Source organism: Xenopus laevis, chromosome 1S, assembly GCF_017654675.1.
Source record: "Xenopus laevis strain J_2021 chromosome 1S, Xenopus_laevis_v10.1, whole genome shotgun sequence".
NCBI lineage: Eukaryota > Metazoa > Chordata > Amphibia > Anura > Pipidae > Xenopus > Xenopus laevis.
The window spans coordinates 107,057,725-107,201,903 of record NC_054372.1 but is presented as its reverse complement, the minus strand read 5'-3'; the positions used below and the strand labels follow the sequence as shown (position 1 = coordinate 107,201,903).

The following is a 144,179-nucleotide window of genomic DNA, read 5'->3' as shown; positions in this document are numbered from 1 at the left end:
TCTAATCATACTAACAATCCTGGTATGTATGCTTTCCTATACAATTTTGGTGACTCATATTGTTTTTAGAATGCAAGCTGCATCATCATGTACTCAACATGGGGAAAAATATGTTATGCTGACAAAAAGTAAATATTTTATATTGGACACAAATTACAGGCACTCAAAATGGCAAACTAGAGAATGTAGGAATATGCTTAAATCCATGGTTCTTACGCTTTCACCAATAAATCCTTACATTATAGGGTTAATTGCTTGTAACTGCTATTGCAAAGTTAAGAGATATTTCAGACTACATGGTTACGCCCACTGCACAATATTGTTTGACACCTTTTTGAAAAAGCTGCAGACCATGTCATGATTTATTGGAATGTATGTAACCACATCTGTTGCACTTGAGTTATTTCTGTAACTTCGACATCTTGCTCCCCCCCTCCTTATGTAACACATGCTCTATTTATGTTTTTTGCCATCCTGGTATGTGCTATATCTCCTTATATGCTGTTACGAGGGGCGTGCAAAGGGTATAAGAACTAGCTTCAGGTACAAATAAACTAGACAAGTTCTGCATCGTATCTTGTGTGGTGTATTGCTTGTCTCCCGGAGATCTCTGGATCCTAAGTGAGGGGCTCCAAGGGCGTGGCAGGTGAAGGGCGGTCAAGGACCCTACCTCAACAGAGAACAATGAAATTTACCTAAATAAGAGAACAGAGGACCATGTGTTTTATGTTTGCTGATAGAAACCACAAGTTTTCAAATACATATGAAACATATAAGTAGAATAAGTAGCATGGACGGTTTGTCAAAAGCTTGCAAATGAAATAATGTGTTCTAAAGCTTTCATTATCTTATTTCAAAAATCAGTATCCAGGGACAGAATAAGTATTATAATGTTGTAGCACCCAAATTCTGTCAAATTAATCTGAGATTCAGAAAAACTTCTCAGTTTATCACGCAAAGACTCTATTGAAGTCTGTGAGAAAAAAACTGGAACTGAATTGAAGAAACGTTTTTCCTCCTCGAATCGAATCTCGTCCATGACTTTTCATTTGGCAAACCATTTTTCTCACTGAATTTAATCTGGCCCTATATATGGATTAACTATTAATGTATTTGTTGTACAGGAATGGGACCTGTTATCCAGAATGCTCGGGACCTGGGGTCTTCCGGATAATGGATCTTTCTTTAATTTAGATCTTAATACCTTAAGTCTACTAAAAAAGCATGTCAACATTAAATAAACCCAATAGGCTGGTTTTGCTTCCAATAAGGATTAATTATATCTTAGTTGGGATCAAGTACAAGGCACTGTTTTATTATTACAGAGAAAAAGGAAATACTTTTTTTGTAAATTTGGAGTGTTTGGATAAAATTGAGTCTATCGGAGATGGCTATTCCTTAATTTGGAGCTTTCTGGATAACAAGTTTCCGGAAAACGGATTCTATACCTGTACTATGTACCTAGACAAAAGAAAATGGGAAAAGTACAAAAAAAGTTCCTCAGTGAGAAACTGAGTGGATTAACACATAAATATCTTACAGTGTGATCAAAATCGCATCCAGGTAAAGGCTACAGTAAAGTCACCGAGTTGAGTCACTGAAGGAAGAATTATCAGGTCTCGTTTACAGACTAATTATTAATAGCACATTTCAGATGGTTTTAGATCAGCACATATCGTGGCCATGTCTCTAACTTCAATAGCTAAGCTTTAAGAAAGTCAACTTGAGGCAGTTCCTGTTCTGGATACTATTTTATTCCCACTAATGTTGAGGAGAATCTTGCTGGCTTGTAGGATCAATGTGATAGTTTCCAGTGGTTTGGATCACTTCTCTTTGGTTTTCGAACAGGAACATAGACCTTTTCTGGCAAAATCTACATCTAAATGCTGCAATACTTCAGTGAGAACGTCATCAGTGCATATGCTTTGTTCTTTGAAAAAGCTTTCAATTTCCCTTTCTTCCTTCTAACTATTCCTGATTGTAAATCACAGATGGTGGGGAATCTGTCATGAGTTTCTAATGTGTCCAATTGATTTTGCCATCGCTTTCTGAAGTCTAATGATATATTTTCATACTTTGGTAAATTTCCATAATTATCACTGTTTTTTCTTTTTAAGCTTTGGATTTTCATTTGCATATTAACTGGTGATCTATACCACACTGAGTTCCAAGTTCTTTACTTTACTTCCCCCGATGTAATTTATTTGATTTTGTACAGTCCACTGGCTGATATCTGTGAGTATAGATATTTCTTAAATATTCTATAGTTTGTTGCTGAGCCCTTATTTTACAACCACTTGTTCTTGTTTACATAGTTAGATTGGGTTGAAAAAAGACCAACATCCATCAAGTTCAGAGCCTCCAAATGAAACCCAGCATCCATACATACACACACTTACCCCTCCATACACTCACATAAACTATATATATTCATACACTAACTATAGATTTTAGTATCACGGTAACCTTGGATATTATGCTTGTCCAAGAATACATCCAAGCCACTCTTAAAAGCATTAACAGAATCACAGCATCATCCGGCAGGGCATTCCACAACTTTACTGTGAAGAACCACCTCTCCTGTTTCAAATGAATGTTCTTTTCTTCTAGTCTGAAGGGGTGGCCTCTGGTACGGTGATCCTGTTTATTGGTAAAAAGATCCCCTGCTATTTGTCTATAATGTCCTCTAATGTACTTGTAAAGTGTAATCATGTCTCCTCGCAAGCACCTTTTTCCAAAGAAAACAACCCCAAAACTGAGCCGCATACTTCAGATGAGGCCTTACCATGAGCCTATAAAGAGGCAAAATTATGTTTTCTTCCCTTGAGTGAATGCTCTTTTTTTATTTGCTTTAGTGGCCACAGAATGACACTGCCCAGAATTAGAAACGTGTTATCCACAAAAACCCCTATTCTTTTACATGGAATCTCATAAATCTCCACATTTTTTCAGAAATATAGTAAAACCTCAAATTTTCCAAGATGCGTGAACAAAACAAAATATGACTATTAGTAAATGGGCCCCTAATACTACAGCTAGTGACAGCTTTATGTATCATTTATAACAGATTACATTAATAAACTGTGAATTAAGAGATGTATTACAGGTTATTCATTAACATTTTTATTGAAATATAAAATCCTTATACAGGCATATTAATACCAACTTGACAAAAACAATAACAACATTATGGTGAGTTAAAGGAGAAGGAAAGTTGTTAACCATTTGGGGGTGCCAAATATTAGCCACCCCCAAGTGAATGTGTTTACTTACCTGAAAACCCGTGCCGATGCGCCTATCAGCAGAAAACTGCACCGGCCCGGGGTTCTTCCAGTGAGCACCACAGAGTACGTCTCTTCCGGCTTCTTCTGTCTTCTTTCACATGCGCATTAGTGTGAAAAACCAAACTTTAAATAACAATTTGGCTTTTTCATTCTACTGCGCATGCGTCTGCCCTGGGAAATTTGAAGAAGCCAGTAGAGAAACGCTCCGCGGTGCTTGTTGGAATAACCGCAGACCATTGCATTTTTCTGTTGATAGGAGCACCAGCCTGGGGTTTCAGGTAAGTAAATACATTCACTGGGGGGTGCGTAACATTAGGTAACCCCAAGTGGTTAACGACTTTCCTTGTCCTTTAAGTTTTAGTTTTTTTACAAGAATTAAGACTCCAAGACTGCAGTAGTGAATTAGTTAATTTGTTCAGCAGCATACATTGTGATGTTTCTGATAAATTAATTTTCCCTTGTTTATGTAAATAGTTCTCTTGAGAGGCATTGTATGCTATGGAAGAACTACTTAGATCTTAGCCATTTCACTAATCCGATAAGTATCACACAAAGATACCATCTTTTTAAAATCAATTAGATACCTCAACCAGCAAAACAGATGAACCATGATATAAGTACTAACTATGCCAAGAAGGAAAAACTGTCACCAAATTGCTTTTAAGTTTATCATAATATGTATTTAAAGAAACAGCAATGCTAAATATTTCATGAAATATTGACACTGAAAGAGAATTTTAAATTAAAGTCTTTGCTTTGGCAATTTAAGAAAACATAAACATCTTTATCTTCATGGAACTTAATGTCTGAAAAACTGGCTGTAGCTTGGATAGTAGGATGTTGATGATGAAGGGTCTTTCTCTGGTAGACAGAATAAAACTGGTGGGTGCTGCCTTTCAAAAAACATTTCTTATCAAAGACATTTATGGTTGCATTATATAAGTGTGCTGTATCAACAATAATATTTTTCCTCGACAATCTTTGACATGCTTGGGGAATGTTAGGTTGCATAGTCAGTAAGGAAAGAACTATTGTTTTCTACACTGGAAGTAATCATTCCAGTTCTAAAAAAATAAATAGGAAATAATTGCTTTTATTTTACCAAGGAGTAAAGTTGATAGCATAAGGCCGACTAATCATAGATGCGTATTCTACCACAGACACAGGCAACCTTTGGTACAGCAAATGTTTGAGAAAAATCTAGGCAACGATACATCAAACAAGCTAGTGGGCTACAGGGAATTTTAGTTTTCTAGCAATTGTAGAACTGAATGTTTTTTTTATCTCCACCACACACATTTAAATAAATCAGTTAAATGTTTAAGATGCCATTTCTCACACAACCATTATACATAATATATATTTTTTATCGCTTTAATGCATCTATACTATAAATGTCTTGTAGTGTAACATATACGTCTGCATCGGTGCCATCATGAATATGCCATATAGGCTAACGATCTTTATTAATTATATTCTTGCTTTCTGCCATCTGCTACCAAGGCGATGATATAATGCCCACCATATGAAGCGGACAACTAGGCATAAATCACCATTTTTTTAAGACTGATAAACCAATTACTTTTGCCTAGCGGACCGATGCCCCTTACCACAGATGTATCTTGTTTCTGGCAGAAGACAGTCCGTAGCTGAAGTAAGTGCTAAACCTGCACTGTTTATCCGACTTGAACTTAAAAGAGCACTGCATTACAAAATATGAGGCAAACTTAACCTTTGAGAAACACTTGTGTAAAAGAAATTTATTCCGATCGAATTTATTAGGTGGCACTTTATCCCAGAATTCAATCAAATTCAATGTTATGTACAACTGCTTAGAGGACTCATATTTTAGGTTTTATAAATATACATACAATATATACATAAACTTAATTTTATACAATTTGTTTTAACAATTATGGCATTTATTTAATAAGGGTACAAATGACACCAAGAGGCCTATTTATTAAAGATCAGATTTTAGTGGTTTTAGAGGTTTTTGAAACCACGACTAAACTCAGTCTCCACAAACCACAAATGACATTGAATTTATTAATAGATCTGAATTTAACAAGTTTGAAAAAAAAAAAGCTCTAACCGATGTGCAAAAAAATATGAATACCTCTAAATCCTTTAAAAATTCTAGTTTTTCAGACATCTCCATTAACATTTTGAATGTATTAAAAATAGTCCAATAAGATCAGTGCAGCTCCCATTCACTTCTATTTGGACATCAACAACTTTTACTTGGCACATTTTTGTATTAAAGTGGACCTGTCACCCAAACACAAACGTCTGTATAATAAAAGTCCTTTTCAAATTAAACAGAAAATCCAATTTCTATTTTTTATTAAAGCATTCATAGCTGTTGTATGCTTATAAATCTTAGCTGTCAATAGCACGTGCTATTGATCTGACCTAAAGAACGGGTTGCTAGGCAGGTTTGCACTCGCAATCACCCGGTTCTGGTTTGAGTTCTGGTCCACCTCTGCAGCTTCTGAGACAGGTCGCGGGTGCTTCAAACTTTTCACACTGGTTGCTAGGGGCCCCTAGCAACAACATTTTGGTGCCGACTTAGTCTATTTAAGCATCCCCTTAATGCACTGTTATGTCTTTTCCCTCACGAAGGTTCCAACATGGAACTGAAACGTTGGAATAAATAAACCTTGATTTAGATTTTTTTGTTTTGGTTGATAAATCTTGGTGTGCTGTCACTCAATGCTATACATATTGTCTTATATAGACTGGCACTCAGACGTTTCCTTTCTTATAGTTGTGCACTCCACCAACGTCTGATAGATATATAGCCACCCTCCCTTGTCTAAGGACTGAATGTCCATGAAATTCTGTCTTACCTACTAGCATCCTAAGCAGAGGAAAAACTACTCAAGTATTCATTGTATTACACATTACTTAACCTTACCATGCTTTATGAAACCTCTGTGCATGACTATGAGAGTGACTGCAAATCTTCCAAATAAACAAAATTCTATATTCTGTGGTAGCTTTCACATTGTGCTGAAAAGATGAATCTGAAGTGAATAATAAAAAATTAAAGTGCTTTTGGATGAGCAATACATACTCACAGAAATGATTGCTCCTATGTCATTTTTATAATGCATTTTGTCATATTCATTCCACTGGTATTCCTGTTTATAAATTGACCACTGGTTTCATGAAGTGAAAGGTACTAAATGTCAAAGGATTCTGAGGATGTAGCTTTTCATTGGCACTTGCTTTATTGTCTTGCAGGATAATCTAATGTCTTGACTTTTGCAGTTATTATAGATCCACTTGATTTATAGCTCACTCTCATTAATTCAGTTTGAAACCTCCAAATATTGTCCTTTATCATAATCATTGACATTACAAATAATGCATGTGAAACAAAGTTCAGAAATGTTACCCATCCATTAATTCTTTAGAGCCTGTGATAATTAACACATTTTATATGTAATTGACCCTGGTTTACAAGTACAAGCACATACCATAAAGATCATGTTTATCCTGATGAACTAGTAGAAATGGTGTCACATTTGTTATTATTAAATCTGAACTATATACATAAGGAGCATAGAAGAAAATTAAGGACAGCAGTAATTTGGACTGTACAGTGTGGAATAACTGGATACAGTGTGCCTGTCCAAAGAGATCAGACTGCTTGATTATTGCTAGGGTAGAAATATTTTTTGCATGTGTAACCCTAAACCATAGTTCCTATTATAATCATGGAAATATACATATAATTGCATTTAATGTAATTGATGTTATTAGGACACTATGGAATCCTTGTCCATGGTTGTATTGATGCTTGCCAGAAGGGTGGCTTAGAGTTTTCCTGTAGTTTATAATAATTTTCCCCCAAAAGCCCAAAGAACAGAGCTTCAACTACAGTTTGGCAAATCGCCTTATATGCTGTATGCCCTAATAAATTAGTCAGAGCTTTGTGTAGGTAGTGATTGATTCACACCCTTATTTGCACTTTGCTCCTTGCCCCATTCTATGAAACAAGTCCTATAGTGTTTGTTGGCATTGCTTCTGGCAGTAGTTTGTAAAATCTACAGAGAAGAGACCATAAAGGACTTCACAAGCATGGTAAATAACCTGTGCCGGGAGATCCTCTGGCTTCCTTAACTCCTGGAGTGTCTCTTCCGGGTTGAGGTGGATTGTTTGGCGCTGACGTCACCAATCTTAGAATTCCTTTAAAAAGCCAATTTGCCATTTTGACCGTGCGCAAGCTGGCTTCTGTTTACAAACCCTGCTGATTTTCTATTTGATTACTCTGGTTTTTGACTCCTGCATGTTTTTGACCTTGATTTTTGCCACCTGCTTTGACCCGTTTGCCTGATTAACTAAATTTTTTGCCTAGTCCTTGCCGGTACCTCATTTCGGACTCGTTGCTATCTAAATGCACGTATTCCTCCTTGGTTCTGCAGCAGAAAGCCCAGGCTCCAAAAGGGCGTTGGTGAACACTGGAAAACCTTGTGCATCTGAGTGTACCGGCCACCTCCTAATGGTTCCTGATTGACAAGTATGTTACATAACCACTGTGATTTGTTATGGAAAATCCTGTAATTTTTTGGGGGCCTACCCACACTTCTTTTTGGGACTGCACTTTAAGAAAAAGGGTGTGATACCCCTAAAACATTTTTGCTCATGAATTCTCTGTACAGTTCTGCAGTTCGACATGGTCTTCTAGGTTTTAATGAAAGTTTAGTGGGTCTCCCTGATGCTCACTCAATTAATTATTCTTGGTGGATAATATTATTAACCCCGCTAAACATCAGTGAGATCAATACAAACATGGGAGCAAATAGCCACTGTTAGGGAGATATTATATTTTTTATCCTAGAAAGTAAAGGCAACAGCAAAGAAATGCATTTTCACAGTTTTCATTTCACATCACCAATGTGTAAAATGAATGACATCTCTTTCATTTCCACTGAGACAGTGAAACAAAAGGGTGCTATCACTCACTTTTCATCCAGGAGCATCACGTTGTCATTCGCTAAAAATCTAGAGTTTTACCATTTGATATGTGTTCTTCCTATATTGGATATGATTAATAGTAAGTATATTAGGCATGTCAACGCCTAAAGCTAATAATGTTTTTCGGATTGCCTCCTCCATTTATTAAGTAGAAAGCAGTGGCAGTGAAGCTTGATTTAGATGTATCATCTTGTCTGATTTCTATTTATGTTCCAAGTAGCATAGAGTAACTTGACTTGCAGTCATGATGTACTGCCAGTCTTATGCAGATAAATGTCACCTTGCCATAGCCTGTGCAATCACATAGTACTACAATGCCATACATTTGCAAATGTGATCTTTCAGTGACATGTTAGCTAGTAGCATTAACAGCTCCCAGATGAAATGTATAACTGAATATCTAAAAGACTGTGCACACAATGAAAGAAATATGAGCAGCACAAACTTTTGTCCTACTTGACGTACTAATGATATATTTGGATGGTAATGCTTTGAAAAGAATAGAAATATGACTTCCAAAAATGTGATTTCTACATGGATATTATAATAGTTATAATAATTTTATTTTATATGTCTGACCTCTATCTTAAACATGATTTTACTAACCTCTCCAGCCCATAAAATTTATTGACAGCTGACTGCATTGTTCTTAATATAATGCTATGCTATTGTCTAATGTCTAATTTCAGGCAGTGTCATTCCGTGGCTACTAAAGCAAATAAAGTTCTGTCTTGCATAAAAAAGGGCATTAACTCAAGGGATGAAAGCATCATTTTTCCATTGCTGTATAGGTCCCTGGTAAGGCCTCATCTGAAGTATGCAGTGCAGTTTTGGGCTCCACGCTTAAGAGTGTACAGAGACATGAAACTTAACTGGTTAAGGGGATAGAAGGTTTAAATTATGACGGTAGACGGTTGGGGTTGTTCTGGAGAAAAGACGCACGCAAGGGGACGTGATTACCCTTTATAAGTACATTAGAGGACATTATAGACAGCAATTGTATAAAAAGAACAGAGGCGCCAAAAGAATAAAAGGATATAAACGAGTTTAAAAACCAAAACTTGGTAATCAGAGGAGGCAGTAGTGGACTTACCTCCTCCAAGCAGACACAAAACGACTGTAATTAAGCAGTCAAAATTTATTAACCAACTCCAATGAGTGCAACGCGTTTTCACTGATTGGAGTTCGTTAATAAATTTTGACTGCTTAATTACAGTCGTTTTGTGTCTGCTTGGAGGAGGTAAGTCCACTACTGCCTCCTCTGATTACCAAGTTTTGGTTTTTAAACTCGTTTATATCCTTTTATTCTTTTGGCGCTTCTGTTCTTTTTATACAATACTAAGTCCACCCTGGGTGGAGGGTTGATACCCCTTTTTCTATCTACAGAGAGCGACTTCTTAATCCTGAGTGGGGTCAGGACAATCTCCCCACCTGCCTTTACAGTGGTTGCCTATTGGTAACCTTGGCTTGTGAGTATATGTTATCTACTCTTATTTTATTATCCCTTACCAATACATATTACACTATTGGGGCTCTTGGTGTTCCTTTTGTTTATTATAGACAGCAAGCAAGAGATCTAATCTTCCATAAAATGGATCATCGGACCAGAGGTCACCTCTTTAGACTACAGGAAAATACATTTCATTTGAAGCAACGTAGGTGATTCTTCATAGTGAGGAAAGTGAGGTTGTGGAATGCTCTGGCGGATGTTGTTGTGTTGGCTGATTCTGTTAATGCCTTTAAAAGTGGCTTGGAGGATTTCTTGGACAAGCATATTATCCAAGGCTATAATGATACTAAAATCTACAATTAAAATAGATATTGGTATACTGTATATCGTTTCAGTGGATGTGTAAAGTACATGTGCTGGTTTTCATTTGGAGGGGTTGAACTTGATGGATTTTGTTCTTTTTTCAACCCAACTTAACTATGTAACTATGTAACTGTGTATGGTAATGGTAGATATTGTACTACATCTGTTTAGAAGAGGCGACAAAAATTGAGTAGGAGGGGTCAACCATATACCCACTGCAGAGCTGCAGTTGATCTGCAATTACCCTTAGCTCCCATTGTTTGTGACATTGTTATATAGTTGTGCATTATCAAATATTAATTGTTTTCAAAATAATAAAATAAAAAGTTGCTAAGCTGTCAATGCCTAAGAGATACAGTTACTGACTCTGCTAGGTATCCCCCAAGACAATGTGCTCGGTTTAATGTTAATGACATATTCTGTTATAGTAATAGCTTATAATACACAAAAGCCATGAATATCCTGTAAAATATATCCTTATAAACGGTGAGTTCTGATGTCATTTCTGTCACATGACTCACTTAAATTTGTGTATTATAATAAATAAAGTACCCCCAGTTGCAAAATATGAGGATATTAGAAGTTACCTCGGAGTTCCATGACCTGTATAAAAACACTCGGCCTTCGGACTCGTGTTTTTATATGGTCATGAAACTCCTGGGTAACTTATAATATCCTTATATTTTACAAGAGGGGGTACTTTATTCACTATATAAACATTCAATATTGCCATTCTTACATTGTAAAAAGTAAAATTTGACCTTCATATGAATAAATCAATCCCTTACCTAACTGTACGAATAGATGCATGCCAGTTAAGCATGTTTAATATTTAATATCCCTATCTAAGTCTTGCACTGATTGCTATGTAAATACTAGCAAGGGGCAATTATAAAAAGGCAAAAATGGACTGGCAACTGCTTGAAAATTGTAATGCTCAAATTTTTCATGATTTATTAAACGACAATGCTGCTTAAAGTCAGAATAGAAAAGTACTCCATCTCAAACCTGCCAAGGTCATGTATAAGTCAATGGCAGTCATTGTCCTGTTTACTATTGGAAGATATCTTGATTTGTGCTGGGTTTCGTACAATAATCCAAATAATTTGTGGTTCTTGGCAGATAATCAGAAAAAAATTTGTACAATTTTTACGATTTTATCAAGTCTACAGGATGCATCTTTGACACTTTTTTCATAAAGTAGAACCTACACCAACTTCTGCAACCACCTGACATAATTACACCCCTTAGTGTTCAGTAACGCCTGCCTGTTGGTGCTTCTAACTGGTGTGTTTGAATGAGAATTAGAAATATAGATATTAGTCGCTCCAAGCCCACCATGTCTTGTTGTAAAACAGGTTGCACATTTATTGGCGTCCCTCAAGCTCAGACATTATACAAAAGAAAATGGTGGACAGCAGCTTAGCAGCTGGCCTCTACTTTTTTTAATTAGAGATGATAAAGATCAATTTTTTTTAATGGAGAACTGAGCTGCTTTCCAACATTTTCAGGGGGATACCCAGACTGTCCCTTTTCCAAATGCAGGCAGGCCTGTATTCATCAGAATGGTGCATGTCTATAAGTGCAAACACCTGCACCTATGTGTGCTACATGGCAGGTAAACCACTCCTTTCATATTTAACATTATGTTTGAAAAAAATAATGGATTTTATCCTGTAAATGAATTATTTTAGTATACTGCATTACAAAAATGTTCTTGGCACTTAAAAACTGACCACAATTTATATGCGAAATGGAAAATGTTTTTAAGATGGGAAAATTTAATACATCAAAAAAAAAAAAAAACTTAAGAGGGCCATTGGCAGTAATTGTGCATACTTAAGTATGGTGTCTGTTAATGAAGGTCTACAGCTGTAAAAGCTATTTTAGACTTTCATTTCTCTCTAAGCAAGCTATCTACCACAGAGTTACTTTTAACTATTTCACATCAGTAGTGCTCCAACAACAATCACGGTTAAAAATCAATTAGTACAGGTATGGGATCCATTATCTGGAATTCCAGAAAGCTCCAAATTACGTAATACCGTCTCCTATACATTCCATTTTATCCAAATAATTAAAATTTTTAAAAATGATTTCCTTTTTCTCTGTAATAATAAAACAGTACCTTGTACTTGATCCAAACCAAGATAAAATGAATCCTTATTGGGAGCAAAAGCAGCCTATTGGGTTTATTTAATGTTTACATGATTATATAGTAGACTAAAGGTATGAAGATCCAAAATACATAAAGTTCCATTATCTGGAAAGCCACAGGTCCTGAGCATTCTGGAAAGGGGGTTCCATACCTGTAGTGGGGTTTGCGGTTTAGTGCAGTTTATTTGTTAGGCTCTCTCTTCTCCTTAGTCTGAGATACTGAATTAAATAAAAGTTGTTGGCTAACTAGATTATATCTAAATAAATTAAGCACTACATTTTGCATATACTCTTATTTTACTGTAGGAAGAGAAGTGCTTCCATGTATGTGTATGACCTGTAAGTAATGAGGAATTTTAAGTAGCTGCACTCAGGCTGAAACTACGAGGAGCCTCTGATTGGCGCAGATCCACTGATTACAAAAGACAGCGGAGAGAATGCCATGTGTGACTGTGGCCTTATACTGCAGTTGTTCAAATCACCCCACAACTACAGATGAAGCAGCTTTGGTCAGATGTAAGTTATTTATTTATATACATTAAAGTACCTTTCTGCCTTTGGTATATAGAACCCCTACCAAATGCATGTATTCATGGTTATCATTTAGTCTAGACTAGAACAAAACAGTATGGCACTGTTAATAGTACTAAAACTGCAATAGTCAGCTTGCCCTGCACAAATCTGTGATTCTCCTTGTTAAACTGTTATCTTTTAATTACTGATAATGCAAGGCATTGTAGGAATGACTGACTTGACTAGCTGACTATTGCAGACTTTTTCCATGGTGCATGTTGATGCTCCAAGAAGTCCAGGAAAGAGCATAATATGGACAGAAACTACTTTACAAATGTCTTTAAAACCGTTGAAAATATGTAATTAATGAATGTTGCTTAGACATATATTTGCTTTCACTATGCCAACGTTTTAATGTCTACAGCTTTGACCCATCATGTTTACTAAATGCAGACTAACTACAGGTATGGGACCTGCTATCTAGAATGCTCAGAACTGGGTAAAGAATATTAATTAATGAATTAGTTAAATGGTTTTAACTACAAAAAAGATTCATAATATCTTAGTTTGGATCAAGTACAAGGTACTTTTTTATTATTACAGAGAAAAAGAAAATTATTTAAAAATGTTTTAATTATTTGATTAACATAGAATCTATTAAAAATGGCTGGCCTTATGTAATACAGGTTTCTGGACAACAAATACCTGTATTACCTTTGCTGAATGCAGGACAGTGGCTTACTTGAGTAGTGTGTCACATTCTTTGCCACTTCCACCCATTTATTTTGCTCATATTATTGTTGGTAGTTAAAATGCTATTGTAAGTATGTATACTGTATATAAAGATTTGTTATATACTGCACTTTTGTGAAATGTTGTTTGCTGCAAGCATTAGGTGAAAGTATGAAGAATGCATCATGCCAGGGCAAAATCTTGTGAAAGTGACGTTACTTAGAGGCAGATTTATTAAAGGTCAAGGTGGATTTTCGAATGAAAAAAAATTTCAAATTTCAAGCTATTTTTTGTGTACTTCGACTAGGGAATAGTCCAAATTATATTAGACTTTGTAAAAAATTCAAAAATTTGAATATTGAAATTCAGCCAGATACGGACCTATTCAATCGAAAACTGAGCTATTCCACCAAAAAAAAAAAACTGACTTAATTTCGGTTGGTCTTTTTGAAGTCGAAGTTTTTTCAATTCGAAATTCGACCTTGGATAAATCTGCCCCTTAATATCCATGGGAAAAGGCAACTGAGCAATAGTTCAAGGTAATGGGAATTTAGAGAATTTACATTGTTGTAAAGCATTTGATGTTAAACTCTTAAAGCTTCTGGAACACAAAGGATTGCATCGCTATAATATTGACTTTACTTTTTTATTGATGTCAAAAAAGCTTTTAAGGATTTCTTAAGTAAAGAGACAATTACATGTTTAAGTAGGCATGGTGAGCGATATGTGTCCTAATTGATTTCTGCCCCTAGCTAAAGGTAAACCCATTTTGGATTTTTCTGTCTTTGATATTTGTGTTCTCCATTTTATGTGTGTGTGCGCACTGATATGGGAATTTTTATCCAGAATGCTCAAAACCTGGATATTTCTGGATAACGGATCTTTGTGTAATTTGGATCTTTATACATTGTCTACTAGAAAACCATGTAAACATTAAATAAACCCAAATAGGCTGTTTTTTGCTTCCAAAAAGGATTAATTATATCTTAGTTTGGACAAATACAGTAGTGAACGGGGAGTGTAATACTCCCTGTGAATGCATGGGGCTGGTGTGAGTTCATTGGTAGCTCAGCGTTGGCGCGGCGGCCGAGGGGTTAAACAGACCCGCAGGGGCCACGCTTACCTCCTTTTCACTTCGACGAGCCATGGAAGGAGGCGCGCTGCTTTTGGTCTTGGCTGCGTCACAGCATGGCGGCGGGGAGGAGACTTTCAATGGAGAAGGTGCGAGTCTGGCTACAGAAGGAGGCAGGACAAGAGGAGCTGAGAGAGCTCTCTCAACTCTCTCAACTGGTAGCTCCGGCATCCGACACGCCTTCTAAGGAGGCGGCTTTCCCTGCTACAACTAGAGGGAGGGGGAGAAAGAGAATGCCGGATGCTAAGCGCTCAGTAAGCGCTGTTAAAGCAACAGCAATGCTAAAAAAGGCAAAGAAGAGAAAGGTGGCTGCAAAAAGTACAATACTGGAGGATACTTATCAATGGCCAGCAATGCAGCACCTGGGTCTGAGGAGGCGTCACATGCAGATGCAGCAGAGGTAGCTGGCCCAAGCACTTCAGGAACTGGAGAAAATGAACACAGGAGTGAGGGTAATGTTTTATTGTCTCCTTTTGCTGTAAATTATTCGGCTCAAGATCATCAGTTGAGCATTCACCAGACATTTCAGATTTAAGCAGTTACATTAGAAACCTAGTTAAGGATATGTTAGTTACTACACCTGGCACAGTAAATACACAAGCAAGTGCCTGAAACTTGTTATAGGGACACTATCACCTGCAAAGGTACATCTTTAGGTCTTCACTTGCCTATGTCTGTAAAGGAAAAAAATTACAGGGGTGAATATATCGATATATTATGCCTTTTACCTTCGGCAAAAAAGTTCATTAAATGGAAAGGTGAATCTGAGGAGGATAGAAGGAGGCCAATAGCTAGAACCTTCTCAAATTGGCTACAGGCTTTCTGTATTTTTGCTAATTTACTTTCATCCAAAAAACCACAATTAGCTCCACAGTTATTTAAGCATATTGATATAGTACTTGAAGCTTATAAGAGTTCTGACAAAAAATGGCGGTCCATAATGAATTAGAATGGGGCATTAAGGACATTGACTTGTGGTTAGGGATGATGTCTTACAGAGTACAGAATCCCAACCCAGTTGGTAGTCTCAAACAGACTCCTGCTAAACCCAGTTCATGCTGGGCATTCAATGAGTAAACCTGTAAATGGCAAAGAAGCTGTCGTTATAAGCATGAGTGCTCTGATTGTGGCGCCAACCACCCTGCTTTTCGCTGCCTTAAAAAAATCATGTCTAATCCCCAAAACCAGGAGAAGATAGCTTTAATTAGATTTGGTTTTAGCGAGGGATTTTGGATTCCTCATTCATCAGAAATAGGCACTCAGTCATTCTGATAACTTGAAATCTGTTAATTCTGACCCCAACATTGTGAAGGAGAAAATACAAAAATAAATTCAATTGGGAAGAATTGAAGACCCATTTCATTTTATTCCACTAGAGGGCTTCAGGATGTTGCCGTTAGGTTTAGTCCCTAAAAAAGAAAGGTAAATTCAGACTTATCCTTCATCTGTCCTTTCCACAGGGTAACTCTATCAATGATGGAATTGACCCAGAATTGTGTTCAGTTAAATATGCTTCTTTTGATAGAGTGCTAACATTGCTAAATCAGTGTGGAAAAGGGGCTTTGTTAGCAAAAAGCGACATTCAGTCAGCATTTAGGTTATTGCCTATTCACCCAAGCTGTTTCAAACTGTTGGAATTCATTTTGATGGCCAATATTATTTTGACAAATGTCTCCCTATGGGCTGTTCCCTATCTTGCTTTTATTTTGAGTTTTTTTCAACGTTTTTAGAATGGGTGGTCATGTTGGAATCTGGCTCTAGGTTAACACTTCATTATTTAGATGATTTTTTATTTGTTGGCCCAGCTAACTCCAGAGTGTGTGCGGCAAATTTAGATCACTTTACATGGATATGTAAAAGATTCCCATAATATGGAATTTAGATTGCCCATGGAAAATCTTAAAAGACTTTAGGGAGCTTGTTCAGTTTGGATTACAGTGCAAGAAAATCAAACTGAGAGAGCTCCAATCTTTAATTGGTCACTTCAATTTTGCAACAAAAGTTATACCAGCAGGGTTTTCATTCGTAGGCTAGCAGCCTTGACTGCAGGGGTTAAGTCCCCCGATTGGCACTTAAGAATACCCAAGGCATTGAAAGAGGATTTAGCTATTTGGAATGAGTTTCTAAGAACTTACAATGGTAGATCGGTTTGGCAAACAGAATTCGCGGACAATGAGTCAATTAATTTATTTACAGATGCTTCTTGTGGTTATGGAGCTTTTCTACAAGGTCATTGGAGCGCAGAGATGTGGCCTGCTCAGTGGCAAGAGACAGATTTACTAAAAAAATTTGTGTTTTTAGAATTGTTCCCTATAGTTGTTTCAGTAGAGTTATGGGGTGATAAGCTGGCCAATAAAAGGATTATTATTAATTGTGATAATAAGGGGGTAGTTAATGTGCTTAATAATCTTACTACTAGCTCCCCACCAGTATGGAAATTGTTAAAATATTTTGTGTTGAAAACACTTAGATTAAATATTTGGTTTAAAGCAAAACTTTGACCAGGTTATGCTAACAAAACTGCGGACGCTCTTTCCCGATTTCAGATAAAATTATTCCGGGAGTTTCAGACACAGGCAGATCCTATGAATACCCCCTGCCCTCAACACATCTGGGACATCATCTGGATGATGTGATGGAATTGATTGGTCACTCTGTAGCTAATAAAACATGGGTGTCTTATTGTGCTGCATGGAAGGAATGGGTTCAATTTTATACCAAACATTCCTCAAGCAGTGGAATTATTGGTAAAATTAGTTTTGGAATCTTATAAGTCTCAACAAGCTGTGTCTAATATTAAGAAAAAGCTTATGGGCATTTCCTTTATTTCTGAAATTGAAAGGCGAGGAAGATATTACAAAAGCACATGTGATTAGACAAATGCTAAAAGGGATGGCAAGAAAATCTCAAACAATGGATCAACGAAAACCAATAACGCTTAATTTGGTTGAAAAGTTGTTAAATGTATTGAATGCTGTCTGTTTTGATGACTTTGAAGTTACTTTGTTTCAGTGCCTATTTTCTTTTACATATTTTGTTGCTTTTCGGATAAGCGAAATAGTTGCTTCTAGCAAAACAGCAGACATTGAGCTGCGTAGTGTGAATGTTACCCTTTTCAAACAGAGGTTAAAAATCATTATAGGAAAATCAAAAACTGACCAAGTTGGTAGAGGTAATATAATTTGGTTGGGACCAATTAAAAATACATTTTTATGTCCTGTGAGCAATTACTGCAGGTTTTTGGCAGTGAGACCTAAGTCAGGATCTCAATTTTTCATCCATCACAACAAGACCCCTGTAACGAGATTCCAGTTTAATAAAGTGCTTCAAAAATGTGTCACTTCTTTAGGGTTGCAAGATGAGATTTATAGTTCCCATTCTTTTAGGATTGGTGCAGCAACTCAAGCTTCATTGTTGGGTTTCACAGAAGAGCGAATAAAGAAACTCGGCCGCTGGCAATCTCATCGTTTTCGTTCTTATATCAGACCCTCTTTTGTCAATTGATTGTCTAACCAGTTTTTCTTTACACAGATCATGAGTTGAAGACCGTGTGGATAATAGGAGATTCTTATATTTCTCGGGCAGAGAAGAGAGCCTGTGAGAGACCATATGGACTCAACTTACATTTTGAGAAGAATTCAGTTAAAATTATCTGGAAGGGAGTTCGAGGCATGGTATGGGTTAAGGTGATGGAAGTTTTAGCTCAAATGCATTGGAAATGGGGTTTACCAGATATTGTTGTGTTGCATGTTGGGGGGAATGACATTGGGAAAAGTACTTCTATAAACATCATAGGAATGATTAAAAGAGATCTATCTTATTTGCATGTTTTGTGACCTCAAGTCGTATTCATCTGGTCAGAAGTTGTATGCAGGTGGGTATGGATGGCTAACTGGGGTGCAAAGTACTTGGAAAAGTGCAAGAAAACAGTTAATTTTGCAGTTGCAAAATTCACAAAGTCAGTAAACCTGTAGAGTTATAGACATGTTGATCTTGAGGGAGGTGGAGCAGGTCTGTATCATACAGATGGAATTCATTTATCTGAATTTGGCTTGGATATATTTAACATTGGCTTGCAAACAGCATTGGAAAGAGCTTTACTTAGATGGGAGGTGGCCAAGCCCCACTAAAGTTTTTGGTGTAATTTAGGGGGCTTGGCATGGAGGAAATTTAAGTGTACAAGGAATTTGGTTTTATTTCTGGGCAGGTAATGGCAGATTTTGTGTTAATTGGTAAGGCAGCCTGCTGAGTTTAGCAGAGGCTGGCCAGGTTTACGGAATAATAAATAATAATAATTTACGTTTGCATTATAACAAAGCTTAATTGGGAATTTAAATGGAAATTATTCAGTGCTTATTCCAATAAACAAGCTGTGGCCTTGCACCACCTCTCTCATTGTCTAAGTGTGTGTTATTTCTTACTCTGGGTGATTGCGAACTACCCGCCTCATGTACAAGGTACTGTTTTATCATTGCAAAAAAAAGGAAAATAATTTTTACAAATTTGGATTATATTTTGAGATGCTAACGGGTTTCTGGATAACAGATCCCATACCTGTATATACATGTGCATGTTTATATATGAGATAGAGAGAGTAATGTAGCCTCACTGTAAACTATGTGGTGACTTCTAATCAATCCTCTAGCGAAAGAGACTTGTGCTAACGGTCATTCGCACTCTATTGCCAGACGACTTTTCACTCTGGCGAATGGAGGCTAATCCGCAAATTCACTAAAGTGCGGATTTTACTTAACTTTACCTCTTTCGCCAGAGTTGCCTTTGCCACCTCAGACCAGGTGAAGTGCATTAAAGTAACTAGATCTTCCTCAATCTTCTGTCACTTACATTATATTCTGTGAGCCGAAAATGCATCAAAGTCTAAAAAGGCTGGCGTCTTTTCCTTCTTTCAGCCCGATTGGCTGCAAAAGACCTAACAAACTTTTTTGGGTAACCGGTTTTCCCCATACATTTGCAAACATATGGAACATTATTTTACAGTGGGCTCATGTGTAGGGTATTAGAATTACCCTACTGTCTTTATTACGGTTCCCTGGACATGTGTTTTAAAAAGTGTAATTTGTAAGTATATGCACCAACATTTAACATAAAGACATCCATGCAACTTTAAATTTCCCGCCCTATGCAAATTGACCTGAGTGCAAGCTCCCTAGGGAAGTTTCGCTAGGCAGAAATGAACAATAGCGAGCAGCACCCACGACGGAACGGGTGCATTTGTGCCTAGTGATGTATAGCGATGGGTGCGAAGCGTCGGTGACAATTCGCCTTGTCACGGCCGGCACCCGAAACCAGAACAAATGCCAAGCACCTTGGTCTCGGCTTCACCAGTAGTGTGACCACCGTTGGGCTTTGGGAGGAGCCCTCAGCTTACTTGGGTGCCACCTGGACTTAACGAGGGGTGCAAGGCAAGATGTTCTGGCTGTCGAAGGGGCACGGCTGTTAGCAAAGTCTTTTGGGCGGAAGGTCACGGTACAAAAGCATTAGGCAGAAGGATGGTCAGACAGGCTGGGTGGAGGCAGGCGGATATCAGAATCGTCAGGCACGCAAGGGTCAAAACGGGTTGTCAATCAAGGGGTTAAGCAGGAGAGATGTCGTAGGCAGGCCAAGGTCCAGATACAGAGTTCAGAGTAGTCAGGATACAGGCAGGGTCAAACACAGGTTATCAGGCAGACAAGATTCAGATCAGATGCACTAGGCTCAGGAAACCACAAGAAACAAGTTCTATCACGCGCACTGGTTGGGAGTATGAATGGGCCTTATATACATTCAAAATTGGCGCCAAAACGAGCGTCAATACGCACTGGCGCAATCACGCCAGCGCGCCTGTACCTTTAAGAGGCGCGCCGTGCGCGCCCTAGCAGAATCAAGATGGCGCCGAAGAGCCACACGGCGGGCGTCCCCGCTGGTGGAGCGGCGGCTACCCCGCCGCGTAGGTAATTTTATTACAGCCCTGTAGTAAATCTGCCCCTTTGTGTATAACTCACATTCATATTATTTCTGCCAAAGTGCATAACCTTGCATTTATCAACATTGAACCTCATTTTCTAGTTTGGTGCCCAGTTTTCGAGTTTAGTCAAATCACTTTGTAAAGAGGCAAAATGCTGCATGGAACTTATAGTTCTGCACAATTTAGTATAATTAGCAAAAATAAAAACTGTACTTTCAATGTCCACCTTCAGGTAATTATTAAACAAGTTAAGGAGCATGGGGCCAAGTTGCCTGTGGTACAACACTAACAACACTGGTCCAATTAGAATATGTTCCATTTACCACCTCTTTGTAATCTATCCTTTAGCCAGTTCTCCACCCAAGTACTAATACTCTATTTCAGGCATGTTTTTTAATTCATATTTTCTGTCTGTAATAAAACAGTACAATGTACTTGATGGTAACTAAGCTATCATATGTCCATAGTGGTGCCAAAAAAAGCATATTAGGTGTAGCGATATAGTAAATTGAGTGCACCGTTCTCTATCTATAGGCTTTACCCCTATACTGTGCACTGGATGAGTATTCAGAGGTAAGCCCTCATGTGGGGGCAGGGTGTAGTGCAACTGTAACTTTGTACAGGGTACAATAATTGGGCACCAGTGGTTCTTATAACTTAACCACCTTAGAGAATATATTTATTGAACAGGATAATCCACACAGGAGTGTACATATAGAGCAACAGTGAATAGGCATATACCCACAACACCTTTGGCCAGTATCAGTCCCCGCAGGGAAGAGAACACCCAGCTTTCAGCCTTTTCTCTAAGTGGAACCTGAGGGGAATCTTTACATCCCTAGGTCTGTACACTTAGTCCCTACTTCTGGGCAATATGTACCCGGTATCATAATCCCACTCAGAGGAGCCTCAAGCTGCTCAGATAAATAGCCTGTCTGTCTGTCACTCTTAAGAGTGACTTCTTAAGGTGAGTAGCCTATCCTGACTATACCTGACCTGTCTAGGTTCTACTGGAGCTCTGCCTGCCTGCTCAGACCAGGACTAACACAAAATGGACCCTGAGCACATGGCTGCCCAGGACTTTATACTTTAGCACAATCCCATCTACTGGGCACTGGTTGAACTGCAGGAGGCATAGCTTTAAGCAGGATAAGGAAAGAGGTCCCCCTTCTAACTGTATTTTGGGACCCAGTTAGGCATCTATAACACTAGGGGACTGCCTTCTAAATAATACTGGGAGACTAATTAACCTATGTGCGATGATGTAAATTACAGAAAAAACCCTTATTCAGAAAACCCCAGGTTCCAAGCATTCTGGATATTAGATCCCATGCCTGTATATGAAACGACCACTGTAGAAGCAGGTTGTGAAGCAATTACTAGAAATATAATTTATAAAAAAAATTGTAAATAATTGGCCTTAACATTCATTCCAACAAATTTCCAAATAAAAATTAAAGTCTTTGTTAAAGTACACATTATTTGTTATAGTCATTCTTTTTGTAATCATTTCTTGCTGTAAATTACATAAAACAACATTAACATTCATATGGAAAGTGTAAGCCTCCAGGCATTTATTAAAATGTGAAAAAGAATTGATTTTTTAACAGATCATCAACTGAGCTAATAGCGTTGCTGTTCACAAAGATATGTCTGAAAATTCTTTGTCCCAGTAGACATTGTTTTATTCATAGTGTTTACCAAGCTTTACATTTAAGAGTGGAAATATGTTTTGCTAGGAAGAATGCAAGCAGAGCAGAGTAAAAATAAATTCACATTACAGTCTAGTTATATCTCAAATGGCCCAATTGCATGGTTTTTAATATGACCCAAACCTTGGGTTTTGTTGACATAGGATCTACTGAATAGATATAGTTGCATACTCAAAAGTCAATTGTGGAATAATTTCTAATAGGCGTAAAGAAATATGTGTGATATTCAGTAGAGTGAACATTTCTGAGTGAAGTTTCATGACAGTAGCTACCCTGGGTTAATATAGAAAGTAGAGACAGGTAGAGAGGGGAGGCTGGAAATCACTGTTTTGGTGAGGCATTTTAAAGGAACACTAAAGACCACAAACAATACACTTTTTATTGTGCAAATATGCAATACTTCTGTCATATTTGCATTTAAGTTTGGTGCTGCCCACATGCTGGTGTCCAGGACACAAGCATGCTAGGATCATCCTGCAGATAAACGGTAAGGAGGACATTGTTGCTGGATAGCAAGTTCACAAGTACACAACATAAATGAAAACAGCTTTAGACAGAAGTACTTTCCCCGGTGCATGCGTGTGACGTCTTCATGTTGTATCTGGTGTGAAAATTCAAAATGCGGAGGACCCGGATTCAATTTACTGTGTATAGGACTTCCTTAGTAAGCTACTGGGTGTGCTGTAAATTGCTTTTCTTTATTGATCTACTGATATTTGACCTTCCTGCCAGTTTCTGAACAACCTGTTTGTCTTCTGAACTGACCTGTGCCTGGAATACATTTTTGAGACTGTTTAACCTTTCTGGTACCACGTTTCTGGACGATTTTACCTCCTGTACTGAAGCTTCCTCCACTGCAAAATCATTTAGAGCCAAGCAGGCCCTGCCAGCATACATGGGCCACAGACACTTCAGTGGAAGCTCTGTCCGAGCTGGAAAAGACTCTACATAGTATAGTGTCTCAGATAGAGACTTACAAAGCACAACGGATTTGTATTGGACAAGTGCTGGACAATGCTCCCATTGTGGCTGTGACACCTCCTCCTCTGATGCTATGGTGGTGGTTCTCAGGTTTACAGGGGGTTTGTGAACCAATGTCTTATCCAATTTGAATTCCAACTGGGGTATGCCATTTCTATGCTGGAGGGCAAAGCTGTGAAGTATACAAATCCTCTCTGGGAGAAGAATTCACCCCTGATCCATGCTGCTAATGCCTTCTTAGGGTAAGGGCACACAATGAAACCCCCTGAAAAACCTTCCTGCTGGCTAGAATCTAAATCGCCGGCGGGATGGCATTCCCTCGGGATGGTTTTCCTAGTGAGGAAACAGGCTAGTTATGCAGTATCCATATAGGATAAAAATCACAATGAGGTAACATGAGCATATACAAAAAAGAAAAGCACTGATATATCTTTTAATTTAAACAATCATGCATCTAAATCTGTGTATATGCTGAATCACTTCCTATCAAGTTATTTATGATATACTGTATTATTGTTTTAAAGTATAAATTATGTCTCCTTCAGAATTATTTGTTGTTCCAGAAATATTTTCCACTTTACCTGGTATTATTTATGCACTTACTACATTTTAAGACCATTGCCTCATGAAAGTATAAATCAAATAATTTATGGTACGTTTTAGGGGCCTATTTATTAACCCTCTAATTTTTATATTCCAGTTTTTAAAGGTGAAAATTTTTATGGGAAATAAACCTAAAATTTTTAGTGATTTATTATGCTTTGAAGCTGTTAAAACCAGTTGGAGCACGTTTTTTACCTTCAGGATTCTTGATATTTTCGGGCTGTTCGACGCTGGTTTCATTTGATAATACAATAAATTTGAGTTGTTATTATTCGATAAAGTCAAGTTCTCAGGGCAATTTAAAAAAAATTGCACGATCCGAATTGATACAATTTTGTTGCAAATTTTTCTCACACTGATTTTTTTTGAGAATTTTTTAAAAGGTATGGGATCAATTATTCGGAAACATGTTGTCAAAAAGACTCTGAACTATGGAAGAACCATCTCAAATATACTCCATTTAATATAATTCCTAGTAAAATAATTTACATTTCTAAAATGACTATGAAGATATTCATTCATCCAGATCATGGTATATCTAGTATAGGTAAATCTAAAAACAACTGGACTTGCTGAGTAATCAATGAAGACGTTTCACCAGGGCCGGAACTAGGGGTAGGCAGAGTAGGCACGTGCCTAGGGCGCAAAGCTGGGGGGGGCGCCAGGCACGCACCTCCTCTGTCGCCTACCCCCAGTCCGGTGCCCGACTCTGTGTGGTCTTTACTTCTTCTTGCGCGCCTGCGCATGCGCCCGAATGTATTTGTCGGCAATTTGCGCATGCGCAGAAGCGCAAAAAGAAGTAAAAACTACCGCTTTCTTGCGCATGCGCACGCGAGCGCACCTTGGGCGCCTGTGCGGCGCCGCCCGGTCCTGCGTTTCACTACTCATCTGAGCAGCTTCTTCAGTACAACTGACTGGTGTGGGAAGTTCTCGGCATATAAACTCTTTTTTTCTGTAGTAATAAAACAGTATTTTGTACTTGATTCCAGCTAAGGTATAATCAATTCTTATTGGAGGCAAAACAATCCATTTGGGTTTAAAGTTTAAATAATTTTTTTTAGTAGATTGATTTATCAACATTCTCATTTCAGTGGTTTTAGAAGTTTTTTTAAACCACTACTAACTCACATTTCTCTAACACCACAAATGTCATGAAATGTATTAAAAGATCCAAATATAAAAAAGTATTAACAAAATAAAGCACTGAATGATGCTCTAAAACATACGGATACTGCTAAAACCTCTAAAAAAAAAATTTCGGTCAATTATTAGCAAAAAAAAACCTGTAAACCTCAAAAAATCAAGCTTTTTTCAGCAATTCATATTGAAATAAATTGGAAAGGTTCTCACTATTTTCTGAAAACGACTGACCAAAGCCGCACAAATCCCCCCTCCATTTAGTTAAAACAAAAAATACAACTTTTTCCTGTGTGGGAAAAGTCACAACAAAATCGTAAAGACATTGGAATTATATGAGTTTTTCTGATTTTACGCTCTAAACCTACACTTTTTTTTCGTAAAATCCTGACAGATACACACAGTGCAACTGTGTTAACGGGACATCTGCCATTGACTTTTACATGTTCTCGGCAGCTCTAAGTTGGAGTACTTTTTTCATCTGACTTTTAAAACCATCAGACTTAAGTAAATTCTGAAAAATAAAGTAAATTCTGAAATATAGGAAAAGCACAAGAGATTCATGGAAAAAAAATTGCAATTCGGGTCATTTAAGGTATGGTGGTCCAAATTATGTGAAGCCCGTGGTCCCAAGCATTCTTCATAACAGGTGTCATACCTCTATTATCTATTATTGTTGATATATGTAGTTTCCTGAAATGCCATCATCTATCATCTAATCCAAATGAGGTTCTACAAAAATTAATCATGGCGTAAAAAAAACAATCAATGCAAAACACTGCAAGTTATAAAAGACCACCCTTGAGATTTCTTAGAATGGAGGCAAAACGGAGCAACTGACAAGGTTTGCAGCCATATGTGTACCTAGCAACATGATGCAAGACTCAATGTGCCCATTCAGCCTGCTGTGATGGATTGTGCTCAATTACATGCATGGTCGCTGATAAACTCTGGATGGTGATCCTGTATCATAATCTTGTATTCCTGTTTCTGTGCTTGGAGCAGCATTATTTGCCTATGGTTCTTGATCTTTTATTTACAGGGAAATGCAAATATTGGTTTCTGTGATATTTGGAAAGTAATTTTAGCTATATTTTTGAATTTAGATGCTTTCATCAGCACCTCCTAATGACCTAAATACTTTCTGCAACACATCAGTCATAATAGAACATGGAAAATAACTGAACTGAATTGAATTCAATGCAATGCTACTTTGAAGTCAATGCAATTCTTGAATCAATGATTTAAAACTCTATTAGGCAAGATATAGCAGGTATCGATTACAAATCCTTGCCAAATCTTGCATTTGGCCAAAAATACTTCTCGTGTGAGCAGCTAACGTCACATGTATTTTATTTAATAGAAGCAATATATAATATATAATATAAATCATGACCTCATTACATAACTGATTAACAGAAAACAATAATGAAAATCAATGAATATTCTATTCACTGCTGTTTATTGTTTTACAAATGTAAGTATAACGTTTTTACATTTTTAATGGATATATTTTCAGGACTTTTTTAAAGCTGCCATTGATTTATTTTACTTCTACTTGTACTTGTAATACTGCCTTAAAGCTATAGTGCAAGAAACTGTGGAGTGCTGAATAATAATAATGTGCTTCAGCAAAGCCAATATGTGTAATGCTGTCTCATTCACTTGAAGAGCGGTGTCAATAGATTGAATGGATTTTAAAGGGCAACTTTATACACCTAAACCAATGATTATAAAATTGCTCAGAGTGCTTCTCTGATTACTACTGTATACTTTGAGCAATTAACATCAATGTTTTTCAGTTTTCATTGTACAGATATGGGATCCAGAAACTCATTATCCAGTAAGCTCTGAATTACAGGACGGCTATCTAATATGGGGCAGATTTACTAATGGGCGAAGTGGGCATCGATAGCGTAAATTCGGCAGAAATATCATCCACAGGGACATCGTCAATTTACTAACAGGCGTAGACGACAATTCGCTAGCGAAATACACCATTCCTAGCGCAGTTACCCGTCATATCGCATTTTCGCTCAGGCTAACAACGTTACTCCGCAAAATCACTAAAGTTCGAATTTTAAAGAAAGTAAGATCCTTTGCAAGAGTTTCCTTTGCTGCCTTAGACCTGGTGAACTGATAAAACAAAGCTGCATCCTCCTCAGTGTCAGTGACATCATATCCTGTATGTTGGAAAGTCTTAAAAGTTGCAAATAAAATGCTGGCCGTTTTTATTTTTTAAAGCGGGATTGCCTTCAAACGATAAAAGATTTTTGTACTGACTTTTTTCCCAACCATTTGTGGGTCATGCCACATTTCTTTTAGGGTGGGCTCTAGGGCATTAGAGGATTTATTTTGCTTCCTTGAACATGTGTAATAATATGTGGCCACTTCAAGCATTTGCACCAACATCTCTAATAAAGATGTCTATACGACATATACAGTATGTACCTGCCCTATTCAAATTGACCTAAGTGTAAGAATACCAACAGAGTTTCACTAGGCAGGATTAAACATTAGCAAAACAAATTAAAACTAGTGAAACTTTGCCAGGGTTCGGTGGCTGAGACGCAACTTTTCATTCGTGAATTAGCGTGGTGGTAATGACTTTGTGCCTGGCGCGAATTGTGTGATGGCTAGTGAAAATGCACCCTTTAGTGAACTTGCCCCATAGGGGCAAATTCACTAAGATTCGTAGTTGCGCCAGGCATAAATTCGCCGCACTTCGCCACACTTCACCAGGCGTAGTTGCGCCAGCGCTTCGCAAATTCACTAAAATCCGAAGTTGCGCTCAGGGGTAGCGTAAGGTTGCGAAGTTGCGCTAGCGTTGATTCGCTAAGTAAAGCGAAGTTACGCTAGCGAAGGCTAATTTGCATACGGCGCCAAATTCAAATTTCAATGGAGGAATACGTATCAGCACTACAAATGGCTAGAAAAGCTTCAAAACATTTATTTTGCCCTACACATGTGCCCACTGTCTAGGTAAGTTGCCATGAGTTAGGAAATGTAGGGGGAAGGAGGGGAGCCCCAAAAATTTTTTCGATCTTTTTCAGCCTATCACCCATAATGTAGAAAACACGCCAGCGTTTTTTGGGATTTAGAAAAAATTTTGACTTTTTTTGAAGCAATCCCTATCTACTCTATTGCGCTTCGCCTGGTCTGAGGTGGCGAAGGAAGCCTAGCGTAAAAGGTAGCGTTCAGTACACTGCGCGCGTTAGTGAATTTGCGTAGTTACGTCGCTAGCGAAACTTCGCCAGGCATAAGGGTGCGAAGTAACACTAGCGAAACTACGCCAGCGTTCGTTAGTGAATTTGCGCAGTAACGAAAATGCCAAGCGCTTAGTGAATTTGCCCCATAGAGTCTATTTTAATCAAATAATTCTATTTTTTAAAAATTATTTTATCTTTTTCTGTAATAATAAAACAGTCTCTTGTACTTGATGGTAACTAAGCTGTATGAATCCATATTGGCGACAATGCAATCCTATTGAGTTGATTTAATGTTTAAAGGGGTTGTTCACCTTTAACTTATAGTATGATGTAGAGAGTGATAGTCTGAGACAATTTGCTATTGGATACCATTTTTTTTATTAATTGTGGTTTTTGAGTTATTTAGCATCAAGTTACTAGGGTCCAAATTACCCTATCAATCATGCATTGATTTGAATAAGAGATTGGAATATGAATAGGAGAGGGTCTGAATAGAATTCAACTATAAAAAATGTGCAGATGAGAAATGCAGAATTTTTCCCGCAAATCCATGCCTAGCAGAAAAAATTGCTAAACACTATTCATTGCTTTTTTAAAAAAAGAAAAACATTGTTAAATGTGTCCAGCTCTAACTGCAGGAACAAAATTCATACAGGCAGATTTACACAGATCAGGTGCAGTTATAGAAGGATTCTCTTGCACTCATTGGTTCGTTTACCCTGAAAAGCCATTGTTATACTTCAGTCAGAGGACGTGAGTGGGGCATCCGGGCCCAGGCATGGCTAGTTACGCCACTTAGCCCTTACATGCCCAACATATTTTTCTTTTGATAATATGTTGGAATCTTCGGGGATTTGGGTTAAGTATGTGGAATAGCAGTGCTTATATTCCCTTTAACTAAATAAATCTCAGAAAAGTGAGAACAACTTGCTCTACATTCGTTGTACTATATATTTGATGTTTGATGGTCCACAAAAGCTAAATATTTTGTGGGCCATCTGTCCATCTTATGTTTCTTAGCAGAGAATTAATGCAGTGGGTTTATTGCCCTACATCACATCAAAGATCTAAGCTGATTAAATGTTATTAAAACAGTGCTCTATTAATTCATCCTAGATTAAATATCCCACTTAGAAAGCTAGACACTTATAATGACCTAAAACCCACTATAAGTAGGCTTAGTGCTGGTTAATAAGCCTAATTTTATCTTATAGAATGACTAGACTTGATCTGCAACACTAATGTACAGAAAAATAGTAATTTTCTCTGTAATGAACATTATGAGGATTGTGTCAAATCAATTTTCTTTATGTATTTAAAAATGGTTTGCTTGCTTCTTAGATACAAGAAATAATAGATTAGGAAGTACTCAAGATAAAGGTGGTGCAAAGGGGTGTGGTAGCATGGGTGAAACAAAGTCCGAGGTTATGCAGGGACATGGCCATTCTTATCTTGCTGGAGTATACTTTAAATTACAATTGAAAAAAAATCTTTTTATTCGTTTACTGCATTTATAATAATGAAAGCAAACATTTTAATATACTTCTGGAGTTTTAAAGTGAGGCATTGGCAATGGGTATTATTTTTGGCAGGCACAGGGCTTTGTACAAAATCATATTTTCTCATATTAAATTCATGGACCTTGCCTATGTTGCACCTAGCATCGTATTTCCATTGAACCTATTATTAGGTAATTAGAGCCAAGATATTGTGGCACGCTCTGTAAAGGGCATGGGAATCATTTACATTATACCGGACAAATTTACTCAAAATTCAGGGTTACACACCGAGCCTCTATGCATTGCCTTGTAAAAGTAAGCCCATGCCCATCTGCCAAATGCCCGGAACAACATGATGGTGAAAATTGCACAGCCTATACAAATGGTTATACGTTTCTGCCCTTGAATTGTTGCACAAGAATGCTGGGAACAGCACTGAATTGTGGAGAAACATGTCAACTGTGTCTTTTTCTGCACTTTGCAGTGCATATTTTCGGTTTTGTCCTTGTATTTTTAACATTTTATATGGTTAATCGTGATTGTTTTAAACATGCCATCCATTGAAACAGTAAAAAGAAACAAGATCTTTTTGCCTTGAGCTCTTGTTAAAGCTTGAAGTGAAATGTACATAAGGCAGGTAAATTTTTTTTTTTCTAAATGGCAATCAAACTGGATTTTAATTAGTTTTTTTACCTACAGAGAACCCAGGCATCATTTTGCCCCCCTTTAGTACTCTTGCTTCCAAGGCAAAGGAATCGATTATTAATCACAGGATGTCACTTTTGGTTGATGTTTAAGTTTATATAGTATGTCTTGGAGGGACATAAAGTCAAGAAACACATTTAAAGGAGAACAAAAGCTTAACACAGTAATAGAGTAGAAATGTTGCACATTATTATACCAGCTCGAGATTACCCCAGTCTTTTAGCAGTTTAGCAGTAGAGATCTGTGCCTCTAAATTAATTCACATTCTCAATATAGGCAGCTCAAAAAACTATTTACAAAATCCCTCCATGCACAACAACAAGGGCTCAATCATTGCTGTTATAGAAATTCTGGAACTGGTGGTGCAGTAAGTTCAGTATATAATATACGTCATTTCCAGCTATTGTTTTTTGAGTGTTAAAAAAAAGAGACATTTGTTTGGGAATTGCTTTATAACAGAGTGACTAATTGGAGATCATCAGTACAAAGGGAACTAGATCACAGTTATTCATTTTAAGGAAACCAATGGAAGTCAATGGGCATCAAAATAATATTGACGCATGGCAATTTTGACACGAGCAACAATTTTTATATGCACGACTCTTGTCCAAATGCTTTAAAGTCAATGGGCATCCAAATAATTTTGAAGCATGACAATTTTTATGCGCGTGACAATTCTGACGTGCAGCAATTTTTTTTTTAGTCACAGCAAATTTTCCACGACGAAGCACTTGAATTTGTGTCACATAGAACCTTTTTTCTCAATGAGCAAATGCATTTTTGTCCCTAAAATCCACACTATGGGGCAAATTTACTTAAGGTCGAATATCGAGGGTTAATTAACCGACTGTTGAAGTTAAATCCTTCGACTTCGAATATCGAAGTCGAAGAATTTAGCGCTATTCGTACGATCGAAAAAAAAAAAAATCCTTCGATCGAACGAAAAATCTTTAGATCGAACGATTAAATCCTTCGAATCGTTTGATTCGAAGGATTTTAATCCATCGATTGAACGATTTTTCTTCGACATAAAAAAGCTAGCTAAGCCTATGGGGACCTTCCCCATAGGCTAACATTGACTTCGGTAGCTTTTAGGTGGCGAACTAGGGGGTCGAAGGTTTTTCTTAAAGAGACAGTACTTCGACTATCGAATGGTCTAATAGTCAAACGATTTTTAGTTCGAATCGCTCAATTCGAAGTTGAAGGTTGAAGTAGCCCATTCAATGGTCGAAGTAGCCAAAAAAAACATTCGAAATTCAAAGTTTTTTTTTATTCATTCCTTCACTCGAACTAAGTAAATGGGCCCCTATGTGTGACTCCACAAGATCAGTGGAGTAACTAGAGTGTTCCGGCCCCCCTGCAAAAAAATCTTCAGAGGGGCCCACCACACCCCGACCCCTGTCCAGGCCACCATTTTCCCCCGGCCTCCCTGCGACCTCGGGTCTGCTTCCTCTAACATTATGCCACTTAATATAGAGTATGTTACTCTTGCTTTTGATAAGTATAAGAGATAAGTCTCTTTCATATTATTTAGGGCAGCTGACAATGCAGCAGTGATCTGGTTAAATCAGCTTTGGTATTTATTTGGCCTCTAGCTATTTGGACTGGATTATTCTAGGTTATTCTATATGTTGCATGCTTTAAGAGAGCAAAAGAGCAAGGCTATGGTTTCTGATTTACTTTCACATAGCCCAAGGCCTTGCATCTGTGTACTTGGAACTATAAACAGAATCAACAACAGAAGAAAAGTGAAGCTAAACAAGGCCAGAGAGAAAATGGCTTTTATTCCAGGATGGATACACTTTAATAAAGAAATCCGTGCTTCATGTTCTGGTTGTTCTGGAAACTATAGACACCACCATATAAGTTCCACTTTTAATGCTCTATGCAGATAATTAATGACCTAGAGGAAGCAGAATTCACACAGAGGGGGAAGGGATAATGGGTGTGATTCCTCTGTATAGTGAGTCCATTGATGACCCAAAGTGGATGCAAAATCGCAGGTCGTTCAACGTAGGGGGGTGGGGCCCAAAGCCCCAAAGTTACGCCACTGATCTTGGGGCTTTATTATTATTTCAGTTTTTGTTCTCATTATCAATTTTTGCAGTAAAGATTAGTTGAGATGCCTTTTTTAAGCACATAGGTTTTCAAAATGAAAGAAAAACAGTCACATGTATACAATCACACTCAACAGCTTAGATCAAAAACATACCTTTTATTTATAAAATAAGGAGATGGCTTAATGTGTACGGATTTGTCAGAGCCAAAACACAGCACAGCAAAGTAATTCTGGCCCATATAGTGCACATTGATGTAACTAAGTGTGCATGTAACACGTAACAAATGTACAAGATACACAGACAAGCACATGGAGGATTACTTTTAGAGCACACTTAAATGGCTAGTTAAGGCAACAACAAATAGGGTTTAACCACACACACAGAATATGTTATACTAATACAGACACTGTCAACAGAGTCTAAATATGTCAATAAACAAACAAGTATGAGGAAAAATATACATTTGAACATTTATTACCACAGATAGAATGGGAGAAAAGCTATTGTTATAATATATAATAGTTCACTCTATAAACTAACTCAAGAGACAGAAGTGCACTTGAAGGAAACATTTTCTGAGAAGCTAATAGATTTCTTATTATGCGCTCTTTCATTCCTGCTCTTATAAATACTGAGGTTCAAAAACATCTCCCTTAGAGACAACACAGAGTACTGCTACAGTGTTCAGAAAGTGATTTTAAACCACTAACACTACATCTCGATTTTTTATTTTCCATCATGGCTGCCTAACTGTTATTCAGGTAAACAGTACAAATTTATAATTGTGTCCTAGTTAAACTGCCATTATCTGACCACAGTCTTTCTAATGTTACATATTCCTCTTATTGTATTATAATCCCTTACCAAACAATTCAGTTGAAGGAATGCCCTAGCAGCACAATGGTACAATGTAATAATGGAGTGACCTATTTAAAAAGGACTTAGTAGGGATAAGGTCCAGATTTTTCACAAAGCTTATAGAAGAAGATAAAATTGCATTGCATTTAATACATCATTGTTAATTTATTTTAGTTTTAATGTTTATAAAAGTGGCCTAATACAGAAATGTAAAGCTACAAAATATTTTTTTGAAAGCACCACTTTCTATAAAGGCTTATAGACAACTTCATGGTGTTTAAATAAAGGCTTTCCTTGTCCGGTATAGACTTTGCAATAGTATAGCTGTGTGACAGGTTAGTGCTTCTAGATGTCAGTGTGACATTGGAAAAAACGTGAATTACATTTTTAATATGTCAGTATTCAGGTACAGAGTGGAGGTTCTAAGGTCTCTGTTTTTTAGGATGACATTTATATGACCATATTATTGAATTAGATAATACTATTAAGGAATTGTGTGAGCTTGGGGATACAAAGAAGCACAGAGGCTAAAAAATGGACACTATTATCTTGTATTCTTTGTAAAAACTAGTGCATCTGGCACAAATCTCTATTGCAGTACACAGGAAAATTTGCTAATGAAAGAAGACTACAAAACATGAATGGTGTTGCCCTTTGTGATTGATGAAGTTAGAGCGGCTGTGCCATTAAAAAAGCTGTCAAAAATAAACCAGTGGGGAAAACTAGCTGCTACAGAGGAAGGTTGGAAGACTTGGAAAGGCTTGTCGATACATAGTTCGTATATAAATAGCCATGCTGGTGTCTGCAAAAAAATCAATGATAATCTAAAAACTTGAGTACAAATGCAAAAACTGTGCTGTGCCTTATGGGCTTACTTTTTTTGAAGTCCAGTACTTGGTTAGGACAACTCAGCACAGCAAAATGTTTGAACTGGTGAGACCACTTTTGTTCGAAGAGCATCTAAGATAGCAAATCCATTTTTCAACCTAAAGGACTATCGCATTTGGGCGTCTAGCAGTATGTCACAGTTTAAGAACATCTGATTTAGTGTGATTTTACATTATCTGTTGGTGTTACTGTTTTTTTAAGTTTTTCTCTTACTGTTGTGCACCAAACCTTATTTTCCACCACAGGAGAATACGGAAGACTGAGACAATCGAGAAATCTTGCATTTTGTTATTTGCTGTCTAACAGTAGGAGCATGAGTAACGATCACATAGGTATGACTGGGTCCCATTTCCAAAAGGAAAAGTCTAATGCATATTGTTTGCACCCACAGTACAAAAATTGTTCCCTGGTAATATTCTCATATTACAAGTTTAGAAGAGCAATTCCGTTACAGATGGGTATTTTCAGCTCTAAGTATATGAAAGACATGAAACATGATTATTTTTCTGCTGAAGCAAATATGGAAAATCTTCCAGTTGTTTCAAAAGATCATTCTAATGCTCAAATTTCAGTTCTGCAGATGGTTTATGCCCTTTCCCTTGTGAGTCAATAAATCTAAATGTGTTTGGATGTTATCTCGGCAATGCCATCATGTAGCACTGAAAAGCTCAATACTCAATGGAAATAGATTGCGCATTTTGATAAAAGAGACTTTAGAGCATTATTCATCTCTCTGTATAATAGAAAAAACTGAATGGATTTGATGACACAGTAGATGATAATATGTCGAATCTGTAAATCTATTTAAAATCATGGAAAAACTCCTAATTAGAGCACATTCATACTGTTCATCACCTGTTGATTTTTTTTAAGTAGCCAAAACGAGCAACTGTACACAGCAGTGCACACAGCAGGAAGGGCCAGAACTAGGGGTAGGCAGAAGAGGCAACTGCCTAGGGCACAACAATAGGGGTGCACTGTGCAGGTACCTATTCTGCCTACATATTCACTTTCCTTATCTGTCTGCTGGTCTGCCGCTTCCCCACTCTGGCCTTCCCCTCTGCCTCTTCACTCCAGCCCTCCTCTTTTTATTCATTCCCATGGGACTTTAGCAGCATATTTATCAATGGGTGAAAGTTTTTATTAATGCCATTTCATAAATACACTTCTAAAAGTCCCATAGAAATGAATAGAAAGTGGGGGAGTTTTTCTGTGGCTAGCGCTAATTTCACAATGAAAAATCTGCCCCTAAGAATCCTTCTGTATGGTTGCTGGACTATAGCCCCCATCCTGCTTTATCCTGGAAATTATCCTCGAAATTGCTGGAAGATGTAGTCAGGCAACACTTAGGTGGTCCTACAGTGCTGTGGAAGGTGTATAGCCCCTTTAAATAAATCATTTCGGTTTTGTTTTTCCATGAATCTAATATTTCTATATATACATTTTCTATATTTTTTAAATATATAGTATTTTTTACCGCATTTTCTTTCCGTTTGCACTTTTTATATTCGGATCTTATAATAGCTTCCATGGCATTTCTAGTTTTAGAGTTTGTGAGTTTAGTCGTGGTTTCAAAATCCTATAACAGCACTAAAATCAGACCTTTAATAAACAAAACCTTGTTGTGTTGTGGTCTACTGTATAATCAAGTGATGTTAAAAAAAAAAGGGTTGCTCCATTTGTATTTTATTAAAAGGTCCTATTCATAACCTTTCTTTTCAAATACAATAAGTTTTCCTTCATGCATTTATTTATTTTATGAAAAAAACTCTGACTTTGATGGACACATTTTTATTTACAGCAAATTTCTACATTTCTAATGCATGATTTTTCCATTTCCTAATATTTTGGAGAAAAAAATGACAGAAAAGTGCATTGATATTTTTCTACCTGAAGATAATTTTGTTAATGTCATTCAAAAGCAATTTAACCAATGGTATTTCAGTAACATTTTACTTCAATTCTATTTCCTTCACTGAACTGACAGCTGTTTGAATATCTCTTTTCAATACCTAGTGCCATTGGCTCATGTTTCATGTTGATACCATTATTGATTACAGCATATTTTTATGGTTTTATAAAATATATACAAATTATTGCATTCTTCGCTATTCTATAACATTTTATAGTTTCGTTATGCAAAAGATGTTTGGACATTTCTGAAAGAAGTTCCCTCTTTGCACATTTGTCCAGGCAGCTTTGGCTCCTTAAGGGTGATGGCACAAGATTAGTCACCTGTTATAAATTAGTTCTATCGTGAGTGACTGATCTCCTTAAAGGAACATTTCAGAATAAAAATAAAGCTGGTACAGTAGTTAGTTGATCAAAAATGTAAACTAACTAAAAAAGGTAGGAGTGAATGAATATCTAACATAATAGCCATAACCCAACGCCCAGCTTTCTAACCTCATAGTTAGTAAGTGATTGTCTTATGGCATAACTGTTTATTTACTTTGCTTATGATCCTTAGCCCTTCAAGTCACTGATTGGTTGCAGCTTTCTATCAGCAAAGCAGGAAGTTGGGTTGTGGCCATTACCATAGACATCCAGTCACTCTAGCCTTTATAGAATACATTTTTGGCTAACTAACTAAATTGAAACAAAAGTTATTTTGCACAGCCTATTTACCCAGTTTCATGTTTACTATGAACAGTTCCTTTAAAATGCATTCCCACCAGCATTCATATTAATTGCAGGTGGGAAAACACATGCACTGCATAGCAGCCTGATGTTGCCAAATCACAGGCAATGTGTAGGTTTTTCCACCTACTTTTTCCATTAATGCCGGTGGGAAAGCCCTTTCAGGAGATTAGTGTCTCGCGATAGAGCAAGCAGCTAATCTGTTGTGCGCCATAGCCCTAAAGGGTTAGCAGTGTCTAAAATGATTTGATTCCTTTCCCTGCACCCATAGCAAAAATTGGAATTCAAGCTGTTAATAGTCCCCGTAAGAGTATTAATACTGTTGCAATCATTACATACAACTACACTTCCTTCCCACACATTTTCTCTCTGTGTTTCTCTTTACCCATGTTGACAGTAAGCTCTTAAACTGAGGGATCATAATAAAGGATGGGAGAATCTAACCCATTTTGCTTCTACAAAAAAACCCCAGAAAAACAGAAGTCAGTACATTGGAGCAGGGTCTTACGCATGAAGAGTCAGGGAGCAACACAAGCATGAAAAATGTCCGAGGGGATGCCAATTACGAGCTATGGTTGGCTATTTTGTGAACTATTTTCAGTACTTTCAGTACTAGTCGCTTTGGTATGATTAAAGTAGCAGAAAATTCCTGTGACATCCATCAATTAAATTCTATACTTTCATTTGATAATGTTGACATTTCCTCTAAGGCATGCTACATTTGTTTTAGCTGTCTCATGTAAGGTTTTATGTTCTCTTTACATGGCCCATGTTAATGTGTTAGTGAAATGACTGGTGCATACATTTGATCATAATCTTAAAGGAGAAGGAAAGGTTAAAACTAATTAAGCCTTATCAGAAAGGTCCATCTAAATATACCAGTAAACCCCCAAAGTAATGTTGCTCTGAGTCCCCTGTCAAAAGAAACACTGCATTTATTTCCTTCTATTGTGTACTCATGGGCTTCTTTATCAGACTTCCTGCCTTCAGCTTAAACCTCATTGCCCTGGTCAAGAGCATGCTCAGTTTGCTCCTCTCCCCCCACCCCTCCCTTCTCTGCTGTAATCTGAGCCCAGAGCAGGGAGAGACTCAGGCAGGAAGTGATGTCACACCACATTAATACTGCAGCTCCTATTCTAAACAAACAGAGAGCTTCTAGAGCTTTTTACTCAGGTATGGTAAAACATTCTACAGAATAAATATAGCATTCTAGCTTGCACTATTGCAGCTAATCTATTGGCAATAAAATGCCTCTGTAGCTTTCCTTCTCCTTTAAGTGGCATTTGTGCATTATGTTGTTTAAAAGTACTAGATACATTTGCATCTATTTTTATATATCTGCAAGAATGTTGTGCCTTATCTAGTGTTATCTGTTTCCGTGGAAACAGCAGCAGCAGCTAAATTATATGCTTTTTGTATAACAATAGAGAAAAATAGACAAAATCGGCAAAAAGAAACCAAATCACAATTTAGATCAAACTAGTTTAATTGCACCAAAGCTCGCTGAAACAATAAGCTGATTTGGCTCATGTATAGGGTTATCGTCATATTTATTTACATCAATGACAGGGATATCCTGATTTGTTGGTGGAACTGGTTTGGACAAATTTTTTGATGCACCATACTTGCCCTTGGTCTGTTAAATAGGACATGAAAGTGGAGACCTGGGAAATAATGACAAAACCATGAGCAGATGCAATTATAAATTGGTTTTCCATTCTACTCATTCAGCTTTGGTGTCCTTGCATCAGAGATCATTAAAGGGCTATGAATGATGTACGTGGACACAGGCCAGTTACTGTATAACATGCGAGCAGACACCGACTAGTAAGCATGGAAATATTGTACGAGATGGGCAGCTTGATCATAATAAATCTGTGATTAGACTTACCAGCTTACTTTTAAAATAGGCTGTTCTAGAATGAGGATTCAAGCATTTTTAAAGAAGATTAGCATATTTTTCCGATTTTTTGGTAGATTAAAACTGGTAAATGCAGGAACATGCCCCTTAGTGATCATTTAGGCAGCAGATCTTTTGCTGCTCTGGCTTTGGCCGGCACTTCATGCTACAGACCTCAGCATCAGAAGGGACATTGCAGCCTCTGCCCCCAAACTGATTGATATACACCTACCTACACCTTACATGTACAACATTGCCAATCTCAGGCCAGAATTGCATTTGTGGACGGAGGCTGCAGATACAGTGTGTGTATATATTAGATAATTTAAGTATTTAAAGTGAATGTACTAATAGTATTTGAATAACTGATCATGTAACTTTTACCAGCTGTTTGTTCCCGCCACAGTGTATATTTAAGGCGGTTTAATGTTCAGTTTGTTACTTTGAGAAAGGCTAGGGATATATATATATAACACAAGGGGATTCCCAGCACTCACGTCTAATAGGGTTCTCAGTGCCTGGGTGCAAAATCCAAAAATCGGAATGTAGCAGAGAAGAAGGGTTCCGCACACACAAGACTTAAAAATCAATAAATGGTGTTTTATTCAAATGAATATATATATATATATATATATATATATATATCTTTCATTTCAATACATGAGTAGGCATGGGGTGCTTTCATTTAAATACATGGGACCTACTGTTTTAGGAAAAGTTTTTATTTTTCTGAATTTGGAGGACTATATATAAAATTAAATAAAATTCAACAAATCATATTCAGATACTGAAATAAATGCAGTTGGATTCAGAATCTCATTCTCAGCATTTATTTCAGAGAATAATACTTATCATAAGGAATCATGGACCTCTGTTCATGACACTATTGCAGTTGTACATATCCCTGATGTAGATGATTACAATTGAAGTGCTTCTTGTCTACCCCTGCCTGTTCCATGTCATCTGCAGGTACAGACAAGCTACATTTGCTCAGCTGTGACTACATTAAATGTAGCCAGAGACATTTTTTTACACTACCTGCAAAGTATTGAAAAAATGTGTAGCTATATTTTTGCACAAGGCTGCTGATCTGGCTACAGGATCCCATAATGAGTAGAAATAGCATATTTTTTGTCACAGACCATTCAATGCCTGATATAATATGTAGCCTGAGAAAAAAAGCACACCATTTTAAGCAGAGTATCCCTTTAAGTTTTGGGTGGTAACTTTATAGAGGTTGAGGGAGCTAGTTTTAGGAAAGTCATACATCCCCTTTAAATTGTGGTTTTTTTTTCAATTTCCATGTGCAAATTAAAGCTCACTACAAGCTGATTTAATATAACCATCAGTATTATTCATAAATTTAGATTTAAAAAAGCTATTAGCGCTGGGTGAACAAAATACAAAAAAATGCCAATTTGCATAATCATTTTGTACTATAACATGCATTTGTAGCTTGGGCATTTGGCATTATCTTAGCTATCAGATCTCCAATTTAGAAATATGGTGCTAAATGCCAATAAAGTAACAAATTAACCATCTGTTTAGTGATTATGTGGAATTGCTGCTATTTTATCAGCGTCTGGTACTTAAACTTGTTCTTTCCAGGGAAAGCCACAAAATATTATTAATAGTTTAACCGAGTAATCTTTTTGTTATTATTATATATTAAAATGTTAAGAATTTGTGGTAACATTTTTTTAATGTTCATGTAATGGTAGAGCACTATACCTGTAAGGCTTAAAGGAGAACTAAATTAAGAAAAGGCCCCTGCCTGCTACCCTAGATAGTCCCCCCTCCCTGCTTCCCACCCCTTCATACATTACCCCTGAAAGTGTCCCTAACATATTGCTTACCTATCGGTGCATAGTAAGCACAGTGGAACTCATGGGTGCTATCTTCTGGATCTTCAGATTTCATTGGCTCCTCTTCCCTTCGGCAATTTCCTGAACGTTTGGCGCATGCACAGTTGCTTCGAACCGAAAGACTACTCCAACTGCGCATGCACCAATACAGCGATCTCTTACAGATAAAGACGAAGATCCAGGAAGATGGCACCCATGAGCTCCATAAGCTCCACAGGTGAGCAATATGTTAGGGACACTTTCAGGGGTAATGAAGTATGTGGGGGGGGGGAAGCAGGGATCTAGGACTATATAGGTTAAAAGATAGGGGCTTTTCTAATGTGGCTTGTATATATGTCCCTGATGAACGGCTGGAATGACAAAACTTTTCTTTTGCATTAGGCTAAAGTCTAGGGCAAAAAAAGCGAGTGTAGCATAAAAACATAAAGTGCTGTGTGCAAAATGCCATACTAGTATGCTCTATAGTCACTACTCCGAGGGTATGGTAAGAAAAGGTACTTCATTTGATCAGATACTTCATTTTATCTTATCCAAAAGACCAAGCAATCTCCTTGCAGGTTTGCAATTTCTTCCTATTCATTTCAGGGTTCCCTGTACTCAGCACAAGCTAAACTGTTGCATTGGGGCTAAGCATGTATAGTTATCATTGTGAATAGTATTTGTAAACGGGCGTGTTTGACAGAAAGAAAAGGCAGACCTAAATATAGACAGAGGCTAACGTGATAATTGTCGTGAAAGTGTTTTGTACGCCATGATTTTACAATTGTAACATGCATGACTAAATTTAACAGAATGTTTCATCAGACATGCTGTACACAGGCAATAGTAATTTGGTTAATTACTAGATGAGAAAAACAAATTGTGTTTCCATATCATTTGATTCTAACAACGGTACTAAAATACCATAATAAGCTTTAAAATATAAACTAGTTTAAAATAAAAACACTTCATAATGCCAGCAAGTGCAGCCAGTAACCAGTTTAATTAACGCTATTACCGAAATTGAAATTAGTACTAATACATTACCTGAAATTCTATTTTGCCAGATTATTCTGACCCATTATTATTTTTTTCAAATGGGGAAGGAAAAGGCATAATTAATAAAGGGTATCTCAGACCCAGATCCTTTCTGCTGCTCAGGGTTGTGAGCATGTTTAAAAATTGGCTCTATTTTACATGTGCTATACCTAAGACAGTAGCGTGGAATGCAGGGAATGTTGGCACGATACTCCTTTCAATAGTTCCCTGGCTCAGTGCAGATCATAATCACTGGGGGCCTTATTTATTAAAATCCAAATTTTGGATCAAAATAGAATCCATGATTGGACCTTATTTATTATTAAAAAAGTACAATTTGTACAGGACATCCCAACACACATAAAAAATAACCCATTATTCTTAGACACATATAAAGCCTGGCAATCAGCCAGAAAGAAGCAACACATATCACAATACGTCTCCCCTTATCTAACATGGATAGACAACAAAAACTTTCCACCAGGTGTACGCAATCCTATTCTATATTGCTGGAGTATGGATGGCTTACACAACATACACAACATACTTGACATTAACTATTCAATATTCTCTTTGCAAAAAATGGCGGAAAAATTTCCGTTTACCAAAGCCCATCCGTACCTAAGTCTGCAAATCATTCACTTTGCAAACACTATCATTAAACTTCTGACAAATAATGACAAAAACAATTTACTAAATCAATTGTGGAAAAACAAAAGCAAGAAGCTTACGACTTCACACATCTACCAAACCATTAAACCTTTACTGGAGTTAGATGACGGAGACAGGCCTAACTTTAGATGGATGACAGAAATACCTAACTCCACAGAATCAGATATTTTAAAACAGCATACCAAAATCATGACATTACTCCCGGCAAGCAGATATCAGGAAATGTCACTACAGATTCTCCATAATTCATATCTTACCCCAATTAGAAGATTTAAGATGGGTAATCTCTCCTCAGATGAATGCTTGAAATGTCGCACCCCCAAAGCTAATCTAATACATACCATATGGTTATGTCCCTCGATGCAATCCTTTTGGAAGGAAGTCGCTTCATATGGGGCACAGATTGTAGGGAAACCCCTCCACATAGACATAGAATGGGCCTTATTCAGTAATTCTACATCATTCACACAAATTGCAAAAACTGACAAAGACCTCATGGGAAGACTGGCTGCAGCAGCCAGGAAAGCGATACTACAACAATGGCTTCACACTGATCCTCCACCTTTGATATTGGTGAAACAAAAACTACATCACATCTTCCATATGGACTGGCTAGAAACTATAACCAAAAAAGAACACAACACATCAAAATTCTTTAATAATTGGTCAACCTACATAGCACACCTCCCACAACAAATCAAATCTCTCACGATTTATACCTTTAGACATACAACATGGTACGATATAGAAACTCTCAACAACCATCCTTTGATCATGGAATCATCCCAATATCTAGCAGCACTACAAAAAGAACAATTACTACCTGATACTGCGCCTGCCAGAAGTCATCAGGCTAACAGATTGTTGACCTCTTACCCCACCTAATCCTTATAGGACTTACGCATATGCCATTATCATAACTGAGCTGATTGTTTAAAATGTTACCGAACTGTTTAGTTTTGGTTTTTTTTTTCTGATGTCATAATCACTACAAGTTTCACTTTATGGAAACATGTATAATTACTTCATGTGATTTACTTTATCATCTGTAATGAAAAAAACAGTTTTAAATAATAAAGACAATGTTAAAAAAAAAAAAAAAAGTACAATTTATTCAGACCAGGTAAAAACTTGATAAAATCGAGCGAAAATCTGAATCATACTGATTTGTTTTCCCGAAAAGCCCGAAATAGTCGGATTTTTGGGCTAATTCCAGTGCAGACTGCAGAAACTTCCAAATAGGATAGGGACCTCTCCTATATACAACCTCAGCAGGTTTAAGTTTTTTTACCTTTGTTTATCTTTTAATGTATCATTTTTCGCTAAAAAAATAAACTTTAAGTGCAGCCTTTCTTTAGACTTTATTACTGCATGTGATAAAGTGAATAGTGTGCAATAATATTTACAGATAAAGGTTTTGGGGTGATAAAAGAAGCATTCATGAAATACTGCATATATGTCTTAAATGTATTTTAAAATGTAAGAATATACTAAAGAGAATAACTATTTTATTTTAACCACGGACATGAAACACTGAATGATTTTATTTATATGGTAATATAAAATGTTATCAATGATTGACAATAATCTTTGAAAGTGTTTATGCATTTAATTTGTCAAAAGTGTTAAGATTTATTCCCAGCTAAATTTCTCTTTACTTGAAGCAGGGTATGCACTGCTATAAATAGTCTATTCATCTGGCTGTAACCATGGTAACATAAAGACTTTATACTTTGTTTTTTTATGTCATATATATCAGACTTTTTGTATTGTAAAATTATGTGATTAATTCTTTGTGACATGACGGGACTTGGCCTTTGTGATTTCATTTAACACAGCAGTATATTTGAGATTTTTATCACAGTGGGGGAATGAAAACTAGCTGAGATGAGTCTGCCAAAATAAATTTATTTTACAAGAATGGTAATTTACTTTTAATAAGGTGCATGACCACAAGGATCACAAACATCTGACCTCTGCTTAAAATAAGAAAAAGTAAATTTCAATATTTGATATTAATGCATGCACCATTTTTATTGAGAGTATTCTACATATATCTTCTTTATTGCAAAGTAATGACAAAATGTAAAAGGAAACTGGCGGGTGCATGTAAATATCTATATGTACTGTCCCAAAGTGCACACCATTAACAAACATACAGTACATCACAATGCTTTCCCAAATGTGTCTGTTTTGATGTCATTCCTGAAAATTGTCCTAACGCTTCCACTTTCTAGCATATTATCTTCCACATAGCATTAGGTACCAAAAAAAAATCAGAAATAAGAATGCCAGAGGTCCACTGAACACTTTGATGTCAATTGTGCATAGGATAAGTTTCTGGGGTTTAGAGACCCCAAAATGAAGTTAGCGCATACAATTTGTGCCAGAAGTCACTTCAGGTACTGAATAATCAACACATATAATGCATTTTTTGTGGGGTAAAAATACTAAAACAGGTTGACTCCCCAAATCTATAAAAAAAAATTAAAAAAAGTACACATTCAGCCAAATCCAAAATGGGTAACCATGTACTGTATTTCTACTCCAAACTACTGAGTCGCAATCCTTTCCAAAAATTGTTGGCTGTTATGAAATACCTGAAAATCACCTCAAAGCTTCCAATTTCTAGCATCTTATCTCCCACATAACAGTAGGTACCAAGAAAAGTACCACAAAACTACAAAGCCATGCTAAACATAGAGGTTTTTATTAAATTTCTATTTTTCCCATTATATGGTCCACATTTCCTAATATACCAGCATAAAACATCTTAAATAAGCACACCAAGGGTCTACTGAACAGTTTGATGCCCAATGTGCATAGAATTACCAAACTATGTGGTGTATAGAGACCCTAAAATGGGTATACAGCAGACAAAATTTCCCTAGGCACAAAACAAATCACAAAAAACAACGCAGAATGCCACCCTGCTCCACTCGTTGCCTTGGGGCTGTGGAGCAAGCGGAGAAGGATCAAGTGGCTTGAAAAGCAGTTCCCCAGTCAGGAATCACTGTAGAACATACGTATTGGAATGACATCAGCTTTTCTCCACTCCATAGGTACCATACCAGAACAAAGCGAATCTGAGAAAATCAGAAATAGGGGCTGGTCTAAAACTGAACTAAGCTCTCTTATAACCCGGGGATGTATGCCGTCAGGCCTTGGAGCCTAGTTTACATTAATTTTTATTAAAGCTTTACGGAACATATCCTGAGTCAGCCACTGACTAGATTGAGCTGAGCCATTGCTGCAGCTATGAAGTGGGCCTGGGAACTTACAGTAGACTCCTCTATTGTATACACTGAAGAAAAAATTTGATTTAGCACATTTGCCTTTTCTGTATCTGTTACAACAATACTGGTACCATTATTTAAAGGTGAAACACTCTCAACCTGTTTTTTTTTTTTTACTATTAATATACTTAGAACACTTTTTGGGGTTAGTCTTAGCTTCATCTGCAATGCACTCTTCATTTCCTTTCTTTGTCTTCCGGATTGCTGTTTATTATAGTGTTATATTCATTAAATGCAGCTTCTGTCCCAGCAGACTTGTAATTTTTAAATTCCTTTCTCTTCCTTCCTATTATCATCTTTACTTCTATATTAAGCCACATAGGGTGATTCTTAGTTCTTCATTTACTCCTTAAGGGAATAAATTGAGAACAGTAATGATTTAATATAATTTTAAATGGCAACCATTACTGTTCTGTGTTTTTAGCTGACAACATCATGCCCCAATCAAGGTTCTGAAGGGCAGCCCTCAAGGCACTAAAATTAGCTTTCATTCATTCATTCAGTTTTTGTTGCCGCAGTGTATATTTGTTTTTTGCACCAGACATTAAATTATATAACATTTTGGTCACTACCCAGGGGTTCAATGACTTGCACATTTGCTATCACTGGTTCATTTGAGATCACTAGATCCAGAATAGCATTTTTCTGGTTTGCTCCTCAACAACCTGTGCTATAAAATTGTCATGCAACAAGTTTATAAACTTGTTCCCATTTACTGATCTGGCAGTACTGTTGTTCAGTCAATATCTGGGTAATTAAAATCCCCTATTATCATTACTTTACCCAAAACTTCTGCCCCTCTCATTTCTAACATCACCTCCTCCTTTAGATAAGCTTTTAAATCCTGTCTAACAAACAGACATACCCCTCCTCCTTTTCTAGTCCCTCTGTCCCTCCAAAACAATGTAAAGCCACTGATATTAACTGCCCAGTCATGCGACTCATTCAGCCATGTTTCGGCCGCACCAATCACATCATATTTTCCCTCCAGCACCTCCAGCTCTCCCATTTCAACAGTCAGACTTCTTGCATTTGCAAACATACATTTTATACTGATACAATATTGAACAAATGGCATTAGATTTAATTAGATTTATGATGACTTCTGAACTCTGAAACACTATTCATGGATTTTTATGGGGGAATGTAATATATTTTGGTGCACAAAAAATGCATGCAAAGACTATTGCAAATGTTAGCTACCATGTTTGCATCCTTTTTTACTGATTACAGTCATCAGTGACTGGCAAAGTCTGAGATCAAATGGCTTTTGTGAACATTCACAGTGTATGTAATAACATTTTGCAATCTAAGGGGGTTATTTACTAAACTTCAAATGCAAAAATCACAAAAAAATCATGATTTCTTTTATAAAATCAGACTTAGGAATTTTAGGGTGAAAATTGGATGGAAAAATCGCAAAAATCTGATTTTTTTTTTTTCCCCGCAAAGCAAATTTTCAGGAAAATTTAATAATTAATAAGCGTAAAAAAAACCAGACAGGATTTGATTGGAGTTTGTAGCAAAAAATATTGAGATAAATTTGGACTTTGATAAATAACCCCCTAATTATCTAACAAAACTCCAGGTGTTAACGCTAACCTTTGCTTAGCAATGTAATATTTGCCAGCGAATGATTTTACATTTTGAGCTGCACTAAGCATTCTCAAAGACACAATTTAAAACATTGCTTGAGATTTTCCATTGCATTCCCACTTATAGTCCTGATCCACTCTGCCTTACAGAAATTTCAAATAAAAAATATAAAAACAAATAAAAACCCGTCACTGATCAACTGATCTGATCTTTATTTTGATCTGTTTAAACATGAACAATAGAATCTAATTTTTTTTGATTGGATTCATCTTTTTTTCTAAAATTCGCACTTTGGATGTTGCCTGTTTTTGTTTTTTTAAGCATCTAAAGACCTGATATGGGACCTATAGGTCCCACTCCACTGGCTATCATCATTATCTTGCAAACAGAATCCTTTTTTGTGGAAAGCCAAAGAACTAGAAACTGGTTACTGTCCCACCCTTCCCGTCTCCTAAGGTTGTTGTAGATTAACGGTGCATGCGCTTTAAGTTGCACTCGTCTCCATATTTGGATGCATGCACGTTGATGCAAGCACGTCGCCGCGCATACGTTTTGATGCATGCATACTTATCGTAAGTAGATGCCGAGTGTAACGCTAGGTTACCCTGGTGGTCTAGTGACTTATCCTGGTGGTCTATTGACTGCCTCCGGCAGGGGTGTCTTCCGCATGCATTCCTCTCCCTGCAGCACCGGTGTCTCTATGGCAAGCGCGGCCACTCACTTCTGGGTTTATGTACTGTCGTGATGACGTCACTGCGCCTTGGTGTGAAATTCAAATGTATTTAAGAATATTTTGGATCATCTGTAGTTGCCCGTTGTTAGGTTCTACTTGCTAGTTTCCTGGGTGTTATTCCTGGGTGAATCCTGTTTGATCTTATGGTTATTGACCCATGCCTGACTGCTGAGCTCTCCAATCTGACCCTTGCCTGCCTGCTGATTATTCTACATCCTACAATCCTGATCCTAGCCTGTCTGACCATTCCTTGAACTCTGCTTGCACTGACCCGGTCTGTCTGACTATTCTCCAACTATGCTTGCGTTGGCCCGGCCTGCCTGATCACACTTGTCTGTCTGGCCTGTCTTCCGAGCTGTGTTGTCTTCTATCCAGTATCCTTGGTAAAACAATTTTGCCTCTTGGCTCGTCCAGAACCTTTGCTTGACTCCTCTCTTATTAAGACCTGGCGGCACCCAATTAGCGGAAGGCTCTTCCTGAAGTGAAAGGCGGCTGTTTTAGGCAGAAGCAAGAGCCGAGACCAGGGAGCCCAGCACTGGTTCTGGATTTAGGGTGCCGAACATGGAGGAACCTGGAGGAAGCACCAGGACAATAAATGTTTCCCTGGACAATATCTGAATATTGATAGATATTTGCTTTGGTTTAGTCTGGTGAGACTAATTATAGAGAAACAGATTATCATGAAAATATTTTGTAAAGCCCCAGATGCTACAAGGAAAATTCTGCAAGCAATAGGCCATAACTTTAAGCAGTTAATCAGGATGGCAATTGTTATTAACTGTATGTTACTTTAACACAATACTTTTAAATGCCGTAGAAGCAGCAATTCAGTCACTCACAAAGACTTAAAAACTGCTGTATTAATAATGATGCATTCCATTTAACAATTAATTAAAAATGCCATAGGAAATGGAGAGAAACAAGATTAAAAAGTCAAATAGAGGATACAGATTTTCTTGATTCAACAACAAAATAAACTGTGCAAAAGGTTCGTGGCTGCATACTCCAAAACTTGTTGTTGAATGTTATAAAGATGATGAGGCGTGCATGCCTAATTGCATAGATGGCTCTATCTTCAAAAGTAATGATAGATGTGAAATCACAACATTTATTATATCAGAAGCAGAAACTTGCAAATTGAAGTATTTGCTGCATAAAGAGAAATGGTACCAGTGATGTAGGCTATTACCGACAAGTCTAAAAACATACACATGGATTTATTGTTAACTGCTGAGCAAAAACTGTTGGATGCTGTGCATTTTATACATTACTGTCACAGCAACCTGTATAATCCAAATATAAAACCTATCCCATTGCCGTAATAGCAATACAGTATGCTAAATTTGTTTCACAGAAATTAAAATAGCTGTCATGAAGAGGTACTAGTGACAGCCCAGGGTGATCAATGGTTGTGGAACTGAGAGGGAATAAATGTAAGCTTCTATTAGAAGCAAGGATTTGCCACCATAACTTTTGTAAGCAGTGTCTATGGGAAGTTTAATGCATTATGCAAGTGATGAATATCTCTCCATACCACATCCCTAGTGCACAGTATATACAACAATTTCTTAAATATGACTTTTTACATTGCCTTTATTCAGGAATATCAAAGTGGAAAATGTTTATGTGAGACATACGACCTCATTAACAAAAGCCCTGGATGCAATTGTTAGACCACTAAAGGGTATACAATGGTACTATCTTCTAATTCAGTAGACACTTGTTTCCAGGGTTTTTTCTTTGTTCTTCATTTGTCACAAATGTCTGAAAAGTTAACTTGCGTGTCTGAATGATTCAGAAGTTAAGGGGTGGGATTGGGATGTCTGTCTGCATGCCTCTGGCTGCCCTTATGAATACAGCACTATTAAACACCATCAGCACTATATTCATGGGAGAAGTGAAGTGTGGTGGCCATGGAGCATAATGTGGGTACAGTCCCAACCAGTATTTTCTCATTGCACTGCCCCTGCCCTTTGTAAATAAAGACCTGAATGGGATTCTTGATTGTTATGGTGTAGTGGTTTTTTTTAAAAGGTATGGTGTTGTTTTTAAATTGCACACTTTACATTACAAATAATTCACTCTACCATATCAAAGTGTTTTTTTAGATGTAATATAAGTGTAGGCAACCATCTCAGGTAATGTGCTTTCAGAAAGAACCAGCAGGTCACAATGGAACTCAGATAAGCCATTGTTTCTCCTACTCAGTGTAATTGGAGGCATTGTGAGGCTTGGGTTTTTACTACTCATATAAAGGGCCTCCGTCAAGGGATGACAGGTCTCCCAAGCCCCATGGGTTTTTGCGGCTTAGGGGGCCCGACAATGCCACAAATACTTGTTCAACTGGTCTCCCCTGCTGTCAGAGAGCTGCAGACTTTGGAAGGGAAGGTGGGAACTCACACACCAGCATCATCTTGACAAACTCATCTTCAAACTTGACCCATCCAATCCCTGTGCAGCTGTACTGGGACTTAGACTTCAGTGACCAATTGACAGCACAGAAAGAGCCACCTAAGCTCTTGCACTACCTGACAGCACTGGGGGGTATATTAATGAAGTAAGTAACCACCAATTTTTGTTAATATGTAGGGGGAACCCTAGCCACTATTTTTTTTACTTGGGGGGGCCTGACCTGGGGTGGATGGAACCGGGCCTAGAAAATTTTGTTGTATGGGGGCCCGTGATTTCTGATGACAACCCTGCTCATATATAAGCATTTTTAGAAATGCAGGTGTCAGGGAGCTGTTATCCTGTTAGCTTCCCATTGTTCTGTTGGTAGGCTGCTGGGTATAAGGGAAGGGGGTGATATCACTCCAACTTGCAGTACAGCATTATAAAAGTGACTAAAGTTTATCAGAGCACAAGTCACATGACTAAGTGCACCTGGGAAACTAACAACATGTCTAGCCCAACATCAGATTTCAATGTTATCTGTTTTGCTCTTTTGATAAACATTTTAGTGTAGGATTATGCTGGAATGGCACCATTAACTCGTGCTTTTATATATTAAACATTATTTCTAATACAACAATGGCACTTACTAATTAGGAATCTTATAAAACTTATAGATAATGAAATATGTATAAAAACATAAAAAACAAGGTGTGATTACCTTGCACAATAGGTTATTTTTTATCACGCTGGATTTCTAGATTTTGAGTTTATTTTTAAGTATAATGAAATGCTCAGCAAGAGTTTGTGTCAAAATCCATAACCTCATAAAATAATCTGTTTTTGAAGAAGAAGAAAAATCCTAGAAACAGCAGATGGTTTGTTTTGAAGTCAGATCCACAGAATAAACAGCATGGGTATAAGATATTAAGGCATTGTATAAAGATAAAGCTCTTTTTAGTATTTTATTCATTTCTAAGTAAACCCCAAACATTTGGTTTTACAGTTCTAGACCTTGTTATACATAACTGTAAATGAAATGCTTTCTAAATTTGAAACTACATTATGTACATTTTGATGTGCTTTTCCCAGATCTCAATGATTAATTAAGCAATGTCAGCAGTACATACAGTAGGTGCAGATTTACAAATATTCAAAATGTGAAATCCTGGAGGATTACCAGCAGTTACCATTTTTGTATGTTAATAAATGCATTGCATTTTCCTGGAAAGAATATAACAAACTGACACATTTATAAAGGCAGATCAATGTTGCAATTTGCCAGAATGTGTATGAATAATTTGAGCATTCAAACATATGCAATGGGGAGTTACAAATCAAATATCCCAAAAAATTAACAAGCTCCAGTGCAGAAAAACACATTTGAGTAGTTAGTGTGTGTATATATATATATATAAAGCACTGCGTATCTTGAGAGCGCTATATAAATAAATGATGATGATGATGATGATATATATATATATATATATAGGAGTATATGTATATTTTATAATACACAAAGTTCAGTGATAACATCACTAAGGACTGTTTAAAAAGATATTAAAGAATTTACAGGATATTTATATATATATATATATATATATATATATATATATATATATATATATATATATATATATATAATGAGTATGGAGGTCAATACAGTGCTCAGCTAGTAAGCTAATATGCTGTTCAGGCTCCACAACTTCTCCCACACTATTGCTATGGATATACATAGTTACAATACGCTAAAAATAAAAAAACAATTAAAAACAAAAATACATTCGGGAGAGGTATTCTAAGTTATAAAATAATTTTTATACTTCTTATTACTCATACCTTGATAATTAAGGTATATGTGATAGGAAGTATTTAACAATGGGTATAGAAAGACTGGATGGGGATGATATTTTTTGGCAATAGGTGCCCTTTCAGTAAAAGTACAGTTTATACAGTATACTGTATAAACTGTATATAACAGTAAATATACTGTATATAAATGTGTATAAGAGTGTAGTAAGCAAAAGACTTAAAGCTACAAAGAGGGAAAACATTTTTTTTTCATCTTTATAAAAAATATAATACAAAGAATAAACTGTAACCTAGTACAGGCAATGTTTTTGAAATAATATCCCAATTTAATAAATAGAGTTTGAGGAAGTAAAATTTCAAGTTTACTGAGGCAAATATCGGCTGCGCCATAAAACCTAAGACTTTTTCAGCAACTGTCCTTTAGGATTAGTTGAGCATAACTATTGCATTAAGATACCTTTCTAGCATAAAGTGCCTTTGTAGTTATGATTATAAAAGCCTATTAAAGGAGAACAAGGACTAGATTTCATAGCTCCTTGAAAATTTAACTAAATCCTTCTCAAAATCAAACATGATACTGGATTAATTCTGAGTGCTTACACTTAATGCAAACTGGAGTTGGATTAAGAAATTGAATTAATTACATACATAGTAGATTTCTTTCATAGGCCTTTAAAAAAAGCTATTTATTTTAGGGTATACATTTACCGGCAAAATATAGCTAACCTTGTATCTGACTTATCAACAGCCTTGCCTCTTGCTAGTCTTCCAACCACAGCACTCCACTAATTGTTACTTCTTTTGGGATTCTAATGGTGGCTTTTGTCTTTAGAAGCCAAGTCCTGCTTTCTTTGGTTGAAATAGCCCAATGAGATTCATGCAGTAGACCAACCTCTACCTCTTGCATGAATATTAGGAAGAGAGCAGGTAGTAGGAATATTAAATCTCTGTACATCAATCAATACTGTAAGCAAAGAACAGGAAAATACAGATGGAGCCACTTTCTTTTGTGAGTTCAACGCACAGTAACGATAGATAAACAGCATAAAATAATTATTTGCTATTCACGTGCAGTGTAGTGCATACTCTTATATCCTGAAGTGAATATACTCAGGAATATTATAGAGCAGTGCTGTCCAACTTCTTTGGTACAGAGGGCCAAAATTTTACTGGCCTATGTGGTGGAGGGCCGATAATAGAAGTCAGTGTTGGCCACTTCCCCTTTTAAACCACACCCACTGTAAACCACACCCATATTACCACAAGAACTTTTAAGATCATATCCACATTAACGGTGGCAGCACACCAACAAAACAAATGGAATAACTTCTAAATAAGGAATCCTTACTTTTAATGAAAAATAAGCAATGTTATATCAAAATTAATTTGCAATTTTATTTCTTGGAACCCACAGTGTACTGCTCTAATGTCCCATGTTAAATATACCCTGGCATATTAGAGAGAAATAGGCAATTTATTTCAAGCAGATTAGCCATTTACTGTATATATAATTTAGGAAAATGGGGTTATTATCTTGCAAGTCTTAACTCACTTACCCCACAATCCAGCAGGTATACATTTTATATAGCATCAAAGCCAGTACTTTAGACCGAGAAGAGTAGGATTAATTTAGTCATCAATAAAATCAAGGCCTTATGCTGAAAAATGATGGTTTGTGGGCATAAAGTATTGTAAATGTTGTCTTCCCTAAAGAAACAAATAATAGTGCATTGCTATCACTGAGGAAAGTCATTAGGAAAGACAGTAGTTTCTAATTCCCAGTTGCCTCCTGCAATACACATTAAGTCAATTACAGTAAATGACAACAGTAGTGCAGCAACCAATCCATGTTTAACGAGGCTTTAGAATAAACGTGGCCACACATTGTCAGCTATATTACACTTTGCAATGAACATATGTCTAAAGGTTAAACACATTAAGTGTTTAAGTGTTTTAAGCTCCTGGAAAATGCTGAAAATCTGCTGCTAACAATACAATTACCCAATTCATAATACATCTTGTACTTGATCAGCATATATAAATGTACGCTTCTTAACCACCCTGCTGGCTGTATTGCAAGACAAACAGCTACAGAATTGTCTGTAAGGTAAAAAGACATTCTGAATAACAATCAAATAATAAGCCCTTTTGTAGTCCTTGAATTTAAATCTAAAATCTAAAGTTGCTTAGTTAGCCAAAGAAATAAACTTTTAAATGTTTTAAGACTGGAAAAAATAGACTGGATAAATATATTTTTTGTTTTAAACTAACCTCCATTAGCAGGTGCAAACTGTGATCTGTAACGGGCTTAAGGCAGACCTGTCCTTCTCACCTGCCATAAGTCAGATATAAGATCAGACGTGTAAGGCTCTATTTTTTCAGGGGAAGGGCTTTGTGCTCTGTTTTGAAACTTAGAGACTGGTAGCAATACAGGGCACAAAGTGCATAATGCATTTTGCACCCTGCCCTGCCTTGATGACCCCTTATCACTTTAACCCATGGTTATGATCTTTATGAGCAGTTGATACAGGCTTCCAATGGCCATTGAACTGATACTTGTCACATGGACATTATCACAAGGTTGCTAAGGGGGGATATACACCTATGTTTTATTGGGTTATGTAATAAAAGGCACTAAGTTTGAAATGGGTCAGTAACTCATAGCAACCAATGTACAGGTAGAATTTACTAGTTTAAATGCAAGCATCTTATTGGTTACCATTATATTACATATAGGGGTAGATTGAAGATGACTAGCAACCCACATGGCTAAAAAATAAAGAATGGTATGATCAATTTATGGTGCCTGTATTATTGGTAGTGGTCCACAACTACATTCCATTTGAGTCTACTTTTAACACTATTTCCAGATGTGTTAGCCTCAAGTACTGTTGTAGTGGACTGTTTGGGTGACACACCAAGTTACATTCTCTTGGTACATTAAAGGAATTGTACAGTGTAATATTAAAAACTGGGTAATTAGATAGGCTGTGCAAAAGGAAAAATGTTTCTAATATAGTTAGTTAGCCAAAAATGTAATGTATAAAGGCTACCTCTTTTCTCACATTTCCCTTAACATATCTATTTTCTGTCCCTTCTTTTATTCTCTCCATTCTTCTTTCTTCTAAAAATAAAAAAATACTCTTGAAGACACAGGGAGTAAACATGTTTTGAAATGCTTAAATCAATCTGTTTTAATAGTATATCTGTGAAAATAGATTGATTAGCTCACTGAAGAAGATTTTGAATGTAAAGAAAAATGAGTCATTGCCAAATGACTTCTGTGATGTACTATAATATTCCTAGATAACAGATTTCAAATATTTGTAGGGGAAAAAATTATATAAAAAAAATTAGTGTGATCAGATGTTTTGTAATAGATTATTTTTCAGATTATGACAATCTTTATGCAAGATTCTCAGTAAAACAGGGTTTTATAAAATAAAATAGTGCAAAGCCACCAATATTTTAGTAATCAAACATCAGTTGCAATGGTCACTTCTGCAACTTTGTGACTCACATTGTGACTTTTATCACATATGTGGACTAGTGTTCTGCTGAAATGAATCCAAACCCTAAAATTAATGTGACTGTACAGCACTAGATAGATAAAGGCAGCAATTTTTTTCCAAGTCAAAATTGGAGGAATTTTTGTTAATTTGGATTTAGTTTGGTATTTGTCTAAACCTTTTGCTGAAGATTTTTTTTTTTCAGATTTTCCCATTTCCCACATTTTTTTTTGGGAGTTTTCCAGGAAAATGTGAAAGCAGGGTCTTACTGTATATACATGCACTATATATTTTTTTATTCTATCAATTTTTGACATTAAATATTTTTCACACCACACCGATATTGTATAAATCAGTGTAGTTTTAGGAAAGAATAGTTTCCTTTAGTGCTGTAATAGTTGTAGGCACTTTGAATTGTACGTTCAGTGTGCGCACTCTTACCGGGTCAAAGTTGCGAAGACGGGTGCGTTGGCCAAGTTATTGTCATACAGTTATGCAAATGGACCTGTACTTCAATTTATTCATAATGCATATCCAATATTTCGGCCCACATTATGACCATATACTGTAAAAACACGAGTCCGAAGGCTGAGTGTTTTTATACAGGTCATGGAACTAAGAGGTAACTTCTAATATCCTCATATTTTGCAACTGGGGGTACTTTATTTATTATAATACACAAGTTTCAGTGAGTCATGTGACAGAAATGACATCAGAACTCACCGTTTATAAGAATATAATTTACGAGATATTCATGGCTTTTGTGTATTATAAATAAATCAATATATATATATATATATATATATTATATATATATATATATATATATATATATATATATATATATATATATATATACAGTATATATATATATATATATATATATATATATATATATATATATATATATATATATATATATATTGATTTATTTATTTTACAGGGTATATATGGACCTGAAAAATTACAGAATAGAACATCACTAACTTGTGTAAAAAAAGTATATGTTCTTATTAAAAAAAGCTTTTTACTTTTTCCAAGCAATTACTGCAGTATGAATTTTAATTTGGCATGGAGCCGCCTTAAGACCTTATTGAAGTTAGTGATTTTTCTGGTGAAACATTTTATAACATTCAATCCAAATGCCACTGGAAAAATGCTCAAAATGTTCAACATGGCAAAATAATTTCTAAAATAATTCTTTGACGTTTTGAAGGCATTCAATAAAGGTCACCAGCATGATGGCCACCATGCTGATGACCTCATTCAGCATGGGCATGATGATGTCATTCTAAAGAGGGCCGTCATCCCATAGATCTCCCATTGCACCAGACTTCATTGTCAGGGAGTGCACCTATGGAACATGTTTCAAAAGGATCCTGATACAGAAGATCCATCAGTCTCCTATCACCACCAATGAGAATCTTTGGAGCAGGTATAGGGGGGAGGGAGCAGGTTCCTGACCATGGAAGGGATAGTCCAACTAATGATCAATTGTTTAACCCTTCTGTAAGAAAGCCTAATGATTATAGATGAGACTCAGTTAAGGAGTTATGGTTATGGTCCACAGATTCTCTGCCAAGGTTATCAGGTGGAGCAAGGTAGGATTCCATCAGTTAATTATTATTTGCCACGGAAGGGAGAATTCTTGGAAATGCATGTGGATTTAGATACAAAAGAGAAATACAGCAAGATACGGATTCAGACAATAAGCCATAAAACTATGAGTAATTAGATTCAAGGTTTTGCTTTTCAATATGTTGTGTGAAAAGTTTCCTGAACAAGGGCTTCCTTGTTATGTTTCTGATATGGAATGCTTATATAATTGATGGAGGTAATTGCTGGTTACCTTATGATGAACAGTTTAGGTAACAACATCAGTGCAGCCTCAGGGGGAGAAAGGCAAAAGTAGGGACAAATGCCTCAAAACATGGGAAACCCACAGCAAAAGGCAAGGACTCAAGTGAGAGTAGCAAGGATGGAGCTGTAGCTAAAACAATACCCCACTAAAAGGAAGGCTTTGATTATTCAGGACAGTTTTCAGAGAGTTCTGAATGATATCTTGGTTTTTTCAGGTAATTTGAAACCAGTGGAAAATATAGAGCAGGTAATGGCTGAAAAACCAAGATGACCTTTGGTAGAATGGCAGGACCACTTGCAGGACCATTTCATAATTTAAGGGTTTCACAGATCGGTTTAGTCACCAAAGTTCTGTTTAATTCATGATTTGTCATATTCTAAAGGCTCATCAGTTAATGATGGGATTGACAAGGATGAGTTAAGGGTTTAATACGCTTCTTTTGGTGGGGCACTTGAGCTGGTGAGGGAATGCGGTTATGGAGCCCTGATGACAAAATCTTACATAGAATCTGCTTTTTGTTTTTTGCCAATACACCGGGAGTAGGTTTTTATGTCCTAATAAAATTTTCTATTTTTTTAATTAATTGCTTCTTTATTATTGGAGGTCCTCACATCTTTTTTTGGAATACTGTTTTAATACACCTGGAGTGCCACAATCTATGTGGGTGCAATTTGCAAGGGAAGTTTTTTTAGATATGTATTTGCTGATGGGTTGCTCAATATCATGTTATTATTTAGAATTAGTCACTTCCTCAGGGTGGTCAGGGTGGCATCGGGTTTTTCCTCTTTGCTCCATTATTTATATTGCTTGTTTGTGGGTAAGCTGCTTCAAACAAGGGTATTTAGGGATATGATGTCCAAGATAGTTATTTATTTTCTAGGGATTGAAGTTTTTCAGGAAACGATCTTTATATTGCTGCAAGAAAAGTGGATGGATTGATTCAGTCAATTGACAGGGTCCTAATGCTTACTCTGAGACAGGTTCAGTCTTTTTTGGGGTACCTAGTGGTCGCATGCAGAGTGAAGCCTATGGGAAGGCAATTCTGTTGTCACCTATCGATGGCAACGATGGGTGTAAAAGCATCACATAATTTTATCCGATTAAATAAAGCCATAAAGGGCCATCTTAAAGTATGGCAAATATTCCTATCATTATACAGTTGTAAGACCTGTTGTCTTGATCAGGAGATTTGTAATGATGAATTGGATTTGGACACTGATGCATCAGTAATGTTATTTTTCTTTAAGCGAGAATGGTGTGTGGCTTGCTCATTGTGATGTACTATAATGGAAACCGATACTCACATCCAAGATGGCAACTCCCTATCTCTCCATGTGGATCCTGCTGGTCGCAGCACTGTGACGCCAGCGTCTTCTCGCCCACCGATTGGTCACGGCGTCAGAATGGACGCCAGTGTCAGAACGCCAGCTTCAGCGTCATGACATCATTGCGTCCAAACTTTTGGCGCCAAGACTGGCCTGTTTAAAGCAGCCTGGACACTGCAAACATTGCCCAAGTATAGGTTTCACTTGTGTAATCCTGAGTGTGATTATTGCTTATCTCATTGATTCCTGTGTACCGACCTTGCCTGTTTAAACGTATTGACCCTTCTCTGCCTGGATTGAACTGTTGCCTGGACTTTGACTACTCTCTTGCCTGAACCTTCTGTTACCTTGAACCCTGGTCTAACAACCTGCATCCTCCTTGGTCCGCACTCCAACTGTACCTTCAGGCCCTTACATGTACCGATTGATTAACTTTTCTTGATTGGGGACAATTGTGGGGACAGCATCTCCAAAATAAACAGGTGATATTCAGGTGCGATAACATACGCACGGTCCATGTGATCACTTATCTTTACCTCCTGTGCGCCACTGCTTTGCAACTTTGTGTTGCAATGCTTGGAACTTAATGTATATTTTAGGCTGAGTCATTTTCCAGCAGTGCAAAATGGTCTTGCTGACTTCCTATCTTGGTTCCAGTTTAAGGAGTTCTGGTGGTTGGCCTGAGGAAGAGGGTTTGCAAGTACCACAAACTTATGGGATCAATTTTTTTTTGGATCAATAATAGAATTAGTACCTGTCTTACTTTCTCTGGCAACTTGGAGGGCCTGTAACAAGGTATTGCAGGAATGATTGGCGATATCTGACTGCTGCAAAAATGGTAATATGCAAAAGATCACAAGGCCATTGAAGGATGTAGGTGGAAGTGTAATGTCTCCATGTCTGCTCTTGTGAAAAACCTGGGGGGTAGCTATTAGACTTAAGGAGTTGGAAGGAGATGATCTTGCATTACTCAGGAGGGATGGGGTGCACCTTAATCCATTAGGGCTAGATATTTTAAACATGGGTGTACAGGCAAGTATAGACAAGGCTTTGGTTGTGCTGGGTCAAAAATTTGACTGGTGAGGGTCAGATTGCTGGTGGTGGTACAAAATTATCCAAATCCTATTTTATAATGTTAGTCAAGCAAAATGAACTTTAATTACACATAAATTATTTGAATCTTGTTTCCATCAGTCTGGGAACTCATAATTATAGCCACCAGGAAGGAGCCATTTTGTGGACACTGTTATTAAGGCAAGCCTTGTATCATCTCAGAATCTTGTTTGTGCACCAGGGGACAGCGACTAAATCTCCATCCCCATGCCCTGGTTACACAATTAAATCGTTAAGAGAGCTGGGGGAATGTAGGGAGAGTGGTGACATCTAGGAAGTGCTGAATGGAAAGTGAAAGTAATTGCTTGCCCCGCCTCTATGCCTAGACATAGAGGAGGGGTAGGCAATACTTGATTGACAGCTGATATTTTTAAATGAGTTTATAACAGCTATGAATGCTTTAATAAAAAAAAAGAAATTGGATTTCATATTTAATTTAAGAAGGACTTTTAATATACAGATTTTTATGTCTGGGTGACGGGTCCACTTTAACAGAGCACTTTTTGTTGCTGAGTTAATATCCAGTTGCTGCAGCCTATGACTTAGATTCTGTGGCCTTCCCATAATTCAGAGCTTTCTGGATAACATGTTTCCTGATAATGGATCCCTTTAGTGGGTTCGGATGATTATATGCTGCCACTCACATGACCCTCACATGCAAAATATGTACTACAGATACCTTGTTACATCCTGGCCAGTAAGCCTGTTTATTTGCATGTTGGTGAGGCAAAGACATGAATATATATATATATGTATATATATATATATATATATATATATATATATATATATATATATATATATATATATATATAGATATAGATATAGATATAGATATAGATATATATATATATATATATATATATATATATATACACTATAACAAATATAACAGGGTTTTAAAACTAAAAGAGTGCTTATTTTACTTACAGAATAAGGATATGTTTCATATATCCATTGCATTTAATGTCACATGAATATTAGGAAGCAAGGACAAGGAAGAATGTGATTAACAGCTGCATCACTGTACACAGTTACAGGCATGAAAAGTAAATCTGCTTCCATCGGAGAATACTTCAGAGAGCTCTGTAGGTGTTGGGGTTGCCACAACCCTACATACAGTAGATCCCTTAAGGCAGGGATCCCCAACCTTTTGAACCAGTGAGCAACATTCAGAAGTAAAAGGTTGGGGAGCAACACAAGCGACAAAAATCATCTTGGGGTGCCAAATAAGTGCTGTGATTGGCCATTTGGCAGCCCCTATGTGGATTATCACCATACATTGAGGCTCTGTTTGGCAGTACACCTGGCTTTTATGCAACCAAAGCTTGCCTCCAAGCCTAGAAATAAAAAAATAAACACCTGCTTTGAGGCCACCGGGAGCAACATCCAAGGGGTTGGAGAGCAACATGTTGCTCACGAGCTACTGGTTGGGGATCACTGCCTTAAGGTAACAAGATAGACCAGACTGCCTAGGAACCAGATATGTTGCTGCTTAGGTAAAATTCTGTGCAAACATCAGTAAATGTAGTCCATATCCAGGCTACGGTCAAGGTTCAGATTTGCTGGACAGACAGGTTAAAAATCAATTAGAATGGCAAAAGCGTTTAAGAGGATTCTATAGTAACAGATGCCAGAGTGTAAATATCAGATTTGGCACCCAAGCTATCAAAGTGGGACAAACACAGGCCAACAGTAGAAACATATTTAAAATAACAAAAATTAAAAGAAGCAGAAAATGGAAGAATCATCTGTTGAAGTAGGAGTTTCTGATCCTGCTACATGACAATTACAAGCACACTGAGTCTGGGATTCCTTCAAGTGCTGCATTCAAGAGGCTGATGTGAAGTAGGCAAATGGACGTACCTTCTAATCAGCCTTATTGATAGTGCTAATAAGTGGAATGCAGCATAGCATTTCAATATGTTATTGGTGTTTCTCTTTGCTCAGAGAAGTTCTCTGTCAGGTTCTCTGTCATTTATTTATCTCTGAAGAAATTCCTAAATTGCAAGTTTGCAGTGCAGTAACCTATAGTAACAGTACTTAACTTTGATCAAACTGTTACACTGTAAAAAAAAATGGAATTGATTGTTGTGGGTAACCACTTTAGTGAAAGATATTTAATCAGAATATGACAGCATAATAAATAGCATATTTATATTTGGGGCAAAAAAATGTGGTATTAAGGAGGAGGCAAATGTACATGTATGTAATGGGGAGAAAGACAGAGGCCTGCTCAAAATGAATAGAGCTGATGCACTGGGGAGTGGCAGAGACTAATGTATTCACAGCCTGATGTGTTGACGAGGAGAAGAATAAAGAAGCTGAATGGTACGAAAAGATTCAGGTGCATTTTTGTAGATATAGACGTACAAGGAGCTGTATGAGATGGCAAAATCGTTATGTGGGTGGGTGAGAGGCTGAATGGGGAGGAGGGAAGGGCCCTATTGGTAAGGAGGGAACCAAAACGTCAAGGTAAAGAGAACTGATTGACTGGTGGTGACAGAATGTAGGTTAATAGAGTGGAAAGGGATCATTTATTTGTGGGATATTAAGGTATTGACTGGGTATTCTTATGGCGAGGATAAGTATTGATAGCTCTTTACATGATGTTTCAGTATGGCTGTCCCGAACTACCAATCACTCAAGGTGTTATACAGGAAGTCTTTCTGACGTTTCTTGGGGTCATTGTGGCAGATCACTTTAGGCCCCTTCTCAGCAATTCACCATACATCCACTCCTCCAAATTCTTGTCATCCTCATTGTAGACCAAAGGCATGTAGAAACCCCAGAGTTCATGTACCCGAACATTAATGATGTGCTGCCTCTGGGAGACAGTTTTCAGGTTATCAGGGTCAGCCTGCCCTGGGGACACACCTAAAGGTTATTAATCAGTGGAAACTGACCTGGGCAGTGTTGAAGTGGTCTTCGGCTTACTCTTTTTTTTGAAGATGTGGGTCCATTGCAAGGAGGTCGTCATCCGGTTCTACCCATGCCAATGTGAACTCCACTTCACTCAGGGTCTGAAATCTGCTGAAATGTACTTACTGGTGGTATAGCATACTTTTTAGTTGAATATCAGCCCCTTCCTCTGCCTCTTGCCAGTCTCTACCCAGGTTCAACCCCACTGGAGCTGACACAGCATAAGTTCTCCTTGATGTCAGTGGTAGTTGGTATAGGGGCAGACAAACTCTTTATAGTATGAGCCCTTTCTAGTGATGGAGAGGAGGGTGGCACACTTGGGCCTCTAACTGCAGGACTGAAGATAAACACAAGTTATACATATCTGTGCTGAATGTGTGTGGTTCTGGCGGATGCGTGGGCTCACTTGTGGTCTTCTAGAGCGCAATCCAGCAATCAGTTTGACAATATGGGCAGCTGGTTGTAAAATCACTGGCCTCTTTGGACTGATCTATTTCACAGCATCCACAATATGGCACTATCACCCTTTGCTCCTTCACATTCAGTTTATTCCCATATGTACCGGCCCACACATAACGCTCTGTAGTGTCCATGGCCGGGGGCATTTAACTGAAAATGGCATGGTTCCAGCGGAACCTCTAGTCTAGCTCTTCCCAGCTATCCTATCCGACATTATTGCAATTATGGACATTACTTCATCTTGCGCTAAAATAGGGACATGAGCAGAGAAAGGATAGAGCAGTGTTACACGGGACTCTAACACTCAGGATAAATATATGGATGCCAGGAGGTTCTTGCAAATAACCCTACAAAACAGAGTTTATTGTCCAAAACGATTCCTCACATCTAATGAAGCAATGCAGCAATACAGCACAATGTGACACTTTGTGGAGACAGCTTAGGGAAGTTTAAGGTTCACCTTCTAGGTTGTCAATGCCTCATATGGTTTGGATACCACACTGCCGAAATGGGTCAGGGAGATGAACTAAGCCTGATAGCCTATTCCATACAGCACTCCCTTCACTTCAGCTTTCCACCTGCATTCCGTCGCTTACATGCATCCTGGTAAGTACTGCCCCATGCATTAAAGCTGAATGCAGAGGAGCGCAGGGAAATATGCACTCATTGTTTTTTTCTCATTATTGTGTTATTTTGTATGATTTTATTTTACAATTTAAAGACTTTGTCCATTCCATTAGTTGAATAAGGTGGCATTATATTTATGTCTATAGATAATGCTCAATTTCCTTGGTATAAAAAGTGGTATTGCAGATGTCATTGCAAATGCCATACATTGTACTTGCACAGATATTACCAAATTACTCTGAGCAAGTTCTACCCCTATGTATATTAAATAATTAATAGTCATTTTAAGAATATCAATGAAACATTACTAATAACATATTGAAACATCCCAAAGTACAGTATATTTTCCCTTCATTGGAATGTAAGGTATTTTAAATTCTAATTTCTTAATGTATAAGAAGGGGCTCTTGAGTTACTGCTCTGTTGCCCATTTAGTATTCCCTGACAAGTGGGGGTTTTTCTTTAGTTTTCTGTGAAAAAATAGCCTGTTTCAGCCATGTGTTTTAGATAACATGTTCCTTTCAGATCTGCTCCAAGCATCATTCTCCAGTGCATCTTCTAGTGGACAACCCTCCATATATAAGCAAACAAAAAAGCCATAAACAAAAACTTTGGCACAATTGGTGCAGTAGGATAAAGCATCTCTATAAGGGATGCTATATAATATGAGCATAGGTAGGATACAAAGCAAAGGATCGGCTAAGTATCACTAGAGATCTTTGACACAAAAACGAATACTCTCTCAAAGATTTTGCAGCTGTGTTTTTCCCATTTACCCAATAGATGTGTTTTCGTGCTTGAGAGAGACACTAATGACCAGCCCTGCGCATGCTCATTGTCTTGGTTACTCCCCCTCCTCCTTCTCCTCTCCGGAGCAAGTGGCTTTCTAATTCCTTCCATTAATACAAGCAGTGGAAGCCTGACAAACCTGGATCTACAGTATTTGGAACATACAGATAAAGAGACAAGAGCAAGGAAATGGGTGATTGATGCAATGATCTGGGCTTAAAAGCAGGTGCATTTCTGGAAAAATAAAAGGATATCAACAGAACAAGGATCAGTATGCATTCATATGGGATTCTCTATCCTGCAAGTTGCATGGGATATCGGGACTCTTAGCTGAACAAATTGGCTGTAAAAGAGAGACAGGTAAGAGGCACAGCTACATATTTGTATAAGGGGGAAAGATTGAACCTATCTCCGTGAAAGATTCCTGCTGTTTGGTACCGTAATGTAGGACTGAGATGCTCAGTCCTGTACATTTTATGGTACAACAATAAGTACTCCAGGTTTTGCAATCAGAAATATTATTTCAATATTTGTGTTTTTGTTTTTCTGAAAACCAACAATTAGCATATAGTAGAATCAAGAATTGTGCAGGGAATTGCATCCTTGGAAACAGACCAAAGATTTATGGTCTGTCAAACACCAGCTTATTCAGCTCTGCATTAATAGGTCTGGATTTGCATGTGATTTTTTTTTTAAAGCATTTGGGATGGCAGGTTTGCAGCAACGGGATGGCTGAGCTGTAATAACCAGCCAGAAGAATACATAAAAATCACTGTGAAATCAGGGAACAAAGCATTAGATTGATGGACAAGACACTTATTATTATTTTAATTTCACGCACCTTGCACTGGAGTAGAAAATTACAAATAAAGAAAGGGTGCCAACTAGGGCACACGTGGACATGATGAGGTGCGGTATAAGACAACCACAAAAAAAGCCAAAGTAAACTGGGGGTTGGTGTTGACTTCAACTAATTATACGGCGACCCAATTCCCACGAGGAGGAATGCAATTTATGGAGGGAAATAATGTTCCTGTAATGACGGCGGAGTGTAGGAGAGAGAGAATTCCTAATGCACCACGGAAAAGAAAATCGGAAATATTTAAATTTATTTTTATTTCCACTGCCTCTCGCTGTATAAACACATTATTATTCCCTGTAAATCTATCCACGTTAGTTAAATGAAAATATAAATTCCACATGGCTATGCTGTTTGTTGTATTCAAAGGCATTTGTCATTTTTTTTGCTGATGTTGGCTTTAACACTTAGAATGCTGGTGCCAAGCATTCCCAGCAGTTTGCTGCATTTTTTTTTACAGCAGAATAATGGAAATTAAATATGTCCATTTAAGAAAGAAATGTCATTCTGTCAGCAAATGAGAGCCCCCTTGCATCTGCTGTGTATTCAGTTAAAAGGGGGGAATGCTATACAATCCCTGCGTGGGGGATGGGACATTGGGAAGCCTGGCTTAGCTTTTGAATGAAAAGGAGGAGGGCCAGCTATGTTTTACAACAACCCAAACGAGTGTGGATTACCGTCTTTGTAATAGATGCACAGATTACTCTGATTTAAAGTACAAAGCAAATAAATTCCAACTACTTCATTTGTCATTAGAGGACTTTCTTTGTTTTTGTTGTTGTTGTTGTTTTTTTGTTTTTTTTAAATGGGCATATTTATTCTAGGATTTCACTGTATAGGGAAACAGGTTAATGATTCTGTGAATGCATTTTAATTAGATGTCATTAGGAAATGGAATCACTTGATGTTGGGGATAGAAATTAAGTAGCACACAGAAGTGCACACAATTTCCCTCATCCTAAAGCTGCATATCCTAAAGAAAGGGGGATGGCAATGTGTAAAGTCAGAGAGAGGATTATTTTGGTCAGGAATAGCAGTTTAATGTTAAACTACAACTTCCAGCATAACTCAATAGCCAAGCTGCACATTGACTCACACAATATGTCCTGTGTATATACTGTACCTGCTACATTCTATTATAGCTGTTCAATTTGTGCTTGGCATTAGCTGTGGTTGGCAGCACAGAGTTTCTTAGAATGGCAACTTAAAGATACTGGATCTAAACATGCCTGGACATGAGAAGCTCCACGCACCTTTTTACAATAAATGCAAGTTAAATTCATACAGGTATGGGATCTGGAAAATAGTTATCCAGAAAGCTCTGAATTACGGAATGATCATCTCCCATAGACTCCATTTTTATTACATAATTCACATTTTTAAAAATGATTTCCTTTTTCTCTGTAATAATAAAACTGCCCCTTGTACTTGATCCAAACTAAGATATATAATTAATCCTTGCTAGATTCAAAAAAATCCAATTGGGTTTATTTTATGTTTGAATTATTTTTTAGTAGACTTAAGGTATGGAGATCCATTACAGAAAGATCCCTTATCCAATCCCAGCATTCTAGATAACGGGTCCCATACACGTAGTTAGTTTTATTAAGGGTGCTTTGAATGGGATATGAACATTAAACTATCATAGCTGTGTTTTTGGCTTGTGTGCCTGTAAAAAAATAAAAAAAAATAAAAGTAATTTGTTGTTACATACACAAGACCTTTGTTTAAAATTTTCAACACTGTAAAACCCAAAACACAGCACTTGCAATACTGAAAGCACTTTCACATAATCTGTTTTGCTGCTGGAAGTACATTTTTTTGCACCTACAATATTGCATGTACTGGTGCATTTTATAGCTGCATTCCAGCATGGCTCACACGTAAATGTGTAAAAATTTGTACATGCTGATTTTTTCTATTTGCACTTTGTTCCATTAGTAAATGAGGGCTACTGTCACTAAAAGCAGGATTACACTCCAATTAACACCTCTACTGATGATATACCATGATACCTACAACAGGGAGATTGGAAAAGCCTAATACACAGTAGTACACCCAGAGGAGAGGGATGAATAAAATATACGCCTGGAATCCCATAAGGTAATGAAATGCTAATCCAGAAGCGTAAAGCATAAGACTAGACTTTATGTAATAGAAAATAATCACGGCCATCTATTACAACCTGTACTCTAAAATAAAGACATTTGCTGTTTAGTTTTCCTCAATTTGATTCAGTAACATAACATAATCAATAAAAAGTAACAGTACCCTTAGGCTATTCTAGATGGAAACGAAAAATTCAGTCAATACAATACCTGCCTCTTTAATAATATAAATGTCACAGTGGAGACATTGACTCCCAATGGTGGCTCACACAGAGATGCTCACACTGTAAATTACAGGCATGGCACGTTCAGCAGGGACTTGGGTCACCTTCTGGACTTCAAATAGCTTAGCAGTCAACAGATCCATCACTCATTGTCAGCAAAATGGTCAAATTGTCTGCCTCTCTTAGTATTAAACATGATCCTTATTAGTATAATATCACCTATACTTTTTAAATGGCATATTGCTATAAAAGCACATGCTCATTTTACCTACAGTGCTATGCACTAAAAGTATTTCAAAGCAATATGTGTGTTTAGTTGCTGGGGCAGCAAAAGTTCCACAATGGCCCTACAGATGCTTGGTAATGATAACCCCTAGCATATTCAGAAGGCCATTTGTCCAAGAGTAAAAATGTTGTGGCTGGATATCCTTTCACTATTTACCTTTAGGGATATGGCACAAGGTGTCGCCACAAAAAGCAGATAACAGAATAGCTATATGAAAATACCCAAATGCACACCACAAATACATTTGTCAGACCTCAGCAAGACTTTATTTATAATGTAATTAATATGTGAATAAATACATGTTCATTACATTTTGATGACGTGTGTGTACCACTTCTCGCATAACTGACGCAATATTATACACACATATATTAGTCACCAGACTTATAAAATAGTTGACAAATTGATTAAACCCTAGCAGGTGGACGGAGGCCCCTAATTTAATGTCACTCAGCTTGGCATGGTGCCCCTTTCTAACCCTTAATCTCTCCTTTTGCTGGTAGGAGGGTGATGAGAGGAATAAAGGATTATCCCATTCCTCCAACAAAATATCTCCTTAGACGTACATATATTACTGTGTAATTAGTAACAATGGTCACCATGGTAAAATGAAATGACAAGCAAATATGTACTTATTTTCAGGTTATTTAGTTCCTATCACTTATGGAATACCTATGGAATACATATTCACATAAAAAGGGAATGATTAGTGGTGCGGCAAGGATTTAGGGTAATTGGTCACTTCTATCTGGATATATATCTGTACATACATTTTGCTTAGGTGTCTTGTCATTAGCCTGTTGATGGGTGCAAGAAAAACTGAACAACAATTAAGAATATGGGTTGCCATTTTCGTTGAGCAAACAGCCAAGTAAGTCAAAATTAGGTTCACTGGTCCTTTCTTAGTCTTACCAATTTTTCTAAACTAAGAAACTGGTAGAGATACTTTCAAATACATCTGACATAAAGCCATTTTTTAATAAGGCTATGGTATGTTCTTTAATGTACCATTCATACATTCAGTATGTCTCTATGTGGTTTCAATTATATTTTCAAATTAATAATTCTAGCTGAAAATTATTTGAATGAATGTGGCATCATTAGCAGTATACTACTTGCTATTATGTTGCTGAATTTAGCACATTACAAAATATGTTGGTTAGTATGTACATCTGCTTGCACATATGGCACATTCACATCCAAACATATAATCACCATTAATTACATATTAATTGTAACAAGTTAAGCCATTTGCCTACATATTTTTTCAGCCAAGCAAAGCTTCGCATAAAAGTAGTAATGGAACAGAACTATACTTGAGTGAGGCACTTCTGAGCAATGAGAAAATTATGCTCATTTATTAGAGGGACACCAACAGTACTGCCAAGACTGTAACTGGAGCTTGCTCCTTGCCTGTGATATCTGGTCTGCTGTGATGTGGTTCAAGTAGAAAAAGAGGGTACACAGTTGTTCCAGCTTTTTAGAGCGAGTCTATTTCTTATTTTATTATAAATGATACCCCTCAGATTATGGGCTGGAAAGTGGTTTTCATAAACCATTTAATCTCTGGTTAGAAAGCATCTTAATAACTTTATTATAATATACAAATGAAACATGTTTTTGAGGCTTTTACACATATCACTACTATGCATAGGTGAGATATACAGGACACCCATTTTTATGGCCCTGTGTACACAGCAGAAATGATATAGCATACAGGAGCTGCTGGGGTATATAGACCATGCAAGCAATACTAGTTGATATCCTAAGGGGTGTTTCCTGGTTGTGAGAGCTGGAAAAGGGAAGCACTGTAATTGTCCCCTGCACTTGGGCAGAAGGTAAAACCCTGGTATTCTGATATTTACTCCAAAATCACAGGAACACCTCATAGAAAAAAAATAGTGAGCTGAATTTGGACTAGTTTATTATGATCATTCCTTACATTCAACAATAGCCATTTATACCCTTGTCCAGACAGCAATGTTTTAAAACCGTATTATGTCTGTAAATTCTAGACTTATTATGTTGTACTGTATCATCATCATAGCAAATATTATTTAAGCCCATTAGTCTGTATAATGCAACTTTGATTAAATTAAATTAAAGAGAACATGGAGGAGTTTATTATTATAGACTGCAAGTGGGAACACATTTTCTGCAGTGATGCAATGAGAAGCTAGCTATGAAAAATAAATCAATTTACTGTATTTCATGATAGATATACCAGTTTGTTTGGAGTACACAGACCCATGGAAGGGAATTAGGCCCATTTCACTTTATGTGCATGGATAAAAATGGCCGTGTTTGGAATGTTAGGGTCCCATTATTCCTGGCACCTGAAGGCAATAATCATACTTAAACTTAGGTTAAGATGGCCCACTATAACTTTGTCCCAAATCAGGATCTCCTGCTGTCCCAATGGGTCAGTGCAATAATGGGACTATGTGACATGATGACTTAAATTAATGATTGAAAACACAGAGGTTAGTGGTATTAGTTTCTGTGAGAAATAGTATACCACAGCTATTTGTTGTGTCACAGTTGCTTTCAGATGTAGCTGTATGAAGATATATCATGCATGGAAAATGTGTAGAGAAAAATCAGTCCTAATTATACCCAGTAGGAATAGACATACTCAAAACAAACAATCACATTTTCCCTTTTTCTTGTTAGAAGTAACAACAACTTTAAAAACCCGCAGATTATACAGTATGCAATTACATTTTCTACCTGAGCTTTGCTGTTTAGAATAAAAAATGCATAGGCAAATCCTCATGAGACCTAGACCTTGAAGGAAAACATGGATTCCCCAGGAAATTGTCTGATAGAAGAACAAATATTGACTTTTTTTGTTCCAGATGGTGTGTGCCTAGGTATCAGCCATTTCAAATTCTTTTAGAACAGTAGAAACACAGACTTCATTGTTTGCTGCAAACCAAGAGTCCCTACGCAAAGTTATATTTGCTTATTTTCCTTATTTTACTTTAGATCATAAAAAAAATAAAAACAGTGGCCATATAATGAAGCACGCCAAATAAACTTCCCTAATTTTTGGTCTAGACATGTATTATTCAAATCAGTGTCGGACTAGGATGCCAGTGGCCCACCAGAAAACCTTAGATTGTGGGCCCACTTTCCAAACTATTATTCCTCCTCTCAACCTCTTTATTCTTCTAGTCTTTTATATTTACCTACGATATTCTTCCATAATTAAGCATTTTTCCCCATAAAGGAATAGGTAAGGATCCTGAAATATGCTAAATGGTTAAAAAGCAAGAGGCCCACTTACACCTGGGCCCACCAGGAGTTTTCCTGGTATCCCTGTGGGCCAGTCTGACACTGATTCAAATGAAACTAAACAAACAAGTAAACAAGCTACTGTTCTTCTACTTATTTGCTACCTAAAAGTATGGACTTAACTGATTTGTTTCCCAATTATTTGCCATATTGTATCTTTGGTTTATGCTATGAGTTGGAGTAGCTCTATAACATTTTAGAACCCCTTCTTCCCCAAATTCTTATGTTGGGCAGAGCTGGCCCTTGTTTATATACAGTGCAACCTGTTTATCTATCTTTCTATTTAGATACAATATAATAGATGCATGCTAAAAGACTAAACCTATAAGCTGCAATTTATATACTCATTTAAAATGCATACAAATACTGTAAAAACATCTGAACCACAGAGATGTACAGGTATGGGATCTGTTATTCGAAAGTCCAATAGCTGGAATGCTCAAAATTACAGAATGGCCATCTCCCATCGACTCCATTTTATTCAGATAATCCATTTTATTCAGATTTCCTTTTTCTCTGTAGTACATGATCCAAACTAAGATTCTGTTAATCCTTATTGGATGCAAACCCAGCCTGTTTAAAGTTTACATGATTTTCTAGCAGACAAACTATGAAGATTCAAATTACGGAAGGATCTGTTATCTTGAAAGCCCCAGGTCCCGAGCATTCTGTCTAACAGTTTCCATACCTGTATACAGTATATTGTTATGTGAAAATCTGCTCATATAGTCCATTCTAAAATATATTATTAATCAATGAAACACAGGAACAATGTAGACTCTCCCTTGATAACATTTTAGTTCAGAAGCAGTGCTTCTGGGCATATGCTTTCCATGTTAATATATATATTAGACTGTGTTGCATGATTATAATCTTCTCTTTGCCCTTTGTGGAAGAAAGGGCTTACATTGTCTGAGCTTACATATTAAAAAAAAATGTCTGAGCTTACATATTAAAAAAAATCCTTCCTTTCATGTTTTATTCAACATTCTAATATCTACTGCATTTTGTTAGAATTAAGTTTTTCCCAGGAGTATATTATTCCTCTGAAATGGCTTACTTTAAAAAGTAACCTTTATGTCACATTTCTAGAGTGTAGATTATAAATAGTATGATTTCTTTTTTGACAGGGGGAGGGAGAAAAATTCTGTAATGAACACAGTGCTATAATTGGGGGTTGGGAGTGAAAGGATGCTATAGGGGTAATTTATCAAGGTTTGAATTAGAATTTTTGTCACAATTTAATTTTTTTTCACAAAAACTCACAAATTCAAAGTATATTTTCAAAAAACAAATATCTGGAACTTATTAAGCAAAAAAAAAAAACCTTAAGAACTCTAAAGTAAAAAAAGTTAAAAAAAAATGGCCATCTAAAAAAGGTGAATTCATGTAGAAGTCAATTCAATGTTCAAGCCATTTTTTAAAATTAATTTCGACTTTTTAATTCAAGTTTTTCGAGTTTGTAAACTCACAAATTCAAGTTTTTTTAAGCCTATAAACTTGAAAAATTCAAGGTATTCAAGTTGTATTCAATCTAATTGTATTCAATCAAATTTTTTTTATAAGAAACCTGACTGTATTCCGTGAAGTTCCCCCTTCGTTTTACTTCCTCTGACAGCTGCAGATAGGAAACTTCAGACAGTCCCTAACTGCTCTGCAGGGAAACAATCATACTTTCAAATGGCAAGGGGGGAGGCCCCCCACCTTACTTCCCTAACCTCAAAAAAATCTCCAAAAATTGGATATGGATCAGTGCCTAGAAAAAAACAAAAAACAAAAAATAGTGGAGTAAATTAAAATATTGCGGCAGCACCCGGTGTCAACCCAGTGTTTATAAAAATATTTTTTAAATAAACAGGATTACACTATGCTGGATTTGTATTTCCCACATTGAAATTTGTTTCCCTGTAAAGCAGCCGGCAACTGTGTAGAGATTTGTATCCGCAAACCCAGTACAGTCTGCATTTTCTGATTATTAATCAGTCTTGCTGTATCAGCTTCTATGGCAGATATTATTTGACTTGTGGTGCTGTTTTGATAATTTATGACTATCCCTAAGCTTATCCTCCCAACCGAAGGCCAGATACCACTGAACTATAAAATTAGATTTATTAAACTATGAAATCCATGTATGTTTTTTAATGTTGTCATGCAGACATTCTCTCTTACACTTATTTAAAGTATTGGTTGACTTTGTTTGGATGACACATTTGTTATTTTTATTGTGAACAAAGAGAACTGCCTATCGAGTAATTTAGGTACTGTGTTTAAATGTAGGGGCACATTTACTTAGCTCGAGTGAAGGAATAGAATAAAAAATTCTTCGAATTTCGAAGTATTTTTTTGGCTACTTCGACCATCCAAATTGGCTACTTCGATCTTCGACTACCACTTTGACTTCGAATCGAACTAAAAATCGTTCGACTATTTGACCATTCGACCATTCGATAGTCGAAGTACTGTCTCTTTAAAAAAAACTTCGACCACCTACTTCACCATCTAAAACCTACCGAGCACCAATGTTAGCCAATGGGGAAGGTCCCCATAGGCTTTCCTAGCTTTTTTTGATCGAAGGAAAGTCGTTCGATCGATGGATTAAAATCCTTCAAATGATTTTTCCTTCGATCATACGAACGAAGGAAATGCAGTAAATCCTTCAACTTTGATATTTGAAGTCGAAGGATTTTACTTTGATGGTTGAATATCTAGGGTTGATTAACCCTCGTTATTCAACCCTAAGTAAATGTGCCCCGTAGTGTTACATACAGGAATGTCTACACCAAAGAGCCTGTGCTGAAATTACAGTAAAGAGTTTTAGGTCTTTGAATGGTATCCTGTTGGTAGAAAGCTAAAAATCCTGTGTTTCTTTCATTATAGGAATCCAGTCTTTCTCCTGTATTGTCTATGTCCTGCTCCTCTTCTTGGCGGTGCCTTAGTATCTACATCTTTCCTTCCTTGTAATACCGTCTGTTGCCTCTGTTCTTTCCTATTCCCTTTCCCTTTACTTGTTATTGATATACTGTAGCTTCCCATTTCTAGGGGTTTACATTGTTCTAGTTACCCTGTTCCAATCTGTAGTTACCTACTCTGGTATTCTACATTTTGGTCTGATTCTAAAGGGCAGTGTTGTGGGCAGCCTTTGGCCATTAAATATAGCTTTCGTCATGCTTGTTTCCCTATTTCATAAACTGAATTTAGACATCCACAGGCAAATGTTATCATGTTTTGTTTCTTTTACATCACTCAATAGACCCATATGGGAAAACTGTTCTCAAGCCATTGTTTGCATCACATTGATTTCTTGTTTTTAATTATAAATCTCAGTAGCGAAATTGCAAGAGAAGCTTTCTGTTTTGTGTACTTGAATGAATTCATCTGAAAGAATGTTTGGAACTAAATTAGCACAAAGAATGTTCATTGCCTGCCCATGCAATACGCTCTTGCACCAACAAGCAGGGACAAATGGTTATACTGTAAGTCACTTCTGTTTGCAGTTTATGGTTCAAGTGGGGTTTTGCAGTCAGAAGCTGCAGAGTAGGTTTAAACAATTAGACCACTGAAGGATAAAAAAAATTTCTGTGATAAATCATATGGTTAATACAATGTCTTCAGATACTGACAAAATCTGATTCTGTATCATCGCAGTTGGATGCTTTTATATATAAAAAAAAGTCAGTCCATAGCTCTTTAGTAAATCTTTTTTATCTTTTCAAGACCTGTGAGTGCTGATCCCTTTTTTGGTTTGTATGATTTATCTATTGATCGCGCACCCAGGCATGTTTATTTATTTTTTCGTGAGTGCTGTCATCCCTCGGAATTTATATATTTACAGGGATATGTTGTGAGCTCCAGATCATACAATATAAAGAAATGCCTAGGCTGAATCTGCAACAGAAGTTGTGTCATAAGGGTCCAGTGCAATTGGCTATTTTCTAATCTAGGCTTTAAATCAAGCCATCATTTAGGTTCAGATTTATCAAGGGTCGAATTTTGAAGTAGAAAAAGCTTAGAAATTCGACCATCAAATTGGAATACTTCGACTTCGAATATCGAAGTTGAAGTTTTTTTTACATCGAATTTGGCCACTTGCGCCAGTGGGCAGTGAATGTAATAAAACTTCTTAATGAAAAAGTTGTTACATTTGCTCCAAAAGATTACGACATCTTCAAGCTCTTCTTAAAAGTGGGCAATGCACAATGAAAATTGAGAATGCTCAATGAAAATTTGCAATACAATAACAGTTTAAGGAAGAGTATTACATTGAGAAATGCAAAATTGTATTCTTATCTTTGCAACTTTTATTACATTCCCCCAGTAATCTTTTGGAGCGTAGAGGCATAACTTTTAGCATTGCAATTTTTTTTTCATTACCGACATTCATTACATTCTCCCATGTACTGTAAGCTGTTATACCACCAGTCTCAGCACAGCATCTGGTTTGTGCAAAATCCAAGTGATGAAAACATGATATACTCTATACCAGTGATCCCCAACCAGTAGCTCGTGGCAACATGTTGCTCTCCAACCTCTTGGATGTTGCTCCCAGTGGCCTCAAAGCAGATGCTTGTTTTTGAATTTCAGGCTTGGAGGCAAGTTTTGGTTGCATAAAAACCAGGTGTACTGCCCAACAGAGCCTCAATGTAGGTTGACAATCCACATAGGGGCTACTAAATGGCCAATCACAGCCATTATTTGGCAGCCCAAGAACATTTCTCATGCATGTGTTGCTCCCCAACTCCTTTTACTTCTAAATGTTGCTCACGGGTTCAAAAGGTTAGGGATTCCTGCTCTATACTAAGGATCCAGCATTTCATGACTGTGCTTGAAGCAGCAATATTGTCCTACTAAGAACAATACTTATGCGCTGGGTTGATCAAACCCTAGTCAGAAAGTAGGATACCTGGAATCACATTTTTATCTTATTTTTTAAAATTTCTATTTATTTGTAAAAAATGATATTTCAATAGTTTACAAAATACAACAAAGTAAAGGAGTTATAAATATTATTATTATCATCATTATTTTTGTATTTGTAGAGTAACCATTACGTGAGGCCTGGCAGATGTGCAACAGTGGAAGTTTCAAGTTCATGATAATGAATTATGAGACTTGCTAGCCTGAAAGACACCGGAGTGTAGCTAAGTCTAAATATATATACTGAATAAATATATATATATATACATATATATATATATATATATATATATATATATATATATATATATATATATATATTTATACTGAATATGACTACATATGCACATGCTTTGTTGATTGCAAAATAATTTTTGCTTTACTAATTTTTCAAAATAATTATTTTTTTCTATTTTCTTCAACAAAGGTGCACACAGTGGGTTATCTGAGATCTCCCTTTGAATGATGTGCTGCTGTTTACAAATTTGAAGTGTTAGGAGTAGTTCCCTTCTAATCATTATGTTTTCCTTTATTGGAGTCTGAGAATGAGAACCATTTCAGCTGTTTGATCATTTGTCTAATCTTGAAGGCGGATCTGGAAATAATGACATTGACAAGAAAATTCATTGCTTCCTTTGATTATATTTTTTAATTGAGGTGTGATGCAGACAGATATTCCTGCTGCTGCTGTTGCACATTTATAGGCGGTTATTTGGGTTGCTAGGGATTTTTATATTGATGGTGATTTTACAACGGTACTGAAGTTGTGTGAGACTTTTTGATGGGGGGTTGCTTTAATCTGTGCTGTGCAGGAAAAACACATGAATGTAAAATGAAATAAATGAAATTTAGCATGAAGTTAAATATTCATAGACTGGGTGGTGAGTATTGTGTGTAAAAATCAGGCTATAATCCAGAGTAAACATATAAAGTATTTAATAGTGGTTTGTTTTAAAGAGTTATGATGATCTAAACAACTTAGCACAAGAATGACCATGATCCTTTTTAAATAAAGAGGTAATGCAGTTTATTCTCCTTCTGCTAAACCTTTTGAACAAAGGTATGTGGTGTGATTGTGTATGAGTAAGAATATGTGTTACCAGACATTTATAATCTCAAAAACATCTCTTCTGTGTCCCACTGGAGCACTACGGAGGTGTGTGTCTTCAGCCAATAAACCAATAATATAATGGTACAATATAGTACATGTATGGGATCTGTTATCTGGATACCTATTATCCATAAAGCTTGGACTTAAAAGATGGCTGTCGCCCATTGACGCCATTATGATCAAATAATTCAACGTTTTAATAATGATTTCCTTTTTCTCTGTAATAATAAAATAGTCCCAACTAAGATATAATTAATCCTCATTGATTGCAAAACAAGCCTATTGGATTTATTTAATGTTTAAATTATTTTTAGTAGACAAAGTATGGAGATCCAAATGACAAAACAATCCCGTATCTGGAAACCCCCAGGTACTGGATAACCAGAATTATAACAAAGCATGACTTCGAGTAACAAGCGCAGTGTTAACTGCCAAGGTATAGAGTGGAATACAGCAGCATGTTGGAACGTTCCTCAAGATGTTTCAGTAGAATATATACTAAATAAATATTTAAAAACAGGTACAATAACCACACAATTATTTGTTCACCTGCGTGTGGAAACATGAATACCTTGTGGGTTACTGGATGTGATGTTACTGCTAACTGACAAAGTAGTACGTGTTCTGGGTTACCCAGGAGACACTGTTACAAAATTAATAGCAACAGCATATAATGAGCTGCTGTGCAAGTGAACCAAAACATTTTTAATTGTACTGTTAATTGTCTCTTCATGCTTTGATAAATATCCCTAAAAAGCATTTTTATGTGTGTCCATCATTAACAGTTTTAATATCTGTCACCACCTATTTTTTTGGGAGGAAGGCATTATATTTTTAATGACTCAGATCGCCATGCTATCCAATGTATTGACAGCTTCACTGAAAAGTTTGAGAACTAAAAACGTTTACCTTTGACTGCTGACCTGCATTTGGAATTATTACCACTGGCTCATCTAACCAAAACAGTATAAAAAGGTTGTTTACAATTGTAGGACTGCCCTCCAAAGAGGGCTGAATAAAGTGAAACAGGGCCCAGACCGAAGGGCCAAATAGGGTAAAATTTGAGGGTGAATAATTTTGGATATACCTTGAACTAATGTGCTAATGGGGTCTTGGAAAAGTTGGCATGCAAAGTTGGCCCAAACATAGCAGATTCATGACCCTGGGGGGCACAATTGCAAAAGCATGCCCCCCCATGCATGCTGTGCTCTGCACAGAGCAGTGGTTGAACTCTTGCCCGCCGTTCACTAATACAGTGCCGACTTAAGCAGTAAGCCAAGTATTAATGAAGGTCTCTGTGTCCCAAACTGGAGTGCAGAGGCCTGTTTGTACTCACTCCAACACAACATAGAAAGTGCAAAATGGGTGAACTGCAGTCGTTGGTTTGCAAATGAGCTTTAAGATTACCCATGACCGAGAAGTTCAATAAGCCTACATTAATACAAACCTATACTGTAGGTATGGGCGAATTTTTTCGCCTTGTTTCACCGCGAAAATGACACCTATAGACTTGTATGGTGTTGACGCCCATAGACTTTAATGGGTGTCGGCAACATTTCGCCGGCGGCAAATTTTTGGCAATACGAAACGGGTCAAATTCGTCCATCCCTACTACTGAGGCACAACAATATATTTCTATTGAAATCCTTGGATAGTGCTACTTTAGTGCAAACAACAAGGCAGTACATAAATGTCATATTTGGAAGTTGATAAAGCACTGTTCTTTTTTTATTTTTGTGATTTTAAAGTTGCAGGCAATGGCCATGATCCAACTGAATTATTCCATTGTCTGTCAACTTGTTGCCTCAATTCAATCCACTGATAAATGGATTTTGTAAACGAGTCAATAACAGGTCAAATTGTGCTCATTTTAGTCCTTGCACAGAACATTCTAATACCAAGCAGGTTTGCATGCTTGCAAGTACACCAACAATTGATACCCTTAAGATAATCTTCTGGAAAAGAGTGTTATCTATAATCTATCATTTTGTGATTCAGCCAAATCCTCCACAAAACATTTGGATGAATAAAAAACAATAACAAAGCTGAACCCCAAGATGCGTATTCGAGTGTTAAAAGAAAATCTGAAAATGAAACTTTGACAATCTCAATTGTCTTAGTTGTCTAGTGATCATTCCAGAGGGTTCTATTTTGCATTGCCAGAACACAAGACATTTCCTGCTAAAATTGCTGCCATTCAGTTACATCCTGAACAAATCATGAATTTGGTGTATCCCTACTCTAAATATAACAATAAATGTAAATGTACATGCACTTAAAGGGATACTGTCATGGGAAAAAAAAATGTTTTCAAAATGAATCAGTTAATAGTGCTGCTCCAGCAGAATTCTGCACTGAAATCCATTTCTCAAACGAGCAAACAGATTTTTTTATATTCAATTTTGAAATCTGACATGGGGCTAGACAATTGTCAATTTCTCAGCTTCATGTGACTTGTGCTCTGGAGTGATATCACCCCCCTCCCTTTCCCCCCCCCCAGCAGCCAAACAAAAGAACAATGGGAAGGTAACCAGATAGCAGTTACCTAACACAAGATAACAGCTGCCGGGTAGATCTAAGAACAACACTCAATAGTAAAAACCCATGTCCCACTGAGACACATTCAGTTACATTGAGAAGGAAAAACAGCAGCCTGCCAGAAAGCATTTCCATCCTAAAGTGCAGGCACAAGTCACATGACCAGGGGCAGCTGGGAAATTGACAAAATGTCTAGCCCCATGTCAGATTTCAAAATTGAATATAAAAAAATCTGTTTGCTCTTTTGAGAAATGGATTTCAGTGCAAAATTCTGCTGGAGCAGCATTAACTGATTCATTTTGAAAAAAAAATTTTTTTCCCATGACAGTATCCCTTTAATTTTTTATTTTAGATTTTAATACTATCTGCTCCTTCATGACAATGAAAAAACATAACTTGCCTGGTATAAATGGCACTGAATCTATACTTGCCGCTCCAATTCCTGGGAGTTTAAATCTGTTACGTGTGATGGGTCAGCACATTTATGATCTTATATTAGAGTAGGGTTAATGTAATTTCTTTTTTTTTTCACACCCTTCTGTGAAAAGTATTATAAAATACCCTTCTCCCACAGGTATCATGTTTATTTGTATTTCTGTTTCTTTGTGTTTTCTATTGTTCATGCTTTTTTAGTACCTGGCAGCATCCTTGAAACTGAGGGTTCCTCCCGAAGCAAAAGGCGGCTGTTATAGGCAAATGCGTGAGCCGTGACCAGGACCTTGGTTTGTGCTCTGGGTTTTGGGATATCCTACGTTAGTCATGTTACCTAATGCCGTAGAAGAAATGCTCTTAAAAATAGGTTTTTCAACAAGACAATGAACCCAAACACAGCAGTAAACGAGCAACATCTTTGTTCCAGACCAAAAAAATTTATGTCATTGAGTGGCCAGCCCAATCCAAGGACCTTAACCCAATTGAAAACTTATGGGGTGACATCAAAAATGCTGTTTCTGAGACAAAACCAAGAAATACAGAAGAATTGTGGAATATAACAGGTGCCAGAAGTTGGTTGACTCCATGCAACACAGATGTGCAGCAGTTCTCAGAAACAGTGATTAAACAACTAAATATTAGTTCAGTGATTCAAAGGAAAAAAGGAAATTTGTTTTTACCTTAATTTCTCTTTCCTTTGGATCCAAGCAGCAGCACATATGAGATTAATTCTACCCTTGAAAGATAGGACAGTTAGACACACCTCCAAACAATTAAGTGCCCATAAAAACTCCCCCTTGTCCCCCATTTGTCATTGTCATAAAACAGTACAACATAATTGCAATCATCCATTTATTTAACAGAGGGTGGGAACTACTGCTGCTGCTTGAATCCAAAGGAAAGAGAAATTACGGTAAGAACAAATTTCCTTTTTCCTTTGCATCCTTCGCAGCAGCACATATGAGACATAGAAAGTAATTCTACTCTATAGGGAGGGAACATCTTTCTGCCAAAATTTGCTTCCTGTGAAGCCCAGATGTCAAGCTTATAATGCTTTGAGAAGGTATGCATACTACTCCATGTAGCTGCTTTGCAAATTTGGTCTGCTGACACTTGACTCCTTTCTGCCCAAGATGTAGCCATTGCTCTGGTGGAATGCGCTTAACGAAAACTGGAGGCGAAATATTTGCTAATTCATAACATAAATGAATTGTATCCCACATCCATCTGGCAATCTTAAATTTTGATGCTTTACTTCCTTTTGTTCGACCTGCAAAAGTGATTAGTAAATTATCCGTTTTTCTAAAGAAATCAGACCTCCGTAAATAATTTCTCAATGCTCTTGCCACATCCAGAGAATGAAGCTTCTCTTCTTCCTTGTCCACTGGATTTGGGAAAAAAGAAGGTAACACTATCTCCTGATTAATATTAGAGCTTGTTGGAAAGATGGAACAGTTCTTAATATGACCCTGTTCTCCAAAAATAAAATATAAGGCTCCTGAGCCGACAGAGCCCCTAACTCACTGACTCTTCTTGCAGAGGTAATCGCTAGTAAAAAAGTTAGTTTCATAGTTAACATCTTGATATCAGAATTCTCAATGGGCTCAAATGGAGCATTACATAGCCCCTTCAGAACCACATTTAAATCCCAGCTCAGCATTGGCTCCTTATATGAAGGACGAATTTTCCAAAGTGCCTTTATAAAACGTGTTACTAAGGGTTTGGATGAAAAAGCAATACCAGTGAAGGCCAAAAATGCTGAGACAGGTGCTCTAATCGTCCCAGGATTTAGCCCTTTGTCGAAACCTTGCTGTAGGAAATCCAACACTTCGTTCACAGAAGGAGGTCCTGGTGTCAACTTATTATCAACACACCATTTGCTAAAGATTTTTTGAATCCTTGCATAAGCCTTATTTGTAGAAGGTTTTCGAGACTACAACATGGTTTCAATTACTTGATGTGAGAGCCCATAACTAGTTAGTAAGGGCCTGTCAAGTTCCAAGCCGTCAGACGGAGTCTCTTTAGATCCTTGTAAAGGTACTTGCCCTGAGACAACAGATCCTTGACCTGCAGAAGAATCCAAAAGTCTCATTTCCATTGTCATGGCTCATTTGTATGAGTAGGGCAAACCAAGCCCTCTTGGGCCAAAAGGGAAGTATTGCAATCACTCTTGCTTGGTCCTCCCTTATTTTCCTCAGTACCCTGTCTATCATTGGGAAGGGAGGAAAAATGTAGGCCAACTTGTAATCCCACATCACTGACATCGCATCCAGACTCTCTGGAGTATCCTGAGCAAACAGCGAATGGAACCTGGGAAGTTTGGCATTCTTTCTCGATGCCATTAGATCTATTTGTGGATAACTAAATCTTTTTTGTGATCTGCCAAAACACTTGGGTCTTCAAGGCCCATTCTCCGTGCAGTATCACTTCCCTGCTCAGTTGATCTGCCCATACATTGTCCACTCCCCTTATGTAGTCTGGCATGATCTGCAACAAATTGGTCTCTGCCCAATGAAGCATCTTCAGAGATTCTCTCAGACCTGGTCCCCCCTTGCCGATTTATATAGGAGACGACCGTAGCATTGTCCGTTTAGACCTTTATGGATTTCCCCACAATAAACTCCTGGAAGCTCATTAGTGCCAGGCTCACAGCCTTCAGCTTCCTGAAATTTGAGGAAAGAGTCCTCTCCATTATGGACCATGTCCCTTGGACTGATTAACTGCCTAGATGGGCTCCCCATCCTTTGCCAGATGCATCCATTGTCAGTACATACTACTTCCTCTGAAGTAGCAACCTGCCTTCTGTTATTCTGGCAGTCTGAAGCCACCATCTGAGCTGGGATCTGGTGTCTTTCGACAGAATCCAAGATCTGTCTAGAGAAATAAGTTTCCTGTCCCAGTTCTTCAGAAGTTCCTGTTGCAGCAACCTCATATGAAGGCGAGCCCAAGGTACTGCTTCTATCACTGAAGACATTATCTCCAGAACCTTCATCACCTTCCTGGCAGATACAGGTATCGGCTGACTCAATCTTCTTATATGGTTTATTAACCTTGCTCGTCTTTCCTGGGAAATTGCTAGACTCATTTTCTATGAGCCTATCAGAAAACCCAAAAACTGTTTCCTTCTTTCTGGTTGTAGGGATGACTTTTGGGTATTTACTATCCAACCCAGAAATCGAAGAAGGTCTAGAACTCTGTCTAAATGCTTCTTTAACAAACTCTGTGATACAGCCCTGATCCACCAATCATCCAGATATGGTACTATGACTATGCCTTCTGGCCTTAGTATAGCAACTACTGCTGCTATAATCTTGGTGAAGAAATACCGAATGGCAGGGCTGTGAACTGAAGTTGCCAAACTTCCCCCTGTATATAGACTGCTACTCTCAAATCTTTCTTTGTGGTAGAAAGATTGTCACATAAAAGTAGACATCTTTCAGATCTATGGTTCCTATATTGTCCGTTAGGACAGAAAAAACAATGACGAATGGGGGACAAGGGGGAGTTTTTATGGGCACTTAATTGTTTGGAGGTGTGTCTAACTGTCCTATCTTTCAAGGGTAGAATTGATCTCATATGTGCTGCTGCGAAGGATGCAAAGGAAAGCAAAACATTAAACATTTTTCAGTTTATACAGTTAATGTTTGAGTTTGTAAAGAAGAATGCAGACACTGCTATTTTTGGAACAGTCTAATATTCTCTTTTCTTCACTTTCTGTAAAGGAATAACACAAATTTGATACATTTGATACATGTGCAGTGTTCCCAATGCATTTGCGTTTATGGAAATAAAAGCGATTATAAGGATTTTGAAACTTAAGCACACTGCTATTATTCTAAACACAACTTTACATGTCTTGTGAAAGGACACACAGGTAGGATTGCCACCTTTTTCTGCAGTTAACTCTGGGCAGGGTCAGGGCTATGTCATTATAGGGACAGACCAATAATGTTTGGGGGCAGACCAATGATGTAAAGGGTGGGGCTATGTGCGGCGATTCACAATTGGTCCATCATCATGTCAGTCTCATAGAATCCTGCTTTTTTTATTTTCCTAATTTGGAAAACTGGTCAGGCAGTTTTGGTATTTTGAAGGGCTCTCTAGGTCAAAACCAGACAGGTGGCAACCATACACACAAGTGCTTATGTGGCCCTTAGGGGGAAATTTACTAAAGGGCGAAGTGGCTAACGCTGGCGAAAATTCGCCAGTGTCACGTCATTTTGGCACTTCGCCAATTTACTAACAGTAGCTGGCGTAATTTCGCCAAGGAGATAGACTCTGGTGTAACATCGCACTCTAATGCCAGGCGAATTTTCGGTCTGGCGAAAGAGCATTACTACGCAACCTCAGACCAGACAAAGTGCAATAGAGTAGAAAAAAAAAGTTGAACATTTTTCTAAGTCCCAAAAAACACTGGCGTTTTTTCCTATATTAAGGGTGATAGACTGAAAAAGATTGTAAATTTTTTTCTGGGGTACCCTCCTTCCCCCCTACATTTGATAACATATGGCACCTAAACTATACTGTGGGCACATGTGTAGGGCATTATAACAACTTTATATCATTTTATTAAGGTTCCCTGGCCTTGTGTAGTGTAATGTATTTGCTGCAACATATCCAGCCATTGTACTTTAACTGCACGCCGTATGCTAATTAGCTTAACTTCGAACTGCTGAGTGTAATTTCGCCAGCATTCGGTACCCTGTGTGCAACTTTGGATCTTCGTGAATTAGCGTTGTCCAGGCGAGTTTACGCCTGGCGAAGTGTTGCGATGTGCGCAAAGCCATCAATGGCGAATTTTCACCGGTTAGTGAATTTGCCCCTTAGTGTTCATTCTAAATACACTTTGTCACACTTGGAGATCCAACAAAGTACACCCCTGGTGGGAGCAAGTAAAGGGCAGCTCTGTATTTATTTGGAAAATTAAGGCCTCAGTGCTCTATTTTGAAAATTCTTAAAAGATCAGGGAAAGGTATAAACTACAAAGATATGGTAGATTGTGTTTGTAGCCTGCCATGCACTTACATTTCTTCCTTGGTATCCTACATTATCTGATGTATAACAACCTGCTAGAAAGGCAATTCACACATTGCATCTAATAATATCACTTTATATCTATTAAACTATAATCTAGCTAACCCAGGTTTGAATGACTATAAAAACAGAAGCCTTTAAAATGATGAAGGCTTTATTTCTTTAAATAAACTAATTTACTAAATCTAATCTCTGTGTGTTTGCCAAAGGTTCTGTGAAATCTAAAGCAGTCAGATTGATTGTTTGCAATTTGTTTTCACAAAATTGTAAAACTCCATTCAGTATAAGTAGTGAATAACTCCCTACAAGCCTATAAACTCACAATGCTAAGAGATATTTTGTTATTTACAGGATACTTATTAAATTGGTTTTAGCACATGGTGAATCGTGAATTAAATCAAAGGTCTAACTGCTTAATTATTTTTATGGATCTGTTTGGGTTTCTGCTGCAGATTAAAAAAAGAAACATTAGATTCCTTTTGTTGGTATGTTACTATCTGAAAAACAGAGCCTCTTAGGATGTTTACTTTCAAGACAGAGATCAGAATATGTGCTTGGAGAAAGGAAAGTGATCCTATATTGATGATTATCAAAATACATTAGGGGTATAACAGTGATCTTCTCCATATTTATTAGGGAGGCAGCTTACAACTATTGTAATAACCAAGATTTTTAGGTAGGCATGTTTTCATGGCTATATTGCGCATTTTGCCACAGGGAGAAATGTTTGCAAAACCACAAGAATTTTGTCATGTGGTCCTTATTATTGAACAAAAAAAAATGTACAAAAAAAATATTCACCCTCTACACCTCAGCCAATGTGATTTGAGCCCTTGCACTGTCTAGATAAAGAGTTGCATGGATGGACAGTGCATTGTGTTTAGAGTAGGAGTGTTTATTTTTATAGCTAGAAGTATGCATTTATTGAAGATTGATATTTGAGTCCATGCAAGTGCAAGCTGTGGACTTCAGATGACTATTTTCCCTCCTTCGCTCCTTCACTTGTCTGCTCACTGTGAGAACCAAAAGCACTTGTTAGGGTGTAAACATCATTTGGTTAAAATATTATTTCCATTGCTACATATTCTATCGATTACTGCAACTTTTCCTATGAATCACAGTTACTGGAAAGAAAAACTCAATGTGATCTTGCCTTCCCATTGACTCCAATTAATTTCAGGGAATTTTTTACAGATTCGCAAATTTTGCAGCACAGCTCATCACAAGCTCATCGTCATTTTATCTGACAACCAGGCTGCGATTTGGAAGTCGTAACATTTAAATTTAAACCTTACAGCTATACTTTGATTGCCTGGGTCAGTGACCCCAACAATCAGATGACATTCTCAACTGCAGGCCAGACAAAGGTCATAGAGAATCATAAAACAATAATGGAACTGATTAGGGAAATTACTTTGACTTTTTCGGGACATTTCCTGTGGCAATATCACCAACCTGCAGTCCCACCAGGAAATGTTAAGATCCCTATCTGTGTCCCGGCCAATGGCTAGCTCGCCACATACAGCGCAATGAATTATAGCTGACACAGTGGAACATCACTGTTTGCTATATGACTGACTCTGAGTGTACTCTGCAGTGGCATCCATTAATTGTGACACTAACTCTATCAAATGGAACTATGTTCCACAATGGAGTAGTGGGAAGCCCATGCAACCAGCTCAGTTTCCAGGTTTGCAAAAATGATATTAAATCTGTGCAAAAATGAAAATGTGTTCACTCAAAGGCACAACTTTTTACATTGCAAATATTTCTTTCTGTTACTGACATTTATTACATTTCCCCATTATAACTGAAATTGCCTGAACAAATGAAGGACACTATTTAGTATTTTTGGCCATAACTGTTATTGATTAAGTACTGGGAGTCTTTAAATTGCTGAGTCAATTTAATTTAGTGACAACCCTTGCTTTATTTCCCAGTAAAGGTCACCAAATAATTAATTCTGATCATCTTATCTGCCCAGTGCCTCTTTATTTCCCACTGAATACAGATGGGTCCAACATCCAGGACAAGGATCAATCTAGGTAAGAAAGTCATTGTAGACAATTGCTACCAATGTTTACATTGTTTTCATTTTTCTCACTAGTATCTTCTTATGGAAGGTGGCATCACATGAGCCATTCTACTATTGTTTTCTTCTTATATTTTTTTTCTAGAGCTTGCATTTGTATTATTTAGGTTGGTTTCAGCCTACTTGATACATTTAAAAAAAATCTGGAAAATGTTTCTTCAAAGATCTTGAAATGAACACCAATAACTAAACACAAGGCTGGCAATTAAAAAAAGAAACATTTACATTTTCTAGAGTTTGCGTACTACTGAGTTTTCAAAAAGGCAAAATAGATTTACTCTGCATGAGATTTTGTGAGGACCCTACAGTGCTAATAATAGCAGAGCAAATGCCTACAAATGACAGATTTATGCTAAAACAGTTAATAAAATAGACTTGGGTAAAGAAAATTAATCGGGGATACAATAATCCTTTCTCATATTAGGATTTTATTGCTGAATGAAATGATCCAGAATGCATCTGGATATATTATAAATAAATATATTTCTGCAAGGCAACTCTGGTTCATTGATTTTCAAGGGGCTCCATCATAGAACTCTTAGAGCTGAGCATAAATAAATCAATGATTGCAAATAGTATATACCCTAGGGTTTAAGATATGTTTTTTCTGCATATTAAGCTTAAATATTTAGTCAATCTTACTTAATAAGATAGGTCCCACATCTTAGCTACAAACCAAACAGTAAGATAATAACTAGTAAAAGTAAAAGGAATACATTCAAATTCTCAAATTATGAAACATTTTTTTGGAAAAGACATACATTTTATAGTATACAATATTTTCAGAGACACACTTTGCATGTACTGTACCAACTCATTATATCCTGAGGCATTAGAAACCCTAGTGTGGATTTATAGACTTTGAAGGGTGTTACTCTAATTAATAACAATCACCAGAGCAGTATACTATTTCAGATATAATGCATTTCTAAGTGACTACTTTATCAATTACTGTTGTTAAAGAAGGAAATGGCAGCAGGGATTTAATCATCAAAGATTTTAACTGGAAAATACTCTACTTTTAACACAGGGTGTACTACACTACAGTAATATAAGTACTGAAATGGAATTCAATGTCTGCCATCCCCAGAGAACATAGATACAGTTTTCCATCCCATGGCAGAAATGCGCATCAGTTCTACCACTTTTTGTTCGGAATTCATAAAACAAATTCTATTTGAATAAAAAGGTGAAAAAAATATTATATACTATGAATATGCTGTGGAATTCAGCATTAGGACTTGATGAAATTTATTAATTTACTGCAGGTATAAGATCAATTATCCAGAAACCTGTTATACAGAAAGCTACAAATTACAGGAAGGACATCTCCCATGGGGCAGATTTACTAATGGGCGAAGTGACTAATGCTGGCGACGATTCGCCAGTGTTACCGATTTTAGGCACTTCGCCAATTTACTAATGGCCGCAGGCGTAACTTTGCTAGCGAAAGAGACAGATGCTGGCGCTTATTCGCAATATATTGGCAGGCGAATTTTTGCTCTGGCGAATGGACGTTACTCCACAAATTCACTAAGATGCAGATTTTAATGAACATTACCTCTTTCACCAGACTTGACTTTGCCTTATGTTACTTACAGTACATCATATTTTTAGTGGAAAAATTTTCTAAGTCCCAAAAAACGCTGGCGTGTTTTCCTTTTTTCAGAGTGATAGCCTGCAAATTTTTTTTGGGTAACCGGGTTCCCTCATACATTTTCTAACATATGGAACATATGTATATGGAACTATACAGTGGGCTCATGTGTAGGGCATTATAACAACTCTATTTTCTTTATTAAGGTTTCCTGGACTTGTGTATTTGCTGCAATATATACATCCATTCAACTTTATAATTTCCCACCGTATGCACATTAGCCTGAGCAAAGACCTCTAACAAAGTTGCGCTTGGCATAATTGAACGCTAGTGAATCTTCGCTTTTATTGCCGAAGTAACGATAGCAAAAATTCACCAGTGTTTAGCGCCCTGGACACAACTTTGCATTTTAGTAAACTAGTGTTGTCTGAGCAAATTCTCGTCTGACAAAGTGTTTTGCGACGGTTGCGAAGCCGTCACTGTAAAATTTTCGCCGCTTAGTAAATTTCCTCCATAGACTCCATTTTAATCATATAATTCAAGGTGCTAAAACATATTTCTTATTTCTCTTTTATAATAAAACAGTAACTTGTCCTTGATCTGACTAAGATATAATTAATCCTTATTGGAGGCAACACAATCCTATTGGCTTTAAAGGAACAGGAACACCAAATACTGAAAGTGAATCAAAGTAATTAAAATATAACGTAGTGTTGCCCTGCACTAGTAAAACTGGTGTGTTTGCTTCAGAAAGACTACTATAGTTTATATAAACAGCTGCTATATAGCCATGGAAGCAGACATTTAAAGCTGAAAAAGGAGAAAAGGCACAGTATACAATGCACATAAAAAATAACTCTATTGGACAGGGCTTATCTGTTATCTGCTGTGCAAACTGTGCCGTTTCTTCTTTTTTCCAGCTTGAATGGCTGCCCCCATGGCTACACAGCAGCTTGTTTATGTAAACTATAGTAGAGTTTCTGAAGCAAACATGCTTTTACCAGTGCATATTGTATGTTGTGCAGTTGCAGTTGGAGTAAATTTCTGGGAAATTTTTGTGACTTTCAGCGCATGCGCAGTTGTTAGGGGGAGGATTTTTTTAAACCATGTGTTGAATTCTCCTTTCAGTCCATTTTTCTACAACTGAGCCACAAAGGGATCTCCAGTTGCAGATGTCTTGCAAGACATAGATGTATCTATAACTTAATAACCTATCTAGTAACACTTCACTGCTTCAAAATGGCCATACATTCCACTATGAAATGCACAGCCATCTTGGATTTTGTTTTTTACATGAGCCGGGCAGAGTGAGGCAGAGAGAGACAAGCAGCGTGGGAGCAGCAGGAGGCAAGAACTTTCCTGCTGCCATTTTGCTTGTGCAAGTGTAGGTGAAGCAAAGCTTACAATCTATTCACAATGTAGCCACAGTCTATCTGCATTTATCTTACTGGAGTGTTTATTGGAAATAATGGAGTCCTCACTGGTCATTTCTACAATCATTATACTGGCTGGTCTTGGATTAATATGCTTGTTAACGACTTTTTTTGTAGCAATTATAATGGCATCTCTGGGGTATGTTTTGACAAAATGGGTTTGATTTGGATGTATTCCAAATTGCACATAGCCAAAAAACTTTTGCAGTGCTGTGCACGACAGATTTTATGGTTTATACTCTGTAACAATTAAAACATTATGTAAGTTTTTGGGGTTTATCAATGAATTAGATTCCTACAAACTTGGCACCTAGTTATAGTGTACAGGCTTAGTATAGGAAACTTTGCCCACCCCTTGAAACTGAACAAGGTGTACAAGGCCTGTGTTTTTTTTACTATCTTTACATGGTTCTTATCTACATTATCACCAATTTTTTTACGCTTTTTCTTAAAAAGATCTGCACCTGGGGTGGTCTGAGGTGCTCTATATTTCCTTTCAATTTTACAATTGATTTTTTTTTCAAAATCTTGACTACATGGGGTGCTGTGAGAGAGTGCTTTCTGCTCAAAGGAGGCCTGCTTTGTCCTCTAGAAGATGCAAGCTCTTGATAATTTTAAGTACCCAGTTAAATTAATTTGGCCTTGAATGGCAGTCAGTACATAATGGAAATAGTATTTGTCTTAAAGTCATGCAGGATATTACAGAATTTTTATTTAAGATTTGTTTTTGTATTGAGATATTTAGGGGTTATCTTAAGAAACTTATTATAATAAATTGATTGGTATTTTTGCATTCTGCTTTGACATTTGTGAAGCCACCTCCACAACTGGGCTTCTGTTTTTATTGACAGCAATACCGATTGCAGTCTAAATAGTCAGATTTCTGAAAAGAAAAGTCAAGAATTATAGTTAAGTCAAGGACAATGAGTTGAGTTACAACATAAGAAAAAGGTATTGCTTAATATTTATTTTCTGGAAATACAAAGCTTATGTATGTATTAATGTAAAAAAAAAAAATATAAGAAGAAGAATCTTTTGATTTTATGTGTCAGAGCCTACAAGCTGACAATAGGATTAATAAACCTGAAATATTAATGAGCATAATTTATCATAACATTCTGCAAATCTGTAAATAAAACATGAGTAAAGCTTAGTTTTTACAAAAATCCCAGTTTAAAATAGATTTTAAATTTGTATGTAATCAGATGTTACTATACAGTATGTCAGTCATAAAAAAAACACATTAGAGAAGAGACTCAACAACAAGAGAAGTTCAAATGGTGTAGCAGCCTTCTTCACTTATGTGAGTTTTTCTTGAGTATATGCTTTTTGCGGTCATGTTGAACAACAAGAGACCCAGACACACATCCTGATGTAATAAGGGGTGTTCTATGGGGTTTCAGTTTTCAGTTACATTTATGGCAGCCTTGTAGTCAAAATAGAAAGAATTTGTCTTTTAGTATTTGCTCCTACTGATGGTTCGGAAAAGGGAGGAGTGCTGTCTTGGTATTTGCAGTAAGAAAATTAAGCCTTCTATAATACACTTGGGGGCCGATTCACTAACTTCGAGTGAAAGATTCGAAGTATAAAAACTTCGAATTTTTAAGTGTTTTTTGGGCTACTTCGACCATCGAATGGGCTACTACGACCTTCGACTACGACTATGACTTCGAATCGAAGGATTCAAACTAAAAATCGTTCCACTAGTCGAAGTACTGTGTCTTTAAGAAAAAACTTCGACCCCCTAGTTCGCCATTTAAAAGCTTCCGAACTCAATGTTAGGATATTCCTTAAATCGTTGGATTTAAATCCTTCGAATCGTTTGATTCAAAGGATTTTATTGTTCGATCGAAGGAATAATCCTTTCGATCGCACTATTTGCGCTAAAATCCTTCGACTTCGATATTCAAAGTCGACGGATTTTAATTCCCAGTCGAATATCGAGGGTTAATTAACCCCCGATATTCGACGCTTTGTGAATCGGCCCCTTATAAGAGCTGCTTTGAGTGTCCAGGTGCAGAGCATACTACTAACAGATGAGGAGTTACATACTCATCTGCCTTGATCAAGCATATATACAGGGCTATGGAGAGAGATTTGTCTCCTGGCACAATATTCTTTTCCTTCAGGACATGCAAGTGAGTGGATGTCCCATCATGTAGTGCTCCTTCTTAAGTGGTTCTGGCAGATGCAATAGATGAAACAGGTGCAAAAGGCAAAGGATGCATTGTTTTTTTGCCAATGGCTCCTTTTGATGAATGAACCTTATAATCTCAGTTTTACAACCTCTATTACCTCTAAAATGAATTGATTTAATTATTTTTCTGTGTAAAAATAAAGTCTTCATGCCAGTGTGTGTGTGTGTGTGTGTGTGTGTGTGTGTGTGTATATATATATATATATATATATATATATATATATATATATATAATTAAAACATAATTTAAAATGATTACAGATGTGGAACCTGAAAAACCTCTTGGATAAGGGTTTTTCATGTCATTTGAATCACCTTGAATTCCTTAAGCTTAGGGACATAAAGGAGTAAATTTTCATGGCTCATGTCCATAATGCATTATGTGAGAGTTATTCTCATTTTTGGTATTAAGGCAGTGCTCTGTATATGGCAAGAGGCAAGCAAATACCTCCTTTTTTCAGAAGGCTTTATGCTGCATGTCTGTTTGGCTCCTTTTGGCCCATCTCACCCTAACCAAGTTGGGTTCTCTGCTTTGCTAAAAAAAATCTGAAAGATGTTATAAACCTGGTAGGATATATTTAACACCAATTTGATTTTATGCAGCTTAGTTAACATTATTACAGAGGAAAAAAAACAATCTTTTTTTTAAATCGGACTCTATGGACCCATTTACTAACAATGGAATTTCTATTTTTTTTTCTCCAGAAATATTGAAAATGTTGTGGTTTTCCTATATTTCTTAAAGGACAAGGAAAGTTAAACTAAAGAAGTAGTTGAAATCTTGTTCAATATGTTTTGGGCTTCTGTACCAGCCCAAGGCAACCAAAGCCCTTTAGCAGTAAAGATCTGTGTCTCCAAAGTTGCCCCAGTAGCTCCCCATCTTCTTTTCTGCTGATTCACTGCACATGCTCTGTGCTGCTGTCACTTACTGAGCTTAGGGACCCACTCACAATATACAGTACAAACAGAATAAAAATGTCACAATATAAGGCTGATTAATAATTAATACAGATAATTACTACATAGCAGCACAGAAACCAGTGCAATTAGCATCAGAATTTAATAATCAGCCCTGTAGAATCAGCTTATATTAAAGGCCAACCTCATTTTCTGCTTGATAATTTGCAACAACCCCTAAGCTTAGCTTCTCAAGAGCTGCTCAGAGCCCACTTAGTATGTGAGTGTCATAGACACTTTCCAAGATGGTGACCCCCTGTGACAAGTTTAAAGTCTTTGGTTATTGCTGCTATTGAGAAGCTGAAACTTTAGGCTGGTGCAATAAGTTCAGTTTATAGAACATGGCATTTTTAGCCACATTCATTTAAATGCTCTAAAAATGTCATATTTATTAAGTATAAAAAACACAAAAACCTTCACAACACTTCGCCAAGTAAAAATTGTCAAGGTCCTATACAGTAGAAGTCAATGGGAGCTGTGCTGATCTTATTGGACCATTTTTTATCGATTCTGACTTTTAGAGCTTTTTGTTTTTTCTGAACTTGAGGTTTAGAGGTTTTAGAGCGATTCATATATTTTTTTTTTTGGATTGTTCAGTCCTTTTTTTGTTCATACTTTTTATGTTGGGATCTGTTAATAAATTCTATAACAATCGTGGTTTTAGAGTTTGTGAGTTTAGTCATGATTTCAAAAACCTCTAAAACCACTAACATGATAATGTTGATAAATAATCCTGTACAGGAGATGGCCTTTCTGAATTTCTTGAAATCAGGTTTCCACATACGAAAGCATACCAGTTATATTATTTTTATAACGTTTTTCCGGGGGTTATTTTTAATTTAATTACATATAGCATTAATATGATCTCATCGCAATTATTAATTTATTTTTGAAACTTTCATCAAATGAGCATAGCAGATTTGTAGCCATTGTAGGGCAGCTCTCTGGAAATGCCTGGCAGACATGTGAATTTATAAGTAGTGGTGAGGTCCCCAGGGCCACAACCTACTTCTTGTGCATCGACCCTGTACCATACTTTGTCCTATCTGCTATACAAGCAGTTTTTGACTATACATTTTTTTCTTGAAAACTAACTTAAGGCTAGAATGCAGATTGTTGCATTGAATTAAACATTTTCTATTTTGTATGTGGAGTAGACAAATCCCTTTGTGCCATGCTGGTGTGCAATTATTAACAGTAGCATATTGTTCTTAGGTTTGTAGATGCTGTGATTCATTGTATTGGCAGAACATTCATGTTAACTGGTGTAAAAAAATATTGTGTGCTCCTAATTTTCCCTTGGAAGTAATCCTATGGTGTTCATTTTTTTTTACTATTGTATCTGCAGCTATCTGAAAAAAATAGACACTGATAAGTTACAACTTTCTATAGGTTACTGCCCCAGGTGCAAAGTTGCCCAGTGTTGAAAAATAACACCAAGTATGTTTCAGGAGCACTGAAAGCAGAGTGAGGATAATTCACTTAGTACCAATATCAAGAGGACTTTTAGGTAGGGCATGAATTCAAGTGGAAGTTAACTTTTAATAAATTGCTTGGGTGATGAAGGGGACTGCTATTTAATTTTACTGAATTGATGGTATAATTTGTATTATCAGTCACAGTGTGCTTTAGAGTTGGCAAGATACCTTTGTAATGTATTACCTACTTATTCCATCAGCCATTATACTTTAAATTATAACTTCTGCAGAAGATAAGAGGAGTCGTGACATATGCTCTCAACCATCAGAAATGGAAGCACAAGCGCATACACACAATATTGCAAAATAATTTATACATAGAAGATAGACAATGGTGTATTGCGACACATGTCATTTATTTGAAAATCAGGAGGACATTATTTTATTCTTTAATTCTGCATTATGCAACATTTCATGCTGTTCATATTTTTTATGATAGTATGTCTTGCAATTATTGGCATATTACTTTTCAAAAATACTTGCTAACAGAACATATCTTGTATTTCAGCAAAAAAAAATCCCTGCTTCTGCCTCAACAATTTAGGGGGTTATTTATCAATCTCAAAATTTCCAGCCACAAACTCCGATCTAATCTGCAAAAGTTTTTTCGGCATATTGATTATTAGATTATCACAAACATTTGCTTTGTGGGAAAAATCCAAATTTCAAGATTTCTTCAGATTTTTCACCTGAAAACGTTTGTATGTTTTTTTTCCAGAAAAAACATTCAGACTTTTCCATCCTCAAGGTATAATAAAGTCTGAAAAAATTGTGATTTTTAGTGAAAATTTAGTGATTTTAAGTCTGATTTTATACTAAAAAAATCACAAATTTTTCAGGATTTTTGCATTCAGAGTTTAGCAAATAACATCCTTAATGTAAAATTCCAGATTTAGGGGGTTATTTACTAAACTATGAATGCAAAAATCACAAAAAATTTGTAATTTTTTTTTTTATAAAATCAGCCTTTTAAAAAAACACGAATTTTTCAGAATTTATTAAACCCAGAGGATGGAAAAAGTTTGAATCTGAAAAGCCAGCATCTCAGACCTGTCGAGGTTGCATATAAGTCAAAGGGAGAAGTCCCAATGATTTTTTGATGCGCGGTGGGTTTTTGGCAATACCCTGGAGTTTTTTGGCAAAATTCTGAATTTTTGTGTGAAAAATCCCAAAAAATTGTGAAAATCGGATGAAAGATCCTAAAAAATCACGATTTTTCCCCGCAAACAAAATTTTGGGAAAGTGTATTAATAAATAAGCCCAAAAAACCCATGCGGATTTGGTCGGAGTTTTTTCCAGAAATTATTGAGATAAATTCGGACTTTGATAAATATCCCTCTAAGAGTCAATTTTAGATGGGGCAAATTTATTTAATAGGATAGAGCTTGGTAAATCAGCCAAATTTGCATGAGATTTGTCGTGAACATATGAACCCCCGATAGTTCCTCCATCTTAATTTTAAACAACACTCACTACAGAGTGAGCATGAATAATATTAGAATAGTATGATGATAATCATAACAATAATAGCAGACATGTTAGTTCCTATTCTATATATTTATTGTTATTTACATCACACTACATCTACAGTACTTTCGTACCTTAACTCTCTGCTCACATATGTTCACGTGTACTTCTATAAATCTCGATCCTGACAATGAAATTTTAACCCTGTGATTTTTTTCAATACGCCTCTTGAATAAGCAGAAACGTATTACCTACAAAACATGTTAAGCAGTGATCTTTCCGATGCTATGCACCAATTTTGTCAGAATCAAATGGTGAAGGATAGGATTGTTCCCAATATCAACCTGTAACTGGTAAAAAGCACAATACACCTACATATTCTCTTCGGTCTAGCCTAGTTAACTTTTAAATAGATTTTAAATAGATATTTACTCCTAATCTGCACATGGAAGGTGATCAAGTAAAATGAGGTAGAAAGAACTCACATTTTAGCTGATCCCTTTAGTCAAAAATTAATACAGCTTAGCACCCAGATCTTCATGATAAACACAATTTACAGAAGGTTGGAATAGTAAATATATTTAATTTTTAATATTTAATTTGTCTTCCAGGAGTTTGAGAAATCACTGATTACCTAAAAGTAAAGAAATGGCTTTAGAGACCAACACTCATCGAAGTTATTCAATTATACCATGCTTCATTTTTGTGGAGGTGAGTACTTGTCCTTTGCATTAAAGACTGCCTTGATATGATAGCCAGTATAGGGCATTCATTGCATAAGTCTCTCTGGAGTTTGTATAGGTATATTGAATGGCATTGCATGCCACTGAAATATTTATTTTAAAAGTACAAGCTTTTATCTCGGCTCCAGAATGATTCAAACTACATCAAGGACTTAAAAACAGGTAACCTATTTATTGTTGCCAATGAAATACACTAATGTTTTAATGCTGAAAAACAACTATTTTGTTTGAGCAAACTATATTGAGACTATGTTAGTAAAGAGAGCCTCAATACTAAAATACTACATATGCAGTACTGTGTTGTGCTTAAATTTAACATCAGTGACCTTAAAAGTGAATTTGTTTCTGTTAGATGCTTTGTTGAATGGCCAGTACACACATAGAAGATATGGCTACTGAGTAGCAGAAGTTCAGTAGATCAATGCAGGACATAATTAAAAGGCTTCACATAGCACATCACTTTCACTTACAAAACTGTCACTGCTTTGGAAATAGTGTAAGACAGTGGGCAGAGAGAAAGGATCTGCAACATTTCTCAGTGATAGATCTCTCATTCTACAGACAGTCCAATGATCAATTAGTATGACAGTAGGTGCCTGGGAACACAAGGCCAGCAAACCCAAGTTACTATAACTACTACCACCTTTAAGGCTTCTATAAATGTGCTCATTGTGTCTTCTATTATGCCATGATATTTTTTTCACTGTTTTCTATAGCAGACAACAAATTAGACTAAAGAAAGCCAAGAACCACCAGGGACATCAAAACAGAAAACCTGCTTAACAGATGGAAAATAATAAAAATAAAAATAATGGACAGGGCATTCAGTCTGTGTATACAATGACACAGAGACCATTTGTATAGTAACATTTTTCTCTTTACATGATATGTGGGAAACAGAAACAGGTTCTACTCTGAAGATTACAGTGTTCCTTTTTGAATTTTCCACTAACATCATGTAGTATCTACAATATCAATGATGATCTTACTTTCACATTTTATTTTAATTAATAATGACAATGAAAATTAAAGGTAAGCCTTATGCAAGCTATCAATATGTGTTTGGTTCCAATTAAAACTGTTAAACCAAACTTAGATCCAAAGGATTAAAAAAAAAAATCACATCCTATACAAATCTATAAGCCTCACCAGTACAGGTCAATGGTGCTGTGTGCTTTGGCTTATCCAATTAAGGCTCATAAACCAATAGTTTTATGCAATTCAAATCACAGAATCAGAGTTAGGATGAGTGACTCCATATGGACTCTCGTGAAAGTCAAAAGTGTGTGGGAGTCTTTAGTATAATTCTCTGAGACATCAAGCAGCTGAGTACACAATGAAAATGGAGACCCCTCAATAAAATGTAACCTGGTTTTTGATGGGGAAAAAAACAAGTCACAAAGAAAGGATGTGAAAGGAGATGCCACTTCACTTCCTCATCTGTTGATGTACCATGTCAACATGCTACAGTATATTAACAAATTACATTTCTATAACTTACCCGATAAGTTTTCAGTCGGGCTTGGTGGGGCACCACAAAAAAAACATAATTGTATGAACCATAGTTAGAATTATTGATACATGCATGGCCAACTTTACATTGACTTTAATGGTAAAGCAGTTGAGACAGCTCTTGAGACTTCTCAAAGAGATAGAGAGAGTGGGAGGGCAATTACAGTTTTTAGGGGACATTTTGTTATCTCATTCCCTTCCCTTCTTTTTTGTATCAAAGCATTAATTAGCTCTATGTATAGCTTGCTAGCTATTGGGGAATGCGATAAAAGTCATATAAGCATACTGCATTACTAAAAATATTGTAAATAGTGTTGGGGGGGTTAATTTATTGAAAATTTATACAAATACCCTACTAGTCCCAACCATCTCTTCCACTTCCTCATGCCTCCTTTCCCAAGCAACACTGTAGCATAGGAATCAGCAGCTAGGCTAACCTGATAGGGAACTGAAGCCTGTCTTTGACTTGCTATCCTCTTCCTACTGTGCTTCTGGCAGGGACCATTAGGAAATGTTCATCGTTTTTTTGAAACAGGGACCACAGCTGTAGCAAATCTATAGGGAGCTCCAATAAAGAAGACATTTTAAAAGATAGTATTAATTTTTTAGCCCAGAGTAAACCAGCACCGTATATTATTCAATATTGCCTACAAGATATGGGGAGTTTTACTTATCCTATATGCCTCCTTTAAAATAAAAAATATTTCATTGTGCATAGTATACAATTAATAACTTACACTTCCCCACTGCAGCAGCAAAAAATAAAAAATAAAAAAAAAAAACTCGTGGGGAGCAAAATGTTATTTTCATCTGTATTTGCTAATTTAATTTCAGCCGTTCCTTGTTCATGTTATGTAATATATTTTGGCAGTCTTCAAAGCTTTTTTGTATTCTTTGCTGTTGATTGGCTTACTCTACTTTTGTACTCTAGTGAAAATAAAATAGCAAATCTTTTGAATACAAAGGAACTTCCTTGCTGTGGAAAAAGCAGACACTGTGAATCAACAAATTATTATAGAGTTCATGGTGGAAGAAAAATCAAATATTCACAATATTTCCATTTCTGTCACACCATGGCTGCGAGTTTAAAGCAGAAGTAAAATAATTAAGCATGAAAGATATGACAAAAAATGATTAAAGAATATAAGCATTCACTATGGGGGTTATTTACTAAAGTCCAAATTTTTCTGGTTGGAGCTTTAAAGGATAAAACTAAATTTTTCATGGGGAAAATCATGATTTGCGATAGGGTTTTGTACAATAATCTGAATAATTTATGGTTTTTGGTTGATAATCTGAAAAAAAATCTGAGTTTTCAGTTGTCAAATCTGAGAAAATTGTATGATTTGTATTTTTTTCATGATTTTATTGAGTCTTTTCCTGCACCAGATTTTTTCGAGTTAATTTATTCATAAATAAGATAAAATTGTGGATGGAAGTGTGGTTGAAATAATGAGGCATTTTCAGATTTTAGTAAATAACCCCCTATATGTTAAAAATGTATAAATGTGGGAATCATATTTACTAAAAGGCTTCATAGAGCAAGTGGGCAAATTGGGGGTCTGTGCATTCTGGAAAGTCTGCTCTTAATTCATATTGGTGAATAAATAAATCACTCAATTTATGGGAGGATTAACTTGTTAATCAAAACATACAGTATCTGGCACATACATGTATGATTGTAGCAATCAGGTGTTCCATGGCTCAATTTCTTTTTTTTTATTATTTGTGACATGACCAGTGAATCAAACAACACAAGATGACAAAATTATGGTTTGGTCTAGGGATGCACCAAACCTTGCTTTTTAGGGTTTGGCCGAATTTCAGAATCCAGGGGTACGGATACAGCCAAATAATGAACTGAATCCCAACCCTTCTTCTGTGCCATAAAAGCTGACTCACCAAAGTAAATTCCCAATGCATGAATGAAGCACACACCAGTTTTTTTTCCAGTTATGTAGACTTCTGATTTGGTTCAATGTGGCTCTGGGATTCAGCCATATCCGAATCTTGCTAAAAATAGCTCAGATTTGATTCATCCCTATTTTGCTCATATTGAGCTTTGCAGTATATCCATAACAGAATGGACAGAATTTGGTAAAATCCTTTTATTGGCATTAATTATATATTTTTTCCAAAACTTTTTGCATTAATGACTGTATTACATTATAGAAGAGTCTAGTATGATTGGTCAATAAACCCCACATGTTTGTTGCCATGTTAGTGACTGTACAGTAAACAGTATAGAGTCTACAATATAACATCCCTAGTGTAATGCTTCTATATAGTAAAATATATTATGATTTTTCATACATTTATTTTCAGTTATTTTTCCTTTATGTTTCTTGGCCCCAGTGCACATTTTGGTGTTCATACCATCACTATTCACTGTGCATTGACAACTGATTTCTGAGCTGATTACTATAGATTGCAAAATGTAGTTGTTCATGATACATTTTTGATGAGATTATGTATATTCATGTTTTAAAAAAATACATTTCCTGTGTTATCTATCAAGAAGAACTGCTTAAAGGGGATTCAAATCAATGGAACAAGGGTATTGAGCCGATCTGCTTCTGTCAGCCTGCAAAAATACACAGGCTGACAACAGCCGGGGGCCAACAGCCTGTGTGCTCATAGCCTTAAAGTCCCACTGCAACTCCTTCAGTTACATTGAGTAGGAGAAACAATAGCATATCTGAAAGCAGTTTCATTGTGCAGCACTGGCACTTTCTGAAAGCACAGGATCAGACACAATGGGGGTCATTTATCAACACTGGGCAAATTTGCCCATGGGCAGTAACCCATGGCAACCAATCAAATTGCTGCATTCATTGTTCTACTTGCAGCTGGCTTTAAAAAGCTAATCTCTGATTGGTTGCTATGGGTAACTGCCCACAGGCAAATTTGCCCAGTGTTGATAAATGAGCCCCAATGACCTATGATGGCTGCCTGAACACCAATATTAAAGCTAAAAAAAACACACACTTGTTGGTTCAAGAATACAATTTTATACAACATACAACTTTTTACACTTTTGGTGCATCAAATGATTCCATAAAAACATGTTTACCATGAACTATTAACTGTGCCATTATCATACAGTATATAATGTTAATACAGAGAGAGCAGGTACTCCACATACTGTTTTTTAATTCACTGGCTAATTTTTTCACTCACTGGATCAGTTGATGCCAGTATACTTATACAGTACAGTACTTATTAACAGTACATTGCCCAATATTTTGTCTTCCTTAAGCAGAAGAGACCACTATAACCTTGAGAGGGAAGTAATGATAGGATAGTGTTTGTCAGTTGCTATAGTGACAAATGTTCTCGACATGTTGATGTTTCAGGTGGTCAAGGTAATTTAATAAAAGGAACACAATTTTTTGCTAGCGATTGGTCCTGATAAAGGTCACCGAAGTGGTCTGAATTTGTCAAATAAATCGGTTTTATACTCTTTGTACTTTGAGTTAATGGCACACATGGCGTTCTCGATGGTAGAAAATGCCTTTCAGTGCACACACGAGGTGTATTTTTGCACAAAAACACTTGGATAGGATGGCACTGTGGATGTGCCCTGGTGTTGCTTATATATACAGTATATACTTTAGGATGATTGATCATCATATATCACATCACTGCACAATATGGTTACAAAATTAGAGTGCGCTCTGCTTCTCTAACACAACTGCAAAAATAGCTTTGTAGGTAATGATTTGTTACATGCATTAAAATGTCAGCAGGTCTGCTGTGAAGTTGTAATTACCAGTTCTTTCTAGATGTATCTTTTATGTGATGTAGTTCCTGTTATTCCAGTGCCAAAAATAAGTGATGAAGTGGACCCCTTCCAATTATACTTCATTATACAGCACCACTAAACAGATATTATAGCACTTGTTGCTGTAAATAACAGTGTTTTGTGGACTTGAGATTTTTATGTTACACACTGTCATAATGATAACATTAAATGATTAGATTAAAAGAAGTAATTTTTGGGTATTTCAACCATCAAATAGGCCAAATTTGGCTTTGATTCAAAGTGAAAATGCTTAGACTATTCGACCATTAGATAATCGAAGTACTGTCTCTTTAAAAAATTTAGACTTCGACACTTCACCACCTTAAACCTGTCGAATTGCTATGTTAGCCTATGGGGACCTCCTAGAACCTATAGCCAGTATTTGGCTATATTTTGAGAAGTCAAAGTTTTTTTGTAAAATCATATGATCGTATGATTAAATAGTTTGAATCGTTCGATTCGAAGTACGAACGTACGATCGTAGCATCATTGTAGTACGATCGGACGATCTTAAAAATCCTTCGAATTCGACTTTGAATGTCGAACTAGCCTATTCGATGGGCGAATCTTGAAGTTTTTTGCAGTAGTACATAACTAAAACATACATTAAAGGCATTGCAGGCCTTATTCTTCCTAAAGGTTGAAAGAGCGAGAATACAATTTCCGTGAGAAACCATCAACACTAAAACGCCAACAGATTTGATATACCACTAAAGCCACTAAAGTCTTGTGCCCTGTGCACACTTTTATCTTCTAAAAAGACACCAATTTAATTTAAAAAGCTCATAGTCAACACAGTTTTTACCAAAGCCAAGCATATGATAAATCTGTGACATTCATCCCCTGTGATCATTTTTACTTTTCTTTGCACAGCAGTTTCTGGTGTTGGAAATTTGTGATGGATTTTATGATGAAAGGTTTATTGAATTTTCTCTCTGTTTCCTGGAAGTTATGGCAGCCTCTATGACATGCAGATATATGACTGCCTGGTTTCAGCCAAAAAGCTTGGCAGGCTCTCATGTTTTAATTCAGTTAAAAGCCATTTTATTTTGACTACTGTATGTAGTTAGTAGACTCGACTTTTATTGAACTTGTTTCACACTCTCACTTTGTTAATAAGATCATGTTCTGAGTAAGCTGGAAAAAGTGTGGTTATGATTTAATCTTGCTATTAAGGGCACTTTTGCTGCACACTGTTATACAGAAAAAGATCACATTCAGTTCTGTAATCACTCAAGTAATATTAGCTACAGCTAAATGACTTCCTTAAACTGAGCTTTTTGACATGACCCAAAATTGCATCTGACAAGTTAAATCTTTGTAATGTACAAAACAACAGCATGCTGCCTGCTTCTTCACTTGTACTACAATTATCTCAAACATGGACTGCAAAGAACCTAATGTGATTGTTCTAAATAACAACTGAAAAATACCAAATTCCAACAGCCCCATTGCTATCCATACCTTCCAAAGATACAGTGGGGCAAATTCACGAACCTGCTTCGCTCACATCGCCAGACTTCACCAGGCAAAAATTCACCAGGACAACACTAATTCACTAAAATGCAAAGTTGTGTCCAGGTCACCGATCGATGGCGAAGTTTCGCTAGCGTTAATTCAGCAAGCAAAGCGAAGTTGCGCTAGCGTTGGCTAATTTGCATACGGCGGGAAGTTAAATTTCAGTGGACCTATCTGTTGCAGCAAATACATTACACTACACAAGCCCGGGAAAACCTTAATAAAATAAAGTTGTTATAATGCCCTACACATGTGCCCAGTGTATAGTTGATGTGCCATATGTAAGGAAATGTAGGGGGGAAGCCAGGCACCCTAAAAAAAATTACGATCTTTTGCAGCCTATTACCCTGAAAAACTGAAAAGTCGCCAGCGTTTTTTGGGACTCGTAAAAATGTCAAATTCTTTTTGAGGAACTCCTATCTACTCTATTGCACTTCGCCTAGTCTGGCACAAGTGGTAACGTTCAGTAAAATCCACATTTTAGTGAATATGTCCATTTGCCAGAGCAAAAATTTGCCTGGCATTAGAGTGCTAAGTAGTGCTACAGTCTATCTCCTTCGCTAGCGAATTTAAGCCAGCACCCGTTAGTAAATCGGTGAAGTCCCAAAATGATGTAATGCTGGTGAATTTTCGCCAGCGTTAGTCACATCGCCCTTTAGTAAATTTGCCCCAGTATGTCTTGTAATATGTCTTGTTACCTTCCATGACATTACACTACCATGACATTTAATTTAGAATTAAATCTAAAATATTTTGGTTATTAAAAAGCAAAATCAATTTTAAATTAATTTATAGATACAGATGATTCTTTTCTAAACTTTTCTTACAATTTTTCTGGGATTTTCATGAATGATGGCAAAATCTCGATTTTTTTTTTTCTTTTTTACAATCCAGTTTTTTAATTAAAAAAAAATCACCACTGAAAAACCTTTTTTAAAGACCTTTTTTTTAAACTTGCTTATAAAAAAGTGATCAAGATATGCCATGACTGTGAATCTGGGCAAAACACAACTTGACAGTTCATAAATGTATTCCCTTTGTTTTGTCACTCTACCTGTTTTCAGACTGCCAATGAAAATGTTACCTGGTTGTTTGGGTCATTAACCTCAAATCAACTGTAAGGGTTTTGTTGTTTTCCTGGTTTTCACTGCTATATATATATATATATATATATATATATATATATATATATATATATATATATATATATATATATATATATACATACATACATACATACATACATACATACATACATACATACATACATACATACATAACAACAAAAAAACGCACTCTCAGGTCTTCTTATTGGTGCAAACCAAACTGGTGTTTTATTTTGACGTTTCGGTGAATCACTTAAGCCGTCATCAGGAAGTGAAATCACACAAACAAAATCCCCATTTAAAGCCCCCATTGGCGCCAAACCCGCCCCTGAAGTCATCCATAGATGTGCATAGTGACTCAAATTACGTATGATGTGTCAAACCACCCCCATATTGGTATTGGCCCGTTGGGTTATATTCGTGCAGGCTTATTCAAATCTCTTGTGTACATCCTAATCAGTGACAATAGCATTACTTTTGACAAGCGCTTAAGCGCTTAGTGTAAAAATTGTGCTGCTTTAAAAAGGGAACAGAAGCAATCCAATGTGGGTGCCCCCTTCCCTGTAAATACATCGAGACCCATATGAGACTCGATCCCACCAAAGGACACCAGAGTAGTACACTTACATGTCGCCCTTTGGCTGAGGCTCATCACCACATGAATAGCCAGTCTCCCTCGGTATCACCTTGTTCCTTATCCAACCTCTGCGCCTGCCGTCAGATCCTCACCGTGTGGGGAGCACCCCATCTCCTCCCGTAGCTCAAGCCACTCCCCTCTCACCAGTAGGGTACCAATCACTGTTCATAAACCTCACACCACGGAGTTCACAAAGTGGTGCATCTATGGGGATTTTGTTTGTGTGATTTTACTTCCTGATGACGGCTTAAGTGATTAGCCGAAACGTCGAAATAAAAAACCAGTTTGGTTTGCACCAATAAGAAGACCTGTGAGTGCGGTTTTTTGTTGCTATGTATACAGTATGATCATTTTTTAACCAGCACCAAGGCAGTAATTTGGATGTGAGTGCATCAGTTTGGGACTTGTATTATCTATCTATCTATCTATCTATCTATCTATCTATCATCTATCATCTATTATCTCTCTATCTATCTATTATCTATCTAGCATCTATCTGTCTGTCTGTCTGTCTGTCTATCTATCTATCTATCTATCTATCTATCTAGATATATATATATAAATAGATATATATATATGCTGTATATAGATATATATATACAGTATACACATATATATACACATATATATGTGTATATATATGTGTGTATATATATATATATATATATATATATATATATAGATAGATAGATAGAGATATATATATATATATATATATATATATATATATATATATATATATATATATATATATATATATATATATATATATATATATATATATATATGTATATATATATATATTAACCCTTGCATGTATTCCTATATCTATCTTTTTTATTGTTCACTTTCTATCTCCCCCGAAACATCTACTTATCCTCTACTGGAAGCTACAACATTTTACTGAAATGAATTGGAGTTAATTGGAAGATGAAACTATATTGTGGATAACATGGTTTTGTTGGGTGCGCTGAATGATTCCCCGGGTTTTGCTCAGGCTTTCTGCTCCCTCAGATTGACGACTAGCAGATGGCAACATAACATCTCTGATGTTTCACTGGCAAAACAACAAATTAGTCTCTAAACTGTATTGGGAATCACTTATTCTTAATACAATAAGATGAATATTAACAGTACATAACATTTTAAAATATTCCAAAAGCCTGCTTTTATAAGGAAATTATTGTGGGAGTAATAGTTTAAGGAATGTTGCAAAGTTCCAATGATTCTATACTTTGGGGTTATATTATGTTATATTTAGTTAGTTTGTGGGTGGCATAGGTGGACGATGGGGTGCTTAGCTCCCACTCTGTCCCTACGTAGATAGGCAGGTGTAGCACACGGGGGGCACAAATGGAAGGGAGGGAGCAGGTCACACAGTGCTCCTAGTGAGGAAGCGTTAAAAATCTCTTTATTGAGAAAGGCTGCTTACGAAGCACCACTGGCCCACCATATGCGTTTTTTATTGTGTATCTTTTATGGACATGTTGCAGCGCTGCCAACAGTTGGAGTAGCGAGTATGTATAGAAACTAGGGTTTTTAATATTAAATTAAAGGTTACATTTTAACTGTTTAGTTACATTTTGTATACCACTCACTGAACTAGTTTGCTTTGAATTATATATTGGATGCTAACTGCTACAAGTATCTAATTGCTTCACCATATACAAGCATTGATTGAATTTATACAAACTTGCGGTGTAGTGGCATACAGTAATCGGCAATGCTCTAATTTAAGAAATGTATATTTATCTGATTGTGCAACATTAACAAAGTAAATCTCATATTTGGTTAAATGGTGGAGACATTTTCAGAAAGCAGCAACTGTGACCGACATGAATGACTACACGATTAGGTTCATAGAGCTCTCAGCAGGAGGTTAATAGAAAACTGTAACGCAACTGATGCTGAATAGTAGAGCAGTGAAATGAAATAGATTTTCAAAACACCTACAGAATATATACTGTGATTTTCATTAAATAATACACATTATTTATATACTAGGCCTATAATTACACAATGACAGGGGAACAATAAAGACTGAAAAGGCAAATAAACAGGTATTTATTCTACTCCTGACAGGACTGTAGTCAGGGCTGAATAATACAATCATTTTTACATGCTGGGCCACTCCAACAATTTGTTTCCTATCCCCACAAACTCCGTCCCCAAAATAAGCCCACAATCTGCAGTTGTAACTGATGACATCACTAATAGATGTTATAAGGACATAATTTACAGTATATTCATGGCTTTTGTGTATTATTTATAATTAGAATCATATATCCTCATGCACAGAATATAAATATATGTAAAATTAATCTTTTTTCTTTATTATTTTGCTGCCACTGTTCCTTTAATAAAATCCTGGCACAAAAAGTTTTGGAACTAAGACTCCGATTTTAGTTCAGAATTTAGCAGAACCAAACTTTTAGTTAACACGTGGGTCAAGTTCAAATGCAGTTCCAGGCCTTTTGCAAGAATTGGGCCATCGTTAATGCACTGGAAGTTCCAGTATGCAATGAAATAAGTTGTATCACTTAGATAAGTCTGGCTTATGACTGTAATCTTCCAATTGATAAATATATCCTTCATGAAAGTGGTGGCTATTTTTCTGATAAGGTATTTGGATTTTCATGAACTTAGTGTAGAAGTATTTGTTTTACTGTTTAATTGTTCTAAGTAGCCTTAAGGCATGATGCTCCAAATTGCAGAAATTTCATATCCCATTTCATATTCCATAAAATAAATTCTGTATATTTGCTATGAGAAGGTGGCTGTTTTTAATAGAAAAAAGTTTATATCAAAAACGATATAAGTCCCAAGGCCTCTTCAAGTAAAAAATATTAATTTATTGTTATTCATATTAAAACAGTAGCTAGTACATACTACCCCACATACCCCACCTTACGCGTTTCGCACCCTCCGGCGCTTGAAGAGGCCTTGGGACTTATATCGTTTTTGATATAAACTTTTTTGTAGTTGAATGCCTTTCTGAACTGGGGCGAGTCCCTTGGGCCTGGCTGATTAAATATATGGACTCCCGATTTTGAATTGAAATATGTTTTTAATGGAAGCCTTACTTTACATTTTGATTCTGTGCTAGTTTAATTAATATGGAGGAATCTTATTCTGATTATTATAATATGGAGGAATTTAATTCTGTTATTCCTGATGGGGAAAAAAAGTAGTCTTTAAAGGAGACATTTGATACAATCTTCATATTCAGATATAATAATTATCCATCTCCCAAATGTCTAATTATGCAGAAAAAAAGGTATTGAAAACAATTTACCTCAGGGCTGGAACTAGGGGTAGGTAGAGTAGGGACATGCCTAGCTCAGTGGGCGAATACCTTCTCTGCCTCATACCCCTATGTGTTGTATTCATTTTGGGGGTATTGTTTACCCCTAAAGTCAGTGTGAAATTAAAAATAACCTAATTAAGGCACATATAATAAGACATTTATTTTATAAGCTATTTATAAGTTATTGTTTGCTAGCATCGGGGTGTAAATAATGATTTCCTTTTAAATGGGACCAACATTGATGCATTGATACATTGATTAATTGATGCTTATAAGAAAATTAATTAGCTTTACTTTTCCCATGACTTAAATGACTTAAATATTCATTGACAGGCATTTTTACTATCTGTGTGGTACTGTCACGACCGGCACCCAATACCAGAACAAATGCCAAGCACCCTGGTCTCGGCTCGGCTTCACCAGTAGTGTGACCACCGCTGGGCTTCGGGAGGAGCCCTCAGCTTACTTGGGTGCCACCTGGACTTAACGAGGGGTGCAAGGCGAGATGTTCTGGCTGGCAAAGGGGCACGGCTGTTAGCAGAGTCTTTTGGGCCGAAGGTCACGGTACAAATGGAGCAGGCAAGAGAATCGTCAGACAGGCAGAGTCGAGGCAGGCGGATATCAGAATCGTCAGGCAGGCAAGGGTCAAACCGGGTTGTCAATCAAGGGGTTAAGCAGGAAGAGTTGTCGTAGGCAGGCAAGGGTCAGGATACAGAGTTCAGAATAGTCAGGATACAGGCAGGGTCAAACACGGATAAACAGGCTACAGAAACCAGGAACAGATGCACTAGGCTCAGAAACCACTTAGAAACAAAGTTCTATCACGGGCACTGGCTGGGAGTATGAATGGGCCTTAAATACTTTCAAATTTCGTGCCAAAACGTGCGCCAATGCGCGCTGGCGTAATCATGCCAGCGCGCCTGTACCTTTAAGAGGCACGCAGGCGCGGCGTGCGCCCTAAGAAACCAAGATGGCGCCGGCGCTGGAGGCAAGAGAAGGAGCGCGGCGGCGTGGCGGCTGTCCACGCCGCCGCACCACTAGACCACCAGGTATTTTTATTACAGGTACATTGCATTAATTCAGATCTCAACATTTCTGAGGAAAACTCAGGCAATGAGCCAAATTATAATATTCTGCTTTGTTATTAAATGCCATATCACTGCTTAAATTCAGCACCAATCCTTTACACTCAAGTTAGTAATGCAACTTGCAGGAACTCACTGACTGACTGCAAACAAGTCCTGATCCTACAATACTATATAACAAGGATGCCCAACTTTTTGAGCTACATTCAGAGTTGGGGAGCAACAGAAGCATAAATTAAACATATAGGAAGTGCCAAAGAAAGGCATTGATTGGTTTTTTGGTAGCGCAATTTAAGCTGGCAGCCTGTAGGGGCTCTGGTTGGTAGTATACATGGTCTTCATGCTCCAAAAACTTGCCTCCAAGCCAGTAATTAAAAATAAACACCTACTTTGAGGCCACTGGGAGCAACATCAAAAGGGTTTTGAGCAACATGTTACTCACGAGCCACTGGTTGGGGATCACTGCTACATAGCAAACTATAAATAAATTAAATTTGTCAAATATATCATAATAGATTTAATTCCAGACCAACCTACTACTACAAATTGCTGGTTGCTTGGTAACTGCACCTATGTTAGCAAATCAAATCAATTAGATATTAGCTTCCTGGTCACAACACTTCCTCACTTATATACAAATGCAAATACAGCATGCTAGTCACATAAACGCGTAGATACACACAATTCAGTTTTCCACCCACAAAATTCCAGCATAATAGCAGTCACCCCCACATTTGTTGCATAATCAGTTTCATGTGTATGCCAAAAAACAAAAGAGGGTACTTAAAGGGATACTATCATGGGAAAAAGCATTTTTTTCAAAATGAATCTGTTAATAGTGCTACTCCAGCAGAATTTTGTGCTGAAATCCATTTCTCAAAAGAGCAAACAGATTTTTTTATATTCAATTTTGAAATCTGACATGGGGCTGGACATATTGTCAATCTCCCAGCTACCCAAAGTCATGTGACTTGTGCTCTGATAAACTTCAATCACTCTTTACTGCTGTACTGCAAGTTGGAGTGACACCCCCTCCCTCGCCCCCCCCCAGCAGCCAAACAAAAGAACAATGGGAAGGTAACCAGATAACAGCTCCCTAACACAAGATAACATTGAGAACAACACTCAATAGTAAAAACCCATGTCCCACTGAGACACATTCAGTTACATTGAGAAGGAAAAACAGCAGCCTGCCAGAAAGCATTTCTCTCCTAAAGTTCAGGCACAAGTCACATGACCAGGGGCAGCTGGGAAATTGACAAAATTTCTAGCCCCATGTCAGATTTCAAAATTGAATATAAAAAAATCTGTTTGCTCTTTTGAGAAATGAATTTCAGTGCAGAATTCTGCTGGAGTAGCACTATTAACTGATGCGTTTTGAAAAAAACATGTTTTCCGATGACAGGATCCCTTTAAAGAAATACTGACACAAGAAATTAAACTGTTTTAACATCTGTCATAATATTGCCTTTGAAAGCAACTTATAACTTTGCCATAAAGTATTTGCACAATGCTTTTACATTACCTGTCTGATGCCCCATGTTCCTGTATGAGGGGGGCAGCCATATTTGTGCAGCAGGAGTCCGTTAGCATTAGTAACTTTAACTGACAGGTTGAGATGGGACAGTCAGGTTGGCAAAAGTGTCAGGTTTAGAAACTTCCACTAACAATAACTTAGATAACCAAACCTCTCAGCAAAAAATGATCAACATGACCTATATGTAACCTTTAATGTACATTCATATTTTAAAAAGTATTTTTTTTAGTGTCAGTATCACTATAAGGCAGTTATTCCTTCCTGGTCAACCTCGCGTTTGTTTTTTTGTTCCATCACATCTTTGAGAACAGCATTTAAATACAGTATATGAAAATGCCGTACTTGTGTTTGTATTGGTAAATTAATCATCTTATTCTGTTAGTCTGTTAAAATCTAAATTGATATGCTGTTATTGTGATATTTCAAGCATAATGCATATGTACTATGCAGGTTTTGTTCTAATACACAAAAGTGACATGCATTTACTCGTTTTGAGGAATCGGTTATCTACTTCACACCTTAGGTCTAATTGGTGCCTAGTCTGGACTACTTTGCATAACCCACCTCTCTGTAATACAAATTATGCTTATTTCTGCTTTTGTCCCTCAGTTTTTTTTGTAAACAAAATGCTGTATATATGTCAGTGCCAACATAGCTTCATTGTAATCAGATTCCCTATTTTACTCCACGGCACACCACTTCCCTATAACTTTTTATGTATGTGTAACTCAAGTCAGAAAGCAATTAAATTCTGGTGCTAACAAATCGAATTAAAATGTGGCAGTGGATGATTGCCTTTTACATGAGAGTTTTTTTCACCAAAGATGAATACACATACCAGATAAATACCCAGTTATATTGTGATACCTGGCAATGAAACAGTGATATGTGTATTTGATCGCCATTTTTCCACCACCTGATAAATAGACCCCATAATGTGTGGATGAAGAAGTGTCACTGCCTTGTACTGTGTACGTACTGTATATACAGCCCTGACTAGATTTGCCAGAAATCACTTTCTGCTTTCTGAATCCATTATGCTTTTAAATATCTGTATGACAGGGAAATATGAGCCAGTGTCAGTTTAAAAAACATCAGAATTTCCCACTGCACTATAACAAACACATTTTTCCCCAAGAATACAGATACTGTACGGCTGTAATGCTATTTATATGCCCACCGTGTCCAGGGAAACCAGTCCACACATCACTTCATCAAACTCTCTTAGCCGAAGCAAATGATGTTCAGTTCATTTTTATTGCTTACGTTGATATATGGCTCATTCTGCAATTTCGTATTTACAGTTATATTCTTCTCTTCAACCTTGGAATCTTCCCTGCAACTGTTACTTACTGTATCTGAGAGACTGACATCTATTTGAGAGGCATAATTTCAAAAGGGTATATTTAATTTTATGCCCAAAATGTGTAAAATATGGTGTAAAATTAATTTATAATTCTCTTTCGCCATTATTCTTACTCAACCCATCAGTGGATCTTTCCTGACCTCTAGTGGAAATTTACACTAGTAATTTTTATTCTAGTAATTGTACTATACAAGTTATGGTTAGAGATACAGTACCTATAAGATATACATTGTTCTGTCTGGTTACAATTCACAGGGACTTTTTTATTAGAACCAGAGAGGAAAATTAAAAAAAATATATGCTTCAAGCTGACCAGATAATGAAATGTTTGCTTTTGTGTTGTAAATGCTCTCTGTTTATTGGTTGTTTTAGACTACTACACTCAGGGCAAACTTTGCACCTGTTATAATATTCTACTTACTTACTATACCATATTCTGATTTTAAACGCATGCAGCATAAGTTATCTCTGTTATGTACGAATCAGATTTGTCCATGATGCCATGTAAGACCACTAGTTTGAAAAGATTCTGTAGTCAAGTATGTTGTTGTTGGGGATCAAATATGGTTGTGGGAAAACAACTCAACACTTTGTTTTAGCAGTAATTCAGTCACTAGTTCTGAGAATTTTAAGTTCAACAAATAAAAAAACTTTTACTGAGCCTAAGATTGTGCTTTTTTTGTTGAATTCAGGAGAACAAATCTCACTTTGATTGGCCTTCAGGCTAGGCCCCCTAAACCTCTGCTCTGAACCCACCCGAGGCAAACAACAACTGCACAAAGGGATCTGTACTTCATAGATCATGCAGAACCCAAGTTCCACAGTCTTGGGGCATGTGAAATTATGAAAAAATATATCCATTAATGACAATAGGTTAAGGTTCAGTGACTTGTCAGTTTAGGAGAATGGGATGAATAATTCATATTATAATAATGGAAAGTGGTTATACATTTAAAATGTATCAGTACAACCCATAAATGTATGCATTGTTTGTTTTGGTCTGGTAACCCTGTCAGTCAATTAGATGCGTAGTGCAGACCAGCAACAGCTAAACGTTAATGCACTGTTATCAGTTTAGGATAATGGGCAACCTTTAAGCATGTTTGTAGCTAAATTCAGATGTTTCATTATAACTTATTATATGACAGTTAGGAGTACACAGTATTGTATTTGAATTATAAGCAAGAAATTTGGGGACGATGGGGTATATTTATCAAAAAGTAAAGTTAGAGATCAACACAGTCTGCTAGAGTGAAATACCGCCTCTCTCTATTCATTTCTATGGGACATTGAAAGGCGTATTTATCAAAGGATGAACTTTCACCCTATGATAAATACGCCTTTAGAAATCCCATAGAAATGAATGGAGAGAGGAGATATTTCACTATAGCAGACTGTGGCGATCTCAAACTTCACTCTGTGAATTTATATGAAGCAGTAAAAACTGTAAAACCTCACAAATTTGATTCTTGATAAATAAGCCTATAGTTGTACCACTCTGCCTGGTCTATATATATATATATATATATATATATATATATATATATATATATATATATATATATATATATATATATATATATATATATATGCCAAAAGCTAATAAAACTTTAATCAGAACTGGATTGGCTCATTTAAGCATTAAAAATGGGGATGGGTATATGTTACTAAATTCCAATTTTGCATTAGACGCTATTGTAGGCCTTGTTATACTCCGAGTTTAAGAGATTCTACAGTTATATAAGGAGTTACAGGATATGTTACATGATAACACCACCCCAGAGCGTTGTTATTACTTTTCAGGCTGACTCAACACCATTTAGTTGTGTGCACCAATTAAGATCTGTTATAATATTAGTTTTATCTTTGTTTGCTTTATTTTGCTGATATCTTTTGAACAAGTAATACTACAGTGCTACATGTTTTACTGTTGAGAACAAAATGTGGATTTTTGCGAAACTCTGATGTTAATAATCAGTCGTTTGCATGCATTTTTTTACTTATTATTGGAACTTTATTTCTAAATCTGTCTACAAGATGGTTTTAGTTGGAGCTGTCCAGATTTGATCATATTCTCTCCCTTTTATTACACATTAAAACAAAAAAAATGAATACAGTCATATAAAATATCAGCTGCCAGTGCTATTTTTTTTAGTAGATTTGAAATATGAAACTAGCTAACTAGCAAAGCAGAAGCTTATTGCATTTTCCAGTCAGAAGGGTTGGTCAATCCATTTTAACCTTTTTTCAAATGAATTCAGTGAACCACAAGGAAATAAGATATTAAAGAACTGAGAAAGGAATGACCCACAACTAACAAAGACTAACTGCTGTGTGTGATATATATTTATAAAGCACACTAGAATGCAGCTCATCCATTTCTATTGGGTGCACGTAGGTGTGGCTTGATGAACATCCAATGGGCTACCATCACTCTCAACAAAATCAATTTGCATGCCTGGGTGCAGAAACATCAATATTTACATCATACTTCACAAAGGATCCGCACTCTCAGGACTTATAAAATAAAATAATCATTTATTAACAGAACTTCAATCTGATGTTTCGGCCCTATCCAAGGCCTTTCTCAAAAAAATATATATATTAGCAGTATTATTTCTTCCTTAGACAAGATTTAAGCTAATATTTCTTAAAAAACTGTTACACCTGTTATTTCACATAAGGGCATTCCTCACAATCAAAACTTAAACAGCCTGCTTGGATAATTTTCACACCTGCAGTTTCATTCCTCATCCCTGTAATATCCCTTCCCGCTCTCACTATCAGTCTCCAGCAGGGGCGCTCCGACAATGAGGCGAGTTGGGGCACTAGCCTCAGATGGCAGCGCCCCCCTGGTTGCCATGGGCAGCAAAAATGCTGCTTCTGGTAACTAAGAGCTGAATTTGCTGAATTGCACTCTCTGCACTAGCGATGTGGACCCATCCGGTGCTGAAGGTGAGAGGCAGGGGGGGCGGGAAATTGGGCAGGATCGCCCCTGGCCTCCAGTGCCTTCCTAGGCATCCAGTGAGGATCCCCCCCCCCCCCGTACAGGGCTTAGCCCAGGGCACCAGCCCTGTCATATCTCTGCAGTGGGCCTCACCACATTTCACTGGTTTCTTGCCAATTCCTATTGAGCAGTCCTATATTCGAACTATCCACTCTAACCTTGACTGGCGGGATACACACTGGGTTACTACAACCACTTACTCCTTAAAGGGTTGAAAGTTTCCCATTCTGGCTGTCCTAGGTGCTATAGCATGTTATTACAAAAACAAGGCTTATACTAGGTCGGTTTCCATTACTTTTTTCATGTGTGCTGTTCTGCTGGTTAGGCGGCTTCCTCCCATGAAGCATACTAATTTTGAGTGCACTTTTGACTGTCCCTTCACTCTCTGAGCCAAAACTTTTCTAAATTGTTTTTACTAACCTGCCCACTCTAGAGGTCCCTGTGCTGTAACTTTTTATATGACTCTTTATAGTAGACAACATTAGAAATGAGTCCAGAATCAAAAGCTTATGACTTAAGCAAACTTCTCTACCCCCTTCTACCTTTATTCTATAGTTTATGGATATGTTATCAGTACTCAGCCTTAAAACAGTTCCCATAAAAGTAATGTGCACTGACACCTATCATAAGGTTGGATTATACCTTCTGAAGGATTGTATGCTCTTCAGGCTGCCCAGAACCTCAAGTAATTTGTTTGTGTATACTATGTAAAAATAATCACTCCCGAGAATATGCAGTGAAGAGCATTCTCATCCATCAACTTGGAAAAGTTGATCAGAACTAGTCTACTATGGTTCAGCTGTATGTATGGTACAAATAATATACATACTTTCCAGTTAATTTTAATTATGAATGTGTACAAAATTACCAAATGACAATTTTGTGACAATTTTTGAGTGAGTTTGTGCTCTAAATATCACTCTGGTTCAAAACAGATTCAAAACTCAAATTTATTTTTTTAAACTCCTAAGGCAAATGAGTGCAATAACTGAAATATTTTGGATATATAAGTGGCTCTCGCTCTGTTCTCTATAACCCCACAACAGCACTACCAAAATAATATTAATATTGGTTATTCCTTTGTATTTGTTTATCCAAATGTATAGAATTCTAAATTGTGTGTGCTTTATGATTATGGCATTTAGTGGCACTAAGGGCAACATAAATGCTGTTTTGTTAAGGGCTACTTTAGACATTATCAGCCAATTTGCACAAGAGAAACTTATTTAATGAAAACTCAATAGAAATCTATAAAGAAATTGAATCTGGCCCATAATACATAAATATGTCCTGTCTGCCTTTGTAGGCATTTGAAAGTGTCTGGTCCAAATTAACTAACACATTTATTTTAATTTAAACTTGTCCTCTTTGTCTACAAAGTTTCAGGCTTATACTAACCAATATGTCCAACTATAAGATTATTTATGTAGGCAACACATTTAGTCTGAGGGTGGGGGGAACCCATTGCATTAATGCATGCCTGCATCTATTTAACAAATATATACATAAATGCCCTTGTATTGTATCACTTTGTTAAACCAATGTATTACCCCCCTTTTTAATATTAGGGTGTTAATTTTATTCTGGAAGTGAAAGATTTTAGTTTTTCAGGTTTGGGTTTTACAGTTTTTCAATATTTCTGCAAGTTGATTTTTTTGTGCAATGGTTTATTTTTATGTTATTTAAAAAGTTTTTTTTACATAATTCAATTACTAACTTAACTTCTGATATTTCTTCTTTCATTGGATAATTTGAATATATTCGTAATAATGTGACTGCAGAATTATGCTGTCTGAGCTGCAGAACTGGAGTTTGCATTGTTTTTCTGATGTCTAAATCAGCTGCAGTGCCAGTAGCTCTATTGATCTGGATATCCTGCATGACACTCAAATGCCCTTTGATGAAGTGGTTGATTAATGCATATGTCTGTCTGCGTGGCAGAGTAAAGGCTAAGTTCGATTAGAGGCTTTCATTAAAGCTGTTTGCCGAAAGGCTTATGCAACAGATCTTGTATGGCATTTGCGAACTGACTAACGCAACTGCCTCTGTCATGGAAAGTAACTGAGTGATGGGAAAAGCACTGGCTCATGGGAATTGTTCTCAAGAGAAGCTACTTCTGTTGATCTGTTTGTAATGTACCATGCTTTATTTTCAGCTCGTTATCATGGCTGGGACTGTTTTGCTTTCATACTACTTTGAATGCACCGATACTTTCCAAGTACACATACAAGGATTTTTCTGCCAAGATGGGAATCTTATGAAACCGTATCCAGGGACTGAGGATGAAAGTTTTATTTCCCCGCTGGTGTTGTACTGTGTGCTGGCAGCAACCCCAACAGCAATTGTAAGTTACTAAACTGCTAAATGGCCTTAAAAATCTATTGAGCATATTTAGTATGTATCAATCATATTTCGTATATTCTATGTAAAACAGGCTACAGACAGCCATACACAAGCCAATCTTCAATACGCTCTGACTGGTCAGCCTACATGCCAAATAAATGGACAGCTTACAAGGGGCCACACATACTATGTGAGCTGCAACTCCTCTTTACTTCCTCATCTGCTGGTGCACTATTTACTATGGTCAACATATTGCATCAGCAAATCAAATTTTTAAACCTGTCAATACCCAGGCCCACTAGTATCCATAGTACATGGAGACTGGTTGGAAGGCAATTCATGCACATATAATTGTACCAAACAAACTTTCCATCATTAAATCTGTGGATGTATGGCCAGCTTTACTCTAAGTTGCATAGATAAAACACCTAAAAAGTAAAACAGCTCATGCAGTAATCAAAGTGCAGTAATCATACAGCAATTCTTTATTTTGGATCTGTATACATGTGCAGATATTTCTGGAGCACCGTTGTCCCTTTCTGTAGTCACAAGCTGCCCTTTTGTTATTATTCATTCCCGTTCCACCTATAAAAGTTCAGGAGAAAGAATTATTCAATATGGCAGGACCCTCAAAACGTTTTAACGTCTGAGCCGCAGGGAAACAAAGAAAGTGTGGTTGGAGCCCCACAAGCTCACCAAATATCCATGAACTTGTCAAATAAGTCCTGTGTGGAAGGCTGTTTTTGGTTGTACTCTTGTGTCTACTCTTTTGTCCCAGCCAGAATATTAAAAAAATGAGCACCTGAATCCTTTGGAAACAACATCAAAAGCGATGTTGCTTACAATCCACAGGTTAGGGCTTGGGACTATAAGCAAAAAGAAAAGCAAGAATAGCAACAGAAAATATCCTAAAAAGAAGTTTATTTAAATAGTATACACCTTTGTACCCAGCTTAGTTTCATGTGTTTAAGTACTTTATCCATATGTCTTCTATACCATGCAAAATATACTGGGGGTCATTTATAAAGTTTGCGCAGGGCAGATTGGTTCGCAAAGTGAATATATTTGCCCTGCGCATGGTTATATTTATAAAGCTGAATAAGAGGGTGCATACAGAATTGCGAATTTTTTATTCACAATGCGAATGGCTAAAGGGGCTTTATAAATATGTCACAATTCGCAAATTGCGAATATTTATGCGCACACTCTGCGACTCAATTACGCCACAACTTTGGTGGCGGATAAAATATTCGCAAAACAGTTTTGCAAACTGCGAATTTAACGCTATTTTCGCGCACAACAACCTCGCACATTGGGTGCGCTCGCGCAAACTCCTGTCTCATTTTCGCGCCATTTGCGAATATTTATTCACACTGCGAATTCGCAAAAACCGGAAAGACGGGCAGAGCAGTGCAATATATTAGCGCTCAGCAAAAAACATGCGCAATACAACCATTTGCAAAAAAAATATGCGCTGCGCGAACTTTATAAATGACCCCCACTGTATATAAATAAAAACATTACTAAGAACACTAGTTCGACTACAATAAAACATTCTAGCATCCCTCTTGATGTGACTACAAATGTTACAAAACCAACACTTATACACAGGACTGAATGAAACAAAGGATGGTTTAACCAAGGCATCTCATTTATCATATATATGTTATGACTTCACCAATGAGAATGCTGCAAATCTGCATTGAGATCATTGTGTAGTTTTTGCATCATGATATTACACTATAATCGAACATCAGAATGGAAAATATACTGTTGTTGTAGAACTAGTGTATTTAACATTTCCACCTCAGTTGCAGGAATAAATAACATGAAGCCAGATTTACAAACATCAGTTAGGAGTCACACTCCAGAATTCTATTGTATTCTAACTGGGCTGCTGGTCCTTGAGAGCTGTGGAAAGGTTTGCATTATTGCTTTAAGCATACAACCATGATGGTGCTGTATTGTTCAACCAAGTGTATTCACATCCTTTAATCTCATGTACAGTTCATGTATAATTTTTGATTGATTTGTACTGTAAGTAACAATTTTGAGTTTCTTTTTCAGATTTTTATTGGTGAGGTGACTACATACTTCATAAAATCTACTAGAGAAAGTCTGATCATTCAAGAAAAAATGATTTTGACAGGGGAGTGCTGTTACCTGAATCCATTCATCCGGAGGATTATACGTTTTATAGGTAAGAATCTGTTGCTTAAACATGCTGTTTCAGTGATGCTTATTGACCCTTGGGAATTATTTTTTATTTCTCTGTAATTATACTGTAATTTCTCATGTTATAGCCTATTGTGCTTTGATTACTCTACACTAGATCAAACCACCAGATACTTGAGTATTTTCTTTTTTCTTTTGTGAGAATTTTTATCTTGATGTACAAGTCGTCTACTGTAGGTACAACAAGCAGGTATTTCCTTCATTATTCTGGAAGAAGCTTTTATTCCAAGAATCATGAAGTTCAGCTTGAACAGTTTGGCACCCCATTGAGATAAGAGTAATTATTGGTGAGGGGGTAAATATACGGTCTTAGTGTAATGTATCTGTTAAATCTATTTTTAGATCAGGACCATCCAACTGAATGCCCATGGGCCAGACTTGACCCTCCAAAATATTTTTGTGGTCCTTGTGACCTTCCATTTTAAAACACTATAATTTTTATAATTGAAAAGTGTTTAGTTGTTGACATTAGAACTCTGATGGGCAGAGTTGTAGATGAGGGTAATTTGTAGGCTGTGGAGAACTTTCTTCTTAATGTAAGTGTCTTGCTTCTAGGTGGTTTAATGATAGAATTGACCACAAATATATTTATATTTTATAAAAAGCTGTAGGAGGTGTCTTTATGTAAAGAGCAAGAGAATCATTATTTAAAAGGGAAGATATGCAGGTAGAGCTATGTAAAAATGCTTTTAAACTACCCAGTCGGAGGCCCATATGGAAAAAACTTAACATTTAGCCAGGGTCAGGTATAGGATCTTTTATCCAGATACCCGTTATCCAGAAAGCTCCGAATTATGGAAAGGCCATCTGCCATAGACTCCATTTTATCCAAATAATCCAAATTTTAACCCTTTAAGTGCCAGCAGAATTTCACATTTTGGTTACGCGAAATGCCAGCCGTTTTTAAGCATTTTGTGCTCTCTCACTTTAGGGGCATTTTCTGAGGGGAAACCTATAGTTTACCTAGGAAAATTATACATTGTTTTTTTCGGTAGAAACTGAGCTTTCTAAATCTGCCTGAGTTTTCATGTATTTCCACCTGTGCAAAAAAATTTATAGTGCTAAATAACAAAAAAAAATGAAAAATTACCATTTTTCATCGTATATCAATTTATACCAGAAAAATATTTCATTTTACAGATGAAAATCCAACATATTTGGAAAGCCTTATGTCTCTCGAACGTGCCAATACCAGATATGTATAGTTTTAGGGAGATTTAGGATTTCTGTACAGCAAAAACTCCCGGCAGTATATTACTGAATTTTGAAAGCACTAAGGCAGAAAACGGCATGCTTTAGATTCCAAGGCAAAAAATCCTGAAACTATAGGTTTACCCCAGAAAACCATAAATTTTTGAAAAGTACACATTCTGCCGATTACAAAATGGGTAACTATGTCTCTCTACTCCCAACTACCAAACAGAAAAGCTTGTCTGAACATAGCGGTTTTTCAAAATAAAATTCAAAATTTTGAAAAATCATTTCAAAGGTTTTATTTTGCTGCTCCGCATATCCCAAACTATATTACGTACCAAGAAAAAGCACCTGAAATATGATTGCCAGGGGTCTACTGAACAGTTTGATACCCATTATGCATAGGTTTACCAAAGTATCTGGCATTTAGAGACACAAATATGAAGTTAGCGCATCCAAATTGTTCAGGACTTTACTTCAGCTACTGAGAAATCAAAACATTGACTGCATTTTTTGTGGGGTAAAAACACAGAAATATATGTTTACCCCCCAAACCCATATATTTTTGGAAAGAACACATTCTACAGAATCTAAAATGGGTACCCATGCCTTTCTGCTCCAAACTACTGAGTCGCAAGGCTTTCCCAAAATTGTCGGTTTTGGTGAAATATCTGAAAATTGCCTCAAAGCTTCAACTTCCCAGCACCATATCACCCATGTATCATTACGTACTAAGAAAAAGCACCCTAAATATGATTGCCAGGGTTCCTCTGAACATTTTGGTGGCCATTGTTCATAAGTTTACCAAAGTATCTGGCATTTAGAGGCCCCAAAATGAAGTTAGCGCATACAAACAGTCCCGTGAGTAACTTCAGCTAATGAAAAATCAACACATTGACTGCATTTTTGTGGGGTAAAAACACAGAAATATATGTTTACCCCCCAAAACCCATATATTTTTGGAAAGTACACATTCTACCGAATCTAAAATGGGTACCCATGCCTTTCTGCTCCAAACTACTGAGTCGCAAGGCCTTCCCACAATTGTCGGTTTTGGTGAAATATCTGAAAATTGCCTCAAAGCTTCAACTTCTCAGCACCATATCACCCATGTATCGTTACGCACCAAGAAAAAACACCCTAAATATGATTGCCAGGGTTCCTCCAAACAGTTTGGTAGCCATTGTTCATAGGTTTACCAAAGTATCTGGCAGTTAGAGGCCTCAAAATGAAGTTAGCGCATACAAATAGTCCTGTGGGTAACTTCATATAATGAGAAATCAACACATTGACTGCATTTTTGTGGGGTAAAAACACAGAAATATATGTTTACCCCCCAAACCCATATATTTTTGGAAAGAACACATTCTACAGAATCTAAAATGGGTACCCATGCCTTTCTGCTCCAAACTACTGAGTCGCAAGGCTTTCCCAAAATTGTCGGTTTTGGTGAAATATCTGAAAATTGCCTCAAAGCTTCAACTTCCCAGCACCATATCACCCATGTATCATTACGTACTAAGAAAAAGCACCCTAAATATGATTGCCAGGGTTCCTCTGAACATTTTGGTGGCCATTGTTCATAAGTTTACCAAAGTATCTGGCATTTAGAGGCCCCAAAATGAAGTTAGCGCATACAAACAGTCCCGTGGGTAACTTCAGCTAATGAAAAATCAACACATTGACTGCATTTTTGTGGGGTAAAAACACAGAAATATATGTTTACCCCCCCAAAACCCATATATTTTTGGAAAGTACACATTCTACCGAATCTAAAATGGGTACCCATGCCTTTCTGCTCCAAACTACTGAGTCGCAAGGCTTTCCCACAATTGTCGGTTTTGGTGAAATATCTGAAAATTGCCTCAAAGCTTCAACTTCTCAGCACCATATCACCCATGTATCGTTACGCACCAAGAAAAAACACCCTAAATATGATTGCCAGGGTTCCTCCAAACAGTTTGGTGGCCACTGTTCATAGGTTTACCAAAGTATCTGGCAGTTAGAGGCCTCAAAATGAAGTTAGCGCATACAAATAGTCCTGTGGGTAACTTCATCTAATGAAAAATCAACACATTGACTGCATTTTTGTGGGGTAAAAACACAGAAATATATGTTTACCCCCCAAACCCATATATTTTTGGAAAGTACACATTCTACCGGATCTAAAATGGGTACCCATGCCTTTCTGCTCCAAACTACTGAGTCGCAAGGCTTTCCCACAATTGTCGGTTTTGGTGAAATATCTGAAAATTGCCTCAAAGCTTCAACTTCTCAGCCCCATATCACCCATGTATCGTTACGCACCAAGAAAAAGCACCCTAAATATGATTGCCAGGGTTCCTCCAAACAGTTTGGTGGCCATTGTTCATAGGTTTACCAAAGTATATGGCAGTTAGAGGCCTCAAAATGAAGTTAGCGCATACAAATAGTCCTGTGGGTAACTTCATCTAATGAAAAATCAACACATTGACTGCATTTTTGTGGGGTAAAAACACAGAAATATATGTTTACCCCCCAAACCCATATATTTTTGGAAAGTACACATTCTACAGAATCTAAAATGGATACCCATGCCTTTCTGCTCCAAACTACTGAGTCGCAAGGCTTTCCCACAATTGTCGGTTTTGGTGAAATATCTGAAAATTGCCTCAAAGCTTCAACTTCTCAGCACCATATCACCCATGTATCGTTACGCACCAAAAAAAAACACCCTAAATATGATTGCTAGGGGTCCTCCAAACAGTTTGGTGCCCACTGTGCATAGGTTTACCAAAGTATATGGCAGTTAGAGGCCCCAAAATGAAGTTAGCGCATACAAATAGTCCTGTGGGTAACTTCAGCTAATGAAAAATCAACACATTGACTGCATTTTTGTGGGGTAAAAACACAGAAATATATGTTTACCCCCCAAACCCATATATTTTTGGAAAGTACACATTATACAGAATCTAAAATGGGTACCCATGCCTTTCTGCCCCAAACTACTGAGTCGCAAGGCTTTGCCAAATTTGGCGGTTTTGGTAAAATATTCTGAAAATTGCCTCAAAGCTTCAACTTTCCAGCATCGTATTGTCCATGTGAAATATCTGAAAATTGCCTCAAAGCTTCAACTTCTCAGCACCATATCACCCATGTATCGTTACGCACCAAAAAAAAACACCCTAAATATGATTGCTAGGGGTCCTCCAAACAGTTTGGTGCCCACTGTGCATAGGTTTACCAAAGTATATGGCAGTTAGAGGCCCCAAAATGAAGTTAGCGCATACAAATAGTCCTGTGGGTAACTTCAGCTAATGAAAAATCAACACATTGACTGCATTTTTGTGGGGTAAAAACACAGAAATATATGTTTACCCCCCAAACCCATATATTTTTGGAAAGTACACATTATACAGAATCTAAAATGGGTACCCATGCCTTTCTGCCCCAAACTACTGAGTCGCAAGGCTTTGCCAAATTTGGCGGTTTTGGTAAAATATTCTGAAAATTGCCTCAAAGCTTCAACTTTCCAGCATCGTATTGTCCATGTATCATTACCAGCATAAAGCATCCTAAATATAAACATAGGGGTCTACTAAACAGTTTGATGCCCAATGTGCATAGATATACCAAACTATGTGGGGCACAGAGACCCCCAAATGACAATATGTATAGACATTTTCACGGCTGACGCGCTGGCTGCTGCAATATAACCACCCGGTGTGTGTATTATGCGACATTAGACCACCTAACAGTACAGAGACCCCAGAAAACCATATATTTTCAGAAAGTACACATTCTGACGAATCCAATATGGGTAAATAAGCGTTTCTACTGCAAACTGCCAAACTGCAAAGCAATGCTGAACATAACGGTTTTTATCAAATTTCTGAAAATCGTCACAAAGCTTGAATTTTACCCCATTATATGCCCCACATTTCGTAACTTATCCGCCTAAAACATCCTGAATATGAACGCCAGGGGTCTACTAAACACTTTGATGCCCAATATGCATAGATATACCAAACTATGTGGCGCACAGAGACCCCCAAATGACAATAGTGTATACATTTTCACGGCTGACGCGCGCTGGCTGCTGCAATATAAGCACCCGGTGTGTGTAATATGCGACATTAGACCCCCCTAACAGTACAGAGACCCCAGAAAACCAAATATTTTCAGAAAGTATACATTCTGACGAATCCAATATGGGTAAATATGTGTTCCTACTGCAAACTGTCAAACTGCAAAGCAATGCTGAACGTAACAGTTTTTATCAAATTTCTGAAAATCGTCACAAAGCTTGAATTTTATCCCATTATATGCCCCACATTTCGTAACTTATCAGCATAAAACATCCTAAATATGAGCGCCAGGGGTCTACTGAACACTTTGATGCCCAAAATGCATAGATATACCAAACTATGTGGCGCACAGAGACCCCCAAATGACAATATGTATAGACATTTTCACGGCTGACACGCTGGCTGCAGCAATATAACCACCCGGTGTGTGTGTATTATGCGACATTAGACCACCTAACAGTACAGAGACCCCAGAAAACCATATATTTTCAGAAAGTACACATTCTGACGAATCCAATATGGGTAAATAAGTGTTTCTACTGCAAACTGCCAAACTGCAAAGCAATGCTGAACATAACGGTTTTTATCAAATTTCTGAAAATCGTCACAAAGCTTGAATTTTACCCCATTATATGCCCCACATTTCGTAACTTATCAGCATAAAACATCCTGAATATGAACGCCAGGGGTCTACTAAACACTTTGATGCCCAATATGCATAGATATACCAAACTATGTGGCACACAGAGACCCCCAAATGACAATAGTGTATACATTTTCACGGCTGACGCGCGCTGGCTGCTGCAATATAAGCACCCGGTGTGTGTAATATGCGACATTAGACCCCCCTAACAGTACAGAGACCCCAGAAAACCATATATTTTCGGAAAGTACACATTCTGACGAATCCAATATGGGTAAATATGTGTTCCTACTGCAAACTGTCAAACTGCAAAGCAATGCTGAACGTAACGGTTTTTATCAAATTTCTGAAAATCGTCACAAAGCTTGAATTTTACCCCATTATATGCCCCACATTTCGTAACTTATCAGCATAAAACATCCTGAATATGAACGCCAGGGGTCTACTAAACACTTTGATGCCCAATATGCATAGATATACCAAACTATGTGGCGCACAGAGACCCCCAAATGACAATAGTGTATACATTTTCATGGCTGATGCGCGCTGGCTGCTGCAATACAAGCACCTGGTGTGTGTAATATGCGACATTAGACCCCCCTAACAGTACAGAGACCCCAGAAAACCATATATTTTCAGAAAGTACACATTCTGACGAATCCAAAATGGGTAAATAAGTGTTTCTACTGCAAACTGCCAAACTGCAAAGCAATGCTGTTCGGAACGGCAATAAAACATTTTTTTTAGCCCAAAAAGAGACGATGCGATAAGAAAAAAAAAAAAAAAAGCCACAAAGCCATATATGTACATATGCGTGTGCACAACGGGTAAATTGCATGTTATTTGCGCGTGTGCGCGTGTGCAAGTGTACATGGGTGCTGTGAGTGTGTGTGACCCCCCCAATCCCCAAAAATCTATGTGTGAGTGTGTGTAAGTGTGAATGTAAGTGTATATTACTGTAATAAGTGTGTGTTGGTGTGTTTTTGTGTGTGTAAATGTTACACTTACCTGGGGTAGATGCCTCAGATCGATGAGAGAGGGCTCCACGCAGCAGATCTGCAGCTCCAACGGTCATCAGCCATGTGGGGGCGGAGCTGGGCGGAAGTGCAGCGCAGGCAGCAGCAGGACGCATAGGAAACGCGTCCCTGCTGCTGCTTTGGGGCCCCTGGGCGATCGCGCCCCAGGGGCCACACGATCCCCTGCTCTGCTCGTTGTCTAGGGGCAGGGGATCGTGAAGGAGCGGAGCGAGCGGCTCTAACAGCCGCTCCTCCGCTCGCAAACCCGGAAGTGCTGCAGAACGTAGAATCTACGATCTGTGGCACTTTGGTCCTTTGATCCACAGAACGTAGATTCTACGTTCTGTGGCACTTAAAGGGTTAAAAATGATTTCCCTTTTCAATGTAATAATAAAACAGTACCTTGTACTTGATCCCAACTAAAATATAATGTATCCTTATTGGAGGCAAAACCAGCCTATTGGGTTTATTTAATATTTAAATTATTTTCTAGTAGACTTTAGGTACGAAGTTCCAAATTTCAAAAAGATCCGTAATCCAGAAAAAACCCCACGCCCGAGCATGCTATATATATATATATATTGACCAGCAGTTTTCTTCAAATAAAGTGATTTATTTCAACATGCTGTATCCGATGTTTTGGTCCCCATTGGGACCTTTATCAAAGATGTATATATATATTTGACTCCTGAACAAATAATACCACACTCACAGGTCTTAACAACAAAAATAAAAGTGTTATTATTGAAAATCCAATGTTTCGGTCACTTAGATTGACCTTTCTCAGGAACAAAAATGAGAAAGGTAACTACAGTATGTCAACTATAAAAAAAAACTCACAAAACAGGGATATCCAGTGTTCCAGTTTTGGCTGGAAAAAATCTTGGGCTGGCTCCACCACATGTTCCTGTCGTCACTATGGTATAATATGGCATAATACACTGCTCACTCTATGGTATAGTGCACTACATGTTCTATGGTATACTGCAATACATACTGTATGGTATAATACATCCCAGACTTTATAGTAAAATACACCAATATGACAATGCAAAAAATAAATAAATATATAGTAAGTGAAGTGTCCTAATAATGTATGAGCATAGAAGAAAAAAAAGAAATAGTAAATAGTTAAAATATTAAAAATCACTAAAACGATTTATGTTGTAAATGCTGGCAAGGTGGGTAAATGAAGTTAAACGGCTTTGAATAAAGACTAGAGGTACTTCACCAAGATACTGTTCATGCTCTGCATATCCAACACAGGGTACAACACCAAGCTGTCCACAGCACTGGCAGGGCAATCAAGGGCATCAATTTGCCCAGGTGGACCATTTGTCTTACCACTTGGTAATGTCCAATATAGATAGCAATGAGGTAGATGTGTGCACTCGATTAGGAAAGTGTGTGGTCCGGTTCAAAAGGAATAGTCTGATACGGTAGCTACAAGAATACTTAATATGTGCATCACTCAAATATATGGGCAGTGCTGAAGAGTACAGCTTTAAGTATACTTAGAGCTCATAGACAGAGAGATACCTTAAGACTGGTAGTCACCATTATTATTAGCATAGCCATCTGAGAGCTTTATGAACCCCTAGATAAACAAGGCACAAGCCTTTAATACGAGGGCATGTGGCAGAGTGGCGCTGTGTTTACAGTATGGGTGCCGTGTCCATATGGCTCATACCCTGGTGCAAAATCAGACAGAAGCATACCATATTTTAGTAATTGTTATGCCCCCCCCCCGAGAGAGATTAAACCACCTCATCCAAGTAACACTCATTGCAACCCCAAAGGTTTACACTCAAAGTATAAGCATACTGCACTGGACCGAAAGAAGACCCCTGCCAGGTGTTTCTGGTGTGTCAAGCAGTGTCTGAGAACCAAAAATAAAAGGCAGGGACAAAGTACCAGTAATCAGTAAGCTAGCAGAAGCAAACTAAGAGAGAACAGTATCACAGTATTACAGACGGCTCAGCGGTGGCACACAGACTTTCACTACACAAACACTAAAGCGTAACAAATATTATGTGAGAAATCATGGTCAACAAGAAATGGCTAATTTAAATAAATAATTGATGACAGAATCATATCGGGTAGTAGAGAGAAACTTAACATGCAGAGAGTTATAGTTCAGTCTCAGAAGTGGCCTGAAGGTTTATTGTTCAATAGTCCGATCCATGCAGTGAACCTAACATGATTAATCTGGACATATTAAACTGTTCAAAAGTAATGCAAAACCCTACCCATTTTTCTATGTAGAGAATTAGAATTCAGTCATAGACAAGAATTAAACACTGCAAACACTGCCGCAGTCACAACTCAAAAGAGAAGAATGGCTACATCATAGTCTATGTAAACACTGATAAGGGTAAAAGTTAATTTAGTTGTTTGGGAGCCACTGGGTGCAGTTTAAAAATCAATCTAGCCTCTCCTCTCAGTAGTAGCAAATCCCTATCACCACCTCTCTGGATCAATGGGTATGTGTTTAAACTCAGAGAGTTGGTGTCTGCCCTTAAAAAATGCTTTGCTATTGGTTGATTGGCCTTGCCTGAATGTAATCAGCTCTGATGGCACATTGATTGTGGGCTTTACCCATGTAAAATAAACTGTAGGGACACCAAGCCAGATAAACAACATGAGTAGTGGTGCATGTGAGATGGTGTTTGATTGCAAACCAGCAAGTTGTATGGGGATGACTGAAAGAATGTCCTTGCACCATGCCACTGCAGGTCAGGCAGTCTGTGTTGTCATCCATCTCTTTGTACAGGAGATCATAATGTTTCAGAAGTTTGGCCTTAGACAGATTTTGGTCTATTAATGAGTCAGAATATCCCCTCTGACCAAAGCGATCTGCCAATTCAGTGAGCTGGATCTCTGCTGTTTGTTCTACAGAGTTGTTGCATATTACCTGTTTGAATTGTGAATAGAGGACCCCCCTTTAGATGTGCTAGGAGGATGGTGGGACCTGGCATGTAATATGGTGTTCCCATCTGTGGCCTTCCTATATAGAGAGGTATATTGAGATCTAGAAAATGAATGTTAAAGTGACTGTACTGCATACTGAGCTTTAGAGGAGAAGACAATGAGTTAAGGTGTTCAACAACTATCCTCAGCATCATGAGACATAAGGAAGAAATTGCCTATGTACCACTTCTAGAATGCAATAGGTCCACGTATGTGGGGGCAAATGTGCTGACTTTCAAATTCACTCAACAATCCAAAGTAGGGAAGAAGCACACCAATTCAGCTAGGCAATGCCTTTAGCACATTTATTTGCAGAAGTATTGAACTCACAAGCTTTCGGGTCCAACCACTTCCTCAGGTGCAAATAATAGGTGTCCTCAACTACAAAATAGTTGTGTGACAGAACAAAAGCTAATAGTTCAACTAAAAATTGTACAGGTGGGAGGCCATGATGAAATTCAGTCAGAGCTTTAGTGCATGCTTGTGCATCCTGATGGGGAATGATGGCGTAAAGGCTGCTTACATCAATAGTAACCAACACCGAGCCCTCTAGTATAGTGAGGTGCTGGATCAGACTAATGACATGTTGTTGCACAATGGGTTGCAAAAAGTGGTCTAAAAAGTCAGCAGCTGGTTGAAAAAGAGAATCAGTGGCAGAAATAATGAGATGCCCGTGTGGCTCATGCATTCTTTATGCAAAGCTGTTAAACTTCATTTACCCACCTTGTCATGATGTACAGCATAACTTGTTTTTTTGTTAAGACACTGTTATGTTTAATATTCTTTACAATTGTTTACAATTCTTAACCATAACCCAGGAGTTTCATGATCATATAAAAGAATGAGGCCTGGGTTACTTCTAATATTCTCATATTTTCCAACAAAGGGTACTTTATTTATTATAATACACAAGTTCTAGTGAGTCATATGACAAAAATGACATCACTAAGCTCAGTTTATAACTGATTACATCACTAAGAGCCGTTCATAAGGATATTATTTACAGCATATGGCTTTTGTGTATTTTTCTAAATACTGTGTGTGTATATACACACACACACACACACACACACACACACACACACACACACACACACACACACACACACACACACACACACACACACACACACACACACACACACACACACACACACACACACACACACACACACACACACACACACACACACACACACACACACACACACACACACACACACACACACACACACACACACACACACACACACACACACACACACACACACACTGGTTTTAATGTAACTTAATAAACATCAGAGTTTAGTAAATCCAAGTGTGCACTCATGCTTTCTGGATTTGTTTTATATACGTATATATATATATATATATATATCCCACAAAGAAGGTCCGCACTCTCAGGACTTAAATTGAAAAAATGTTTTTATTAACTAAACGACTAACGTTTCGGCCTCGGAGAGGCCGAAACATTAGTCGTTTAGTTAATAAAAACATTTTTTCAATTTAAGTCCTGAGAGTGCGGACCTTCTTTGTGGGATAAATATTTCAAAAATTTTGGACACTGCACCCAGGCAATGTTGAAACGTTTGACGAGAGTGCCGGCTCCTCCATTGACTCTATATATATATATATATATATATATATATATATATATATATATATATATATATATAATGTTCAAAGTGGACCAGCACACCGAAGTTTTCAATCAAAAGAGTTTTATTACAACATCACTCATGTGTCCAACGTTTCGGCCCACATTAGGGCCTTTATCAAGGATTGATACACATTGTACACATATATAATTATATATGATCACATATGATTATGCGAAATTCCACACAAAAAATGGAAATCACAAGCATTATAGTAAAAAGTAAAATGGTGAAATTGGTACAATGCTGACACCTAGAGACCAGATTTGGAATTGTAACACATTATTCACTTGATTGTATGAAGGCACTAATTTGCATTAATTGGTTGTTAATGATGTCATCTTGACGCCCACTTTTTTTGTATTTAAACACCCACATGATCACTTGCACTTATCCTTGATAAAGGCCCTAATGTGGGCCGAAACGTTGGACACATGAGTGATGTTGTAATAAAACTCTTTTGATTGAAAACTTCGGTGTGCTGGTCCACTTTGAACATTGTATACGCTGATTGACCAAGCACCCACATTCGACTAACAAGGAAGGAGTGCAGGTACTTTGTGAATGTTTATATATATATATATATATATATATATATATATATATATATATATATATATATATATATATATAATATATAAACACAAAGCACAAACCACAGGTATTATATAGTACAACAGAAGGTTAGTGGTGACCAAACATAAAAGATGTTGATACCTAGGGAGATAAATGGTGCTTGTTCATTCATTGGCTTTAGCTCTCACTTTGCTTACTCTTTTTATTTCAGTACATACCCTTGATTAACCAAACTAGGTTTTACCTAGAATGCGTATATTTCTTTAGTTATAGCTATTACATGGCATAATTTAGACAACCGAAATACACATCATGCTAGAAGTTAATTTAAAGTTGAACTAGCCCTTTAATGGTGTGGGTTATCAGTAGATTATCAGTACTACATAAACATCACAAGCGTTCCTGCATATAAATGCAGATGAAAAATGTCCGATCTGCTCTCTTCTGCTCCCCTTTTGCAGCACATGTCAGCCTGTCAGCATTCACACAGGGCAGATTTGGGTTTGAAATTACATACTTTTCTTTGCTAAAATTCACCCACATATGTGCTGACAGGCAGATGCCAGTAGAAGAGCAGGAAAGGATGAATCTGCCTTTTCACTTGGCATGCCTTAGACACATCACTTCTACACAGACTGCCAGTGTTTGCCGTACTATCCCATACTCTATGTGACTACAAGGTTAACTCATGCCTTCTTTTTATATTTTACAGGTGTTTTTGCATTTGGACTTTTTGCCACTGACATTTTCGTAAATGCAGGCCAGGTAGTAACAGGAAACCTGACTCCCTATTTCTTGACAGTGTGCAAACCGAACTCCACTGGATCAGACTGTCTCATTCACCATCAGTTTATCAGCAATGCAAATATCTGCACTGGGGACCCTGAAGTCATTGAGAAAGCAAGAAGATCTTTTCCATCCAAACATGCTGCTCTAAGTATTTACGCTGCATTATATACAACGGTAAGGAGTGCAGTGCAGGTGTGCCCTGCTGAAGTTGCTGCCATAGGCACGGCCATTAGATTTCTATATAGAACAATGATGCTAATGAAGTCTGCAGAGCTTATGATTTTTTATGCTAGGGTGGTTATGTGCCTATATATATATATATATATATAAAATGCCAAATATATTCTGAAATATTGAGTCAATATATCACATGGGTTTGCTGAATGGATGCAGGCTCTTATGATTTCACACAATATTAAACATAAGAGTGTCAGTAGATTAATTATTTACAATATAAGAGAGATACAAAGTGTACATTCTAATGGCTGTTTTTAAAATCAACGCTGATAACTCTCTCGCTCTGCTACCTTTTTGATAAGAATATGCTGCCATCTAGTGGACATTTGCCAAACTAGCCAGTACAAATCTAGGTGGAAAATCAACATACTTTTTTTTTTTCAAAACTTGTATTTTATTTAAATGAGATGCTGTTTACAATACAAAAAAGAGTAAAGTAATAATCTGTAAATTGTATAATTAATAATGGAGTCTATTGATGTCATCATACTGTCCTTGGCAAGGCCAACACACAAGTGATTTTATTTTATAAGCAAGCATGTGTACTCCATATATTACAATCATACCTCCCAACTGTCCCTTTTTCGGAGGGACAGTCCCTCTTTTGACAGCTCAACCCGCAGACCCTCATTTGTACTGGAAAGTCCCTCTTTTCTCTGCACTGAACAGCCAGAAAAAGAAACAAAGTTTCTCACTTAATTGGCTTTTAGCAGAGAGCCCAGAACAGCTAACAGGTGCAAATAAGATACTTTGTAACAATTTTGAGACACAAAAACACAGTTTAGATAAGGAGAAATATTTTCAAACTTTCATAACCTGCCAAATTTTGTAAAACAAACATGGTAATTAGGGGTGTGGCCACAGAAAGGGTGTGGTCAAAAAATTGCTGCGCTACATGCGGATTTTTTGTCCCTCTTTTTACTTCCAAAATGTTGGGAGGTATGTAAATTACAATGTCTTTATTGTTAACAAGAAAGAACAAGATGCACTGATGAACTTAATTGCTACAAATTACTTTATATATGAATAAATCTCAACTAGTGTCTAATTCAAATACCTTGGTGCAGTGTTTGGAATATACCTGGCATCATTTGCAGTAACATTTGTTTTCTTGTTCCTAGTTCATTAGATTTTCTATAATGGAAGTTATTTCTTAAGCTTTTGGAAGGCCACACTTACCACCCAAATCTATGCTCCGATATCAACTCACTGTTAATTTATGGACTCTATGGAAATAGCTATGTTAAACTTTATAGGAAGAGTTACCTACTGTAACCTAGATCAGTGGCATAACTTCTGGGAGTGCTGGTGGGTTGCAATTGCAGCCGTTGGGTCCATACCCCCCTTGGGACCCACCGAAGCTGTGATAAGTCTTATAGCAGGCAGCAAGGAATGGGAGATTTTTACCATGTTTTTCTGTACTTTTCAGATGTACATCACAAGCACAATAAAAACAAAGAGCAGCAGGTTAGCGAAGCCGGTACTGTGTCTTGGCACGCTTTGCTGTGCATTCCTTACTGGACTTAATCGTGTTTCAGAGTACAGGAACCACTGCGTAGATGTCATCGGTGGTTTCATTCTAGGAACAGCTATAGCATTATTTTTGGTAAGTACAGCTAGGTTGATACGTAATAAATAGAATGTGTATATACTTATAGTTTATATGGCTGTTATGTTGTATTCTGGTTAAACTACAGTAATAATACATTGGACATTAAACGCAAAGTTGTCTGAAGTTCTAAGTGTTTTTTTTTTGGTTTTTTTTGCCCCTGCTCAAAAGTAAAAATCATTTTTAAACTGTACAGTTTCCATGTTTAGAAGCCAGTTTATCTTTGTGCATTTTAGGCACCAAACAAGGTAATAGAAATGATAAATGTAGTGTGTGATAATTCAGGCACTGGGCAGGACATGCCAAGCTGTGTTCCATCTAGGTTGGTATTAACTTCCTCCGTTTGGTTTAGAGTTACAACAATAAAGACATCAGGTCTTACAAACTTACAAAATCGACACCATGTTTTCTTGTCACTATAGCTTAGGCCCGTACTGTCAGTGCAGGACGTCTGGGGTTAATGTTCTCTCCTCTGGAGGCAGGACAAACATAATCTTGCTTTTCAGCTCCTCTTCCTGGTCTCCACTACCTCTGATCAGTTTATTATAAAGTTTGCGAGTGGAGATCTAATAATCTTCCTTACATATGGTACGAAAATCCGCAGCATCCGCAAAAAGGGTGGGATGTTGCACTGACAGTATGGGCCTACGCAAAAGGGATTTATCGGTAAGAAAATCTCCTTTATGTGGTCGGCCCTTCCTGTCAGTGCAGGACGTCTGGGGAAGTCCCAAAGCCGTCTAAAAAGGGTGGGAATATCGCATAAATTAATATGTCGTCGAGGTAAGGGAAAATGTATTTTGTTAATACTCGAGGTGCTGATGTGAGTCCGAAGAGGATTTGAAATGTTGCCCGTGGATCATGAATCTTAAGTACTTCTGATGCGTTTTGTGAATTGGGATGTGAAGATACACATCCTGAAGATCCACTTTGAACCGAAAAAGATGTGATCCTTCAAACTTCAGAGAAGTCAGCTTGTGTTTGGAAGCGGCATCTCCTGCCCACTGCCTTCTTTTTCAGTTCTTTATCTGCCTTAGAAATTGGAGTTTGTGTCTCTGATATCTCTAATGTATTGCATATATGCTTCAGGAGATACTTGACTTCCTGGTTGTTTATTAACTGGAGTAGAGCTGTTCCCTGAGGTACTTGAAAAAGAACATTCTGAGTCTGAATTGTGGGAATCACTGTCAGAGTTGGATTCTATAGATGAGCTGGAAGCTGTATGAGTTTCTGTTTTCTGCCTACTGCCATGCTGTACTTGACCCTTGAGTGCTTGTGAAACTGAAGAGTTTACTTGAGTTTGTATCCAGTCCAACAACTGTGAAAACTGAGAATGACCCTGATCATTATTGTCAGTCTGTTGTGGTTGTGTCACAACTAGTAAGTTGCAGGTAAAACTTAGTCCCTTTGTAAAATGTATAATTAAGCAATTGAATTCTTAATGAATCAGATGAAAATGTAGCGTAGGACTGGCCAGATATGGGATGACTTTGACGTAGTTGGCCAGCTTAAATATATTGCAATATATGGACAAACATTCCCTGTGTTGTTTAAAGGGTAAGGCATTTTTTAGTAGCAGTATGCACAAAATGTCTCTGTCTTAAATATATTGATAATGGGTTGAGTGCAGAGGACCTCTTGTAGTTGACAGTAGGATTTTTGTCTGTGCTTGGAAAAGGAGTGATTGCTCGAGGAACTGCGTGAATTTGTGCAGTAGTAGTGAGAGTAGAAGTTATTGGAACATTATCCTGGTCGGAATGCTGAATATCCGACTCAGAGTCTATAGAATGTAAGACAGGAATTTGATCTGGAGAAGGCGATCTATTGCGCTTCTTACCCCTTCTGTTGGATTTGGTATGTGCCTTCTTAGAGCGTACGGTAGCTCTGTCAGGTGCCAGTGCCTGTATCAGGTCTCTCAATTCTTCCTGTGCTGCCACATAATTTTTTTATGTACCAATCGTGGAACCGCTCTTGATGCCCACTGAAGGCTAGGCGGCGGAAATGACGTCACACGGTACCTTTGCGTCTAAGTTATGGTAGCCGATAGACGGAAGTACAGCAGAAGAATGGTGGCATTTGCATAATAAAACTTTGCATGATTTGCCTTTGGGCGTATGCCTTCTATTTGGAAATATTGTTTCAAGAGAGGAGTGCTAGGCAGTAACTTAATTTCATTGTGGTCCAGTAACCCATAACAACTAACCAGAAGTCATCATCAAATATTGGCACTGATGTGCATGCTGATCTGAAGCAAACTTTTTTCAGGCTAACACAAATTCCAAATTAGATTAGCAACCAAGACTGAATGCAATAGAATGTTTCTAAAAGTTAGGGGACTATTTATGAAGCCTCAGATTTTTCTGGTCATTAAAGGGCAAAAAATATGAATTTTGTGAGGGAAAAAAATAAAAAATGTTCTAGTTCTAAGCTGCTAAAAATCTGAATCTGAAAAAAATCCAGCTAAAACCTTTCGAAATCATGTATAAATCAATGGCAGATGGTCCCTTTAACAACATGTATTTGCCTTTATTATTCTCAATAGATTTGCACTGTATGACACTGGTTTTTGTTTAATAATACAATAAATTGTATTAAATTTACAATAAAATGTAATAAATTTAACTGGTCAAAGTCAAGTTTTCTGGGTAACAATTCAGAAAAGATGCACAATTTGATTTTATGCATGATTTTGTCTCAACATTTTCCAGCACCAACCATAACAGTCAGATATATTGGTAAATTAAGGGCATGCAGGTTTGGGAATTTGGTCTATTTTTTTTTTATTATAGTAAGAAAATATAGAGTTTTTGTAAATACCCCCCTTAATATACTGTAGGTATGGCTTGATGGCTACCAACAATATTACAATGCTGTTGTTAAAAAAAAACTCTATTGGTAACTAATAGGGCACACTTTAGCATGAATCCTTCAACACATAATTTAAGATTAAGGGGCAGATAGCAAAGTTTTTCTCCCATTCAAATTCAAGTAAAATTGCATATTCAACAAATATTATAAATGTTCCTATTTTTGAAAAGTCGAGTTGCACGAGACTATTTTTTCATGCCTTCATACATGCGCAATGAGTTTAATAGAAAATGTGTTACTGGACTATTTGCACATTTTTACATCTTTCCTCAAGATGTTGGATGTGTAAAACTATTCAGCAGTTCTTTATGATCTATGGTCAAAGTTGTTGATAGGTTGCTCACAGCCTATGAGTAAGTGCCCCACCAAGCACGAAACGCATTAGGCTTTGAATATCCTGATAAATACTTTTTAACTTTATTATTACTACTGTTTTTACTCTCCACCGTTTAGTAATATTCCTGCTCAAGCTTTTACTCATGATAAATCTGTCCTCTATCCTTATACATTTTTTTATCTCTCATGTTGTGGTATTTGGGTATTTGTTATTTCTTCTATTTGTTTGCTTCATTCAATTCATTTAAACCTTTTTTTTTTAATCATTAGGGGCTGTGTGTTGTGCACAACTTCAAAGGCTTCTATGGATCTCATTCTAAACCTAAGCCTGAAGATCCAAGAGGGGTGCCACTTATGGGTTTTCCAAGAGTCGAAAGTCCTCTGGAGACGTTAAGTGCACAGGTAATATTAAAGAATGAATATATACAGATGGCACAGGCTTTAATGGTGCATATAGTGCTACAATTGAAATAGAGTGTGCCAAAATGGACTATAAGGGGGTTATTTATCAAAGTCTGAATTTACAGAATGTTCTGCTACAAAGTCCGATCAAATCTGCTTGGTTTTTTTACACTTATTTGTTATTTCATTTTCCCGAAAATTAGCTTTGCAGGAAAAAATCTGATTTTTTTTCTTATTTTTTCATCCGATTTTCACGAATTTCATGATTTTTTCAGAATTTTCACCCGAAAACTCTGAAAACGTTGAGATATTGCACAAAACCTAGCGCACAAAAAAATCACTGGGACTTCTCCCATTGACTTATGTGCAACCTCGATAGGTCTGAGATGCCGGATTTCCAGATTCTGACTTTTCCATTCTCAGGGTTTAATAAATTCTGAAAAATTTGTGATTTTTTTAAGTCTGATTTTATTAAAAAAAAAAATTTGTCATGATTTTTGCATTCAGAGTTTAGTAAATAACCCGCTAAATGTAATGTTATTACATTGATTTACATATTATGTGCAGTATGTATCATTCAGCAAATACGTAGGATTTTCTGTAGCTCATTTCATATTGTAACCATCTCTTTAAAAGAGATGGGGATGTGGCCTATCAATCCAAGGATTCCTTTGTTATGTCAGTTGGGTGAGGTCAAACAAACAGGAGACTTTTTTTTTCTTAAAGGGGAGCTTCATCATTCCGAAATAAGAAACTTTCTAAAAACAAGCAATTAAAAATTCTACATAGTTTCTGATATAATCAAGTTTATCTTCACTATCCCTCTCTCTGCATCTGTTTCTCTTCATTATGTCTTCTTGCAGGAGTTGAGTGTCAGATTTTCATTGACAGTTAGATCCAATACTGTACATCTTATGGGGGCGGCTTCCTTTCATAACAGATTAATTAGAGCTCAAACAACTGATTCCAGTACAAACAAAATCTAAAAATACTCTTAACTGCCTTTTACACAAATCCTGCATGTAGAGAGACATGATGTCTGGTGATATTAATAGAGTGAGCTCTAACACTTCTTCTAGGCAAAATGAGCCCCCCTATAAGATATTTTGGATCTAACTGTCAATGAATATCTGACACCCAACTCCTGCATGAATACAGAATGGAGAGAAACAGAGGAATAGTGAAGGCAAATTTGATTATATCAGAAACAGTACAGATTTTTTAATTGATTGTATTTAGAAAGAAAGTATGTAGAAAGTTTCTTATTTCAGTATGATGAAGCTTATATTAAATTTTCTTTTTGGTGCTAGCTCCCCTTTAACCATTTTTTTCAAATAACTGATTGCATGTTGGTCCTTTAAAGTGGATTATTGTGACCTATTTGGGATTCTAAACCAGAGATCAGAGAAATATTATGCAAAGAAAACTATATGATTAAATCTATTGTATCATTTTTATTGTCAACACTTGGACACAACTTATCCTGATTACTAACGATTGAAATTTTTTTAAAAATTTATTTTTCAGAATCACTCGTCATCTATGACAGAAGTTACCTGAAGTAACTAATACAAAAGGAACTGTTTTTATATTTCATTTAAGTGCAAGTTTAGGGGGAAAAATACCAGTAAATACCAGTATTATGTTATAGCTAGTTATAGAAGCTGATGTTTTGTACATTTTTGTTTATGGAAGTGATGTAGCTTGCCCTGAATATTTTTTCATAGTCAACTTCGACATCATGTGTTATACCATTTCTACCATTATAGGACTCCCTCTTCTTTTGTGTATAGTGCACTAAAAAACAAAGAAAAAAAAGGAAAAGAAAAACGCCTCTTTTGGATTGTTAATGTTATGTGATGTTTGTATACAATTTTTGTATCATTTTATATGCGTTAAGCTGCAATGTAAATTAAATGCAATCATATACTTTTGACCTTTATTAAATAAACGAACAGAAGAATTTTATACTTGACGTGTACAGGAGCTATGAAAAAAAAAGTTTTCCCTTGTACAACTTGATACTAAAGAAAGTTGTGAATGCTTGTTCTGTAGGCTTGAAAATATTTAAATAAAACAGTGACTGGTAGCAGCAAATTAAAAAACAAATTCTGTAAAATTTCTATATTGCTGAATGGGATATGCTGTCTTCAGTGTTAATTTAAATAAACATTGTGCAGTTCAATGCTTCAGTACCCACTGATGAATTTGAAGATTTTCTTGGCACTTTCAAAAAGCACTGACTGAAAGACTTCAAGCTGCATTTAGCCATCTCTCCTGTTACCATTTAAATTAATAAAGTCTGTTGTTTGTAGAGTTATTGTACTCTGTTAATATGTGAAATTGATAGTCGTGTCTCTTACATTTTCTCCAGAGCAAATCAGGTTCAGACTGGACCCATTGTCCCTTTTCTTCTTGCAATTCATACTTTGAATAAAACAACCAGCATTTGGCTAGGGAGATTTAGTGAAACCCTGTGTATATTCCTGAGAAATAGAAGAGGATCCAAAATCATTTTCTCTATGAAAAAAGAGAACAGGAGTCAGATTAAATTTAATGTTAAAAATGTATCTTCTACAGATCTTCCTATAGACTTTAATGGAATTTTCACATCCTAAAGCATGAAATGCATTTTTCCTCATGGAATAGAGTGTGGCCCAGTGTATGATAGGAAATAAAAGATGCATTACATTTCCCCATTTTGTGCATGGTAATATATGTATATTTACATATAGAAAATTGTTTTGGAAAATTTGAATGCTGATCTTATGGCAAAAGAAGGGAAATTTGTGTGCTTCACACAAGATCAAACACTAAGGGGTAGAGTTATCAAGGGTCGAAGTTAAAAAAACTTTGAACTTCAAATTCAAAAAGACCAACTGAATAGAGGTCAAAGGTTTTTGGGGGGTCGAAGGAATGCTGCCTTCGATTCAAAGTCCCCCCCCAAACAACTTCAATCTCTCAAACCAATTGCATCCATATAGAATTTTTTTACTTCGAAAATTCCCTCTGATTCACTTTGACCCTTAATAAATCTGCCCCTTATTGATAGTGTTTAGCTTCAAACCATATATAAATAACAGCTAATAATAATTAAAAAGCATGTTTGAGCAGTGATGAGTGAACTTTTTCACAAGGGTTTGAAGCACAAAAGATGCCCATAAACTCCAATAGGTGAAAAACATTTTGTTGCGCCACAAAAAAAAAAATTGTCAACCATAGACTTCAATGCATTTGAAAATTTTCAGCTAAGCAAAATGGGTGAGATTCGCCCATCACTAGCAGTGAACTATTCAGTTGTACTGAGAAATTTCAAATTTCTTTATTGAAAACTGATATGATTTTTACATGTTGCTCTGCCCACCAAAGGTCATACAGTTCTTTGGATACACAGTTTCAAAAGGGCTTTCTGTTTATTCATGAATATGAGCAGAACCAAGAGCAAGAAGGTGGTCTTCCAATCTGCAGTATTAAAAACGTAAAAAAAACCTTTATTATTAAACTTCCTTCAAAAGCATAGAACTGGTACCATTAAGACACACACTTCCATTACTAAGTTTTGTACAGTCGTCTGACGTGTTTCACGCCCCTCTCCGGAACTTCATCAGCACCTCTGATGAAGTGCTGGAGATTAGGGATGTCGCGGACTGTTCGCCCGCGAACTAATTCGCGCGAACATCGACTGTTCGCGTCCGCCGAATGTTCGCGAACGTCGCGCGACGTTCGCCAATTTGGGTTCGCCATAGCTGGCGCTTATTTTTGACCTCTCACCCCGGACCAGCAGATACATGGCAGCCAATCAGGAAGCTCTCCCTCCTGGACCACCCCCACACCCCCTGGACCACTCCCCTTCCATATATAAACTGAAGCCCTGCAGCGTTTTTTCATTCTGCCTGTGTGTGCTTGAAAGAGCTAGTGTAGGGAGAGAGCTGTTAGTGATTTGAGGGACAGTTTATAACTTTGCTGGCTAGTAATCTACTTGATACTGCTCTGTATTGTAGGGACAGAACTCTGCAGGGATTTGAGGGACATTTTAGGTTAGGTAGCTTTGCTGGCTAGTAATCTACCTTCTACTGCAGTGCTCTGTATGTAGCTGCTGTGGGCACTGCTGCTGATCTTTCATCTGCTGACTGCTGCCTGCTGCCTGTAACCCAATAGTCCTTGTAAGGACTGCTTTTATTTTCTTTTTTTGTTTTTTTACTATAAGAGCCCAGTGCTATTAGTCTAGCTGTGTTGGGGAGTGGGACTGGTGTGCTGCTCCTAGTAGTTCAGCACCAACCAGAGTAATTTTTTTTTTTTTATACATATACATATTTTTTTATTTTACTTATCTTACTGTTCTTTAACGTGTCCAGTGCTGTTTGCTGTTCTTCATTGTAGTGCACCAATAGTAGTGCACTTGCAGGCATTATTTGCCCAGTGTGTTCTTCAAACAACTGCCACCTAGCTGTGTGAGCTTGTTCACATTCTGTCTAAATATCAATAATAATACCGTCTCCAGAAACACCACCTGAGTGACGTTTTTCAAGCAGCAATAATATATTCCGTATCCACTGCTGTAGTGTATACGTTGACCTTGCAGGCATTGTTTCAATTTGTTTGCCCAGTGTGTTCTTCATTTTCAAACAACTGCCAGCTAGCTGTGTGAGCTTGTTCACATTCTGTCTAAATATCAATAATAATACCGTCTCCAGAAACACCACCTGAGTGACGTTTTTCAAGCAGCAATAATATATTCCGTATCCACTACTGTATACGTTGCCCTTGCAGGCATTGTTTGCCCAGTCTTTAACCAAGTGCCACCTAGCTGTGTGAGCTTTTTCACATTCCG

The 144,179-nt window shown here is 37.0% G+C and overlaps 1 protein-coding gene across 1 annotated transcript; it reads left to right on the top strand.

Moving 5' to 3' along the window:
* Nucleotides 1–64,791: 64,791 nt before the first annotated feature.
* On the top strand, nt 64,792–141,664 carry plppr1.S (phospholipid phosphatase related 1 S homeolog). The gene is made up of 8 exons (XM_018243739.2): nt 64,792–65,121; nt 97,397–97,496; nt 118,564–118,752; nt 120,819–120,951; nt 133,823–134,073; nt 135,566–135,742; nt 139,217–139,348; nt 140,876–141,664. The coding sequence occupies exons 2-8, from the start codon at nt 97,434–97,436 to the stop codon at nt 140,906–140,908; spliced, it is 978 nt and encodes a 325-aa protein (XP_018099228.1). The 5' UTR covers nt 64,792–65,121; nt 97,397–97,433; the 3' UTR covers nt 140,909–141,664.
* Nucleotides 141,665–144,179: the final 2,515 nt, after the last annotated feature.

Excerpts from the sequence above, each read along its gene's own strand:
- plppr1.S (XM_018243739.2), top strand. The coding sequence starts at position 97,434 with ATGGCTTTAGAGACCAACACTCATCGAAGTTATTCAATTATACCATGC. Across the intron at positions 97,497-118,563 it reads CATGCTTCATTTTTGTGGAG|CTCGTTATCATGGCTGGGAC; the intron begins GTGAGTACTTGT and ends CTTTATTTTCAG. Across the intron at positions 135,743-139,216 it reads CAGCTATAGCATTATTTTTG|GGGCTGTGTGTTGTGCACAA; the intron begins GTAAGTACAGCT and ends TTTAATCATTAG.